The sequence below is a fragment of the Phoxinus phoxinus genome (assembly GCF_949152265.1).
Source record: "Phoxinus phoxinus genome assembly, chromosome: 3".
Taxonomy (NCBI): Eukaryota; Metazoa; Chordata; class Actinopteri; order Cypriniformes; family Leuciscidae; genus Phoxinus; species Phoxinus phoxinus.
Window position 1 is genome coordinate 19,384,360 of NC_136878.1, and position 143,666 is coordinate 19,528,025.

The 143,666-nt window shown below is 37.8% G+C and overlaps 10 protein-coding genes and 1 long non-coding RNA gene across 15 annotated transcripts in view; 7 read left to right on the forward strand and 4 right to left on the reverse strand.

The window, feature by feature from the left end:
- Positions 1–312: 312 nt before the first annotated feature.
- On the forward strand, positions 313–18,413 carry myo1hb (myosin IHb). The gene is made up of 32 exons (XM_079607466.1): positions 313–327; positions 3,053–3,214; positions 3,705–3,820; positions 4,420–4,618; positions 4,731–4,811; positions 4,889–5,068; positions 5,164–5,262; positions 5,390–5,503; positions 5,646–5,717; positions 6,123–6,242; positions 6,331–6,398; positions 6,697–6,802; positions 6,962–7,042; positions 8,415–8,506; positions 9,279–9,373; positions 9,469–9,515; positions 9,618–9,698; positions 9,970–10,075; positions 10,173–10,290; positions 10,398–10,511; positions 10,644–10,720; positions 10,841–10,909; positions 11,035–11,119; positions 11,595–11,757; positions 11,871–11,954; positions 12,039–12,132; positions 12,253–12,308; positions 12,468–12,603; positions 16,130–16,200; positions 16,314–16,411; positions 16,857–16,956; positions 17,154–18,413. The coding sequence occupies exons 2-32, from the start codon at positions 3,089–3,091 to the stop codon at positions 17,178–17,180; spliced, it is 3,075 nt and encodes a 1,024-aa protein (XP_079463592.1). The 5' UTR covers positions 313–327; positions 3,053–3,088; the 3' UTR covers positions 17,181–18,413.
- Positions 18,414–18,832: 419 nt separating this feature from the next.
- ppp6c (protein phosphatase 6, catalytic subunit) lies at positions 18,833–25,505 on the forward strand. The gene is made up of 7 exons (XM_079608556.1): positions 18,833–19,019; positions 19,698–19,793; positions 20,120–20,185; positions 20,306–20,447; positions 20,554–20,633; positions 23,911–24,120; positions 24,609–25,505. The coding sequence occupies exons 1-7, from the start codon at positions 18,945–18,947 to the stop codon at positions 24,855–24,857; spliced, it is 918 nt and encodes a 305-aa protein (XP_079464682.1). The 5' UTR covers positions 18,833–18,944; the 3' UTR covers positions 24,858–25,505.
- A 252-nt stretch (positions 25,506–25,757) lies between these two features.
- On the forward strand, positions 25,758–59,093 carry scai (suppressor of cancer cell invasion). Of its 3 annotated transcripts, none has more exons than XM_079608551.1 (17): positions 25,758–26,009; positions 36,003–36,117; positions 49,618–49,713; positions 49,925–50,011; positions 50,110–50,208; positions 50,406–50,502; positions 50,858–50,956; positions 52,298–52,450; positions 52,603–52,704; positions 52,892–52,993; positions 54,491–54,569; positions 55,548–55,647; positions 55,769–55,850; positions 56,249–56,321; positions 56,501–56,674; positions 56,815–56,915; positions 58,286–59,093. In XM_079608551.1, the coding sequence occupies exons 2-17, from the start codon at positions 36,011–36,013 to the stop codon at positions 58,430–58,432; spliced, it is 1,698 nt and encodes a 565-aa protein (XP_079464677.1). In that variant the 5' UTR covers positions 25,758–26,009; positions 36,003–36,010; the 3' UTR covers positions 58,433–59,093. The 3 variants fall into 3 exon arrangements, with proteins under 3 accessions (XP_079464677.1, XP_079464679.1, XP_079464678.1); XM_079608553.1 differs by having other exon boundaries at positions 25,887–26,009; positions 36,006–36,117; positions 58,286–58,576; XM_079608552.1 differs by lacking the exon at positions 25,758–26,009 and adding an exon at positions 26,473–26,529 and having other exon boundaries at positions 58,286–58,576.
- A 2,867-nt stretch (positions 59,094–61,960) lies between these two features.
- arpc5lb (actin related protein 2/3 complex, subunit 5-like, b) lies at positions 61,961–67,036 on the reverse strand. The gene is made up of 4 exons (XM_079606777.1): positions 66,663–67,036; positions 63,063–63,134; positions 62,784–62,960; positions 61,961–62,610 (listed from the first exon to the last, which is right to left on the reverse strand). The coding sequence occupies exons 1-4, from the start codon at positions 66,801–66,803 to the stop codon at positions 62,548–62,550; spliced, it is 453 nt and encodes a 150-aa protein (XP_079462903.1). The 5' UTR covers positions 66,804–67,036; the 3' UTR covers positions 61,961–62,547.
- A 966-nt stretch (positions 67,037–68,002) lies between these two features.
- Positions 68,003–79,409, forward strand: zmat5 (zinc finger, matrin-type 5). 2 transcript variants are annotated; one of them, XM_079605989.1, is made up of 5 exons: positions 68,003–68,387; positions 69,688–69,750; positions 69,852–69,932; positions 70,102–70,213; positions 78,114–79,409. In XM_079605989.1, the coding sequence occupies exons 1-5, from the start codon at positions 68,261–68,263 to the stop codon at positions 78,256–78,258; spliced, it is 528 nt and encodes a 175-aa protein (XP_079462115.1). In that variant the 5' UTR covers positions 68,003–68,260; the 3' UTR covers positions 78,259–79,409. The 2 variants fall into 2 exon arrangements, with proteins under 2 accessions (XP_079462115.1, XP_079462116.1); XM_079605990.1 differs by having other exon boundaries at positions 68,046–68,387; positions 70,102–70,295; positions 78,114–78,978.
- A 2,028-nt stretch (positions 79,410–81,437) lies between these two features.
- Positions 81,438–86,793, reverse strand: cabp7b (calcium binding protein 7b). The gene is made up of 5 exons (XM_079605988.1): positions 85,795–86,793; positions 84,483–84,626; positions 83,986–84,098; positions 83,437–83,584; positions 81,438–82,194 (listed from the first exon to the last, which is right to left on the reverse strand). The coding sequence occupies exons 1-5, from the start codon at positions 85,901–85,903 to the stop codon at positions 82,067–82,069; spliced, it is 642 nt and encodes a 213-aa protein (XP_079462114.1). The 5' UTR covers positions 85,904–86,793; the 3' UTR covers positions 81,438–82,066.
- Positions 86,794–101,286: 14,493 nt separating this feature from the next.
- Positions 101,287–103,381, forward strand: LOC306995682. Its single transcript, XR_013796914.1, has 5 exons — positions 101,287–101,521; positions 101,843–101,943; positions 102,168–102,301; positions 102,526–102,598; positions 103,235–103,381. It is a non-coding gene; the product is annotated as an uncharacterized lncRNA (long non-coding RNA).
- A 546-nt stretch (positions 103,382–103,927) lies between these two features.
- tescb (tescalcin b) lies at positions 103,928–112,675 on the forward strand. The gene is made up of 8 exons (XM_079607472.1): positions 103,928–104,349; positions 105,170–105,239; positions 105,826–105,906; positions 106,498–106,637; positions 106,728–106,789; positions 106,913–107,020; positions 110,644–110,691; positions 110,906–112,675. The coding sequence occupies exons 1-8, from the start codon at positions 104,286–104,288 to the stop codon at positions 110,981–110,983; spliced, it is 651 nt and encodes a 216-aa protein (XP_079463598.1). The 5' UTR covers positions 103,928–104,285; the 3' UTR covers positions 110,984–112,675.
- An 814-nt stretch (positions 112,676–113,489) lies between these two features.
- m17 (IL-6 subfamily cytokine M17) lies at positions 113,490–116,505 on the reverse strand. The gene is made up of 3 exons (XM_079607473.1): positions 116,416–116,505; positions 115,910–116,061; positions 113,490–114,836 (listed from the first exon to the last, which is right to left on the reverse strand). Exons 1-3 carry the CDS (start codon positions 116,471–116,473, stop codon positions 114,378–114,380), a joined length of 669 nt encoding a protein of 222 aa, XP_079463599.1. The 5' UTR covers positions 116,474–116,505; the 3' UTR covers positions 113,490–114,377.
- Positions 116,506–120,967: 4,462 nt separating this feature from the next.
- Positions 120,968–131,905, forward strand: taok3b (TAO kinase 3b). 2 transcript variants are annotated; one of them, XM_079607470.1, is made up of 8 exons: positions 120,968–121,415; positions 122,721–122,957; positions 123,716–123,844; positions 127,209–127,412; positions 128,070–128,309; positions 128,695–128,907; positions 129,594–129,776; positions 130,100–131,905. In XM_079607470.1, exons 2-8 carry the CDS (start codon positions 122,772–122,774, stop codon positions 130,259–130,261), a joined length of 1,317 nt encoding a protein of 438 aa, XP_079463596.1. In that variant the 5' UTR covers positions 120,968–121,415; positions 122,721–122,771; the 3' UTR covers positions 130,262–131,905. The 2 variants fall into 2 exon arrangements, with proteins under 2 accessions (XP_079463596.1, XP_079463597.1); XM_079607471.1 differs by having other exon boundaries at positions 120,980–121,415; positions 122,721–123,030.
- A 7,495-nt stretch (positions 131,906–139,400) lies between these two features.
- Positions 139,401–143,666, reverse strand: part of LOC306994792 (uncharacterized protein) — a gene marked incomplete at its 5' end in the record, with an annotated part of 6,064 nt that continues 1,798 nt past the window's right edge. The window contains 9 exons of the mRNA XM_079605594.1: positions 139,401–139,524; positions 140,046–140,205; positions 140,959–141,161; positions 141,308–141,361; positions 141,481–141,546; positions 142,418–142,477; positions 142,570–142,635; positions 143,186–143,254; positions 143,548–143,601. Coding sequence (XP_079461720.1) covers positions 139,427–139,524; positions 140,046–140,205; positions 140,959–141,161; positions 141,308–141,361; positions 141,481–141,546; positions 142,418–142,477; positions 142,570–142,635; positions 143,186–143,254; positions 143,548–143,601 — 830 coding nt within the window. The 3' untranslated portion in view covers positions 139,401–139,426. The remainder of the gene's footprint in view (positions 139,525–140,045; positions 140,206–140,958; positions 141,162–141,307; positions 141,362–141,480; positions 141,547–142,417; positions 142,478–142,569; positions 142,636–143,185; positions 143,255–143,547; positions 143,602–143,666) is intronic.

A 143,666-nucleotide genomic window follows, 5' to 3' on the forward strand; every position in this document is an offset into this window, starting at 1 on the left:
AACCGTGTAATCTCTGATAGAAATAGATTTGCCCTCGGGTTTAAAGGAACCAAGATAGGACAAACCTATGCTGAGCAGAGCTTTTCAGGATGCAAGACAATAAATCCATAACGATTTCTGTTTTAGACAGATGTTTTTTGACACACACATACACGCAGACCCCCGTTTCCTTAGCAAACTTTTTATTAATGACTTCCCATGGTGGAAGTGGTGAGTGTGATATGACATTGTTTCCCGTTGTACTTGAAATAATCACAGATGCTCTTTACAAAACTGGATAAGATCACACAGTTCCCATTACACAGAGAAACAATCACTGCACTGAAGGTAAGGGCTCCCACTTTTACTTTTAACCATCTTTCAAATGTGCATTCTTGAAATACATTTTCAAAATATTGTTCGAGGTCTAAGATAGGCCTGTAATATGAACCAAAATACAAAACAAATTTTTATGCAAATTTTTATGCAAATTATTACGCGAATGTAGATTTAAATATATTCCTGAAGTGAATCCTGAGCAGAGCATGACAGTACAGCTAGACTACAGCTGACTGTGATATGTCTCTCTGAAAATAAACTATGTAAATTCGCTCAGTTATTTTAATGTTTTTTTATATAACAGTTTAGGAGTAGCCTATGACTCAGGCATATATGTCATATCAAGAATCACACTGTTGCAACAAATAAAATGTAGTATCAGCTAGTGTTTTTCTTTAACAAAACATAAATTATTTAGCCGTTGAATATATAGTTCATATTTGCAATATTTGTACACTGTAAAAATCTGTACACATTTAAATACAAAAAACTGGTGGAGTTTTGGTTCCTTGCCATGGTTGCCTAGGCTTTTGGCTTGCTTAGTTGGGGGCATTTAATATTCAACAATATTATTGATCTGCCTTACTTAAGTAAGGTGGACGATGATGCAATTTTCTTCTTAAAACAAACTTTGTTGTATTATTTTCATGTTATCACTGTGAAGCTGCTTTGATACAATCTGTATTGTCAAAAGCGCTATATAAAAAAAGGTGACTTGACATTTAGGCATGTCTATGATCAAGGTGTTCTGCTGAAGTTCAATTTGAGCATCAGAATGGGGAAGAAAGGAGATTTAAGTGACTTTGAACGTGGCAAGATTGTGGCAAGTGTTGCTGCCTGACGGGCTGGTCTGAGTATTTCAGAAACTGCTGGTCTACCGGGATTTTCACGCACAACCATCTCTTGGGTTTACAGAGAATGGTCAGAAAAAGAGAAAATATCTAGTGAGCGGCAGTTCTAGGGGCAAAAATGCCTTGTTGATGCCAGAGAATGGCCAGACTAATTCAAACTGATAGAAAGGGAACAGTAACTCAAATAACTACTCGTTACAACCATGGTCTGCAGAATAGCATCTCTGAATACACAACATGCCGAACCTTGAAGTAGATTGGCTACGGCAGCAGAAGAACACACCGGGTGCCACTCCTGTCAGCTAAGAACAGGAAACTGCACGGGCTACAATTTGACTCGCCAAAATGAGATAATAGAAGATTGGAAAAATGTTGCCTGGTTTGATGAGTCTTGATTTTGCTGCGACATTCAGATGATGGGGTCAGAATTTGGCATAAAGATCCATCCTGCCTTGTATCAACTCTTCATGCCGCTGCTGGTGTAATGGTGTGGGGGATATTTTCTCGGGACATTTTGGGCCCCTCAGTAGCAATTTAGCATTGTTTAAAGCCACATCCTACCTGATTATTTCTGTCCATGTCCATCCCTGACCACAGTGTACCCATCTTCTGCGGCTACTTTCAGCAGGATAACGCGCCATGACAAAGCTCAAATCATCTCAAAACTATTTTCTCAAAGATGACAATGATTTCACTACACTCAAATGGCCTCCACAGTCACCAGATCTCAACCCAATAGAGCGCTTTTGGGATGTGGTGGAATGGGAGATTTGCATCATGGATGTGTCGGTAAAATGGCAATATGGACCAAAAATGTTACCTGCACCTTGTCGAATCTATGCCACAAACAATCAAGGCAGTGCTGAAGTTAATTTATTTCTTTTTAAGATTTATTTTTTAAATAACTTTTTTAGAGGACATAGGACTTTATCAACACACAAAAAGATATCCTTCCTGTTTGTCAAAAGACCAAGGTAGACCCTGCCGTTATCAGTGTTGATTGATGAATGTTCCTTTTGACGGACTGTGCAGAAAAACATTTTAGATTAGATAAGTAAGGCTGGGCTCAGACGGTTCATGGCCTATTGTTGACAGGATTTGTTCAAGGCCACATCCAAAATGATATATTGGCCTACTGGATGTAGAGCGATATAATAATGTCAGTGATGTTGGTCATTTGTGTACATCTGTGAGAGACTATTGTTAAATAATCACCATTAAGATTTTTTACATTTTATTTAGTAATGATCTTGAATATGAATAATTAAATAAATAAGTGTTTTAAAGATAAGTTTTAAAGTCCAAAGCACTTGTTTCAACAAGCCACTTCTAATACTGTTGCTGCACAAACGTACAGTAAACTTATAGCCTGAAAAACAAGGTGAAAACAATAACATTTAAGTTCATAATGGTAATTAATTCCTTAATGTCAAACAGGAAAAATCATGAATATTTGTGACATAAAAAATAAAAATCGGTTTATTATTGTGCAGTTTAATCTTCTCCTTGAAATAAGAATGTATATGTGTAAAAACACATCAACCTTTTAAGTTTAAAGTTTTATTTGCCATTTGTACCGGTACAGCTATACAGGTACATAGGAATTTTTGTAGCAGTCAGTTGAGTCAACATAAAAGTAAACATAGAAAACCAGCTAGCAAGCTACACACAACACACTACACACAATAAATAGACTATAAGGAATACAATCAAGACCTTAAAAAATACATTCAACTAAGGGCAGCTTAAACCTATGTCAAGCAAACCCCCACACTAACAATTATTACTTTAAGATTACTATTCAATTTAAATTTATTTTGCAGCTTTTATTGGAATCGCTGATTGACACCTGTTCCTTTATTTTTCTTGTCTGTGATTAACAGAGTTTAGAGGAGCGCTGCCAGCGGATCCTACAGGAGATGGAGGGGTGTTTGACGGCCCGGGACCGGGTGGGCATACAGGACTTTGTTCTCCTGGACGCCTACACCAGTGAGACCGCATTTATGGACAACCTTAGAAAACGGTTCAACGAGAACCTTATATATGTGAGTCCTGCACCCAATCATGTGACTTCTGAGAATAGACTGGGATAAAGGCCGGCAATGCAATATCCAGTATCACTGTTACTTTCATTATTGAGATGGGGTAGAGAATAATGTGGACTCTCATGCTGAACACAGGTCACTGCACACAGCAGGTATCCTACTAAGTGAAAATGTTCTCTATACATCTCATTTGCCTTGTCGCAAGAACTGGAAACTCACTTTGCTGATGATTCAGCATGGAGAAGGTTATCAAGGGCACCTTACAAAGATAAACCTCCTATACGAAACTGCTGAGACAGTTATATTTAATTATGATCTTTCTTTATCCTGTGAGTTTATATTTTTTTTGGCAGATTGTTCCAGAACAAACTTTTTAAAAGTTGAAAACATATTTTTAACATGTTTTATTGAACTCGGATCATAACTAAATACTCTTTTGAGGCAAAGGTCTGGACATTTTTTCTTAAATGTATATGTTTTTCTTACTTAGACCTACATCGGGACCCTCCTAGTGTCAGTAAATCCATATAAGGACTTGGGTATCTATACCAAGAAACAAATGGACATTTATATGGGTGTCAACTTTTTTGAGCTGCCTCCTCATATGTAAGTTTGCATATTTGCACATTTGGAAAAGTACATTATATACAATATATACAAATGAATACTTTTATTCCTCAGGGATACATTAAATAGATCAAAAGTAACAGTAAATACTTTTACATTTTTACAAAAAAAATATTCTAAATATAATTTAAATTATTATTCATTCTTTTACAAATAAATATTAATCAAAGAATCCTGAAAACAAATTATAATAAAAAATGTTTCTTGAGCAGAAAATCAACATATTAGAATGATTTCTGTAGGATCATGTGACTGAAGTAACGCCTGCTGAAAATTCGGCTTCGCCATCACAGGAATAAATTGCATTTTAAAATGTATTGAAACAGTTGTTTCAAACTTTAATAATATATCACAATATTACAGTTTTTACTGTATTTTTGATCAAATAAATGCAGCCTTGATGATAATAAGAGACCTTTTTTAGAAACATTTAGATATCTTACCGACCCCAAACTTTTGAATGGCAGTGTATATATACACATTTACTGTTTGTTCTTAAACTTTACTTTCTTATGGTTTCTTACTTATATTCTTCTTTGAAGATCATTGTTTTTAATGTAGTTTTTCTGACCTCTCAGATTTGCACTTGCTGATAACGTGTACCGGACAATGGTTAGTGAAACCAACAACCACTTCATCCTCATCTCTGGTGAGAGTGGTGCTGGTAAGACAGAGGCCTCTAAGAAAGTCCTGCAGTTCTATGCAGTAAGCTGTCCCAGCACTAGACTCCTGGACAACGTGAGGGATCGGCTCCTTCTTTCCAATCCGGTGCTGGAGGTCAGAATTTTTGTCTAAATTGATCAGTTGAAAACGTTGGAAAATTCTCAGTGTACATGCTCAAAGTGTAGCACAATGTGAAGTATTAATGCTGAGGGCTTTATCTCTACAGGCTTTTGGAAACGCCAAAACTCTGAAAAATGACAACTCGAGTCGATTTGGAAAGTATATGGACATACAGTTTGACCATCGGGTAAAGTCCGATTCGGACAGGAGCAGAATAGCGGAAAAGCATTCCTTACAAATGTAAATACTTGCTTATTCTTTTAGGGAGCAGCTGTCGGTGGCCACATCTTAAGCTACTTACTGGAAAAGTCAAGGGTGGTCCACCAAAATCATGGAGAGAGGAACTTCCACATCTTCTATCAGTTAGTTGAGGGAGGGGAGGATGAGCTTCTTCGCTGGCTTGGTTTGGAGCGAAACTGTCAGAACTACCGCTATCTTATTCAGGTAAGAAATGCAGACCTTACTTTACTTTTTTATATTTTTATTGATGCATAGACTTATCAGAGCCATAAATTGTTCAAAATCTATTTTCTGGACAGGGAGAATGTGCCAAAGTGAGCTCCATTAATGACAAGAGTGACTGGAAAACCGTACAGAAGGCTCTTACTATTGTTAAGTTAGGTGAAAAAGATATAGAGGTAAGATGTTCTCAGAGTGAGAGTTTTTTGATGAGTTTTTGTCCGGTGGGTCACTGGGTCAAGTGAGTGTAGAGGGCTGATTTTTAAAAAGAGAGGTCATTGTTTAATAACTTTGGTCTTCTTTTAGCATCTGTTTGCGATCATTGCCAGTGTCCTTCATCTCGGGAATGTTCACTTTGAGGCCAGTGCTCTGGGTTATGCCACATTAAACAGCAGTGCAGAAGTGCACTGGCTGTCAAAGGTATGTTCATCTGTCACTTATATCAAGTTTTAGAATATTTATGCATTCAAAATGGGATAGTTTATACTGTAATGCCAATACTGACCTCTGACTTTTGTTTCTTTGTTGCAACCCATTTCTTCTTTATTCATGTTCTTCTCAGTTATTGGGCATCCCCTCAAACATGTTACAGGAGGGATTAACTCACAGGAAGATTGAAGCCAAAGCAGAAGAGGTGATGAAAGAAGGATTTCTGAAGGATTCATTGTATAATGTATAATGTTCTAGTACTCATCCACTTTAGATCTTTTTCTTATGTCAAGTAAATACAACATTTAATGTGACCCAAATACTAGTATGTTTACATAAGCATACTTATGAAATATTGCTTGTACTTGTTAAAATTATTAATTGCAACAGGTAGCCTATATGCAATTTTTATGACACATTAACTGTTGCATAAAAAGTATGTTTTACATTCATATTCCCATATGAAGTTGTTTTGGACTATTAGTATTAAATGGTTAATACATGTATTTTAAAATAATATCATTTTGAAAAGTGATTTAAGAGATGGAATAGTAATGATATGTTTCTGTACTTCGGAAATGCATGATTATGTAATATTCATCATTTTCAGGTTCTAAGCCCTTTCACCGCTGAACATGCAAAGTATGCCAGGGATGCACTAGCCAAAGCCATCTATGGCCGCACATTCTCATGGCTCGTTAATAAGATTAATGAATCTTTGGCAAATAAGGTATGCATGGTTTACAAATTCTGCTTTTAATAGTGGTATATAACAATACATTTATTAGGTGTTCAATCTATTTATTCTATCAATGCAGGATTCAACCAGAAAGACGGTGATTGGACTGCTTGACATCTATGGATTTGAAGTGTTTGATGTGAACAGGTGACACTGAAGCATTGCAATCATTCACTACACATTTCCTTCAAGACAACTCTTAAAATGGGTTAATTAGTTAAAACCAATTAGTAACCTTCTTATCAATATAGTTTCAGAACAAGCCCTCTAGACACATCTAGACACAAATAAATGTGCCATTACTGTAAAGTAGAAACACGCTGCACTGGTGACATTATTGCTATTGCATGTAAATTGTCTTATATTTGTAAAGTAGCCTACTAGATACATATTTTGATGGATTGATGTTTACTATGTATATGATTATTGGTGATTTGCTCCTCAGTTTTGAACAGTTCTGTATAAACTTCTGCAATGAAAAGCTTCAGCAGCTTTTCATCCAGCTCACCCTCAAATCAGAGCAGGAGGAGTACGAGATGGAGGGAATCGAGGTGGAGTACATACAACATTAGTTTGAAATCAATCAGGCCTTTTCAGATATCTACAGATACTAATGTTATGTAAATGCTTTGTTACACAGATCTACCTCACTTTCTGTGCTTTGCCATATTTTCATTGATAAACTTTTTTCCCCCATGTTGACATTTTAGTGGGAGCCAGTGCCATTCTTCAACAATAAGATCATCTGTGACCTGGTGGAGGAGAAACATAGAGGCATCATATCAGTACTGGTACGTAGAATGGATTCAAGCTGACATGACATGATTAAGGGTGCTTTCACACTTGGTTCAATTGTCTGGTCCGATTGAAGGCAGGGAAATGCATAGCGTTGCTCACCTTACTTTTATATTTTGGTTTTTGAACTTTTGGTTTTGTTTTCAAAGTGTCAAAACATAACGGCACTTGCGTCTATCTGCCGTACTGCAAATGTTCTAAAGAACACGGGAGTCCATTTCTGCTGAAGGCGAGCAGAAATGAAATGATTCTCTCTGCTTGCAGTGCATCAGTCACGCGGGTCAGGAAAGTGAGGAAAAACACTCACAAACACACAGGCTGCATCCGAAATCACATTCCTACTATAGGTGAAAAATAGTATGTGACAAAAGAAGTATGTCCGAATTCACAGTACACATAAAAGAGCAGGCAAAATGTTCCGGGATGACCTACTACTTCTGCCGAGATTCTTAAGTGTGCATACGGTGGACACTTTACTATGCCATGAGGCCACAAGAGAGGATTTGTGAATGGCAGTAAAGCGAAGTAACTGATGCTGATACTACACACAGTTGCATACTATACACACACCATGGTGCACATTATCGTAACATATGTCCAAGGTTTAATGTCATGAGGCAACGATTTTTATCAGGACAAACTTTGAAGGGCTTGATGGACTCAGAAAAATACATTTAAAAAGTCATTCATAATTGTTGTCTTTTTTTCAAAGTTAAATTTTAGCAAATGTTTTTTATTTATTGTATTGTTTGTTTGTTGGTTGGTTGATTTCTCAAAAAGTTTTTCCCATGAGGCCACGGGAGAGGATTTGTGAATGGCAGTGAAGTGACGTAACTGATGCTGATAGGTCACATGATAATGACAGCATGGTGTAGTAATGTAGTACGTCCGGACATTCATACTACACACACCTTCATACTATACACACAACGTACCTTTTTAGTGGTCGTGAAGTAATTACTTATTGAAAACAAGTACCTACTCGAGAGTATGCGATTTCGAACGCAGCCACAGCTTTATCGAATCATACGTCATCAATAGCAGTTTACTTTCAACAATTTAGTACGATTGCGTGAACGGAGTTCACATGAACCATACCCTAGGCCTAACCCATTTTATGCGGACTCGGGTATGGTTCGTACACACCAAAAGTCCTAGTATCAAAGCACCCTTTAGCTGCGTTTCGAACTGCACTGGAGTTCATTGGACCTTTTTTACGGGGTCTCGGTCAGCTTGTTTGGTGCGCACCAGGGTTTGGATGGCAGCGTTCACACTTACACACACTTAGTTTCTTTAAATTGAATCAAACACAAAAAGTGTGAACACACCCTAAGTCACAGTCTTTATGTCATGTATCCCGCATTAAAGGATGAAGAATGTCTCCGTCCTGGAGAAGCCACAGATTTTACATTCCTGGAGAAGCTAGAGGAGAAGATGTGCGGTCACCCTCATTTTGTCACGTGGGTAAACATTTTCAATTCGACACCAGTATTTAAATGCTATCATAGTACTTGGATGATATAATTCATTCTATGACTCTTCTGTAGGCATTAAAACAGAGATGTCCAATCCTGTTCCTGGAGGACCACCTTCCAGAGTTTAGCTCTAGTCATAATTAAACACAACAGAAGTAGCTAATCAAGGTCTTCAGGATCACTAGAAACTTCCAAGCAGGTGTTGGAGCCAAACTCTGTAGGAAAGCGGCCTTCCAGGAGTAGGATTAGACACCCTTGCATTAAATTAAATCCTTAAAAAATAATAACAGCTAATTTTGTAGATCCTGAATGTAGATTGCTTGCTATAGAAATTACAGTCAATGGCCTTAGCTAAAACCTTCTCCCGTGGTGGGAAAATATGCATCTATCCTTTTAATTTGATATATATTTTATAATAATATAAAACATGACCAAGTTGTGTATACAAGGTGTTCTCTAGGCAATATTAGACTGACTCATGGGCATTTATTGAAGGGTGGAGGACTACTAAAATACAAAAATTGTAGCATTAACTTCTGTAAAACATGATTTTGGGCTGTATAAAGGTGACTTGAATTGTTGAATTTTGTATCTGTATCTCCCATGTAATATAACTTGTAAAGCTGATATACCTTCACATGCAAAGTAGAATTGAAGTGCCATGGTACAGTAGAATTTGTACTGCTGCAAAGGTATTGTATTCATTGTAAGGTACTGTATTAATTTATTAATCCAATTCATTGTCTCTAAATCTCAGGCACAAATTGGCTGACCAGAAAACCCGCAAGACCTTGGAACGAGGGGATTTTCGACTTCTACACTATGCTGGAGAAGTCACTTACTCAGTTGTTGGTAAGATACTCAGTGCAAACTGTTTTAAGACTAAAAAGTAAAAAAAAAAAAAAAAAAAAAAACTATTTTTTATCTTGATCTTTTTGTTTTGTCAGGATTTCTTGACAAAAATAATGATCTTCTGTACAGGAACATTAAAGAGGTAAGAGGTTTCCCCACAGCATGTATTATCTATTGATCATCTTTGAAAAAAGAATGACTATGAAATAGTCATAAAGATAAAAGTTATTTGTTATTGTTTAAGGTCATGCGACAGTCTAAGAACAGTATTATCCAGCATTGCTTCCATGCTATTGAACCTGACGGCAAGAAAAGACCTGAGACGGTACAGTGAAAGATGTTTAAATAGAAAACTAAAAAACAAATAATTATAACAGCCTGATCTATATATTTAAAATGTTTTTCTTGTGTTAATTTTCTGGCCATAAGAAAGAAATGTACAGATTGTTTGACTACGATTTTAGTATAATTAACAGCTGATTGAAAACCTGAGAGCCCCTCATGATACTATTTCCAACTTTTCCTTTATTTAAGCTGTGGCAGCACTTTAATGTACAGCAATCAAAAAGACATTGTTGACCTGTTTTTGTGAACAGGTAGCCACCCAGTTTAAGAGCAGCCTTGCAGGCCTCACTGAAATCCTCATGACCAAAGAACCATGGTATGTGCGGTGCCTGAAACCCAACCACTGCAAGCAGCCAGGTGAGCCTTTCACTTCACACCTCTTGTTAGTGGTTTTGTCTGCTGAATGTTTTACTAGACGGTGCCCGTGACCTCTCTCTCACTCGCCTAACCTCAGATCACTTTGATGATGTCATGGTGAGACATCAAGTCAAGTACCTGGGGTTAATGGAGCACCTGAGAGTCAGGCGTGCTGGGTTTGCTTATAGGAGAAGATACGAAGTCTTCCTAAAAAGGTGCATTTGCGCTGTGTGTGTGTGTTTCCAACAATGCAACTTGCACACATCTTTTGTATCAGGTGCTTGTTCTCACCTTTTCTCACCTGCAAACATGATCATTGCAGATATAAGGCTCTATGTCCTGACACATGGCCACACTGGAATGGGACACCTGCAGAGGGAGTGCAGCAACTCATCAAACACCTTGGCTACAAACCAAACGAGTACAAGATGGGAAGGTACAAACTGTACCAGACTACTGCAATGATACTCTGTTGTTCTTCTAGGACCAGGAAATATCCGTTACCTATAAAATGTTTATAAAACATGTCCATGTGTTATAAAATATTTTTTCCCTCTAATTTCTCAAGGACAAAAATCTTTATTCGCCATCCCAGGACTCTTTTTGCCACTGAAGATGCATTTGAGGTCTGCAAGCATGAACTGGGTAAGGCACCAGTAACATCTAACAAAAGAAGGCTGGGATCCTCTGAAGGTCTCGTAATGATTCTTGAAATGCTCTAGCTTTGACCTGACTGGGTAGTATCTCAAATCTCTTTTGTTACAGCCACAAGGATCCAGGCCAAATACAAAGGCTATAGGGTGAAAGAAGACTACCAAAGGCAGAGAGAAGCAGGTATTGAACATTTCTTGTTTAAAACACTAGAGTTATTAAGAAAACCACTTTTGAAATCACAAGAACCTTTCTCCCATCTAGCGACGGCCCTGTACATAACATTACTTTTAATTCATTTTTAACAGCTACCAAGATTGAAACATGTTGGCGGGGCCTTCAGGCCAGAAAAGAGAGGGAAAGAAGAGCCTGGGCTGTTAAAGTCATCAAGAAGTGAGACAATCATGTCAGATCCTTCCTGTCAGTTACTTCTGCTCTTACATAAGTAATGTTGGAAAAGCTTTTTATACAGGCACTGAATGACAATTAAATCAAAGTTTTATTGATCTAAATATGCTTTTATGTAAATGTACATGTTTGGGATCAGTAGGATTTTTTTTTAATACAATTTTGGATACTTTTATTCAGCAAGGATGCATTTTTTTGATCAAAAGACAGTATAGACATAAAATGTTACAAAAAATGATTTCTGAAGGATTACTGCACAGGAGTAAACGCTGCTAAAAAAAATCAGCTTTGCCATCACATAATTAAATCACATTTTAAAATTTAGTGAAATGGGTACATTTACAAATATTTTTAACCATAATATTTCAAAATATTTGACTATTTTGATCAAATGAATGCACATATAATAATAATTTTATGATGTTTGAGCTGTAAGATATTTTTTTCCCCAATCCTGCAGGTTTATCAAGGGCTTCATGAACAGGAATCAGCCTGCAAGCATGGACAACTCTGAATATCTAGCCTTTGTCAGACAGAGCTACCTCACTCGACTCAAAGAGTATCTGCCAAAATCAGTAATAGACAAAACTACCTGGCTGACTCCTCCACCAATAATGCAAGAGGTAGTCATAATATTTTTGGACCTGTTATCATTGAAACACTGCAAAGTTATTGTTATAGCTGAGGTTCATGATTTCACTAATGAATCTTCACATTGTTATAAATTAATCTATAGGCCTCAGTGCTCTTACACATGTTGCACACACGTCTCCTCGTACGGAAGTATGTTCGAGGGATCAGTGCACAGCGGAAGGTGCAGGTAAAATTGCCATTTTCACCTCGCATTTATTTTCATATTTTATTCTCTGGCTGGAATTATTTTACAGTTCCATTTCATTTTCAGCTGCAAATCAAAGGACTGACCAGTGACATATTCAAAGGCAGAAAAGAGAACTACCCTCAGAGCATATGCCAACCCTTTGCTGACACTAGGATAAGTAAGAGTTTATTATTTGTTTTATATACTTCTGCTGCTGTAATTGTAAATGGAAAGATCAAGTTATTCCTTATGAGTAAACATTACAAAACTTTGCTCTTTCTATGTTTATTGTCTTCAGGTGAACAGGACATGAACGTCAAAGTCTTGCAGCTGATTTGTCCTGAGGGCATTGAGGTATGTAAAACTACACATATATGTACACATGTATGTACACATTTCTTAGCTTGTTTGACTATGAGTACAGTAGATCTATATCTATTTATTTTTTCAGTCAGACAGATGTTTATATCACAGGTAGGGGGAACTGATTGTAAACTCTCTCTCTCTATACAGTACAGTGTTCCAGTGATTAAGTATGACAGGAATGGCTTTCGGCCACGTTTCAGACAGCTAATCTTCACCCAGGCTGCTGCGTATCTGGTGGAGGAGGCCAAAATTAAACAGAGGGTGAATTATAGCTCACTTAAAGGTAAATCTTAATGTCCAACAGTGCTGGGTAGATTACTTTAAAATGTACAAATAAGATTACAAATTGTAGTCTTTTACTGAATACAAATTACATGATGAAAATTTTAATTATTAATGTAATCTATTACATTACACATTTTGTAATATAATTAACTACTTTTTGATTCATTTTGTTTTACTTTTGATCTAACTTGTTTATAACATTAAAAAGCTAAATTTTTTCATTGAATTAAATTAGAATAAATAAATAATTTAAAAGTAAATAAATTCCAAATTAAACTATCTAATAAAAATATTAAATATTGTATTTGTATATGCTGTGCAGCCTCTCAATTTTGCATGTAATTTGTCACATCTGCCTTTTGTTTAATTTTATGTTCTTGTTTTCATGTCTTTTATTTAAACAAAACGTAAAAAAATATTGGTTAGATTTGACTTGACAACCTAAACTTACAGGGAACAAAGCTAGACAGGAAACAATGTAAACATGAGGGCTATATATGCACACAGAGACTAATGACTAACTAGGAACACCTGTGTATAATCAAACAATGAACCAATGAGAAAACAGAACAGAGAAACACATGACCTGAAGCAACCAGTCAGAACAGGACACATAAGACTATAGGTGTGTTCGACATCGGCTGGATGTAACCGACTGGCGAGAGTTGCCGCGTGCGTGCGGGGAGGAGCTGAAAACGGAGACGTGAGGTCGGACACTTGCTTCTCGTACATTCTCGTAGTGACGCTTGGGCTGTGTTTGCATACTTTACCACAGCTGAAGTGAAATAAACTCAATTTTTGTCAAATACATTTATTCATTTAGCTGACGCTTTTATCCAAAGCGACTTACAATTGCTATATATCAGAGGTCGCACGCCTCTGGAGCAACTAGGGGTTAAGTGTCTTGCTCAGGGACACATTGGTGTCGCACAGTGGATTCGAACCCGGGTCTCTCACACCAAAGGCATGTGTCTTATCCATTGCGCCATCACCACCCCAAATAGAGACATTTTCATTCAATACTTAATGTACTGCTAAATACAGCGTCTGTTTGTACAAGAATAAAGTTAAACAAGCCTATACTATCAATGAAGTGGGGTCTAAGTTTTTTTAATCAGTTTTATTTTCATAAACATGACACTATAACATCGTGACTACATGAAAAGAGATTTTACTGTTATAGAAAACAGATTTGTGAGCATTTGTGTGAAGGTGTGAAAATAAACACGAAACACGCGTGATTGTTGTCATGCGGTGAATCCGGCCAATCGTGAAACAGCTGTGTCGTCATCAGGCTGAGTCTTCCGGCTGCTCTCGAAACGCTCTCGCGATACTTTAATGGCACACGTCACAGTTACATGGCGTTGGCGCTGTCTCGAGTCGGACAACATTTCTATTCGGCATGCACTGCTTCAAGTCAGTCACCGATCGGTCTGCGCTGCATTATAGTCGAACAAGCCTTAGGGAAACAGAAGACATATGCTGGGTCCAAATTCGCCTACTTATACTATGCCCTAAAAGTATGTACTCTTTTTGTGAAGAAAAAGTACATACTTTTAAGTGTGTAGCAAAAGAGGAGACAAGCTTTGAGACCTACTATCACTTCATACAATTGCGTCTTTAACGGTTGCTCTCCGTCGCATCCTGTCACAGTAAACTGGGCTGTCAGTCATCTTGCTACAGTTCAAATCCTCCACATTTCATTTGATTTCCTACTGTATCGGAAACAAATGTAGTAGCACGTTGATCTGCAGTCGCTGGTCTTTCATGCGGAGACTCATATTAAAGGCACAATGTGCAGGATTTCCGTTTTTGTCAAACAACGATCCCTAGAGTCGCTGTGGAGTACTTGTATTTAACGTTACTGACGTAAACACCACTCACGCCGTCTCTGCAAACGCCGGCCTGATCCCCTGCCCCCTGTATACCGGTACCTGTTCAGTAGGATTGAAGCCTCGGACATCGAACAGGCACAGATAGACTCCGAAGATGTCTAACTGACCAGGTAATGTCAGTTACATCGCTGTTGCATCTTTTGCTGCTTTATAGCTCTCGTCAACGAGTGAAAGCCTGACCGAGTGGGAGTGGGACTCTTGTCCGGTTCCTCATTTTCTTTTCCTTGACTCTTCCGACCGCACTTTCTTCGTTTTCTTCGTCGACTCTGCCATGATTCACGTCTGAAATGTGTGCTAGTGTCTTCCATAGAGGCTGCTTCATATGTTGTTGATGTATGTGACGTCGTGCCGTAAAGCAAGTCGTGATTTGGCGGGGCACCACCTCTCAAACTTGCATTGCTGGTTTTGCCAGCGGCGTCCCCACCAGCTTTGCTTTTGGCATGATTCACCCCACTACGAGTTTGTTTACCATCGAAATGACTTTGAAGCTGTTATATTAAAGTACAATTCTTGCATAATGTGTCTTTAATGCATAATGATGATGCATTTAAAAGTTAATGGCCAAACGGATCTTTTATAAAAATCCACATTGTTATTGCAGATGAAATTATTTACGGATTATATTAAATAAATATTTTTATCAGGTTAAACTTTGATTATTAGTCACTCAAACCTTTATTTAAACCTCTTGCATTCAGTTGAGCACATCTGCTATGTTTTGTAGTTTTTAAACACTTTTTACTTGTGTTTGTAGTTCTGAACCAAATCCTCATCCAAAGCGCAATAGGTTGTGGACAATATTAGCCTTTAGAGTGTGCACGGATCCACACTTCGAAAATCTACCGGAAGATAGTAGATCATCCTATACTTTTGGACTTTTGACATATTTTTCCCAACATACTATGCTTTGGGTTTATTCTAATCTCACATACTGTTTAGGATGGATAATATGGGAATAGGGATGCAGGGATGATCAAATGAGGGCAATGAATCACCTGACAAGGAACCAGGAAACATGACTAAATTTCTAGATAAAAGACATGAAAACAAGAACATGACATAATTATAGTCGCATGACAAGTGGCCAGTCTGTGTGTGCAATTCCACAAAACTTTTAAGAAAGGAACATTTTAAAAGATATAAAAGAATTAGTGAGAACCAATTAATTCTGAAATGTACTGCCATTTTGTGAATATTAAGTAATCAATAAAAAAGTAACTGTATTGTGATTAGGAGTATTTTAATCTAATTACAAGTATTTAATTTAATCTGATGATATGATCCAGATTACATATAATCAACACTACTCGGCACAGATTCCCAATAATTAAGTTGAAATTTGCCATCAATTCAGATTTCAGAGGCATTTATTTAAATATATATTATTTTTAATTTTTTTATATAATATAAATATAATATAATTTTTATTTTATTTTAATATAAATATAACTACTAGAAATTATCCAGTTTTATTAAAAGGTCATTTTAAATGAATAGGTTATTTTTCAGTCTTATTTTTATATTTTAACTTTTTTTAAACTCTTGTAACAAACCATTACTAAATAGTAAAGTTCCATATTATACCATACAATAACTTTGTTTACATAATATATATTTGCTTATTTACAGGGGTGTCTGTCAGCAATTTAAGTGACAACTTCCTGATTCTCCATGTCACATGTGAGGACACAAAGCAAAAAGTAGGTGAACAAATATCTTTGTGAGGGAGTAATTGCTTTAAATGACTGTCATGTGGCAAATTGAAATGAAAACACAATTTTTGTATACATTATGTTAAATATTCTATTTTTAGGGGGACCTGGTCTTGCAGTGCAGCTATCTATTCGAGGCATTGACAAAAATCTCTGTAGTGACAAAAAACCAAAGCCTTATCAAAGTTGTACAAGGAAGGTGAGATTATTTTACCTGAATTGCCTTTGGATACTCGGTCCTGCTCTCAGAGATAGATTATTTGTTGTATTGGTAACTCTTTACAATAAGGTTTAGTTTGTTTCCATTAGTTAATGCATTAACTAACATGAACTAACTATGAGCAATACATTTGTTTTGTTACAGTATTTAATAATCTTTGTTAATGTGAGTTAAAAAAAGACAGCTGTTCATTGTTCCTGTTAGTTCACAGTGTATTAACTAATGTTAACAATAAAAACTTTTGATTTTAATAAAATATTAGTAAATGTTGAAATTAACATTAAAAAATAAGAAATGCTGTAGAAGTGCAGTTCATTATTACTTCAAGTTAACCAATGTTAACTAATGAAACCTTATTGTGAAGTGTTAGCATTGTATTTCAATGCATGCATTATACATATACTGAATCATTGTTGTTTTGTAGTGTGAGGTTTGACATCCAGCCTGGCAAAGAGGGCTTTGTGGATTTTAAGAGCAGCAGTGAATACATGGTCTACAGGGCCAAGAATGGACACTTGATGGTGGTGGGTCCACATAATGCAATGCATACAACACAATGAATACATTGGAAACACAAAAAATATTAAAATTGTCATCTTTATATCTTTGTAATCAGTTATCATTATATACCACTATGTGTAATATTGTTCAAAATTATGTTGAAATTAGTTACATATATTTATTTGATCATTTTGAAGGCATTTACATTTTTCTTTTTCAGGAATCTGCACGAACAAAATCTCGGTGACACGTTTCACCTCTCAAAACTTCTCTTCAATGGCCCAATTAATGCATTTCAGTCAAGTTTAAACACTACAATTTGCCCTAAAAGAACCTACACTAACAGTTTGCCTAATCAAACACACCTGATTCAACTGGTCAGTTCATTAGTATAAACTCCAATACCTGAAATGAGTTTATCAGATAATGGAGAGGAAATGTGTCTACTCCAGGACCAGGGTTGGGTAACGCTAAAATGTGAATTTATTTTTCAAGCGACAACTAATGAAATATCATTGTAATTTATTCACCAAATGTCAGAAACAAGTCAGACTGGTGTAATTGGATTTTTATTTTTTATTTGTTTTATTTGAATAATATCAGGTTAAATTCTGTATTTTAGTTTATACTTTATATTGTCTTTGTGTATTTATAAGCCCATGTTTTGTTATAAATATCCAGCAGTTAATGAAAATTGCTAAGTTTTTTATCAAATGAATTGAGTTTGTCTTGGTTTTTGCTAATTGTGGATATTTCTGGTGGACAGAGTATAGAAAATGAGTTGCTTCAAAGCACAAACCTTTTTTTCCTCAAATTATGTAAATGTGTTAATTTTGTTAAATTATAAAAGTGAACAGTTCAGTAAAAAAAAAAGTAAAAAAAGAAAAAGTGCATTAGTTACTCTGCCCAATATTTTTTTTAACACGGTGTCAATTGTGTTAGTTTATTTTGTTCTTTATCCCATACTGCCAACACCTGACTACATAGGGCATGCCATCTGCTTTGCACTGACAAACATAACAAATAGCTGAAACTGGCTTCATATGCCCAGAACACAAGAGCAAAACAATGCATGCATAGGCATACATAACATTTGTATATACATTCAAATATAAAAATGGCACTTGTTGCGAGACACAGAACACGCATGTAATATCTGCATAGAGATCTGATAATCAATTCCACAAGCAGTTGTTGTCCTTTATATAATACTTTATCTAGCCTAGTGCATTCAAATTTCTGTAGCAGTTGCGGTGTTAAAGTACAGAAAATATTAGCATTTGTATAACTTCATATAGCCTAATCAAGATGTTCGACTCATTGTAATGATTATGTAGTGTTTTTATTTATTTATACAAATTGTGATGTCTGGTTTTTCTCCTGCAAATTCAGTTCAGCCATGTATAAACTGTATTGTGACTGCAGTGGTAATAAAGTGGTTATTAATTATTGAGTTGTACTTTGTGGACATTTACATGAAACCCTGATATTTCCTATATAAGCATAAAAATATGGTAGATGGTAACGTTAGATGACCTAATATGAAACTGTTGCCACCTCGTGGTGAATGAATGGAGAATGTTTTGATTAAGGGACTTGGATATCGATGCCTCAAAAAAAGTTTTAACTTTTGACAAACATCCGCCCCTGTCTATTGCTCAATATGTTTTCCCAACTCTATTACGAGAATCGTGATAACCACCGAAAGGAATGGGTGCAAGTGGAGCCGTGGAGCACCTTTATTCTGATATTTATGTTATTATCCCCTGGTACCCTATTCTTTTTTATATAGTTTATTATTTTTCTTTTTTTGTATTGTATATATAATGTTTAATAATACTTGTATTTGTAAAAAAATTATATTGCTTGAATAAAAGAGAAAGTGGCGCCGTGGTGCTCAGGACCGTATCGAAGTACTGATTGGCTGATTCCGTTTCAATCATTACCTCCCTCTATGACGTAGAAAGACTTCCTCTTCGCTTCTTCCATCGCATCGACTGTTGTTCTTAAAATGGCGCCGCTGGACCTGGATAAGTATGTTGAAATTGCGAGGCAGTGCAAATATCTTCCAGAGAACGACTTAAAGGTGACTATAATCTGTATTTTTTGCTTTTTCTAAGAATGTTAAACATATTAGTTGTTAGTATATTTCTAAAGTCATGTAGATCGTGGTAAAGGCCGTTAAAATAGTGTGTCAGTGCAATGCAGTCGTTGCGAATGAATCTAACGTTAAGTCAGTTAGCCTGTGTTCCGGGATTTATTTTCTACATATTATCAGAAATAACAGGTTATGCGGCCAAAAAAAAAAGCAGTTAGTCAATCAATATAAAGTTGTGTAACCGATTATTTATTGTGAACACCTAGGGTGGCTAACTTATGTTATTGCTATCAAGCGAACTAAATTGAAACGCCCATCTATAGCTTAGTTAATCTTATTTCATGATATTTGCGTCTTTATTAGCAGTTTCATTCTTGCCTGAACCGCTCTCCACTCCCTTCTTAAAATAGGGTTCTTGTACGTACAATTACTGTAGGCTTCTGAATTAGGCTAGTCCTTAATGCAGCAATGCGGTCCATAACAGTATCACCCAAGCCACTAATATGCCATTTTGAAAAATGCGACCTGAAAAGGCTCAGTTTTGACCTCCTTATAAATGAACGTGACCTTGGATGCATTAATTCGCTGCTTCTGCTGTCATCATAAGTGATGCCTTCCTTTTTACAAGCTCGTTTAAACCTGCTGTCTTCTATTTTTTTTTGACAGAGATTGTGTGACTATGTATGTGACCTGCTGCTTGAAGAATCAAATGTACAGCCAGTATCCACTCCAGTCACTGTATGCGGGGACATTCATGGACAGGTGCGAGAAGGCCCTATTAATGCATCTATGTTGTTAGTTGCAGGTCTTGTAATGGTGTTTTTTTTTTTTTTTGCCATAACAACATTCTGCATATTGGCATAAACCAGAGGTGCTCAATCCTGTTCTTGGAGAATACCTACCTGCAGAGTTCACATCCAATCTTGATAAAAACCACCTGTCTGTAATTATCAAGTAGCCTACTCCTGATTATCTTAATTAGCTGCCTCAGTTGTGTTTGTTCAGGGTTGGAGCTGAATTTTGCAGGAAGGTATATTTCTGGAAACAGGATTGGGCACCCCTGAACTAAACCTTTTCTTTGTCCATAGTTTTATGACCTATGTGAACTCTTCAGAACTGGGGGCCAAGTACCAGACACAAACTACATTTTCATGGTATTGTATCTCTAAAGATGATGTGATGCATATTGTATTGCAGTTCATATTTGATGACTCACTGTAAACTTTCCCCAAAGCATTTATTGAAGAGACAACGGTATGTTCTCTTTCCTCTAGGGAGACTTTGTTGACCGAGGATATTACAGCTTAGAAACATTCACATATTTGCTAGCACTAAAAGCAAAGTGGCCTGACCGCATCACACTGTTGCGTGGCAATCACGAGAGCAGGCAGATCACACAAGTGTATGGCTTTTATGGTGAGACTACAGAAATCAAATGCATACCCATCATGATTAACTTATTGTTTTGAGATTTTGTTGTACATTCATTTTAGGTTTTCATTTCCTGTTTTTCTGTCTATAGATGAGTGCCAAACTAAATATGGAAATGCTAATGCCTGGCGATACTGCACTAAAGTATTTGACATGCTGACTGTTGCTGCCGTAAGTGTTGTCAAGATTTTACATATACAATTTCAGTCTTTGTTAAAGAGTTATAAGCTGTGAGCCAAGCCAATCAGCTATGAGGCATATCACAACACCACTATCTTTGATTTGAAGCAAAAAAAGTTTTTGATAAAATCGGACAAAGACAAAGGTACGTAGAGAGATTGAGGCAATTGCGTCATTCGCAGTGCTTCTTGGGAGTAGGTGGAGCGGTGGAGCTAAAGAGCCATTTTGGTGTGTTGCTTTTTTCCTGACTCTTGATTGGTGTAATATCTGTACAGAATTATGGGTAATGTAGTTTGTCACCAGGAATGCTGTGGTTAAACAGCTGAAATAATGTGGACTGACCGCTTCAGCAGAGGCAAATACCTCATATTTCACAGTAGTTCTGTCTTGTTATTGTTAAAAGTCAATTTCCTTATGGAGAAACTGAATGTTGTTTTTACTTAAGGATCCCGGTAGTTGTACTTCATAGTAATTTAAAAATGTGTAAGCTTTAAATAACCGTAGCTTATTTTACCTACTTAAAAAAAAAAAAAGGTTACTTAAGACAATTTTTTTTCTAAATTGCACCTTTCATTAATACAATCCACTACTTGTACTGAGCTTCGTTACACTTCTGTTTTGAAATAGTACAACCCATTTATTTCCAGTCATGTATATTTTCAATGTGGTGTAGTCACCTAGTCGACTAAATGGCACCTGAAATGTGTCCGTAAGATTTTAAAATCTGGACATTTTCAGAGACAGGAGAAGAGATATTCTTATGATAACTGTGTAAAGAATTTTCCAAACTCAACGGAACATGAAGTTTTAATCCAACCCAGGCCGATCTTAGAAAGCAGAGTCTGTTAAACATGCGCGATTATTTCAGTACAGGGTGTCAGTGCTCGTCTAATGCTGGGGCCACGCCACAAGATATTCTGCCCAATTTCTCCCCTTCCGACAATCCTAAGTGAAGTCCTGCTTATCTTGATGGTTCTACAGATTATTTTATCAGATTTTCCTGTGGTGTGTGAGGTGTGTTAAGACTAGTGACCGAACCTGCTCTGAAGAACGTCAGAGCCGCCCTGATCGCGAATCGTAAATATTGAGCATGTTGAATATTTAGGATCAGAAATCCTGATGTGTGGGGGGAACCCCGAGGTCAAACGCACATGTACTCTGTTGATTGTCAGGTGGAAATAAACGTTACCCAATCAGAAAGCGAGCTGACATAGGCACAGCACAGAGTGAAATGGGTACTAGGGCTGTCACTTTTTATTCGATATTTGAACATGACGTGAAATATCCGTAATCAAACTTCAAATAAACTATCTGGTTTTTAAAGTGCCATGTCTAGCGCATTTTTTACAGTCTGATTAGACCGTTTGCTTTTTATTTTGAAAGCGTGTTAAAGGCTATATAGGCTATGTTATAGTCAGATATGATGGCGCGCTGCAACACTCATCACCGCAGATGATCTTTTCATCAAGCGTCAAGCCAACGTGCAAACTATCGCAAATCAAAGTAAAAGTAAGTCGCAGACGCTTTAACACACAATAATAATAATCTTAATTAAAAGTAAAGAAACGAAATGATCTTACCAGGGCTGCCGCTCTCTCTTATTGCAGTCTTTGATGTTATAGATATTCGAATACATAGGCTGGTATTTGATATCCGTTCGAATTAGATTTTTCTCAAAAGTGACAGCCCTAATGGGTACATCAGAGATAAAGGATCAGCAAAAGCATGAATGTTTACAACGTGTCTGGTAAAACATACCACAATAGTCGAAATTTTCTGTTTGTGTGTGGTGTCTTCACTATAGGAGCAAAACTGTTAAATCTAGGATTTTTTTTTGTCGTCTTTTTATTTATTTTAAATATCTTTTGGTGTGGCCCCAGCATAAACCATTTACTGTGATGCTGAAGTGTGTGTGAGACCTAATGAATACAAATATTTTAATCACTATTTTGTGTGATTTCTCATTGGCAATCATTTTACTGTGTTATTTACGTATATGCCCAAAATTCTTAATGTAGTTCACTGTCATTCTCCTCTATGCTTGCTGTGTTACTGATTAAGATTGATTAAATATTTAACATTGTTAAATTTATTTACGGCACGTACCGCACATTCATTCAAATATTTTAAAAGACTGGAATAAGAGCTCCAGCACACACACTCAATCCTATTTATCAGTCAAATTCAATTAAAGCTGTAAACTCAACAGGTATGAAATATGATCAGTAAGAGAAAACACTGTTAATCAGAAGACAAGCACTGGATTGCTGCATGTTAGTGGGGGAATTTTTTTAATTAATTATTCAGAATACACAGTTGGAAAGAAAATATATTTATAGGAACATTTCAGCAGGTTCAAGATAATACATATTAACACAGAGAACAACATTAATTGTTTTTAAATTAATTGACAGCCATAAAACGTAATAATAATATATATGTAGGTGTGCGATAGGATACCAGAATTGTAATGAGTAAAATGCGGAAGTAGTTGTGCAAGTAGTCCATTTTAAGTATTTCATAAGCATTTTTTGGTGATACGTTTATCAAATCTTTTTAAACATTATTTAAATTGCAAAGGGAACTACACATTCTTAATTCCTTGTCACACTTATTTTACAAGTATATTTGTCTGTGTCTTAGGATACAAGAAGTATATTTGTCTGTGTCTATGCATTTTTTATAAATGTCTTTCCCTAAGTTTACACTGACACTTATTTCAAACGGCCTCTGAATACATTTGGGAAGTAAATGATGTGCTTTATACATTATCTGCAATTTTTAATTAAACCAGATCACCATATATATATATATATATATATATATATATAATATATATATATATATTTATATATATATATATATATATATATATACACACATATGCATATAAATAATATAATTTGATCTTTTGTTGGTTGGTAATAGTCAATTTACAAATATAGATCTCGTGTAGCATATTTATTTGTGTCCCCATACTTCAACATAATGTATGGTTCTACAAGTACAGTATACAGCCTAATTCTGATTCAGTTTATTTTTAGTTTGATATATTGCAATTGTTTTAGACCATGTTACCCATTATGTCTATAATGTATAATTGTGTAGCAAGTAATCAACATAAAATGTTTACTTGAGATGTTTACTATATATTTAATGCTTAAAAAAATGTAAAATGCTATTTTGCACTTTATAACTGTCTTAAAGACTGTTGAACATGTTTTTCCCTTCTGTTGTACTTAGTGTGATGTTTTGATTTCTCCCACAGTTGATAGATGAGCAAATCCTTTGTGTACATGGTGGCCTTTCACCTGACATCAAAACTTTGGACCAGATACGCACCATTGAACGCAATCAGGAAATCCCTCACAAGGGAGCATTTTGTGATCTTGTCTGGTCCGATCCAGAGGACGTAGACACCTGGGCTATCAGCCCAAGGGGTGCTGGCTGGCTGTTTGGTGCTAAGGTTACCAATGAGGTAAGCGCATTCTCTAAATACACTGTCTGTTTTTAGTTCTTTTAACACTCATCCCTATGTGTATACTAAACACTAGCCTGAGACGGTTTTCTGCAATTACAGGTTGAAATATGCAAATTAGTATTTTAAGAAATTGCTCTTTTGCGTGGCTGTCACTCACTGTCAGAGTTATGAAATGGAGATGTAGTTGTTGGCATTTCCATACACTTTACTAGTGCAGTGAAGTTTCACAAAACTATCTCATAGTAAAGCAAAAACTAGTAACTGTTCAGTTTGGTAGCCTCTGGATTTTCTTGGATTTACTTTTTTTTAAAATAGACTGAGCTAAATATTAATTTTACAGTTAAATGAGCAATTAACTAAATATTATTTAATTTCATTTTTATTGGCTGTTTCATACATGTCTGACATGCTAGTAAAAGAAGAAAAAAAAATCATTAAATTAACCTGTTTGTGCAGAACCTAAATTGTTTTTCTTTCCATTCAAGTTTGTTCACATCAACAACTTGAAGCTGATTTGCCGTGCACATCAGTTGGTTCATGAGGGCTACAAATTCATGTTTGACGAGAAGCTGGTAACCGTCTGGTCGGCCCCAAACTACTGCTACCGCTGTGGTAACATAGCCTCCATCATGGTCTTCAAAGACGTGAACACACGGGAGCCCAAGTTGTTCCGGGCCGTTCCTGACTCGGAAAGGGTCATACCACCGCGAACGACAACACCCTACTTCCTCTGAAGTTTTCATTGTCGCCTGGGTCCAGACCTCTCCTTTTCATTGTTCTGTCAAGCACTCTTTTATTGTCTTTCATTTCTTTTGCATTTTTTTTTTAAACAAATATTTTTGTAAAGATTAAAGTGCTCTCCAAAGTAACAACAGTAAACTATGGTCAGGATTATGAACTCTGTTGACTGTTGAAGTTGGTCATTATTTGGTCAGTATATTCTTAATGTGAGCGTGTGATCGTAATTAAGTGGACATCCTCATTCTATTCTCAAAGCCACTCTTCTTACAGGGCTTTAAATATAGACCTAACAGCCATTGACCATTTAATGACAAAAGTTTATGGTATAACAGCTCGCCTGGTCAAACAAAATGTTTTGTTTTTTAAGAGGACAGATTGGAAAGTCACAAACAACTGTTGTGATCAAGTCTGCTCCTAAGACAAAGACACTGTTCTTTTTCTTAGCTTTCAAGTGTAGAAAAAGGTTGAGGCGATGATCAGACAACAGGACAAAGAAGGTTGTGATTTATTTTGTACATTTAATATAATTGTTTTGATTTAATCATCTTTTTCTCAGATTTGTTGTATTTTATTATTGTAGAAAACAGCAGCCCATTTACCAATTAAATATTGAAAATAAACCCCTTTATTGTTAAGATACATTTTTGGTGTGGTCTACTAATCAATGGAAGCATGAAAATGTCTTGCATAAAAGAAAAATTTAAAAACACTTCTGTACGACACCGTTGGGCGGCACACGTCCCTTTTAAATCCAACCGTAGTACCACATTAGCCCCGCCTCTATGTGTAAGTTGTAGCCTGATTGACAACACAACTAACCAATGGAATGTATTGAACGTCACTAACAGACCGGTGGGGATCTGACAAGCATGTTACTTTGAGCGGGTTGCCACAACACAGTCAATGAAGATTCAACTGGCCAGACTGAACAGTCGACTGCAGTAGATGCCGAATGGCAGATACTCCCTGCTCTTCCCTGGGAGGGTGATTTGAATGAGCTGGATGTAAACGACGGTGCGCCACCGCACTGGATGTCTAGATTTGTGTCCGGGCGAGATTCACAGGCGCGCGCTAACTTACCTGGAGACGCCGCTCTTGAGGAGCCGAAACGGAAGATAGCTGATCTAAACTACAGCAGTGTTCAGGTTGGCTCTCAAATCAATGACTTTTTGACAGATATTGCTCGGCGGTTTATGCGTTAGGTAAAAGACAAAAACACGGCTGAAGTTAACACGTCTTGGAGGACTACGATAGCCAAGCGCCAGTCGACACAATCACTTAAAATATGAATTTATGCCGTAGCTTTTCGCCAAAGTCCAGTATATTTATAGAAAAGATATACGTATATCATCCCCAAACATGTGTGTTCATAATATATTAAAAACCATCAATATCAGCACGTCAACTCCATTCAGTCATCAGCGCAACATAATTTAGGTTGCCAGGAAACCGCAGTCACAGCATCTGCTAAAGACACAGTTTTGTCAACTCTGATGGTCATTTTGAGGACAAAAAACGCCGCTGCTTCCACGAGCGTTCACAAATCATGTTAACACCGCTCTGCCATTACACGATCCAACATACAGTTTCGTCTATGACAGAATCACACAGAGTTGTCGTGTATTACCGCATTCTGATCTAAGAGAGACAGCCGTCGCGCGAGAGGTAAGTCATTATAGATGAGACAGGCTTTGTCCTCTTGAGTAAATGCATTTAGATATGCGTGATGGTGTGAAGTGTCACAGAAAAGACCGTTGTTGTTCTTCACACTGGTAATTGATGTAAAACAACAGTGATCAAACAGTCAGTCCGCGTTCTGGTCAATGAACTGTTACGCAGAGATGCACGCTGCCAAACGCTTCACGTTTAGTTGTGATTCTCACCCTTTGTCTATTGTTCCGTTTAGACCACCCATGTATTCAAGTTGGGAGTGATATTGTGAATGGAACACGAGCCAATAAGCATCTCTGTATTATTATTGAATGAACACGGTTGAAAAATCATTGGTTGTCGCAAGAATTACAGTATGTGCAGCCCGGGTTCATTCTGTCCTGCAACAGCACGGGTTTGGTTTTTGCAGAACGCTCGCTGTCTGCTCAGTTTATTGTTCACGTTCAGGCTGCATCGGCCGTGCGTGCATAATCTGACTGTACGAGCAAGCGCGAATTGTGTATTATTATCGAGCTTATTAGGGCTGTGTCATAAATATGCATTGGACGTTAAACGAGGTCCTATGATAATTATGCGAGAGTAAGTGACCATTTGACTGGAACCGATATATATATACATGTATAAAAAGCACATTTGTTGCAGACAAGCATGTTTTCTCTTAGCATCAGCTCTATCACACATCATCTGTGAAAGAGCCGCCAGGTTGCTTAGCTGAAATGACGTCATACAGACTGGCTTGTTATGGAAGAATGAGCTCGTGGACGATAATTATTCTTCTGTTACTATAGGTTCTCGTATGCGAGTATGTTACTATTTAGTTATGGACAATTATGGGTGTAGTTTATCTTAAAAGGATCATTTCGTTACAAATCCATTAGAAACCCCTTTTTTTTGGTCTGCCTTTAGTCACCATGAAATCAATGGGCAATTTTCATTTTTAATGGAATTTTGCAGTATTTATTATTTATCTCTGCACACCATTGCTAGTATTATTTTTAAATTAAGGTACACTCATAATCTTGAATCAAAATTTACCTCCTTGTAGTGACATCTCTTTTCTCACGTGTTTAGGAGTGAGAGGGCAGGGCAACCTGTCAATCACATCAGATCACAGCAATAGCAAACTACAACCATCCAATGATCCAATCAATTCCCTATCGGGTATGGATAAGTCCCACAACTCCCACCCTACTTTTTTTTTTGTCATAGAAGCCGTTTCACTCGGATATACATCACAGTAGGAAAGAAAATACAATGGAAACTTCCGTTTCATGACGACTTCAACAGTTAATATCAACACTGCTGTTATTCAATACAAGTTACAGCAGAATTGTGAGCGCGATGTTTATTAAAGTCTGTGGAATCAAAATTGACCCATTTATTTTTAGTGCACATTACTATTTGTGGTGAACCACCTGTCTACCAACCACCTGTCTGCTGCCCAATTTGTGTATTTGTTTTTCAAACATTAAGCTTTCTGTGTCACAAAACAATGCACATAAAAGCTGATCTGTAACAGCAAATGTGAGTGGAAAGGATCAAAATGCTCATGCCCATGCTCAAAATGTTCAGTGGGTTTCCATTTCCTGCTCTTCTCACACAAGTAGTAAGAGAAACCCGGCTTTGTGTGATCATAGGAAATACCAATTTGGTCAGCAAATCAAATTTGTGTACTGGACATTTGCATTCTAGCTTAGAAATAACTTTCAAGATTGCAAGCTGGTTCATAATTACAGCTCCCTGCTAGTGAGTTATATAGGCGCCTGTCCTATTTTTCTCTGTGTACTTCTTACCTCATTCCTTTGTGGATCTGAATACCATTAGACAGCCATGGGCTCTTTAGCCACCATGTCCACCATGCATTCATCACTCCCTTTCACTCCTGATGTTTCACAGTGACGGTATCTCATTAACATGAGCAGTCATGTAGGCTTTAGCACAGAGGGTAGCTGCATTAGTCAGCATATGTGTTTGCGTGACCTCTTTAACTTAGTAAGTGATTGCAGTTTTAATTTCATGTAATGACCGATCTTTTGTAGTATTGTTTGTTTTTAATCGGACTTTGTCTATCCAAGTAGGCTGGTCTTTTAATAGTTGATAAATCATGTAGAAAGTAAACCTAACATGATAAAAGTCATTTTCAGTACTTCTTATAAAATGCATTCGGTGATGCAGTGACTGCAAAAAGTGATAATATGTATATTGATTTAGCATTGATTTTTAGTTGCACGTGTTGAATTCATACAGGTCATACATACACACTGCCTCATCCTGCAGTTCTTTTGGTGCAGATGCATAGCTCATGCATTTTTATAGAAGGAGAGGATATGTGGGTCAAGCTCACATCTCTATGCAGAAGCCTTTTACCACTTCTGGCTGTAGAGAAAGAGCATGCATGCGTTTTCTTCATTAGACAAGTCAAGGAGATCTCTCGTATTCATGCCTCCTTTCAACATGCTCTTATCATCAGTTCTCTAAAGCCCATCTTCCATTCATTCCTAGATTACATCCATAGGGTCTTGGTGGACAGGTTGTTTGTTTCAGCATTAGATCACACATCTTCTGGTCTCAGAGTAATGGCTGATTCCACCCTGTAGCTCTGTGTCTATATATATATGTACATCCTGGTCATTTCAATTTCCACTTGTTACGACCAGAAAATAGAAATCTTTCAAGCTGTGTGTCAATATTGATCTGCGTTATTTTAATATATCGTACTTGCTTATTCTCAGTAGGTGCCAGTTGCTGTTTGCGTATTGTTATATGAATGACCAAGATGAAGGTATACAAACCCAATTTAGCTTTTAAAATAGCTTTGTTAAATGGATATTTGGATTTGTGGGTCAAGATTGTCATAATGAATAGAGATCCATTGATAATACTACTTGAAATTAATCAATAGAATGCTTCATTTAGACTGGACAAAATGGTATCTGATTGTTTTAATACTGACGTGAACATTCAAGTATGAAAAATTCAAAAACAAAATAATAAATCTTTTAATATGCTCACCAAGGCTGCATTTATTTGGTCAGAATCAGATACACAGTAAATCAGTAATATTGTGAAATATTAGTACAATTTAAATGTAATTTATTCTTTCGATGGCAAACTTGAATTTTCAGCAGCTCCAGTCCATTACTCCAGTCCAGTCTTTAGTGATTCTTTTGAAATCATTCTAATATGCTGATTTGCTTCTCAAGAAACATTTATTATTATTATCAATGTTGAAAACAGTTCCGTTGCTTACTATTTTAGTGGAAATTATTTGATGAATAAAAAGTTTGAAAGAACAGCTTTTATTTGAAATGTAAATGTATTGTGCCCTTGCTGAATAAGAGTAATCATTTCTTTAAAAAAACAAAAAAATACTGACCCCAAACTGTACGGTAGTGTTTTGAATTATTTTTCCCTTTTTCTTAAAGAAACGCATCACACACTCATTTACAGTCATTACAGATTTAGATCAACCGTTCTGTTATAAATTAATTTAATAGCATGGAATTGTATTTCTTATTTATTCTTATTATACTATCACATTTTTAAAAATAATTTTATATCACACCAATAGATAATAAGAAGAGAGTGAGATGATTTATCATAAATTAGTTTTAAAGGTAAACGAGAACTTGTTAATACATTTTAATATGAAACCTGAATAAATAATTTGACTGTATTTTACTGTATTTTCTTGTTTTCCTCCTGGCACATGACAACTGTAGTAGCCTATCTCTCATGTTGAAAAAGAGGATGAATTGAATTGAGAATCGCTACAGACTTGAATGAATGGCCTCTTGTTAAACAGTGTGAGTGACAGACAGCTTTTCCATTGAACAAATTTCTGTTTGGTTTGCAGAGCTATTGCTGCAAATAACCAGAAATGCTGAATGTGCTTCCTTTACAAGCATGTTCAAATGATGTAATGCACATATGGGGCGAATAATGCAGGGAAGATACAAGATGACATCTGTGTGCACATTTTAAATTTGTTTGCTCATAGACCTTCTGAGCATTTTGGGCAAGTTTTCTGAGCTAGGCTAATTAATTAAAATATTAGCAATAGCTATATGAAACAAATGCCTACAAAAAAAACTTTTTTTTTTGTCATAATACATCACTGATTTTGAATGACCACAGTGCTTTTTAGAGCCAGATGGTGTAGTTACAGAAGGAGCTAACAGAGTAACCTTTGGTAACCACCAGCTAAACCTTGACGACTTGTGTAGAGTCAGCCCCATTTGTACACTAAACTAAATTCAGCATCTTAACACATGAATGCCTTACAAATTGTAACTTTTCTATTACAGTGTTATTCTTTAATTTGTTTAATAGAGTATGCACAACCGAGGTGTTGCTGCATGATAATATTTCAGTTATCAATTGTTTTAATTGTGACAAATTCTTTTGAGGGAATATCCCCAAAATATTATCTGAATTTGTTGACAGCACTTGACAAGGTGGACAGAAACAGTCCATAAGTGGACCATGGTGAGCCATCTGGAGGCTGAGCAGGGGTGATGGACATGCCCAGGTCTTTTCCATTCAAGCCACCATAGACTGACAGTTGAGTGTTTGCCTTACTACCCACTGGGCCTGACCACATGCACACACGCAGACACACAAGCTGACATTGTACACAGTTTCAGGCAATAAATGATGTTTTTCCCTGCAGTGGCTTCCAATGTCAGCATAATACATCATACATTAGTTGCTCTTATTGGTAAGAACAGGCCTACAACATACCAATTTTCCATTTATTCTCACAGATGTGATGGAGTTAGAGCTTCCCATGCATATAGACATGCTTTATTCAAAAACATCAGAGAATTTGAATTGTTGACTACATTGAGTCAAGGCAATTTGAGGATCTTAACAGTTAAAAATGGTCTAGTCATTTCACAAAGCTCACTTTACATGCGTATTATGGATTTTTATTAACGTTCATTCTCTTGTGGACCTCTCCCCCACTCTGGTCCGATTTAACATCTGATCCGAGCAGTAAGGACTGCATATTCAGCCTTTGGCGTGTATTTGTCACACTCCCTCTTTCTTACTTTCCTCTGTGCCATTGACATCCTTTGCCCCCCCCCCCCCCCAATCCACAAAACGCCTGGTTCCTCTCGGTGTAGCCGAAAGAGGTGCACGTCCTTCCTATGACACATCTATGCCACACGATTTTATCTCCTGTCACCACAGAGGTGAAATCTGTGGTGTTGTTTGTTTAACACCATCTAGTCTCACACAAACACTCAAGCTAAGCCATTTTCACAAAAATATTTAGTGTTAGCCTAGTTCACCCAAAAATGAAAATTCTGTCATCAATTACCTATCCTCAAGTTGTTATAAACCTTTATGGCTCGTAGATATTTTGAAGAATGTTGTTAGCCAAACAGTTGATGGGGCCCCATTGATTCCATGGTATTTTCCCATATTATTTAAAAATATCTTATTTTGTGTTCAGCAGAAGAAAGAAATTCATACAGGTTTGGAACAACTTGAGGGTGGGTAGGCTAAATGATGACAGAATTAAAATTTTTGGGTGAACTATCCCTTTAATAAATATGGAAATTGAATTGTGTTTTTTAGTATTTATTTAGCATCGGGAATTGTTCTTTTTCTCACTGTTTTATGTGAAACCATGCAGATTAATTGGCCCTCGGTTAAGAGCCGACCTTTTTCCAAGTGCACAGAGTAGACTATGTGCTGTCTTTATTGGCCATTAAAGCTTTGAGCTTGTTTCTGAACAGGAATGGCCATTGAGATATCCCATTATTCAGCAAGAAAAGATCAGTGGGTGATGGCATATGTAGCAGGCATTTGGCACGACCTAAACCTCCGCTGTCCTTTAGTGGTTTATTTATTTACCGTGGTAAGTAAATGAAACGAATGGTTAAAAGTAGCATGAAATAAAAAAATGACCATACTTTCCTATACATTACTGGTCTTCAAATCATTTTAAATGCTACAAGTGAATTGAGGCATCACACCGCTATAATGTACAGTATGAAAAATGGATATACTGTCATTTATATGAATACATTTAACAGTGTTATTAAATTACTAATGTGGGCTCTTCCTGCAAATAAAATCATGAAGTGCCCATATTATATTTGCGAGGACATCATTTTGTTTTTGAGGTCTGCTAAGATGCATTTAAATTATATTGGCCTGGTTTCACAGTCAGAGATTAGATTAAGCCAGGATTAGGCCTTAGTTAAATAAGGACATTTTAAGTATTTTGTTTTTAAAAATGTGCCTTAGAAAAAAACAACAACTTTACCTTTGCATCTTGAAACAAACAATGGCGCTAACATGTTTTTTTAAATATGTCAGTGCAAGTTACTTTGAAGACAGTCAAACATTCGTTTTAGTCTGAGACTAAATACTTAAGCCCTGTCTGTGAAACTGGGCATGATATTTCAAAAGCAATTTTTTCCTCATACTTTTAATTGCTGCAGCACGTCTTTTCACCCTCTGCCTGAAACACTCTGTTTAAGTTCCTGTCTCTTTAAAGGTGAACTATGCAGGTTTTTTACCTTAAAGGAACACTCCGACTTTTTGGGACTTTAGCCTATTCAACTTATCCCCCAGAGTTAGATAAGTCCATACATACCTTTTTCATCTCCGTGCGTGCTATAAGTCTGTTTGACGCACCCACCGCTAGCCTAGCTTAGCACAAAGACTGGATGTAAATGGTTGCAGCTAGCATACTAATCCAAATAAGTGACAAAATAACACAAACATTTTCCTATTTACATGTTGTGATTTGTATAGTCACAGAGTGTACAAAAAACAAAGTCACATGAGACAGACATATTTTAACCGTATAAATACTGGGAACTATATTATCTGAAGGCGAAGCACTGCTACTTGGGCGGAGTGATAACCGCAGCACCTGAGACGCGCTCTGAACGAACTCTCTGCTCCTCACCACGGCGCGTCTCAGGTGCTGCGGTTATCACTCCGCCCAAGTAGCAGTGCTTCGCCTTCAGGGAATATAGATAACTTCAGGGAATATAGTTCCCAGTATTTATACGGTTAAAATATGTCTGTGTCTCATGTGACTTTGTTTTTTGTACACTCTGTGACTATACAAATCACAACATGTAAATAGGAAAATGTTTGCGTTATTGTGTCACTTATTTGGATTAGTATGCTAGCTGCAACCATTTACATCCAGTCTTTGTGCTAAGCTAGGCTAGCGGTGGGTGCGTCAAACAGACTTATAGCACGCACGGAGATGAAAAAGGTATGTATGGACTTATCTAACTCTGGGAGATAAGTTGAATAGGCTAAAGTCCCAAAAAGTCGGAGTGTTCCTTTAACTGAACAGCTTTGGAGTCATTGGAATGGTTATATATATTTTTTTGTGTTGAATAGTGGTCGTCTCGCACCCCCCTATCGCCTGTGAGCTGAAAAACCACCCTAGCAACTTTGGGCTGGCGGGCCGCAGCGTCAGGGAGTATCGCGTGATATCAGGTCTTGCGATGTAACAAATTGCTTTTCGGCAAAAAAATCAGCTAAAATTATGTCATTATTGCGCTCCATTCACGCTGTTCGAACCCGAATGAAGAAGACGTTTTAAAGAATGTCCCATCTGCTTTGATGTCGTTGATCTACTAGCCTCTGGTATCTGAGAGTCGCCAACCAGTTTTTCGACAGTGTTGTCAAATATCTATTCCGAAGCTGTAGGGGGAGCTCTATAGAGAAACCTGCGAGCAAAAAGTGAGAATACAGCGAAGAAATTCCCGAAACTGCATAGCCCTGCTTTAAAGCGTGTCAAAGCTTTAACGTTCCTCACCATAATCGGGTTTCAGCTCCTGAGGCTTTATGAGCAGCTGTGAACAGTATGGTGACAGTATTGGTGTCCATAAATTTTTTTTTGCCCCCACAGCGAAAAAAAGCATCTCCACGACTAGGAATGCATTTTTTTTTGACAGAGAAAAAAAAAACAGATAAGTCACGTTTAAAGCCCCATTCACGATATCGTTCTGTTTATTCTAAGCGTGTTCTTGTGTGCCGCTTTAAATGCTCAAGCTCGTTACAGCAGTATGGATTCTGATTGGCTGTCAATGTTCTTATCGTTCATTAGCTGGATAAAATCGGTCTGAAAGTGATCTAACGATATTGTTTCTCTGTGCCGTTATCATTATAACTGTGATGTAAACGATTTTTAGAACTATATTTATCATTATCTTTATAGTTATAGTCCTTGGTGTGAACAGGCCTTTTGTCACATTTTATTATTATATTCAGAAATAATGTTAAATAAAGCGAAATATTTTACAAACATAAACATTTCTAAAAATTGGCTATTTTAATTCCCCTCACTCAACAACAAATCCTTTCAATTTAACAGTATTCAGCACAGCATGAAAATATAGTAGCTAAAACGTCAAGCCAAAACAAATAAATTTAAAGCGAAACAGAAACATATTCGCGATGTATTTGGATTCAAAACCATTATCTATTATGTAAACTAGGATTTGTACTTCACCCGTGTTCCAATATTCACACAAAACATCATCCTTTTCACATGCATGCGCAAAAATGTGCTATAACACCATTGGTTTGGTGGTCACGCTGAAAGGCACAGATTGTACTTGAATCTGATTGGTTGATGAAGGTTCCAAGGTGTCCAATTATTTTCAGGTAAACCCACGGCTAAAGTATTTCCAGGCAGGTCTTGACTGCATTTCAGTTCCATTTCACTTTGCCAAATGATTTCAGTTATTTAAGGTCTTTACAGATTACAACAGCAGAAGAACCAAAACCCACAATGACACTGACCAAGCAAATAGATATAGTAAACAACAGGTTAAAAACGCCAAATTATTTCCATGTTTTTTGCCAAATATTGCGTTTTATTATATGGAAAGCAAAGCACACACTTTCTTTCTCCCGCTTAAACGCACACAAATACAGTACGGACACACTCGCACAGAAACGTGTTGTCAGCGCAGCTCTGATGATTTTATTTGTAAAAACAACCTAAAAGCTACATGACATTTTTTTCATTAGCGATGTAATAATGACTGTTCTTGAAGCAGATAAAGTATAGTTTCACTTTACGTTTAAAAAATAAAAAGTAACTTCTAGCTGAATGTATCTTGTTTTATTCATCCCCATGAAGTTCATAGATGTATAAATTGATTATTTAAATTTCCTCTGTGAAACTTTTGTTCCAACTAAAATGCTAATTCGTCAGAGCGTATCAGTTGGTTTGGAGGTGGAATTAGTCAGTTTTCGTCAAAGCTGATTCAACATCTGCCCACGTCACAGATGCAGATCCTTATACCCACAGTATGTCAGTTCAGAAAGGTACTCGTTTAACTGTGATTCATAAAACTTACCTCACCACTGATGGCTGCTTGAATGACGTGGTTGCACTAACGACTCGATTTGGCATAACTCTGCCGACAGCCTGTGTTGAATTCACTATTTTGGTTTGTTTGTTTTGTTTACAGCAGCTGCCATGACAGGGGTGGGGGCAGAGGATGACATCCCTCTCTGTGAGAGGAAAACTGTCACTGACTTCTGTTATCTCCTGGACAAGTCCAAACAGCTTTTCAACGGCTTAAGGTCAGTCTCTTCTCTGTGTCTGAGCATTTTACTGTTTATTTGTGGTTTTGTTTGCCTTCCAGATTGCTGTCTGGGTCAAATCATGCAGTGACCTTTTGTAAACTTACTTTCAGCGCAATCTTTCTTTCTTCCTTTCGCTTGCTTTTTTTGGCTTTTTTATATCTTTTGATTTCATTTTTAGTTTGTTTGTTTGTTGTTTGTCTTGTTTTTGTTTTAATTTTTTCCTTCTCATTTTTTTTCCTCTTTTTATACCTTTCATTTGTTTGTTCTTGCTTTTGTTTATTCTTTTGCTCATGCATTGTTCATTTATTTTTTTCTGTTGTTTTCATCCTTCCGTTCAATTAATTTCGCTTAATTTCTTTTTCTTGTTCATTTTTATTTGTTCTTTTGTTTGTCCGTTTGTTCATTTATTCACCAGTTTTTGAGTATGATCTATAGCTCTGTAATTATATTTGTACTACAGTTTAGGAGTGAATGGAATACTGAAGTAAAGCTAATTTTCTATTCTCGTAATAGCCATGAATCACCCCTTTAACCATATAGTGACACTGACTAATGTAAGTATCAAATATAGTGACTTACATAACACTGGAATGTCTTATCACAGTTGAGACAACGTTATTTAATAACCAAGTCTTGTCGAGATGGCCAAATCTTTTTTAACCGACAGTAGCTTCAAATGATTTTTAAATTTATGACAGCATTGAGCACATCGCTTGGGTTATACTCAGACAACAAAACTGATGGGAACTCCACTGTTAGAAGACAGTAAATTATGCATAATTACATGCAACTAACCCTCATTACATACCCTAACCCTTTAGTAAGTGCATGTTGTTAATTAATATTACTCAGTACCTAAATAAATAATTACACTGTTACAATGACACCTTACATTAAAGTGTAACTTACTTTATTTCTAATGAGGAATACAAAGAAGATGTTTCTTTTTTTTTTGAGAGTACATGTTTTTTTAACCACAGACTTTCAACATGAGAGTGAGTACAGTGTTTTAAGTTTGCTGCTTCAGTATAACTATTATTTCACGTTTCTATGGTATACTGGAAAGCAATAAGCATTTCATACCTTTTAAAAGCTTTTATTGGCAAAAACATTCAATATATGCAAAGAGTCAATATTTACTCTGCAATTAATCGGGCATGCTGGATATCAGCTTCTGGTCCAAATCCTGATTAATGGTGATCCATTCTTGCCTTGTTAGTGCTTTGGAGTTTATCACAATTTATGCTAGTCCACTTGCCTTTTAAGGATGGATCACAGGTTATCTACGGAATTAAGATCTGGGGAGTTGCCGGGCCACGAATACAAAATTTCAATGTAATGATCTCCAAGCCACTTCATTATCACTCTTGCCTTGTGACATGGTTCTCCATCAAGCTGGAAAATACACAGGATCATCACAAAATTTCACAACCTCGAGCACAGACCGAGCAAGCACCCACAAACTGACGGATGTCCTCTGCCAAGGTGGGGCTCCAAAACCGCTGGCGAATGGCAGCTAGCAACCTTCTCACTCCCAGGTGGCACATGAGTCTGAAAGAATGACCCTACTGGAGAACGGCGGCGTGGAACCGAGTCAGGAACAAAAAGCAGACCCGCCAGGTATCCCTGGGGCACTTCGACTCCAGCCTGAGCTTGTTTGACGCAAGCTTCAATTACCCAAGTGACTGCCCCCACTACGGCCCTGAGGCAAAGTGGTGTCAGGAGGAGGCATGTCAACCAAGGTAGCGAATCACCGCGACAATGCATCAGGCTTAACATTCTGGGAGCCTGGTCTGTAAGATAACACAAAGTCGAAGCGCCCAAAAATCAATGCCCAATGAGCCTGTCTGGCATTCAGCCATTTAGCCGAACGAATGTACTCAAAGTTCCTGTGGTCGTTCCACACCATGAAAGGAATGGCCATTCCCTCCAACCAGTGACACCACTCCCCCAGAGCCAGTTGTACTACCAGCTGCTCTCGATTGACGATGTCATAATTTCGCTCTGCGGGAGACAAACGGTTTGAGAAATAAGCACACAGATGTAATTTATTATCTTGAGGGGATATTTTAGAGATAACCGCTCCAACACCTACCTCTGATGCATCAACCTCCCCCACAAACTGCCAAGCGGAGTCAGGTGTAACAAGGATTGAAGCAGAAATAATCCTGCATTTGAGTTCATCAAAAGCACTCTGAGCCACCACAGTCCAGGTAAATTTAACCTTGGTGGAGGTCAAGGCAGTCAGAGGGGCTGCCGCCTGACCTAAGTTCCTATTGAATCACTGATAGAAATTGGCGAAACGCAGGAACTGTTGTAGGGCTGCACGATATTGGAAAAAAATTACATTGCGATATTTTTTTCCCCAACGATATATATTGCGATATTGAGAGCCATAACTCCAGGCTAAAGACAATAATTGCCATTCCATGATATTAATAATTTCACTAATAAGCAAGCTTCATTACAAGTGACAAAAAGGGTCACTTAATATTTTATTCCAAAATTAGAACATTTCTGTAAACACAAAAGCAGAACACATTTTTAAATAAAACAGCAGCTTTACACCAACCCCCTGATTGGTTTACAACAATATAACTTAAAATAAATATATTTTTTATAAAACAACTTAAGCATTTTGGTTCACATTCTTTTAAGTCAACTTTTCTTAGCCAAAGTGCCAAAGTAAAACTGTTGATGTTGGTCATCATAATCATATGAAATAAACAAAATGATATAAAACTTTAATAGCCTATATTTTGTATTAAATCTTCTAAACAGATTAGACAACATTTTTCTGTAAACAGAAAATCCGAACACATTTAAACAGCAGCTTTACACCATACCACCTGTCAGCGTCGCCGCTCCCGTCAAGAGCTGAGGGAGCACCAAAAAAATAGCCTAATGAAAAATAAATAATTCTAATGCCGATATTATTTCAGTATAGAAATACAGACATCCCGGAAGTTCCGGGAGTCTCCCGCATATTGATAGCGGCTGATGCCCGCGAATTAGTTCAAATCTCCGGAATCTAGAGCGAGCGCGCCCGCGAGACAGAGACTGTGCTCCAAACCGCGCAGAGAGAGCAAGAGACCGCGCGCGTGCCTCATGAAGCGCATTTAATATCTCCCGCTGGTGCTACTGTACTGTGCTACTACCCTTCACATCGCATGTTCCGACGATGTGACTATCGCTCACTCGCACATCGCGATGTCGATGTTAAAATCGAATATCGTTCAGCCCTAAACTGTTGTAAACTCTTACTGGAGTCAGGCACCGGCCAGATAAAGACGGTCCTCATCATCGCAGGGTCCATGCGAATCCCCTCCACTAAAATGACAGAACTCAAGAACGAGACTGAATGGGCATGGAAAGTACAATTGTCCGCCTTGACAGACGACTGATTCTCCAGCAGCCGCTGGAAAACACCTCTGATGTGCACCTCGAAGAAAGAAGAGAATATTAAAATATCATCTTGGTGCACAAAACCAAATTTTATTTATCATATCTCTCAGCATGTCATTGACGAGTTCTTGGAAGACAGCTGGGACATTGGACAGGCCAAATTAAAAAAATACAAATATTCAAAGTGCCACGTGGGAGTGTTAAAGGCCATCTTCCACTCATCCCCCTCAATCAGAACACGATGGTGTTTTGCAGATCCAACATTGTGAAAAATCAGCCTTCGAACTTTTGCAGGGGGCGAGATTCTTCACAATAAGAGGCAGGGTGTACCCGTACTTAACAGTTTTGTCATTCAGCCCCAGATAATCTATACAGGAACGCATAGAGCCATCCTTCTTCACAAAGAAGAATCCCATACCTGCTGGAGCTAGGAGGGACATATGATTCCGGAAGACTCCATGGCCGCCCGCTCAGGAGCTGACAAGGAGAAAAGACTTGAAGTGCTTGGTGCTTGGGAGGAGATCGATGCCACAGTCATATGGCCGAAGTGGAGGAAGAGATGCATCTTGGGACACACTCTAAAGACCGCCCATAGATCGTGATGCATGACAGGAACCTGGGACAAGGATCTCCTCCACCTGAAACAAAGAAGGGGCGAAAAAAAAAGTTGCCACAGAAACTAGACAGTATGATAGTAAGGACTCAATTAAGCCCCTTTCACACAGTGCGTTGATCCCGGGAAATTGCCGCGAAATTGCCAGAGTGCCTTCTGTGTGAACGCAAACACGTCCCGGGATTGATGCCGGGATCGATCCCGGGTTGGGGGCCTAGTAACATTGACGGGATCGATCCCGGGTTGGGGACCAAGTAACATTGCCGGATCAGTCCCGGAACGCGCCCTGTGTGAACAAAAGCCAGGATCAATGCCGTAAGGGGTGTGTTGTAGTGATGACGCACGTGCTATCGCACGACTATGTTGCTCTTAGAAGAAAGTTTGTGTTCGTCATCAACAAAGAAAGAATGAAAAAATGTCTGCAAACTGGAATGAAGCAGAGACCAGGGAGCTCCTTAGTATCCGTGGAGCTGAGATCGCTCGCCAGCTTTGTGGAACAGTACATGATGCGTTAGTGTACATGTTTTCGACGCGTACATTACACGTCTCATCCTGACGTCACGTGTCTTTACGGGATCTTACCGGGATGTTTGTGAACGCACTCACAGATCCCAGAAAATCACTGGCAGTGTGAATGAACCAAAATCAAACGATCCTGTGACACATCCCAGGACACATTATCCGTGTATTTTCTGGAATCTCTGTGTGAAAGGGGCTTTAGAAATAGACTTATCTGCCCAGTTAATGAGGGGACCATGTAGGGAATGCCAGGGATGGCTAAGGGAGCTACAGGAGACTTTGTTAAATAAATAAAAATAAATCTCTAGCTCCTCACGGTGGTTGCTGGAGCTAACTACATTCACCGGGCCGGTGACCGTCCAGTAAGGGAGCAGTGATGGGAGGATGTATAGGAAGACCCCTGTCACGGGCCCAGTTTTCTTTGAAAAAATTCCCCTCCGCCCCAGAGTCAATGAGTGCTGAACCCTTGAAGGAAGTATCATTCATGATGACAGTCGCTGGCAGGAGAGTACTAGGTTTATGAAATGGGGATGTAAATTCTGCCCGATGCCTGGAAAACTGACCCCGAACCCAACGATGTAACTCCATTCTGAAATCGAGATGAATGGCAATGTCAGTGAGATCATCCAGATGTTCGGGGGGATCACGAGCATACATCTAATCTTTGTTTTCATTAATGAGCCCATCCAGGAACTGCGCCTCGGGATTCCACTAACTGGCTGCGCGAGTTCTAAATTCAATAGCACAATCTGCCACCAATCTCTTGCCTTGTCGAAGAGCCGCCAACAGCCCTAAAGCCTCCTTTTCCAAATACAGACCGATCAAAAACATTTATAGTTTTGGCTTTGAAAAGTTGGAAATCAAAACTGGGACTCATATAAAGCTGTACCCCAGTCGCGAGCCCTACCAGACAGCAGGGAGATGATCTATGCCACTTTGGATCTCTCCTTTGCATAGGTCCATGGCTGAAGTGAAAACACCATTTCATATTGAATGAAAAAGGAGCGACAGTTGCTAGGCTAACCAGCATAAGTTGAATGATTGTTGACTCAAGGTTCGTAAGTGGAATCAGTGGCGGCTAACATTGACGACGCGAGATCTGGGTTGAGACGGTGAATTCTTCAAACTGGTCTTAAAGCTCAGCGACTCGCGGTGCGAGAGACTCCATGGAGAAACGTGCATTAACAGGCTCCTACTCATGACGGCCCAGCATGGTTGGGAACCAAGTTCCATGGCTGATCGGATAGGAGATTCTTCTGCTGGGTCCATGTTTGGCCAGTGTGTGGTGTGACAATCTGAGGAAGGAGGATCCAAAGGCAGAAGAATGCTTAGTTTCGTTTTATTGAAACTACTTAGTTCGGAACAGTAGAGAAGAGAATGGTCGGTCAGGCAGGGGTCAGAGTCCAGGGGAATCAAATCCGAATCATTAGGCGAGAACCAATGTCAGACATAGTCAGGCTAGGAGCAAACTGAACCAACAGGGACCTGTCACGATCGGAAACACCTGCGTTCACGGCAGAAAGCAGTCCACAGAGGCGAACAGTAACCCAGGAAATTCCAGCACCATTAATAGTCCAAATGGTCAGCAGTGAGAGGGCAGTCCGAGAACAGTGAATTCTGGAGAGGAACAGGGAACCACAACACAACTGGGCAAAATTTTTTTTTTTGATTAAAAGAAAACAAAACAAATGAAAGTAACACAACTAGACAAGAAAAAAACGGGCAGGTGGACAGCAAGAAGCACAGAACACACTGGGAGAGAACAAAGGAAAGGAAGCATAAATATAGCAGAGAAATCAAGCAATAAGGGGAGACAGGTGAGCGCAATCGAGCGGATGCGCTGATTGCGAAACAAACAGCTGTGCGTAAATGCACGTGGAAAAGACAGAAACAAACACAAAGGAAGAAAACAGAAGGAAGATCAAACCCAAGTCCTGACAGGGACATTTTGAAGTCTTCATCACTGCAGTTGAAACTCTCTCCTTGAAGTTTTAATGATCCAGTAAATGGTTCTATCAAGTGTGATATTCTTTGCAGCAATTTCCTTGCATGTGAGGCCATTTTTGATGTAAAGCGATGATGGCTGTCTTTTTTTGTAGGTAACCATTTCTAATACAAGAATACAATGATTGAATGCACGTTTCTCCTTTTATAGCAATCAGCCAGCCTGCTCTTATAATCCAATCCTAATGATAGAGTGATTTCTCTTGACTAATACTTGTTCACAATTTCCTATGTGATTATGCTGTGATTAGTGAAATGATGTTAGCTGGTCATTTTGTGCCAGGGCCATCTTTTTTTGTGTTTTTTTTTTGTGTGTGAAACTTTTTGCAATTATTTAAAATGCATCTGATCACTCTGTGCACAATAATCTAGAAACTATGAATCAACACCAAAACAACTGAAGCAGCAAACTTTGCAAAACAACATTTGTCACTGCCAATACTTGGCCAATACAAGGCCACAGCTAAATGAAGACAGGATTTTCATTTTCATTTCACTATCCCCTTAAGGAAGTTAGTGCTGTTTTTAGAAATTGGTGTCACTCTCATTTATAACTGAACTGTGTGTGAATGTAACCGTATTTAGCACTCTAAAGCAGGACAACCGTATATTGACATGTATGAATGTAGTCTATTTTGTGGGTGTGGTTGATTAATCTATAAATAAGCAGGTTTTAGTGTCTCATTTGTGCTGTGCTTTATGTATGTGTTGAGGTTTGCCTGTTCATCCGTAGGGAACTGAGAGCCCTTTATATTTTCCAGTGTCTGGGTGAAGTGATCTCAGTTTTACATCTGAATGAATCTTCAGCGCTCCTCTTCCACCCCCTCATATCTGCCAGCGTTTGTCTCTGCATTACACACACCCTTAAAAAAAATGAATCACGTCACTCCGTGTTTATCACAATTTCTCAGTGGCCAGTAGGTTGCGTTTGAGTTAATCAGTAATTTTTAGCTAAGACTATTTATAGGACAAGTATGTCAGTAGCTGTGGGCTCTATCTCTCTCTATTTTAGCCTTCTCCCCCCCCCCCATTCTTTTTTTCTCTTTCCTTCTTGTCTTCAAAATTTGTATTCCTTTCCTTCCACTCTTATCTCTGTATCCAGGCCCTGTCCTTATGTACCAGATGCGATTGTTACATTTATATTGCATAACTGACTGAGACTGCTACAGTCCAGAAGGTTGGTTCATAGAGTAGCCCACATGTTCTGACATTCATATATTCTTGGGGTAGGTTTCTTGCGCATCAATGTAAATTCATAGGACAGTGTTTGGTATTAATTGAATTGTAGCATTTTAGGTCTTAATTGCTTATTATATCTGCATGAATGATTTCATATGATGCTCACACTACCAATGAAAATGTTTATGCATCTTAATGATAGTTTGTGTCTACAAATACAGGATTAGATGCTTGTTATGAGGCCACACCCAATGCCCTGTTTCTCCATACTAATTAGGCTGTCTAACCAGTAGTGGCCTAATTCTGCATTTGATGCTTAGCAACACCCTGAAGAGTTCAGTAATGAAACAGCTATTATTAATTGGTCTCATTTCCTAATACTTCCACTACTTGATAGCTCTCACTATCTCTTACCTCTTTATTAAACAAACTTGACTCAATACAGAGACTTTTATAGTGGCGTTGACATTTTTATATCCATATATTTATATTCTTCATCAGCGCGTAACAAACTGCTTCAAAAATCCAAAAATGTTACATAAATATGACGTGTGTGTGTGTGTGTGTGTGTGTATATATTAGTGCTGGGTAAAGATTAATCGCATCCAAAATAAAAGTTATGTGTGTGTACTGTGTATAATTATTTTGTATATATAAATACACAGACATGCATGAATATATTTAAGAAAAATGTGTTCTATATATATATATATAAAATATGTATATTTATATATAATATAATGTGTATAAATAATAATACAGTGTATATGCAAATATTTCTTAAATATATACATGCATATGTGTGTATTTATATATACAAAATAATTATACACAGTACACAAACATATATTATGTAAGCACAAACTTTTATTTTGGATGCGATTAATCGCGATTAATCTTTGCCCAGCACTAATATGTATACAGTGGGGAGAACAAGTATTTGATACACTGCCGATTTTGCAGGTTTTCCTACTTACAAAGTATGTACATTGTATGATTTTTAAATAATTAATTTGCATTTTATTGCATGACATAAGTATTTGATCACCTACCAACCAGTAAGGATTCTGGCTCTCACAGACCTGCTTGTTTTTCTTTAAGAAGCCCTCCTGTTCTCCACTCATTACCTGTATTAACTGCACCAGTTTGAACTTGTTACCTGTATAAAAGACACCTGTCCAAACACTCAATCAAACAGACTCCAACCTCTCCACAATGGCCAATACCAGAGAGCTGTGTAAGGACATCAGGGATAAAATTGTAGACCTGCACAAGGCTGGGATGGGCTACAGGACAATAGGCAAGCAGCTTGGTGAGAAGGCAACAACTGTTGGCGCAATTATTATAAAATGGAAGAAGTTCAAGATGATGGTCCATCTCCCTCGGTCTGGGGCACCATGCAAGATCTCACCTCGTGGGGCATCAATGATCATGAGGAAGGTGAGGGATCAGCCCAGAACTACACGGCAGGACCTGGTCAATGACCTTAAGAGAGCTGGGACCACAGTCTCAAAGAAAACCATAGTAACACACTACGCCATCATGGATTAAAATCCTGCAGCGCACGCAAGGTCCCTCTGCTCAAGCCAGCGCGTATCCAGGCCCGCCTGAAGTTTGCCAATGACCATATGGATGATCCAGAGGAGGAATGGGAGAAGGTCATGTGGTCTGATGAGACACAAATAGAGCTTTTTGGTCTAAACTCCATTCGCCGTGTTTGTAGGTACAACCCATCCCAACCGTGAAGCATGGAGGTGGAAACATCATTCTTTGGGGATGCTTTTCTGCAAAAGGGACAGGACGACTGCACCGTATTGAGGGGAGGATGGATGGAGCCATGTATCGCGAGATCTTGGCCAACAACCTCCTTCCCTCAGTAAGAGGATTAAAGATGGGTCGTGGCTGGGTCTTCCAGCATGACAACGACCCGAAACACAGCCAGGGCAACTAAGGAGTGGCTCCGTAAGAAGCATCTCAAGGTCCTGGAGTGGCCTAGCCAGTCTCCAGACCTGAACCCAATAGAAAATTTTTGGAGGGAGCTGAAAGCCCCGACACCTGAAGGATCTGGAGAAGGTCTGTATGGAGGAGTGGGCCAAAATCCCTGCTGCAGTGTGTGCAAACCTGGTCAAGAACTACAGGAAACGTATGATCTCTGTAATTGCAAACAAAGGTTTCTGTACAAATATTAAGTTCTGCTTTTCTGATGTATCAAATACTTATGTCATGCAATAAAATGCAAATTAATTACTTAAAAATCATACAATGTGATTTTCTGGATTTTTGTTTTAGATTCTGTCACTCACAGTTGAAGAATACCTATGATAAAAATGACAGACTGCTTTGTGCTTTGTAAGTGGGAAAACCTGCAAAATTGGCAGTGTATCAACTATTTGTTCTCCCCACTGTATATACCCAGTTGTAATCGAAATTATTCAACCCCCATTGCAAATCAGGTTTATTGGCAAAATTTACAGACTTTCAGCGGTTTGCAATAAACAAATCAAACAAAAGTAATTGAAATATCACAACACAATAAATGTTTCAAGTGGTTTCCCCAATTTCAACTAAAATTGCAACTTTTAATGATTATGCTTTTTTTAAAAATGATTATGCTGCCTCAAAATTTTTCAACCCCTTCATGGCAAGCGTCTTTAGTACTTAGTAGAACATCCTTTTGCTGTCATGAGCTGCTGCAAACAAGATGTATAACCAGACATCAGCTTCTGGCAGCGTTTCTTATGCCGGGGACACACTTACTAGCTAAAACATTAAGACTGAACTGAACAGTGAACACCGACTGTTTCTAACAACTGCAGCAGATTTTAAACACTGAGTGTGAACACCGATTGCACGCAATTGTCTCTGACTCAGCACGTTTGGGCATGATCTGTCGTAAGTATCAAACTACTTTCATAATCGGCCTTACGTGTGTCACCGGCTTAAGTGCGAATGTAAGAAAATGCAGACTGCATGCCTAGGTGCTTGATTTTATACGCCTGTGGCAATAGAAAGTCTGATTGAAACACCTGAATTCAAATATTATAGGGTCCCAATACTTTTGTCCATATAGTGTAGCTATAGTGTATTACATTTTCATAAACATATTTATTTTTTATAAATATTTATATTTAAATATTTTAAATATATATATTTTCATAAAATAAATAAATAATGTCTTAAATATAAATACCAGGTGAAACTCGAAATATTAGAATATCTTGCAAAAGTTCATTTATTTCAGTAATTCAACTTAAAATGTGAAACTAATAAATTATATAGACTCATTGCATGAAAAGTTAATTACATGCAGCATTAATACCCACAAGACAGATTCACTGGGAGAGCACAGCCAGGGATAGACCTGTAAATTAGGGGAGGAGGAGAAAGGAGGGAGATAGGATGGTGTATGTGTGCAGATGGGGTCAGATGTGGTGGAGTTGAGTAACAGCAATATTACATCTGTATGGTATGACTAAGGCCTCTGGTACTCCAGTGTTTTGATTATGCCATTATTCTGGAATATATTCTGGAATTGACACTCCCAAAATGTTAGTTTAAACAAACAAAAAGTCTACCAACACTAAAGGACAGTTACAGGTAAAACTCGAAGAATTCGAATATCGTGCAAAATTTCATTTATTTCAGTAATTCAACTTAAAAGGTGAAACTAATATATTATATAGACTCATTACATGCAAAGTAAGATATTTCAAGCCTTTATTTATGGCTTACAGCTATGAAAACCTTTTCACAATATTCTAATTTTGAATTTGGGGTTTTCATAAGCTGTAAGCCATAATCATCAAAATTATAAATAATGTCTTGAAATATCTCACTTATTATAATATCTCACTTATACATGTAATGCATGGAGTACCAGAGGCCTTAGTCATACCATACAGATGTAATATTGCTCTGTTACTCAACTCCACCACATCTGACCCCATCTGCACACATACACCATCCTATCTCCCTCCTTTCTCCTCCTTCCCTAATTTACAGGTCTATCCCTGGCTGTGCTCTCCCAGTGAATCTGTCTTGTGGGTATTAATGCTGCCAGAGTGGATGGGAAATTAATGGTGCATGTAGTGAAATTAAAGCCCTGCCTAATGACTGCTCCTATCTCCTTCCTGACCTTGTCTCTCGCAGCCCACAGGGGCAACGGGGTGAACCGTAAATCTCAAAAACCCATCTCTATAACCTTACAGCATGTGTGAATGCATGTTATGAATGAAAGCTGTGGAACAAAATACAGTGCTGGGTTTCATTGAATCTGCATGAATGAAAGGAGGCGTGTCCGTGCGCTGGTGTTGATTTGCATGATGTGTGTGTGTGCTTGTTGTGTATGTGTAACTCAAGGTTATGCCTGGACATATTTTATTTTTTGACATTCGTTTTTGTCCCCCTGCCTTTCCCAGAATGACCCGTTACAGGTTCATTATAAATGATGCATCATCTACTGTTATAATGTGTGAGCATGTGTAAATGAGGGCTTTTGAATTTACCTGCTGCATTCGCAACCTCCCTTCTTTCCCCAGTCCCTGCTTCTGTTGTCATAGCAACCCTTTGATGATAACAATAGGGCCTAGAGGTGGTTTTGGAAGGTTTAGGGGGAAAAGGACGAGAAGGGAATAAAGAGAGAAAGCGCGAATAGAGGCAAAAGTGCTAGCCTACTTCTCAAGTTGATTGCCATAGCTCGTCAAATTCCTTCACATCATCGGCACTATGACTCACCACAGCCCTGCCCAAACTCTCACCCACTCACACTTTCTGACTCTCTGATAGCTCTGCTTTTGCTCTCCCCCTCCACCAATGTCCTCTCATCATTTTCATGATGATGTTAATTAAGTGCATGACAACCATGACCACTTGTATATTTGGAAGGCTCATCTGCTGTTGTCCAAAATGATATCTCGCAATTGGAGTGTCAAGGCAGAGGGGCAGAAATGCCTTATATAATGATATGTGGGTATCAAGGTCGTAGGTTTGGGTTTAATACAACCTTGATTTATTATTTTAAAAGAAACTAGTGATTAAAACAATGAGTCACAGTACCTTGATCATATGTAAAAAGCAATTCCCATTGCAAGTCTGTTAATATAGTAATTTGTCATCTATGGAAGAAAGGGAAAACCCCAGATATTTCAATAAATGTCCCAGCATTCTTTTTGTTGTTGTCTATACAATGGAATACAATGGTCACCAAAACTGTTTGGTTACTAACATTCTTAAAAATATTTTATTTTGTGTTCGCAAAAGACTATTGTCTCTAATTGTGGAAGTCTCTATTTGACTTGTTTGCCAAATAACTTTTTATCAAATGAATTGCCATTTGTCATTTAATTGTCATAATGGTTATCTATCACAACTATATCTTCGATATCAGTTCCTTTTTCATATTGTCTTTATTTGAGACACTTCTGTGAAGTTGAAATGAAAAGAAATTCTATTTTTGAAATTCATGTTGATTTTATGTGAATGATACATGAATGCATGTCTTTTTTGACCTCATAATTATCAACTGTCATAACTCAAAAAAACGTATGTCGAACTTTTCCTATCATTTACTACACCTCGTCACTTTCTTTACAATCAACTGTAAATAGTTTTACACCTGTCAGCTCCAAATACTGATTATGTAAACACAAGCACTTAGATAAATAGTTTATTTTTATTCTGTCTGTTAAAGCCTGTTAAATGGACGTTTGACTATCTATAAATGAGGAGAATGTAAATTTGGCTGTGTTTCTCTTGTTTGTTCTCTCGCACTCCTGCAGGGATCTGCCTCAATATGGACACAAGCAGTGGCAGTCCTATTTTGGCCGAACATTTGACGTATACACCAAGCTGTGGAAGTTTCAGCAGCAGCACAGGTCAGCCCTAGATCTATTTTTGAAACAGAAAGGACTGGTTTTTTAACCAAAATCTCAAAAATAAAACCGGTAGGTTTAGAACTACAAAAGACTGAAGATTTAACATTCATGATCAAACCTCCCTCTGATAGTTCCTCTGCACTATGATGTCAGCATTAATGACAGATGATTCTTGATTCTTCTGATTTGGGTTTATGTTACTGGAGAATAGACAAGTCCTGGACAACCGGTATGGTCTCAAGAGGTGGCAGATAGGTGAAGTGGCCTCAAAAATTGGGCAGCTGTACTACCATTACTAGTAAGGAGCCTTTTAACACAGATATTTATTCATCTGGTTTCAAACAGTGTACTTCAAGAATTGTTTACACATCATTTTTTTTATTTTGTCTTCTTTAGCCTCCGCACTTCAGAAACAAGCTACCTAAATGAAGCCTTTTCTTTCTATTCGGCCATTCGCCAGCGATCTTATTACCACCAAGTCAACAAAGAAGACAGGTGAAAAGATGCTACAATGAACTGTGATGGGCAAAGTTGATGCCCTTGATGCCCTTTTCTTGATTTTTATTTTCTATGTTCTGGAAAGTTCTTTAAAGTAATAGACTTATGAGCAAGTAAGCAGTAAATATCCCACATTTCTGTCTTTTATGGTCTTCTCTTCAGTTCATTAATCTTGTCCCTTCTCTTTTGCACAGGCCTGAGCTGGTTGTAAAAAAGCTGAGGTATTACGCTCGGTTTATCGTTGTTTGTCTGTTGCTCAACAAGATGGACCTGGTTAAAGTGCTAGTCAAGGTAAGTCATGGACGGCAGACCAAATGGATTTTTAGTCCATGGCTCACTATAGATATTCAGTCGAACAGAGGTTCTTGCCAAAGGATCAGTCAGCATGGACAGTCTGTTAGTTATTTATGCTGCTGGAATTAAGACAAAATTCACACCTCATTCATTTTGGCACTGTAAAATTGCACACTGTCAGCCATTACTCATATACACATATTTATAGAAATGAATGGATTTTTGTATTTTATATTTGTTTTTTGCAAGGTACTAATTAATATACTGACAACAATTCACTGTTCATGAGAAGAAAACCCAGTATGGTCTATATCAGTGTTTCTGAGACCATCTGTGGTGTCTTTTTTTGCAGGAGCTTTCTGAGGAGATTGAGGACTACACCCAGCGCTTCAACACAGAGGACCAGTTAGAGTGGAACCTGGTGCTGCAAGAAGTTGCTGCTTTTGTGGAGGTAAGATTTTTTTGAAAGAAGTCTATAATGTGCATAAAGTGTCATGAGTATAGAGTGGTGCAGGTATGACGTCACTTTGTAGGCCAACCTCCAGTTAGCATCACTCTGGTTCTCTCGACAAAAACTCAATAGGATTTTTCCATAGGCTTTTGGATTATCGTAAAAACAAGCTCAGTGATCAACAAAATTGTATAATACTTACTCGTTTTGTCCATCAAGAGACATTTTCACAGATGAACACAACTTTTATGAATTTTAATTTCTAAATGCAGTCGCCAGGAGTAAAAAGCTGAAGGTAGGGTATAAACTAACTACACCACGGTCCCACGAATTCAACGTCACCATCACTAAGCTTCTGACAACTCTTTTAGTTTTTATGTAAAAACATTTTCTCAGAACATTAGAATAGTTTATAAGAGCACAATTATAAGCAGCAGGCTGTAAAAGCGGACTGAGCTTTCCTGTTCGGCGTGAGGACATTTTAATGTCCCCGACAACCTCTGAAGTCCCATTTAGCCACTTTTTAGCTACCGCCTTTTTCATGACACGTAACAGCTTAAAAAAATTGGCAGAATAAAACGTGAAAGTGTCTTGAGCTGGTGTTCACCACAGACCGTATTTCCACCATTTAACCAAAATCCCATTAAAAAAAACCATTGACTTCGGGATGATAGAACCGGAAGTGCTAACTCATTTCCGCGATTTGGCATACAAAGTGATGTCATACCTGCACCACTCAATTGCACTATTAAAATTACCATGAAATGCGATTCACAACCCCCTTTCATGATATAAAAAATATTTTGTATGTCAACAGAAAAGCAAAGTTTGTCAGAGATTGAGCAAATTATGATCTTGGAGAAAGAATATGAAGCAGTTTTTTATCTGGAATAATATACACCAAATCATTCACAGTAAGACCACTACCAGTCAAAAGTTTGGGGGCAGTAAATTTGATCAAATACAGTCGCAACAACAATTAAAAATAAATAAATAAAAATCATTACAGTTTTTAATAACCATCATTAAAATAACCTGTTTTCTACTTTATATTTTAAATGTAATTATTATTATCAATGTTCATTTTTATTTTATTTTATAAACTTACCGAAAAGTAGTGTATAGTAATTAGTAAATCAGTTTAATTTTTATTCAAAGTAGAAATGTATCAATGTTGTGCACTTTAAAAAGCCCAATAACTCAGATGTTATAAATACCTCTTCTTACACGACTTACTGTTACAAAGGGCAGATGTAGTCCACTCTGTAAGACTGTTTGACAAATATTGATATTTCCTTTACCGTTGTGCCTTTTTCATCTACTATTTTTCTACCTACACAGGCAGATCCTCTTATGATCGTAAATGATGACAACGCCATGGTGGTCATATCCAATCGGCTGCAGGAGGGGGGTGTGCCCCCTCTTGAACAGGGCATGGTGGTTGGCCAGCTCACCTTGGCAGATGCACTCATCATTGGCAACTGTAACAGTCAGGTGGGAGTACAGTACAGCAAAACACCTGAGCAAGTTATATAACATGTCAAATTCAAGTGGTGCTTTCTTATGTAAATGATTAGACACTTCAAACTTGTTGTGTAGGTTACAACTCTGGTTTTTGCAATGGTTGGATTTCATCTGGTTTGCAGGTGAAGTTTAGCGAGCTGACCATCGATATGTTTCGTATGCTTCAAGCGCTTGAGAGGGAACCAGTGAACCTGGCCACACAAAGCTCCAAACCAGGGACACTTGTAAGAGAAGACTCTTACACTCTCCCTGTCACTCTCTATGTTGAGTGTTTCTGAGTATTTTCACCCTTCCTCCCTCGCTATTTCAGTACTTCACCTTTTTCAGGATCTCTCTTACTGTTCTATCTCACTCCACCTGCTCTCGGTGTCTCTCTATTCCTCTCTCACTCGTTTATCTCTCTCATTATAGGAGCCCAATGAAAAGCCTGCCAAAAGAGAGAACCCTCATAAATATCTACTCTACAAACCAACCTTCAGCCAGCTCTTCACTTTCCTGTCTGCCTCCTTCAAGGTTTGTCTGATGTCATTGCAGTTTTTTGCACCTGTCAATTAATTGTCAATCCATCCTGTCATTTCCGTCCTGTTTTGACTCTATATGTGCGTAGAGACCTTGTAGCAGTGACATTTCACATATAGTGATTAAGCTATCAAATGTGATATATGCTATGCCAGTAGACTCTTAAATTACAATTTGTACTTAAAGCAAATATAAACTACCGTTCAAAAGTTGTCAGTAATTTTTTTTTTTTTAAGAAATCATGTTTTATTCAGAAAGGAGACACCTTTAACATGGTTTCAAGAAATTACATCTCAAATAAATGGTGTTTATTTGAATTTGTTATTTATTAAGGAATCCTGAAAAAAAGTATGATTTTTCCTCAAATTATTTGTTTATAATAATTGTTGATAATAGGAAATGTTTCTTGAGCATCAAATCAACATATTCAAATGATTTCTGAAGGATCATGTGACACTGATTATATGACACAGCTTTTCATCACATAAATTACACTTTAAAATATATAAAAATAGACAGCAGTTATATTAAATTCAATTGTAATAATATTACAGTTTTTCTCTATCTTGAAAATAAATAGGTGGAGTCTTAGTAAGCATAAGAGACTTATTTCTAAAACATTAACAAACTTATTGACCCAAAACTTTTGAACAGTAGTGTACATATTTAAAATCTGCATAATGTCTTTTTTTCAGCAAAAACTTTAAAAAAGGAGGAACCCTTTATTATTCCTCACCTAAACCTGTTTCAATAGGAAACACATTAACATGGCTCGTCAGTCGTCATATGCTTTTATTGGGCCTTTAACGGCTCTGGATCTCAAGGGAATTTTTCAGGCATTTCCTGCATAATTGCATTATGGTTATTGTCTATCCTATGCACTAGTTTCTGTTCTGTTGTCTGGAGTGACACCTCATGTGTGAGTGTGAGTTGCAGCATGGCATGCTACAGGGGTGTTAGCGTGTTACTATCTGCTCTGCTGTAGCGTAGCACCTCGAGAGTGTGAGGAAAACCCACACACACGACTCAGATCCTCGCACGCTTTTGCTACGGAGCAGTTCATTTTTAACTCTCAGACACCCCTATTTTAAGGCTGTTTTCCATCTTGCTTCATGTTTTGTTTAGATAAATGATGACAAATAAGGCATTTCCATGTGCTTCTTTAACCAGTTCCTGCTATTAGCTGTGTGTGTGTGTGTGTGTGTGTGTGTGTGTGTGTGTGTGTGTGTGTGTGCGCGCAAATATGTACACAGTCTAAGAATGTTTAAATGTTATATTCTGAATTGTTTTATTAGTCTTAAGTGTACTGAGATGCTCTGGCTGTGCAGCACTTAGCGTGCCACTGAACTTAATAATTTAGCTTGCTATGACACTGCTTTACCATTTGTAGTATTGTGAGTATTCTGATTTAATTAGCCAATTTAATAGATTCATTTATCTGTTCTAGTCATTGAAAGTTTTCTTTTCTTTCACTGATTCTTTTATTGCTAGGAGCTGCCAGCCAATAGTGTCCTGCTGGTGTATCTTTCTGCCACTGGAGTTTTCCCCAATGGACGCTCTGAGTGTGAAGGTACGGCGAGGTGTTTTAGCACACTGTTGTTCTGTCTGACATAACTGGATGATATGGAATATTGTTATCTTAAAATGTACATAAATACTAACGAAATTAAGCACTCTTTAACTGAATGCTGTTAAGTCAATTAAATTTTAGGATTCAAAGACTTGTGTAATGGCATGTATTATGTGTTTTACACATACTGCCATGTTCAAAAACACATCTGCATTAGCACAGACTAATTCAAATCACTTACCAGCCTTTTCTGTGCACAGTAATATATAATCTTTTAAATCTTGAACACGTTAACTGGGTATATTCTGCGTGAAATATCCATGCGAGAATACCAGGTGTAATTTAGCTCAGCTAACGGTAGAGCACTTCTTTTTTTTAGGAAATACCACCCACAGAAATGATATACACTAATGTTCAAAAGCATGGTGTCATACGATTTTTGTTTTATGTTTTAGTAAGAAGTCTCTTATGCTCACAATAATGCATTTATTTGATCAAAAATGCAGTAAAAACAGTAAATATTGTCAAATATTACTATTTAAAATAACTGTTTTGTACTTTTTTATATATTTTAAAATGTAATTTATTCCTGTGACAGCCATTACTTCATTCTTCAGAAATCTTTCTAATATGCCGATTTGGTGATCAAGAAACATTTCTTATAATGTATCAATGTTGAAAATAGTTGAGCTGCTTAATATTTTTGTGGAAATTAATTTATTTTTGTAACACTATAAATGTCTTTACTGTCAGTTTTAATTTACACAATTTAGTGCATCCTTGCTGAATACAAATGTTTTTTTTTTTTAACTGAACCCAGACTTTTGAACAGTGTTGGAAATGGAGAAACAGAATTTGATCCTCTCAGAAAACTAGTCCCACTGCAAAAATAATCATGATGCTACATTTGGATGCATACGAGAAGGAGTACGATCTGTCCCATCATTATTTCACATCACATTTAACATTTATTTACAGGACCTTATGATTTTGGAGGTGTCCTGACCAATACTAACCGAGATGTGGTGAACGGTGAGATGGTGCAGAAGAGAAATCAGGCCCAAAAAGAGATGCACTGGTGAGCCTTCATTGACACCCATTCTGTGCTAGCCTACTGTACATTGAAACCATGTGCTTACTACACATTTGAGACATTGTTATTTTAACACGCATATAATGCACAAATGTGTGTTTTTCAGCCTCCACCCAGGAGACTTTTTCCCCTTCACCAGGAAACCTCTGTTTCTCATTGTGGACTCATCCAACAGCACAGCTTATAAGGTGAGACATCAACTCTCTGTCTCCTTTTCTTTGTCATGCGCTTACATTTGTTCCATCATTGCAGCATTGCATTCTGTGACATCATGAGGCCATTCATTATTCAAGAGCAGCCATGTGCTTGCTCTATAAGTAAGACAATCTAACTTATTTACTAGGATAAACACGAGAAGTAAGATACATTGAATAGGGAGTTATTATAGATTGATTTGATCACCTTTTGTTTCAGGTTTTTCCTCCTCAACTGATTTTCTTTAGTTGTCTGCTTTGTTCAATAATGGAGTGCCCCCTAGTGTACATTTATAACACATGAACCATTCACTGCTAGTAGAGTACATTTATTGTTAAAAATGAAAAATAATGTAAAACTAACTGTTTGACTTCTTCCTGTCTTTCCACAGAATTTCTCCAACCTGTTCGGCCAACCACTTGTATGCCTTCTTTCTCCAACAGCATATCCGAAGAGCATGCAAGGTCTCCTTTTTGTTTGTTTTGACATTTTGTTGAGAGAGAATTTTAAAAATATATATTTGCTTTGCTTTTTTTTTTTTTTTTTCTATTTAGTTTATTCCCCTTTAAGTAAGATTGTCTGTTATTATATTGATTATCTATTGTATTTTTATACTGTTGTTTTCCGTTTTACTCGCTTGTAGACCAGTCTCAGCGTGGAAGTCTGTTTACTCTCTTCCTCTACAACCCCCTCATGGGCTTCCTGTCTGTCTGTGGACTGAGCAGCATGCGCTATGGATTGTGGGAAAAGGCCCAGGAGCTCATGCGGAAGGTTTTCCATGACATTGGCCAGATGATCACGAGTTCCCGAGTTATAGGTAATGCCAATATGTGCCATTATCCCTTGTCATTTGTTTTGTGCTTTTTTTTATGCTTTCATAAATTTGTTTACATCATTGACTAGTTGGACCAATGGACAGATATATATTTCATAGTTTTCCTGTTGACTGTCTTCCAGATCAGGCCTTTCTGCAGTTTTATGGCGATGAGTTTCTGCGACTGCTCATGATCCGTTTCGTGTTCTGCTGCACCACGCTCCGATTACACAAGCTCTTCCGGGTGAGACTGAATTGAATTCATATTATATATGTTACTATAATAAACACAATTTGTCAATCAATAATCAGTGAAATAATAGTCATATTTGTCTCACGAACCTGATATTAAAGCAACAATAAGAAAAAACACAAATTTTAAACCATTTTGGATATAAAGTGTAAAGTGTAAATATGCAGCTCAGTTCAAACACATAAATACTAAATATACTTTTAAATATGAGGTATTGCAGCTCGTCTTTAAATGTATTCTTTAAACAGACTGGTTACATTTATTAATAGGCTACTAGCTTGCCTTAAGGAAATTGACTTCAGTTGAGGTCCAATAGAAGAAGAATAAAGAAACAATAAATATATATATCACCTGTTTTTTTTCTTACATTTTTCTACTTAAACTTATTTTATTTCAGTTATTTGCAACATTTCTAATTTTCATTTAATAAAAAAACTAAATCTAAAATTTTAATTTAAATAAAAATAAATATTACAAAAAAAATAAACAAATTATAAATAGCGAAAATGAAAACTAAAAATATAAAAAATAAATGCTACTTCAAAATATTAATAGATACTATAATGGTATTTTAATAATACTTTATAAATATAATAAATAATAATACTTTGTATCCCACAATAATAATTATGAGATGTCCAAAGTCTTATCATTTGCCTGAAGAAGACCCAGTAGGGTCGAAACGTTGCCTTTTTATTAAATATGGGAGTAAGTAGCAGTGTTGCGAACATTACAAACCTTTCATTTTAATGACCAAAGTCTTAAACATACAAAGCTGCATTAAACATATATAAAAGACATAATTGACACTGAAAAATTATCATTTAAAATATACATTTTATGTATTGTTGTTAACCTCCTGGTGGAACTACACACTCCACAGTTTGAGAACTACTGACTGAAAACTGCAGCCGCATTACTGAAAAAGATAGATGAACAAATCCAGGTCCTCTGGAAGCAGAACCAATTCAAGTCAATGTCATTTCAAAGGGCCTGTTGTTTACACCTGGTCACTTTTATGCGTTTTCTCTGAAAAGATCGTGACCAGGTTTAAATGCCCTCCGAAACGCTTTCGAGGCGCTTTTAAATCCGATTTATATCTGTTTTCCAGAGACACATTTATGTGGCCAAGTATAAATAGAACCGTTATAAACCATTCAGATAGCTATTCGATCGGTAAAAACGCATGAAGTGACCAGGTGAAAACATGCCCAAACTTTTTTAGAGCCAAACCCTTTCAGATAAGTGTAACCGCAAATAGAGATCACATTTATAAGACTGCAGCAGTTTAACACAGTTTTTTATTCAAGATGGTTTCACAAAGCAGCTGGATGAGGATGCTGTTTCTGTGCACGTTACAGGAAGCGAGGAGTTTTCCAGAATCGTACCCCCAGCTGCCGAAACAGGAGATAGTGGAGAGCAGCCTTCTACAGAAACATGTGCTAGAGCTGGCGGCCATGTTGGATGTGCAAAACCTCTTCTCTGATGGCTTGTTGGATAATTATTGACCACATGGTGGCACCACGCCAAATTCCAGACACACGCACGCACACACACACTCACATACGTGCTCATGTCCATACACGGATACACAAGTTGTAGGTAGTTTATTCTGAATAAGCTGGTTGTTTAACCTAATCTCATTTAGATCTAGATAGTTCAAGAGAAAATATCTCATCATTGTGGGCAGATATTTACAGTTTGTCTAGTTCACATGCATTTCTAGATTTTAACTAACTACACACACCTAGATGCGAACGCGTTGCTCCCAACACACAGAAGAACACAGAGATTTACTACATGCATGTACCGTATGAGTGTACGAGCGCAGGCACACGGGCGTTCAGACCTGTTGAGGGAAGCTATCGCCGTTTCTGAAGGTGATTCGAGAGCACAAGATAACATAGGAGACTTCAGAAAGAGATTTGGAAACATTTTTTTTATGTCAATTGGTGTAATTCCAGGGAGATACTTCCAAAAAGATGAGCCTAAGGCTTTGGCAAAACACATTTTGGAGAAGGAAGTTTGTTTTCCCTTCTCAACACTTTGCCTCTGCAACGTTTACACAATTTTTTCCGTAGGGAGCGTGCAGCATGTTTGCATTTATTTGCTCTGTCTTGCCTTTCTTGTTTGTTTTCGTTCATTAAAACGTGTTCGTTTCTCGTCTCGACACAAATTTCGTGGACTTTAGCCTGGCCTTTTGAAGGAGGTCCACCGCGCTGTGCCTCTTTTGGGTTATTTTGGTCATCAGCTAACTGGTCCTTAATTAATCGCTACGTTGACACCAGAATCTCCATTTTTATCGAGCGTTTCTTCAAAAGAGATTCTTTTTAGCATGCCTCAGTAGTGTGGTAAGCCCATACTTGCATAGCTGATGTAATAACCTAATGTCTTATTCCATGTGTGCAGTGGACACCAATAGCCAACCAAGTTCTCTTTTATAGTGTCACAGAGATGTACAGGCGTACTCCTGTATATAAGTACAAATTTGTGTATATATATATATATATATAAATATATGTATAGTTCTATAAGAGGTCAATGTGATGCAGAGAAGTGTCTGTCTGGGTTGTTTGTCGTGGCAGATCTGTGAAAAGATGACCCTCTGCATGTGACAGGGGCAGTGTTCTTTAGTCTAATCTGTGAATGGACCATGCCACTGTCTCAACTGCGCACCCTCCCGCCACTTCACACAAGTGCAGTCAGCTGACATTCCAAGGATCATGGCATAAGAGCATCCCTCCTTCACGACCCATCTGTCTCAAGGACAAGTGCATTGCATCGGTCTAGTAAGAAGTGATGTGATCAGTGTTTCGTTCGGTTCATTTTTGATCATTACGATGATAGCGGTTACAATAACAGCCTTGCACTTTACTTGCACTATTTAAGTTTTATTCTGATGTTATTTATTGGGCTGTTGGCAAGAGGCATGTCTGATCATTTTGTTATGTTCCTCATCCCTTTCTCCGTCTGTGATCTCTGGTACAAAACGGCACACATGATGACGGATTCTTCAACGTTTACCAACTCTTCCCCCAAACTGCAGGTTTTATCATGGACATTCAAATAGGACCAAAAGATTCTTGCATGTGGAGAGCACAAGATCCCGTAAAATACCGTCATCTCTCTACTTTAGTCTAGTTTTTTTTGCACGTTTTCAAGTCATAGCTGCTTCCACGCGCTTATTTAAAAAAAAAAATAATAATAATAATTATCTTGTGTAAAAAGAGAGAAGTTTGCTAACGAAACAAATCACTGCCAAACAGAATCAACTTTAACATGGAATCCACTGCCCAATCTATTGTCTTGCAGGCACCGAGCTTTTATTTTTTAATTATTATACTGTTTTAGTTTGCCAAAAGGAGGAGGGCTGGATGGAGATGAAGAGGGAAACAGATGGTGGATGTCACCGTTTCCTCTCCATTAGTTGTCTGACCTTGACTGGTGAACTGTCGAATGTTTTTGCCTTATTTAATTTATGTTAGTATGTGTGTATAACAAGTATCTTAACTTCACACCATCCTATAAATTAGCTCTGTAAGTTCTCGCTCAGACTGTCCTGGGATAGTGCTGTATTCACACCACACCATTCATCTGAGAGCACAGGGGTGAATACGGACTTAAAGCACTTATATGTGAAATGTACCACAGCAGAAACCTACCAACTTAAGATTTAGGGGAAAACGCAATACCCCTTTTTTGTTGTTATTTAAGTGTTTTCTTACCAATTGCCCACATTTCTGTAGTAGATGCATGTTATTTAGCAGATCTGTTAAATGTTGATGCCCCTTGCACCATTTTAATGAATGCTGTAAATGCATTAGCAGCCATGATTGGAAGGAACAGAAAGAAAATCAACTGCATTTGTTTTCTATTGTCAACATGGGGCCAGATCTAAGGTGTAGTAATGGTGATTTTTACCAGTTCCTACTGTTGTGGGAGGGAACATTTTCAAAAGTGATGTAATGGTCAGAATACTCTTTCTTTATAAGTTAAGGGGTTCTAGAGTTGCTAGTTGAACATACTTGCATTGTCCAATTGTGTCATGTGTTTTTAATCACTTAACTGTTTTGTCTTATCTGTTGCCAAATTATATTTGATGTTTGTTGTTAAATGCAGAGAAAAAAAAACAGTGATGAAACCAAAACATGCAAGCTTTTTGTTTTTAAGAATGCTATTTAAGAATATTAAAAAGTTTATGACTGTTTTGCTTCATTTTTGGTGTTCCTTAATACATTCTATGAGTAAATGTGCACTAAAACAACGGATACAGAAGTGATTAAGAATAGGTATCGTGATATTTTAGATAAAAAATCTAAATGATAGGTTTAATTTTTTTGGTTTAAGTATTTGTTTATGCTAATTTCTTCCTTTTAAATTATTTTTTGCCATCATCTCATTTACTTAACATTTTTAAAACACTAATAATTTAACGCTTGAATTCTTTATCAAGTCTCAGAATTCATATGAATTTTAAATCCAATATAAATGTTGTGATTCACTTGTAGCATTTAAATGACTGATTTTTACATTTTGTATTTTATTTAGACACAATACTATATGATTTAATAGACCAGTTATTGGTCGTAACAAATTTTTAATATCAGTGCATCCCTAATTAAGACTGTGTTGTGAAACTCGCCAAATATTCGATTCAGCCCATACACATGAAAAACCATTTGACATTTATAGATGAATATACAGCTCCTGGTCCTTGTGCCGCCCAGCAGTGAGATTACAGCACTCTGTTCCATGAATGATATCCCTGGGGCTCTAGTCTTGGCATGATGGAAGTTATCAGTATTACATCCTTCAGAATTCTTTGAAGACCCCTTTATCTTCTTTTCCTGATATGTATTATCTTAATTACCCTGCCCTTCCTGCTTCTGTAGGTCACCATCCCGATAGAACTGTCAAAGAGGTTAGACACGTCTGTTGTACAATATTACCATTTTATTATATGGGCGATGAGGCAAGTTCTGTTCATACTCTGCATAAATCATATACTAAAACTAAATCAAACACAGACGACAACATAAAGGAGATCCATTTACTTTATTGTAGCAGGCACTTTACAATGATTCCCACTCTACCCCTTTGGTGTACACATCACTGGTTCCATTATTAAACTTCTGCACAAAAAAACAAAACAAAGGAGTATGGGACAAAAGATGTGAAATAAAATATGAAAATAAAACATTGATTAAATGTAACTAATCAAACAACAACCTCATATGTACTGACTCGCTTTTGGTGCTCACACTCACCTGATCTTTATTCACCACATGTTACTCATAGCACGTACACCGGGGTTGTTTTGTTTTCCATTTTTTCCCTCAAAAAACCCATGTCGGATTGAAATCTTTTTTTGATGCCAGTATATCATAGAATAATTTATGATATATTGACATATGAACATTGCTTCACTTTTACACAAGCATATTTTTTTCAGTTTGAAACAAGTGCTTTGTTGTTTCTCTACCGTTTACAGTTTTTTTTCTTTCTTCATCAGGGCAGTAGCATTCAAAACGATGGTCTATGTTGTTTCCTTTAAGTAACAGGCAAACCTGCCTCATGTCCTCTGCGTCTCTTAGCGACATTGTTTCCAGGTCTGCTCAGGTAGTCATACAGTCTTCCTGGCTGTCAGAACACGAACAATAGAGCCTAGTCCTCCAATGGCAAATGCCTGTTATAAAAGATAGGGAGGGAAAAACATGCACCCCACATTAAAGTCACGTTTTATTCATGTTAGATATAGCCCACTAAAAATGTGTATTACATATCTGATGGTTTTGTACCTACATTGTGAACTACTGACTTAAACAGGACAAACTGAGTGAACAAAATTCTTGGGTTTACCTTTTCATGCCACTGCAGCAATATGGCACTGCTATTTTCTACGGGCCTCTCAAAGCCTTTGTAGATATACTTCATAAGAAGATCGACTCCATTCTTGTCGAGAGATTTAACAGCGGGCTCTATATCGCTGCCCCTAAATGATGTCAGAACCTTCAATACCACAGTCTGAGCTCTTTCCTAGGAATGAAAGACAGAAAAGATGGTGTATTTCAAGAAATTGTGCAATATGTGCTCAATGTACTTCATTGTAAAAAGACGTTTTGTTAAAACTGTCTGTACCTTTATTGCAGGGTTCTTGCTGTTGATTGGAGGGTTCCTAAGAGCAATATGAAGGGCTGCCATCATGTCCCCTGTGCATTAGAGCTGGTTAAGGAAGACAATCAATAGCCTTAGTTCTAACCATACCTACAGTAAATAAAAAAATGAAGCTTTAAATTTTACATAAGCTGGCTAGGGGGAACTAGGTTTCTCAGATGAAGTTGTCACAAACATATACACGCACCCTCAAGCTGAACCCTAAGGAATTTCTCAAAACAAATGATTCTTTTAGACGGGACTAAACTCTCAGGAACACGGATGATTGATTGTCTGGTACGCTGAAGCCGCTTGCCACTACATTCTCCAACAACTGTGAATGACACCGTGCATTAATATGATAGACACACGGCTAACCCTAGTTTAATTTCAGTCTCGAAATTAATTAATATCAACTTTTAAATCTAACTATTCAAATTTTAGATGCTGTGACCTCAATAATAAAATTAGAAAGCCTCAAAATAGAAGCAAAACAGAGATCACTCTTGAGTCTCAAGGCACTCGTCTTCAGCGCCCTTGTGTTCCAGAATATTTTCTTAATCTGGGAACTTTTTGTCCCCAGATGTACTTTTCTCACGCTGTGCTGAGGACATTCCACCTAAGTTTGGAATTGTATATCCATCACCGTATTTCTTTTCTCAATTAAAGCATTAAAATATGAGACTGTTCGTTTCTTAGTTGCAGTATAAATTAACATTTCACTCAACTATTCAGAAACAAAATAAAGACATTAATTAAAATGTCTTTATTTTGTTTTCACGACAAACACCATGAAAGATTTTACAAGGTGGATCTGTCCACATGTTTTTAATTAGGTTGTCAGAGATACCCTAACATTAACTTCTTAAAGACAACCGTACACGTCCCAAAATAACCAGTCTCAGAGAACCATAAATGAGAATTCAAAAAGATCTAACACTCCACTCTGGAACATCCATCCATCAAAGGTTTGGGGTCAGTAAGATTGTTTTTTGAAAGAAATGAATAATTTTATCTAGCAAAAATGCATTATATTGGTCAAGAGTGACATTAGAGACATTTATAATGTTACAAAATATTTATATTTCGAATAAATGCTGTTCTTTTAGAATCCTAAAAAAAGTGTATCATGGTTTTCACAAAAATTAAGCCGCACAACTTTTCAACAGTTAATAATGGGAAATCCTTCTTGAGCAGAAAATTAGCATATCAGAATGATTTCTATGAGGTGTTACAGTGATCATGTGACCCTGAAGACTGAAGTAATGATGCTGGAAATCAAACTTTTCCATCATAGGAACAAATTACATTTTAAAAAAATATTAAAATGGAAAACAGTCATTAAATTGTAATGTTTCACAATACGTAGTAGTGAAATATTGTATCATTTAAAACATGTTTTTATTTATTAATGTATAAAATTGAGTTAATATTATTTTTATAAAGAATTTAGGTTATAAAATCCCCCTTTTCTACCCCGCATCAAGAGTGTGGTAAATGCATGTACTGCCAGGGATTCATTCAAAACGTCAACAAACTCAACAGGGAGTATGTAAGGTTCCTTTGGGACCTCTTGTTTTTCAAAGTGCTGCTCAGCGCTTTATAATAACATCTTGCAGTTCAGCAAGATCAAGCTTTTTGCATTCTGCCCCACTGCACAGAAGAAGTGCTGCGAAACAAGTCAGATACTGATGCCCACCAGTCAGACAGACCATCACACTCAAAAGCTGCACATCTAGCCTGAGAGTCTCACGTTAGAGGACCTTCACATGATACTCTACTGTCCATAGAAAAGGTTAATGAGTGCTTATTACAGGTTTGAGACTTTAAGTGGGAAACACTGGAACAGTGAATCTCCTAGTTGTGGCATGTGAGAGTAAACTGCATAAAAGATTCAGTCTCACATGTTTCAACTGTTCAACCAAATCAACTCAAGATAACATCAGCAGGAACTTACTGAACCAGGTACCATGGTAGAGCAGAGAGGAAGAGGAAGCCTGATGCAAATCAAGAGGTCTCAGGGCAGTGGCACAATGAGGGGAGAAGTCATGAGGTGACGGGCCTCAGATATGGCAGCCAAATTTCATTTGACATCCTGCCAGGGCTAAATCCCAACCCTTTAGACAGCTCAGAGAGGGTAGTAACAGCAGAATGAATTATCACATTATTGGCAACAACTTTTCATCCAAAAACTTGAGGAGATCATGTTCAGGCACATTTCACCTGTGAGCAAAACTGGCACCATGGAGATCACAAACAGACAGGAAGATCACAGAGACAATCACACCATTGTATACCTCAGCCTATACAGTTCAAGGAAACAAATGGCAACGTGACAATAGTGTGTGGATTCACAACCCTCCTGGACAGGTTTATATACAGTGACACAATGCAGACGACTGTTTGCTTCAAATGCCTATTATGATGAGCGCAGTCTAGCCTAATTGGAACACTGTGACATAATGATGTATCTGAAATGTCAGACCGCTCTTGTTCTCAGCAGCTGAATAAATTACCGGTAATACAATACTACATTATATTATACAAAATAAAAGTTGATATTTGGTCAGTTTAATTAAATTTTCAAACACAAGCCACTTCAAATGAAGAGAAACATTTCACTGCTTCTAAAAACATACTACCCATCAAGTGTTGAATGCAAATTAACTATTTTTATCCTATTGGTTACATTTGAAATCAAAGGATATTTTGAGTTTAAGGGTCTAAAAAGAGTTTCTGGTATATTTTATACAGAGCTCTCAAGTGTAAATAATTTAATTTTTACATGGCTGTTGTAAACATTCACATGACCCGAGCTGTTACTTCCAGTTTACCTCTCTAAAAGATAATGTCTGTCTGTTAAAGCTCCATAAAAGGTATTTAAAATGTCATAATAAAATATGTACAATTTATGATAGCTCAGTCTCATGAAAAGGACTTGTGACCAGTGGAAAAACAATTCCATTTAGAATAACTTATTAATTTTTATGTACTGTTACATTAAATGATCCCCCTCACAAAAAAAAGTAATGTATTGTTTGGATCTTTCCTTATTGACAATTGACCATTGGGAATTTATAGTTGTTATCAGGCATAAAACATGCTTTCACAAACTTTAAAACCTTTTAAAAATGACACATTTGTTGCATTGGCCTTTTGCATTGGCCTTTTCAAAGAGTAATTATATATATATATATATATACATATAATCGCTAGCCAGCATTTTCGATTAAATTAATTGGCAGCTATAAAGTTGACTTTCCTCTATAATATTACGTAAACTAATTATTCTAATATGCTGATTTGGTGCTTAAGAAACATTTCTTACAAATATCAATGTTAAAAATAGCTGTGAAGCTTGATATTGATACCTATTTGCATTTTATACGTTTAACACAATTGTGTCGTTGCAGCTTAAAAGAACACAAAACAACGCGATGTTAAAATCTTGTAAACAAGGCAGCACAATCATCACGTCATCATGCCCAAGTACAGTACCGAGCGAGGCTCAGGCGCGCGCTCATGTCACACGGGCTCACGTTCATGTCTCAATCCCCAAAACCGTTGCGCTCATATTAAAGGATATTGCCTGATAAGGTTGTCGACTTCCGCCGCATCAGGTCCTTGCTGGTCTGCAGCCTCATCGTGATCGTCCACGAATTTATTCTCGTCGAATTCATCAATGTCCACCTTTCTGAAGCGCGAAGACAGCGTGTTCTTGGCCATCGGGGCCAGTGTCACTCACCAGCGGTCCCGTGTGCTGTAACAGCGTCTGTGCTCCGATGGGAGATTTCAGTCTCTGGTTATAGTCGACGTCAGAGACACCACATTTAAAAATACATCCAAAGATGGACGAATAGATTAGTCAAAGTGGGTTGCGTTCACCGTGTTATACCGCCGCACACCAGCACATGAGCTGTTTCAGTGTGTACCGATGATGCAGAGCTGCATATTTAATATGAAAGGTGTGATAGCGAAGCTTGAGTTCTACTGCCACCTGCTGATCAGGAGTGTGTGAAGTGATTTTACAGTTAAAGGAACAGTTCACCCAAAATTAAAACTGTCAATATTTACTCTGGAGAATGTTAGGGACAACCAATATTCACTTTCTTTACGTCTTTTTTCCACAGCCAAAGTCATCATTCACTATAAGTATTTGTTCAATTCTTGGTCGCAGCTGTAACCGGTGGGAAGTCTTTTTCCTTTTCCTTTTTTCTTCCATTAGTTAAATAATATAATGCAACATCAATTATGCAACTAACTATTGCTGTGCATTTCACGTCCTGTGATCATATGGCACAGACAGAGTAATCTTATGAATACATTAATAACAGACCTAAATATTAAAAATGTATGGTAGTTATGTCTATTATGATTTTTTTTTTTTTTTTACATGCTTCTATTCTGTTTATGGAGCTTTTTTTGACAGACACAGACATACACATCAAGATAATCAAGATAGTCTGCACATTAGCTGATGACTAAAAACACCAACAATTGTTGTCTTTTCAAACTAAATTCAGTATCAAATGTAAATGTGGAATGAGGCGTTTGTCTGATTCGAATAGGGGATACTAGATTAAATAATTCAATGTTTAAAATAGGAAAACATGAAACGGGTCAGTGAATTATTGTGATCAGACAGAATGTGAAAAAGAACGGTTAAAACTTATTAAGGAAGTAAGAAGGGTGTTTCACATATGATCATTTAATATGAAAAGCCTTTTGAAATAGCATGCAGAACAATCTAAAATATATATTGCTATTATAAAATATATTAAAGAAATAGGATTAGACTGCAGAATTTAGTGTTATGTATGTATGTATGTACACTCCAGTTCAGTTGGTGGCGGTAATGCACCGAAAGTTGGTTTGCCAACCGCCATTTAACACCATTAGAAGAAGAAGAAGAGGAAGAAGAAGAAGAAGAAGAAGAAGAAGCTATGAGAAGAAGGCGTTTGTCCGCTAGAGGGCCCTAAATACGTCGCTTAATTCTGAGTCTGCGCAGCCAGCATGTTATTATTGCCGCCATATTGAACTGGCTGACAAAAGTAACATGTGTTTAATCCTGGTTTAATCGAAGACGACATCGAAAATTCATATTGATATATATATTTATGTTTACTTAATTAACATTTATTTTAATTTAGGTCTGATTTGCAGTCTTTTCTGCATTGAGAACAATGGGGAAGAGGTATTACTGCGACTACTGTGACCGCAGCTTTCAGGACAACCAACACAACAGAAAGAAGCACCTGTACGGCGTGCAGCACCACCGGGCGAAGAAAGCCTGGTTTGACAACTTCAGAGGTAAGTTACTCGGGGCATTCCTGGGATTCGGTGCCTTTTGTGGCCGCAGTCTAAACTTACTGCCTTAAAATGTTGAACAATATCAACTTTAAACCTGTCTTAGTCATAAATAACATAATTTGAATTCTAAGCATTATTTAAAAAATAATTGGAGACATTTTACAGGATTTTGAATCACCATATATCACAATTTTCCATATGTTCCCAGACATGTGTATCCCAATTGTATATATTCTTTTCAATTATTATACCATAAACCTGTCATCACTTCTTTGGAAGGAAAACAACCTGGAAAAGTGAGACTTATTTTAATTGTATTTTTTTTAAACCAATTTTATCTTTCAAATTTGATGTGGTCAACCTTAGTATGTCCACCCTGTTAAGGAAAAAAATATAAAAATGTAATTAAAATAAGCAATTTTAAAAAACATGCAATTATTAATTAGATAAACCTTATAGCTTTTTTTTTATTAGACACGGTGCAGTGGCTGGTTTTAGGTCAGAATGTCCCCTCAGAAGACCTAACAGAGTGGACACTGAGAATGTACATAGTTGTGAAAGTAATAGGCCTATATTATGTTTAAAGTTGAAGTAGTGTATTTAAAGTTCTTTGGCAATTTTTTACACATTGTTTCATATCTAAGTCCAGTTCAAACTAAACTAATTATGTAAACTTTTTGTATGTGAGACATAGGAAATCATCCATTATTTATACCACATGTCCACTGTCCACCCTGTTTAGCATCTTTTTAACAATAATGTCGTAAAATCAGGCAAATAATGGAGTATCAATAATGCAGTATTTTAAAAAGTATGCAAAAATGCCTTTTAGGCATTTGAATCTGAAAACCTAAGATTATGTGTTTGTGAGAAGTACAATTCACACACAATATGCACATTTTCTGATAACTTATTAACTGATATCTTTTTAAATGGAAAAAGTAGTTTTTACTATTAGTATAATACTAAATTACTATTCATAAGTTTTTGAAACTGTTGTTAATTTGTCCCGAACAGGGTGGACATTTTTTGATCTTCCAATTCAATTTAATTTATTTTGTTTAATAAATGGTTAAATGTATTTACCCAAGCCTGACCAAAATAATTTTTCAAATGTTTTACATCACCCTATCATGAATACACGAAATTGTCTTTTAAAAACTGAGTTTGAATTTCTACATTTTATGATGGCCAAAAGGCACTGATTCTGAATACCAGGAATGACTCACTCACAGAAAACAATACACAACAGCAGGAGGTTTTAGAACGATTTTTAATTTTTTTCAATTTTTATTTTCAGATGTTGCCACAGTTTTGAATGAATTGCGGAGAAAGGAGCCTTGCAGAAAGTTTCTTACTACAGGTAAGACATTTGACAGAGTAAACCGATGTGTTGCTTCTTTAGTTGAATATGTTTTCTTTTATGAACCTGATAGTGCGCTTGTTTCTCTCGCTGCCTTCCAGGACAGTGTGTATTTGGTACAAACTGTCGTTTTTCACACATGTCTGAGAGCTACATGCAGATGCTGGAGCAAAAGATTGATGGTGAGGTGCTACAGTGATCTCCTGATGCCTTTTAGGTGTATCAATTATCTTTAAGCCATCTTTTAAAGTTGACTGAGAAAGCATGCTTAATGCTGATCAGGCTGTTGACATACACTTATACATTTTCACTATTTGTTAAACTGAGTACATTGTTGTAATTTCCTGTCAGATGAAAAGCGACGGAAGGAAGACCCTGAACAAGGTAGATCATCTACTAAGCGCAGCATTGATGAATGGCTCTCCAGAAGAGAGAAGAAACGAGCTGCTTTGACATCAGGAAGGTACTTGGTGCAGGATACTGGACAGAATGGTGATTTGGAAAGGCTGGATTGTTTCCAATTAATGTTTCATTCACTAAGATGGGTAATCCGGGCTCATGTCTCATTTATTTTGATTTTGATGTTGACAAATGATCAGTTCTCTTAGGGATGCACCGATACCAGTATCTAGGGGTGCACGATATTGGAAAAAAATTACATTGCGATATTTTTTTCCCCAACGATATATATTGCGATATTGAGAGCCATAACTCCAGACTAAAGACAATAATTACCATTCCATGATATTAATAATTTCACTAATAAGCAAGCTTCATTACAAGTGACAAAAAGGTCACTTAATATTTTATTCCAAAATTAGAACATTTCTGTAAACACAAAAGCAGAACACATTTTTAAATAAAACCGCAGCTTTACACCAACCCCCTGATTGGTTTACAACAATATAACTTAAAATAAATATATTTTTTATAAAACAACTAAAGCATTTTGGTTCACAATCTTTTAAGTCAACTTTTCTTAGCCAAAGTGCCAAAGTAAAACAGTGTTGGTGTTGGTCATCATAATCATATGAAATAAACAAAATGATATAAAACTTTAATATATTTTGTATGAAATCTTCTAAACAGATTAGAGAACATGTTTCTGTAAACAGAAAAGCCGGTCACATTTAAACAGCAGCTTTACACCATACCACCTGTCAGCGTCGCCGCTCCCACCACGCGCATCAAGAGCTGAGGGGGCACCAAAAAAATAGCCTAATGAAAAATCAATAATTCTAATGGCGATATTATTTCAGTATAGAAATACAGACATCCCAAGTCTCCCGGAAGTTCCGGGAGTCTCCCGCATATTGATAGCGGCTCACTGATGCCCGCGAATTAGTTAAAATCTCCGGAATCTAGAGCAAGCGCGCCCGCGAGACAGAGACTGTGCTCCAAACCACGCAGCGCGTGCACGGCAGAGAGAGAGGGAGGGAGAGAGAGGGAGAGAGAGCAAGAGACCGCGCGCGTGCGTGCCTCATGAAGCGCATGTAATGTCTCCTGGTGCTACTGTGCTACTACCCTTCTATCGCTCACTCGCACATCGCGATGTCGATGTTAAAACCGAATATCGTTCAGCCCTACCAGTATCGGGTATCGGGTCGATACTGAGCTCATGTACTCGTACTCATAAAAACGCCCCGATACCAACAACCGATACCAGGCAGCGTGTGTACAGTGTTTGTGTCCAGACAAAGAATCACTGACAACAGAAATTGTAATGGGGATAAAAAAGAAGGCTGTTTATGAAGTAAATTTATCTTATTATTGAAATATTAAAGAGAATATAGTAACGCCTATATAGCTGTGGTCCGCGAGCTGATAAGAGAAAAACGCGCAGTGGACTGAGCGCGCCGCGGCACAGACGCGCGAGCTGGTCGAGTGCATCAGACGTCAGTGGAAAGTTTGTAGTTCAGTCGGATGTCAATGGCAAAGAAAGTAAAACGAGGCATGTAGCTTATTATTAACGATAACTGACCATTGAGAGAGAGAGAGAGAGAGAGAGCGCGCACTTCTGTTGAATGCTCTTGATTGCTGATTGTTCACTCAGCACGTTTTATTTGGATTAAAACTAAATCGTATATGCAAGCAAAATATGAACTGTTACCTTATTTATGTTTAACCGACGAGTGGTTGCCTGCATTATTACAGGACATGTGCAGGTCAAGAAGTTACATGAACTTCAAACATCCAAAGCGCGCGCCCCGTAAACCAGCGTCTCAGCGCGCGAATCCTGAATTGAAGTCTTTCACGTCTTGCGCTTGTACGGATGAATTCACACAAAACTATGTAAAAATGCCCGTATTGGCGAGTATCCTGATAAACAAAGTCTGTTATATCTCAAGTGAACAGACGGTATATTCAAATGGGTCCGTGCGTTCGGTCTTGAAGGTGAAGATCAGACTAAATAGGCTACCTTTTTTTAACTTTACAAAAAGATCCATCTATATTTAATTTATACAGTAATGAATATGCAGTGCATTAAATATATATTTGATGATCAAATTAAGTTTAAATTTAATAAACAACTAATATGATTTATATTCTTTTGGTTTCTCTACCAATACATTTAAAAATTACAAATGCATGAATTAAAAATTAATTGAAAATTAAAAATACAGGTATCGGTTATGGTGTCGGTATCGGCGAGTACCAAAAATGAAAGTATCGGTATCGGACTCGGTCTGGAAAAAGTGGTATCGGTGCATCCATAAGTTCTCTTCCTCGGACGCAGGGCTGGAAATGGCTGAGATTCACTGGAGGGGCTCTTGTTGGAGTTTTTTTTTTCCAGATGTATTTAAATATAACATCTTCTATAATAACATTAAACAAATTTAATTTTTCCACCCCCCTATGCATCCTGATAAAATTCCCTTGGCCTTTGGAATTAAAATAGCCCCACATCATCACATACCCTTCACCGTACCTAGAGATTGGATTATCAGGATGCATAGTATCCTGCATCCATGAAATAACTGGTCTTTCAAAATAAAAATCTGCCTCTAAAAATTAGCCATTGTTTAAATTCACCTAAATATTGTTTTAGACGGCTAGCTGTAGTCTCGCGCTGAAGTCCCGTGGGAACGCCCGTTGTAGCCGGGAAAAGGTATTGTTGAAAGAGTGTGAGGCTAGTTCTTCATCTGTATACTCGGGTTTGAATAAATAAGGACGACCATCAAACTCAAAAGCCTCTTCCATGTGTTCAAAATCTTCTATATTCTCCATAGTTACGTTACGAACCATTTCTTCTTCATTTGTGAGCAACTCCGATCATCACTCTTCACACACACAACGCTCCTCCCATCTGCACACTGCTATTTACTAGGGGTGTAACGATACCTTCATTTCACGATACGATATTATTGCGATACTCCCAAGACATATGATAAAAGGTTAACAAAAAATGTACTGTTGATTAAAATGCTAACTTTGATATTACATTGTGGGTTTAAATGAACAGGTTTGGACTTGGTGCTTGTAATTCAAGGACAATGGTGACACCAGAATAAAAATATTCATGATTCTGAAGCTGACCATTGCATTATTATACATTATAATCAACATTATATAGTAGTTTAATGTAGTACTGACACTAAAACTCTGAAAAAATTTTTTTTTCTTATACAGTAATTTCTATTTTGGGTGAACTATCCACGATACATATTGTCACTATCCACGATACGTATTGTTGCATTTTTGTATTGCGATATATTGTGGCACGATATATTGTTACACCCCTACTATTTACCTTTTCCCGGCTACAATACAACGGGAGTTCTCAGGGACTTCAGCGCGAGACTACAGCTAGCCGTCTAAAACACTATTTAGGTGAATTTAAAGGGGTCATGACATGAGAAACCAAATTTGCCTTGATCTTTTGGTATATAAGAGGTCTTTTCACCATTAAAACGTCCTGCAAGTTTCATAGCTTAAGACGTCCTCCCCATTATAAACGAATCATTTATTTAATCAAGCTCTAAATACAGCTCGTTCTGGATCCATGGTAAGAAGTGACGTCACGGTACGAAGTGACGTACCGGCGTTTGCATATGACCGCCTCCAGCACAAGACAACTACGCTTTAAGCGCAAGGCAACTACGCTCATTTCGTATCATTGTCGCGCCCGCCCGCTGCGCGCCTCACAAGCGTTCAGTCGACGTCCAGCGAGTGGGTCTGTGTACAGGGAAATTACGATGCCACGCAGATGTGCTGTTCCTGGATGTGGACAAACAACATCTTTGAATACGCTGCAAAAGATCCAGACGTCAGGGAAAAATGGATGCACTTTATTTTTTGCGGACGTCTCAGTCACGGCAGTGTTAGTTTAAGCGTGTGTTCTATACATTTGAAGGATGACTGTTTTGAGCTTTGCCAGAAAACTGTTGCTCAAAGATAAGTCCGTGCCGTCTATTCTGGGCTCAACATCGACGACGCAAACTGTAAGTAATGTATTTAAAACTTTAAACTACTTTTTAAATACGCTGAAAGATCCAGTCGTTAGGGAAAAAATGGATGCACTTTATTTTTTGCGGACGTCCCAGTCACGGCAGTGTTCTATACATTTAAGGATGACTGTTTTGAGGAAAAAATCCCAATATGATACTTGGCTTTGCCAGAAAACTGTTGCTCAAAGAAAAGTCTGTGCCGAATATTCTGGGCTCAACAACGACGACGCAAACTTACTTTTTACCATGGCTAATATAAACACATTTGTATAAGAGAATCTTGAAAATATGTCGCCTTTCTAGTAGGCCTACATGTGATAGAAAATTAAAAATGTTGCCTTTATCAATGCTGCATCTTCAAATATGGCCTGTGCATGCATTTTTGTCCGTGGTACACCCTATCATTTCATTGGAATTAGTTAAATAATGTTAAACTGTTAGCAAATTAAGCTATAGGATAATTATGCAACAATAATCCGTTTTCAAGTGTCTCGGGTTAATTTTTTTTTATTAATTCAAAATAGTTTCACTTTCCATGTGGACACGGGCTGATCCAGTCTTCGTTGTCGTGGTGATGGTTCATTTTCCTCTGATTCCGGCTCAAACATAATAAGGTTTTATCATTGCAAGAGCCATCGCTTCGCATGCATCACCCGCTATTAAACAGTTGCGCCGAATCCACAAATGTTCTGGCTGGGGGCGTTAATAATTGATGCATAGGCACTGACGTTAGCCAATCATAACAGTGGGCGTTAACACTGAACTCTTAAAGGGGAAACACCCCCAAAACAGACTGTTTGAATCAGAGGATGAGAAACAGGGTGGGAAAAGGTCATAAATCACTACATTTTAAAAGTTTTTTGTAAAAAAAACTATAGTAATACTATATTTGCACCTAAGGGAACATAATAATGGAATAAAAAAAACCATGTCATGACCCCTTTAAACAATGGCTAAGTTGCTAAACCCATCTTGCTGTCATGTAAGGACCCTGTTCATGTTGGACAGACATTTTAATTAGGGGCCAAGCACTGAAGGTGCGGGCACCTATTGTATCTGTTCCGGTTCTTATTCTTCTTCTTTTTTTTCTTTTTCTTCCGACTGGGCGTCTATGGCAACCTATAGAACCGTTTGCGGGAAACTTATGAAAATTGGCACAGTGATAGAGGACAGCCTGAACTATCACCATAGCAAATTTGGATTCTCCAACTCATTCCCTCTAGCGCCACCAGCTGTCCAAAGTTTTACTCATGTTTATGCTAATAACTTTTGAACCACAAAAATTCTTTTTTCCTCTGATTCCTGAGCTCATGACGATTCGACTGCACCCTATGACGTCATTTTCCGTCATAATAGTTTTCCCGCCATTTTGAATTTTCCGAAAAACCTACTTTTTCGAACTCCTCCTAGGCCGTTGCTCCGAATTTCACGAAAATTGAACCAGATCATCTCCAGACCATGACGACAAAAATGTATGGAAATCAAGTTGATTCGAATAACCGTTCTCGAATACCGCGCAAATACATTTTACGTAGCACTTGCAAAAACAGACGTAAGACTGTATCTCCACAACGCTTTGTCGGATTCAGACCAAATTTGGTACATGTCGTCACAAGCATGACCTGAGGCTACATGCTGCGTTTCTGCACAGCGCCACCTACTGGTCCGGAGATATGAAAAATTGCTTATTTTGCTTATAACTTCTGAACGGTTTGTCCAAAAATCATAAAAGTGGTCTCGATAGATTCAGGGCGTCATACTGAGTTGACTGATATATAATCTTCCCATATCGGCCATTTTGGCTGTCGGCCGTTTTGAATTATGTGCTAAAATGCTGTATTTTATGAACGCATGAACGTATTGTTACGAAACTCAGTATGGGTCATCAGTACAAGGCCCTAAATGTACTCAAAAGATTATGAGACAGTGCCACCTTTTGGTCAAAAGTTATAATGAAATTTCCAAAAATGCTAATAACTTTTGAATATAGAATTCCTATAGTAATGACACTGATCTCAATAGATTCCTTGGGTTATGCTGAAACCATCGATACCAATTTTGCCATAGTCAGTCAAACTTCCTGTCCGCCATCTTTATTTTCTTTTAAAACCTACTTTTTCAAACTCCTCCTAGACCGAACATCCGATTTTCACCAAAATCGGATCGTGTCATCTCCAGACCGTGCCGAGTAAAAGTTATGGATTTCGTGTCGATAGACAAAACCGCTTTTGTATACCGCAGATGCAAATTTGAGGCATGATGCCAAAATGACTATTCAGGCTTTATATCTGCAATGCCTTGACATATTGACACCAAACTTTGTATGTGTCATTTTCACTTCACTCTGACCACATCACATCAGTTTCGTAATTGCGCCACCTATTGGTCGAAAGTGATAATCATATTTTTAGTTGTTGTTTGTGATTTTTCAACCATTTTGCCAAAATTCATCTTTAAATGTCTTCAATTGCTCCTAGCTGCAGTTGGTCTCACACTCCCAGCCACTTTGGCATGTCTCGTCGTCTTGCTTGCGCTTGGCCCCGGTGATTGCTGCTTGCAGCTATATTTGCATTTTGTGTCTGTTAATTGGCACAAAAACACTCATTATTAATATGCCCCCATAACTGCCGCTTTAGCTGAGTGGGAGCTCTGGGCATTAGCGGTAGCAGCTCCGTGTTGCAAGCATCAATCCAGTTCGGGGTTTTTTTCTATTGACAGTACTCACAAAGGTATAACGATCAAGAATAACTTAAAAATTGTCCGGAGTTCTCCTTTAAGGCATTAAGATAAATTTCCAAAATATGTTTTTTTCTCTTTTATTCCTCTTTACAGTCAACTTTAGCATGGGTGTGTTCACTTATGCTAAGCACTGTAATAATATTAACTTATGCTTTTTTTTTTTTAAACAGTGGCTCAAATGGTTAAAATATAATGTTTTTATCATTTATAAAAAAAAATTGAGGATGTTTCCATAGACATTGGAGTTTTTTAAAAACCATGTTGCTGCCTAAACATGTTCAGAATTGAAAGGGTATTAATGAGTTGATCTCCCCCTCATTCTCACAACCCGTTTCATCACATGAGGTTATTATGCTGTTTTTACTCAGTGAGCTGGAAATTGAAAATCACAATTCTTTTGTTTGAAACCGAGATCACAATTGTCAGCTATAATGTAATTTGGTAGCGGTGATGACAAAATGTTAGTTGTTGCAGTCTAAATATATTTAATTTATAAAATTATATTTATAAAAAAATATTTAACGGATTTGAATGAATTATTACAAAAAAAATAAAGACTTTTTTTTAACTCTATTTTGATTGCTACTGTATACTTAAGTGTTTATATCTGATTATGAACTATAAACTTTATCTCAGCACTTCTGTGATAATTTTTGTAAAGCTATTTCATACCTATACATGACAGCTGATCTCTCCCTGGTCAGCGGCAGCACCAACGCTGATTTGAATGTTCCGCTTTATTCGTAGCTACGTTTATCAAAATGTACGGTAATTTCCCTAAAAAATCGAACCAATTTGAACTGGAACACTGCTCCATATATATTTCTGATAATTCATTTGAAAATTAAATAATTATTGTCAAATGCGATAAACTCCTATGTTATCTGTTTTTTGGGGTTCAGTATTATAGTAAATACAGAGAGACTTTAAAACCAGTTTTATGTTATGATTGAACATGTTGCTTATCTTTATGTATGAGGAATTCCAGCTGCTTTGGTGCAAGTGTGCTTCAGAGCATTCAAAATACATGAACAATCTTGTTTTAGAGGTCACCTTGACACATTAAAGTGAGATGCCTGCAGCTGTTTCATTTGCATAATTACCTGCATATAGGTTCCAATACACACACATGCTCTTGAGCTCAGCCGTTTAACCTGTTACTCCTTTTATTTTCAGAGTTTTAAAGATAGAAGAGGAAGAATGCCCTGAGATCATCGAGATACCTCCGTATCTGCTGTCTATTCCAGATCTTCCTCCATCTCTCCATCCCCCACCACCAAATGGTGGTTGGAAAGTTACACTGCAAAATGAATGGGGTTGAAATGGAGTTTGTAAAAAAAAACTTTTTTTTAATGCTTTTTTTCCCCTCCAAGAATATGCTTCTAACTGTTACAAAACCATTTAATCATTTTTTTTAAGTGAAATCAATGTACATATTTGTATGGAATTATATATCAATAGAGATTAAAGTGCATGCTGAAAGAAAAAGCTTTTTTATATAAATATATTCTGGAAAAATTCAGTGCAATTAATTTCATAATATGGAGTTGTAATTTGTGTCTGTTAAGGCGCTCAGGTAGGAGTTAACATAATTGGTTGCTTTATCAAGAAGTTGAGTGTTCTCAGGCTGAACGCTATTGTTTTTGTCTGCCTTCTGTGGTTTAGATTGAAATTCAGATGAGGCAAGCGGTTTCAATTCAGTCCTGATTGCTTGTTGCAGGGACATTTTGTACTGTTTGCTTGCATGGACTTAGTAAACTCCCGTTGTCTTCACTGATAAATGTTAAGCTTGACTGCGATGAATTAGATTTACAGACCTGGTGATGAAAAGTCCTATTAGATACGTGTTGGAGCAAAGATAAAATTAGTCGTCTGAAAAAAACATGTCTAGTAGTTGGTCTAGTAGTTTAGTAACCAGCATCAGTTGTATACAGCACATGCAAAAAGAAAGAAAGATAGCAGACCCGTTCTAGCAAAGCATGTATTTTATAAGTGTATTTGTGTGGAAATTTGACCAAATAAATTCAGCTAAACTCATTGCACTAACAGTGTGATTTCTGTAATGTCTCTGATACTCACAATTTGATTTTGCTCTCAAATGCAAGAATATAGAACGTGTTGAGTAATGAAAAAGACCAAAGAAGAAGCACCACTGTTTTAATTCAGTTGTTCACATGGTACATTTAAATGTAACATCAGCACGTTTTTGGCACATCATAGATTCAAGATGGTGTTCTAGGGCTACATTGATGCAATATAAAGTTACTTACATTGTATATATTACTGTTACATCACTACATTAATATAATTATGTGAGCTAGTTTGTAACTGCCAATGTGTATCAGCCATTGTGTAGTCAAATGCAATAGATGTCATTTAAGTAAATGTGCTGTAATTTTTCCATGTGAAATAAGATTAATTTATATTAAAGTAATATGGGGAAAATACAAAAATAAAACTATATTTCATATAATTCTAGGAGTCTTACCCATTTATTACTCTGATTGAAAAAAACATATTAAATTATAATTGTGTTTAAAAAACAATTTGCACAGCAGGTCACATGCTTGAGCTTTGGAAATCGAAAGCATGATATGTTTCTGATGTCCTGAAATCAGTATCTCAATTTGTATATCACAGTAAATTGTCATCAAAAAGCATAGGTTGCATATTTTGAGAACATAGGCTGACTTTAACATTACACAATACAACATCATACAATTACAAATGCATGCAACTGCAAAGAAACAGGTTTTCGTCATTGCTTCTTGCGCAAAGGTCGTGCCATTATGTCAGCATTACCTTCATGTGTAAACAAAGCAGCAAGTCAGAATGTCTGAGTTTGCTGATTACACATTAAAAATACCTTCTGTAATGTAACATTTCTCTGAATCAAGTCTTACATGTATAATGATATGTTTCACTTTACAACCTCGTTCAACTAATGCAATACTCTGAAAATTGTAATCATATGCAGTTGCAGATTCATTTAAATGCTTACTCATGACAGACATATATTATTGTTTTTCAGTCAGAGAAAACGTATTCATATCAATTAAGTGTCATCTGTGATCTAGCACAAGCACATGTGAATTCAATACTGGGAAAGTGCACAAAAATATAGACTTTGGACAAACTTAATACACACATAACACCATCCAACTTACTGTTGAGGCACTGAGATTACTGACAAATGCATAAATTACAGATATGCTGGATGCATACATTTATTTCAGAGTATGCATAAGCCAAATATTGCTTGTTACCATTAACTCACACCAAACTTAAAGCTATTAGGTTCAAAAAAGTACTTTTGAATGATGTGTACTGGTGGTTCATTCCCTTTGAGTTATAAATGCATAAACTTAAAAGAAATGAAAGCTTTAAACTTAACCTATAATTTTCTTGTTGGCCAGGACAATGTGGAGACATATTAGGGTAACACTTTACAATATGGGTTCATACTTCTATCAAATTCTGTCATTATTTACTCACCTTCAAGTTGTTCTAAACCTGTATGCATTTCTTTCTTCTGAACACAAAATAAGATATTTTAAAGAATATGGGAAGTCAATGGGGTCTACCACCGGTTTGGTTACACATATTCTTCAATATATACGCATACAACTTTTTTTGTATGCGTTTGTAACAAGTTTGTAACAACTTGACGGTGAGTAAATAATAACAGAATTTTCATTTTTGGGTGAACTATCCCTTTAACATGAACTAAGAATGACCAATACTTCAAAAGTATTAAGTAATCTTAGTTCATTTTTAATTTCAACATTTACTAATACATTCTTTTTTTAAAAGTTGTATTTGTTAGCATTAGTTAATGCACAGTGAACTAAAATGAACAAACATTTTTTATTAACGTATTTTCATTAACTACCATTAACAAACAATAATACTGTAATAAATGTATTGCCCGTTGTTAGTTCATGTTAGTTAATGCATTAATCAATATTAACAAATTAAACCTTATTGTAAAGTGTTACCCATATACCAAGTAAATGATGAGAGAAAGTTAATGGCGTGACTTATAAATAAGGAATTGAACATTATACTGATCACAACACCCCAAAACAATGAAAACCACTCATTGTTGAAGAAAATAATGATAATATTGATACAGACTAATTTACTGACAACACTGATGTTATCAAAATGCTAGGAAACATTTCATGCAAATATGTAATCATATGTATTAACACTCAGAACAGTTATATTGCAGGATATCGACAAAAACATAGAATCTGAATAGTCTGTAATATTCAGGCATTTTCACAATACTTTTTCTCACACAACCAGTAGACAAATTAATAAAATATCTGACAACAAACAATCCTGAGGGTCAAGACTGGAAGAAATACTGTTTTTGCAAGTTAACAAAAGACAATTGCACAGGTTAGAATCAGTAACACTTTGGGTTGTCACCAAATTTACACTCTATTTTCACAGTTTATTACTGGTAAATTTCTACATTCATTTTCTTTTTTTAGTTGCTCTGAGCCTAACTACTCTTGGTGACATAGACAAATATTATTTCATCTGTCATGTGTCTTTCTGTATAAACAAATATCCCAAAAGGTGAAACCGGTGGTGTTTGGGACCATGTTTGTAAAATAAATACTGTATCTAAAACTATGTACCATACATGATCCGCTGACACAACGTTGTTACAAATTGTGGAAATATTTTTGTCAATGTCATAATGTCATGTTATATAATGACTCTGACACAGTGTTAATATAAAGTGGATTACAACTATACAATATAATATAATTTGAAGTATGATGTGCTACATTATAATAGATGTCTACTTTGTAACATAAGCCAAGAAAACATGTAATATTTTATAGGACAATGATCATTACTAATTTGACCTTTTGACTATGACCATGACACTTTTAAACTAGGCCTATGTTGTTTTGGGCTAATTCTTTTTTTTCTTTTTTTTTCTGTCCAACAACAGTCTGTCTTTACCTTGAGTTTATAGTAGAATGAAAGTGCAGCCTTTGGTGTTTCTGTAAAACTATGATCATTAGAAACTAGTTACATTTGGACTTTTTTGCATTTTTACCTTGTTTCCTTTCATCAGTCATTTGTTGTCTTAGAAGCAGAACTGTTCATTTCATTCCTCTTCGAAGCATCTGATTGGCTGCGATGAGCATGACGCTGATGATAAATGCAATGGCGAAGGCACAAATCAAGCTCTTGCGCACACAGGTGTGCTTGACTTGTTGCATGGGACTTGCTTTGAGGACAAGTTGAAGAAAAATAGAAGAGAAAAGATTATTATAGATGGATTTTTTTTTTCAACAGATATATATTTATAAAACATCGGTCCTTGAATCTGATTGTCCAACAACTCTAGGACTTTTCTCTGTTTGTATCACTCCACTTAAAGTAGACTTTTCAGTGCCTGTTTCTGTAGGTTACATAGTTTCACCAGTAGGTGGCGACAAATGAATGTCTATATAAGTGAATCAATAAATCTGTCGCTGTGTCTGAAATCACATACTGTATAGTAGCTACTACATTTGGTTTGCAACTTTTTTCATGACCAAGTATGTTCCATATATGGGTAGGATGAATGAAATTCGGACGTAGGGCCTACTACATCTGCGATGTTGTCACAGTAATGTTGCGTCGCTCCACCGCCATTCACAAATCCTCTCCAGTGGCCTCACGGGATAGTAAAGTGTTTATTAAATGCGCACTTCAAAATCTTGGTGGAAGTAGGTCATCCGGGTGATTTTCGCCTACTGTTTTTTTTAATATGTGTTCAGACATCCTAGTGTGCGTGAGTCATTAAATCATTCATTCAACAAATAAACGCTAGAAACCGAATACAAACTTTACACAAACTTGCAAACCAGAAAACTGCCAATATTGTGTTTAAAATGTAGGCCTATGCTTTAACTTGCTGTTTATTAAGCTGTTAAAAGTAATCACACTCGCAATCACACTGTAATGATCTGGCTGCTGTGGCGAACATTATATTTCTCAACTTTGTCCTCAAGTGGGTTTTAGATTTTTTTTTGCCTCATTTAGATATGAGTATAAACATTACAAAAAGGAATGAAAATGTAACAGTTACTGGTATTCAGTAAAAATAGATTTTTCTACCAAAGGTGAGGTGTGCAAGTTCTCAATTGCAGATACACTCAAGTTCATTTGCAGATACACTCCCCACTATCCTGCTTCAAACAGATTTATGAGCTCCTTTATTTCCCCAGGACTACCAACAGCATATATTTCAGCTAAAAATAGACCGTTTTTCTACACTACAGCGATGGCCTCAGTGTCGTGGGTTTTTAATGGAGTTGACAGACAATTTTGATTGACATGATAATGCCCAGACACTTCATAATGAAACGGATGCGTGGGCACACACAGGGAACGCATATGCTAGAGGCAAACAGGTCAAGGTCAATATATCATGTTTGTCACAATTTTTTTTTCTTCTGAGAATTGTTAATATATGAATACTTACTGTCAATATCTACTTGGCACTCGGGGCTGTTTAAGTGACTCTCCTCTGTCATTATAATGTTCTCAATGTCTTTCATAGTCAAATGGTCACAGAAGGTGTCATACAGGAGTCTCTTCAGCTCATCCACAGTCAGCTTTTGCATATCACACTAATGACACAAGGAAAAAGAAGAGTAAAAGTGACCTTTTCATTAAAGGAACAATGTTTGAAATTCTGAATGTTCCTGTACATGATTATATAACCACTATAAATGATCAGCGGCTAGTGCACAGATGCGTTATACTAAATAGCACATTTAAGAGAATATTGCCTTTTAATGGACTGAAGCATTACTTTCAACATTAATTTTAATTCAGTGCTATTACTGCCAAAGGAATGTCAGCAAGTTAATTGTAGAGTGTGAATATCATAATCTTCTTTCCCACCTGTAATCACAGGAAGTCACAGAACAATGGGACAAAGTAAAGCCGAAGCCAGACAGAACTAATCATTGAGAGTGACTATATATGGGGGAAATAATTGAGATTATTTCAAAGAAAACCTCCACACCTTCCAGAATATGGAGTCAAACTCGGCTCCGTGGAACCTGTCAGGCATACCAGCTGAAGACAGTTTTGGTCCGAGAAGTGCTACGAACTCTTCAAAGTCAACCTGACCATCACCTGCAAAATAAAAGATACGAAACACACGGACCAGCTTCACTGTTACCCTTTCTTGTGGGAGATCGTAATCTTGCGCTGATCCAGCAGAACAGCCAGACTCTAATCTTTGAGTCGTTATCAGAAACATCAGGCCTTTGTTCAATGATTCACAATAAGCATTACAATATTGAATTGTTTTGCTCTTGCAGTTGGTTCATATTGAATTTGCAATTCCGCAATACCTCTCTGATAAATGTTCCCATAACAGTGCATAGATCTAATCAGAACAAGACGAGTTAATAGTGATCCAGAAAATATCACATAATTTAGTGAATGAATGCTATCTGCTGAAATGTGCAGAGCTTGTGTGGCCAAAACATGAAATGTTTGTGAGGGCTGATATACCATCCATGTCCAGTCTCTGAATGATCACCTCCAGCTCCACTTCGTTTGGCATGTAACCAAGAGACCGCATGGCTACTCCCAGCTCCTGTTTGGAGATGAATCCATTCCCATCACGGTCAAACACCTTAAAGGCTTCACGGATCTCTGCAGATGCGCAAGATACAATGCCACGTCACAACATACAATGCCTCATGATTCTAATATTAATGGTACCATTAAGTATATCAGTATGCCTGATTGGAAAGTTGAACCACTTTCTGACTTCCTCCGAATTAATCACAGGGGGGAAAATTGGATAAATGAGTGCTATGAATGAGTGTCCTTTAAATATCAGGAGACAATCAAATAAAACATTAAGAACTGTAATTAAAAGTCATTAATAATAGTCACAAGTACATTTTTATGTAATTCTGAAGATATTTTCATTTGACAAGCCATATTTTCATTTGCCATGACATCCTCATAGTGGATATTATAGAAAAAATGCAAAATTGCAAGTAAATCATTGCAATAGTCTGTTGACATTTAAATAATGGGAACACTCTTTGGTGTAAAAACAAACTATATTTGTCCAGCTAACATGGTGTAAAAATAGGACACTATGGACTTCAATATTGCTAAAGCAGACATGAGATTACATGTGGTATCTGAGTTCATATTCTAAAACAAAAAGAAAATGCTTTAAAGAAATTCCCCATATCACTATTTAATTAAGGAAAAATTAAGAGACATGCCTCTATCTCTCAGGAACTGTCATTCAGGTCTGTGTATCACATGCATGCACATAATTGAATGCTGTACACAGAAACAATATGTATAAAATCACACAAAATGTGATTGGACAGAATTGAATGGTTTGTTAAATAGTTTACATTGATCTTATATAATGTGAGCATAAATGATTAGCAATTTGTCATTTATTAAATGTGACTTTGTCAAAAGATCCTGTATTATTTGTAAATGCTGAATGTCATACAAGTGATGAAACACTACAGTCATTTGCGACATTTGTATATAGATATGAACGCCCACCTTCACCCTTCATATTGCAAGCTTTGAACTCCATGTGATGGCGTTTGTTCATACGCTCATTTCAAAACCAGCATAATCTAAATGAAAATATGCACAATTCGTGGTAGCCTTTACATGAATAAAATAAAATAAAATAAATCAGTAGTGTGAAGGAAAAAAACAAGCACGTGGACAGTAGAGGCTGCCGCAGGGCGCTCTCCGTGGTGCTGAAACCAACATTCACAAAGTACTGTCCCCATAGATAACGTCTCCGTTTAACTTAAAATGAAATATCACTTACCCTCCACTTCATCCTCGGGGAGGCTGACGGGAGCCCTGTAGGAGAGGATATCTGGAATAGAGCAAAGTCCCCTGTACATGAACCTGGAAGTCACAGCACGCACGGGCATTTCTGCGAGGACAAACCAACGCTTGTATCCTGATCTTCATATAGCACCTGTAGTTCGGCCACTGCAACTTTACTACAGAGCGCTCTCTGGAAGCTCAAAGCCAACAATCAAAACGCTTGTCTGATTCATCTTCATCCTGTCTTATTGTGGCCCAGGTGCTATTAGTCACTCTGCACACTCATGCAGAAATGATAATTCATTCGATCGATTGCGGATTGCTTTGCATCAGGTGCAAAAACTATTGCCATATGATTTCACGAAACATTCAAACATTCAAGTATTGCCATTCAGACGGAGATTGTATGGTACGCGTATATTGCGGGAAATGTCCCCCTTGTTCTGCACATCTTCAACTGGGTTTGAAGGATAAACGTAGAGCATCCCAATGGCTGTTCAAACACAACGTGCTGTCGTTTCTCCTTTCGATTACGGTGGCTCCATTAGCTTATTTACTGGGAATAAATCTACACGATGTCCACAGGAACCTCCGTTCGAGTGCAAGAAAAACCCCGAATTGTGTCACATTATACTAATGCGCATTACCTCCTGGGCATCACCGCCTCCCTCACGCGCTTGATGCAATCCTACAGGTAGTCAAACGGTCTCGAGTTATACAAATCAGAATATACTGAAGAATTCCAATCACCGAGATTTCTAACATTCTAATCGTTTTTGTCCATTAGGTATATCGGAGAAAATGTGGCATGTTCTTAAATAAATGACAAAGCACACGAAAAAAAGGGATCCTCCATTACAGAACAACAAATAACGTGTTGATTTACTACTGGAAATTACTGTTACAGTTTATTTGCGGAAGCTCGAGATGCTAAACAAAAATCCAAGAAATGTCTGCGCAGATGTGTCCTCGGTGAGGTCTGATCCACGAATGCGCGAGCGCCTGGTGCATGATGTCCCTTCAGCCAAAGTCACTCGCCCACTCTATATGCGCGCGCTAAAATGCGCTTAGATTCCAAAGCTCACTTTCAATCAAACTCTTTCAATTTCCCTAAAAGCTTTTATCTTTATTTGTGTTATTTGTCTGTAACTTATTGAGTGTGTACTGATCTGAAGTTCTAGGGTCGGTCTGTGTATATTCAGGGTTTCTACTCTATGCTGTGTATGGGTCTTTATCATTTAATGAAGTATTGTAGGCTAAATACATTTTATAATAAATTTTTTGTGACTTGCAAAACGAATAGAGTAGAGCAGAACTGCAGCTCTGAATGATTTCAATTGAGGAAATATTAGGCCTATTCTTAGCGCTTTCCTTTGACAAGTGGTGTCTTTCTTTTAACTGCACAAGAAAGTCAGATATTATTAGAATATCTATAAAATATAATATGTATTTTAAAATAAAATGTGTGTTTGTGTATTCTTATGCATTATCACTTGGATTTTAAATAAAGAGAAATGTTGCACAAGTAATCGTTTCTATGTGTACTGTATGAAGGTTGTTTTGCATGTGTTGAGGGCAGGCAGCAGCTCATTATTCTGGTTCAGAATGTGCCTCCCTGTCTAGGCTTTCAGCTTGTGGTGTTGAACTGTTTGACAGCTTGTCTCTGCACTGGTTTCTCTCTACTGCACCTGCATCTTTCCCAATGTCTCTCAAATGTCCATCTGACAACTGCCATCATTAAGTCTGGAAGCAGTTAGCATGCCTTTGAATATGGTGGAGAAGTTATACTCCATTTTTTTCTTTCCTGCCCAAACATTAAGGCTCTAACTTAGAAACTTGGCATTTAGTAGCCACTTTTTTAATCCACTTTATTTTGCCTTGTTACATGCCTTGGTCAAGGGCACAATGGATTACTGATGTTGGCTGGTCTCTAAAGTTGAAAAAAAAAAAAAAAAAACACGTTCTAAGTTTTATAAACAGCTCTTGTATTCCTCTTCACTCCTAGTAGAGATGCATGTATTGATTTGGTTTAATTGCCTGTGACGTGTTCATTTTTATTGTTTAATTAATAGTCTCTTTGAAATCTCCTTAGATCTTTCAGCCTACGTTTTTAGTCTTTCTAAAACGATCCAGTACTATAGCAAACTGGATCAGGCAACTGGAGTGGTAGAATCTGTTCAGATGTTTTGTGCTCTTGCACAATTTCTTTTGAGTGCTATAAAATGATGTGGCAAAATATCTGCTCATGCCTTTGACTTGTTAACAATTTTGCTTGCATCAGACAAAAACATCATTGATAAAACAAAGCAGTACCATATTTCACAGCATGAAAAAATAAATGTAATCTGTTAAACTAACAGAGCAGAGAGAGAGAGATACTTCAAAACCTCATAAATGCAACCTGTATTGCATTGTAAACGTTTACTGTCCCAAACGCTATTGGGAATATTGATTGCCTCTGTAATTGCCTAGAGAGGCATTTACACGGATGACTGTTCATTGGCATTTTTTTTTATTTTTTTTTATAGAAATCCTCATGTGTCCAGAATATAATCAGTTTATCAAGAGAGAAAAAAACTTGGGGTCTATTAAGCATAATGTGTCTATAGTTTATGATAAAACTGGACTAATTGTCACTTGCACGGTAATACATGTGATGTATATTTTCATATAAACTTATTTTTTATATTCTGAACAAATACATTTTCCCATCACCTTCAAATTTTCATGCAGAGAGAAATATGATGTCATGGCATTATATGTCACAATCTGCCACGTGATTGTCTCTGATTGTACCTCCTATTCTGTTCTAATGTCTTTTGTCAACAGAAATGTAATGTATTACTCTCTAAATTAAATTTCCTAATAAACGGTTTCACTAAGGCATATTTGCTTGAGATTTATTACTTAGATTGTGTCATGTAGAGGACAATGATTAATTTCAGCCCAGAAATGATTTGAGTTATATCAAACAAACCCATTAAAGAAGCTCAGCGTGTCTTGATAATGTGAAATATGCTCTAATAATTTAAGCACTGTGATTGTTTGACCCGATTCTTCTGGTTTGAGTCTGGTGAGTTGGGTCTCTTAATAATTATAGTGTGAAAGTTGTTTTCTCAATTGATCACACTTAAAACTGAAATAAATGCACAATTACTTATCGTGAGCTTAGAATTATAAGGTTCTTTCTCCACTTTTGGTCGAAATTGAGTTTTTGACATAATCTGATCCATTAGGTGTTTATTAATGCCTGTGTGGTGTTATTTTAGAAAAAAAAAAAGTTTTTTAGTAGTTATTAATAAAATAAAAATGTTCCATCTCAGTTTTGCCAGATGGAATGTAAAAACGTTGATGCTCAATATCTCAGAACTACCCTAAACGGAGATAGAACCTTAAAATTCTAAGCTTACGATATTAAACCCGTTTTATGAACACTGTAACTGTTCACATAATTTTTCATCCCATCTCAGTAATATGAATAATAAGGTCATTTAAATGTTCCTAAATATGCAGATATCACTCAGGAAGTGAGTTTAAGAATATATTTTGCATAAGATTCCTGGTGAATGCATAAACCTTCCAAATAATGTGCTCAGCTAAATATATTTATGCCTCTCAGGAGAACAGGACTATATGACTTAATGCAAATAAGTCTCCAATCAGTCATAGCATGAAATCAGTCTGACATATTGAAATAAAACATATTCATCATGTCACCTTATCTTCGGGATATTTTTTTTGCCAATGTTTATTAAAGGTCAATCAGGTCAAACATTAATGACATTCCTAAAACAACAGTAACTTTCTTTGTTTTGCACTGCAATCACAGCATAGGAAAAAATAAGCTCATTTGAACATGAATGTTGCTGACTATCACTCTTATTTGATTTTTTCAGTAAATATTTAAAACAATGTCAAGTCAAGTCAAGTGCATATGTAAGCAGCGTTTATGTGTTTAATTTTTTTTGAACAACAAAAATAAGTTCTATATGTAAATGCATAAAACACTTTGAAATCATTTCTCCCCCAGAGCCTCTCCATTCTAAATACTCAACAATGACACTGTTGGCTGGACTAATCTCAACCTCAAGAGCACTTTCTCTATGAGGTTTTCACTATTAACTGCCTGTAGTCTTTACTGGAGATCAAGTAAACCATAAGAAGATTGTGTTGGTTGGTGAAATTGTTTCTGCCATCATTATGAGCAGTGTTGCTTTATTGCAGTTAGCACAGCTTGGATGTTGTCCTTGAATGTCCTTGTTTACTGTCGGCTCTGTGTTTTGCTCACATGAGGTCTGAGGTCCTACAGGACCCCCACAGTATGTAAATGTCCTCATGATGCAATTAGAACATTTCAGCTGTTATCATCATTTATTTAGAGTTGCTCTGGAATGGTGGCGCCTGTGTACAGTTCTCATCAAGCTGATCAGATAAGATAGGCCTTGACTTTGATTCAGCCTCATCTAATCTCTTTACACATCTAGTGTAACCACCCACTGCTGGCATCGTCATTTTACTTCATTAGTGTTCTCTCATTTACACGTAACTAACCTTTAACTAACTAAACTAACCTTATTTAGCTTGATTGAAAACATGCAGGTATCATGCTTTACATTTCTAGTGATTTGGCAATGAATCAAACTTGAATTGACTCACTAATGTTAAATGATAGAAAAAGCCTCTAAAATGAATGTGCTGCCAACAATTGGTAAATTAGCAGTTTGTTGTTTACTAAATGTATTGTGGCATTCTGGTTGGAAATTAAACTTTTAAACATTTTTATAATTAAATACTGTAGATGCAATGATTTTACTCAATTTTAAATAGTAAATGTAATGTTTTGCAAAATGTGGCATTGATAGCTTGTGAAATAAATCAAGCATTTATGTGTAAGATAAACAAAGTCACAAGAGATGAGGATGATTAAAACTGCTTCTGCTTAAGCGATATATTGTTTATAGAGTGAAAACTCATGTACTCAGTGTGGCATTGGTGATGTATGGCACGCTGTCCTCCACAAATGAATCACATCAAAGCAATTCTCTCCTCCTGTTTCCCTGGTGTTCTATCAGGACGGCGTGAAATACATGCCCTAAAAGTCCTTAGTGTCCCTCAGGTCAATTAATGTTGGATGAGAGCTGTACCTGCTGGGGCACAATATGAGGACTGGATTTGTGTGTGTGTGTGTTCTTAAATAATATGAAAAAACAGAAAACTTCAAACCATTCGTTGTGCATGGCAGAAATTGACCTGTAAACATTCAAGGCCAAAAGATTGTGAATGATCTGAATCACTATCAGCCTCCCTCCATTTGGTCGTATCTGTCCTCTAATAGCATTTAAGGGAAGTGGCTTTTTTCCTAGAGTCTAAGGAGAGAGGGATGCCGCAGAGATATCACAAGGAAAGGACAACTGCAGTTTGACCCTATTAGTCACATCTCTCTGAAGATGTAAATTATCATTTCAAAGCAAAAAAGTAAAAAAGTGTCATTCTCAAGGTTCTTTACCTGCAGAATTTAGATGAAACCCTAATATATTGATTTACAAATTTCATATCTCAGTATTATTCCTAGTGTTTTTACAAAAAAGCTTGATACACATTTTAAGCATAGCAGGAATGTCAGATATTTATAGGGAGCGAATGGAGCAAAGAAGAAAAAAAAGAGAGAAAGAGTAATATAGTTTTCTCATAACTGCTACTTACTACAAAAGGTCAAAAGTATTCTCTATGGTGACATTAAGCTCAAAGGCCATAAGAGATACAAGTTCATAACAGACATCTCAGAAGACCAGCAGCAGAAGCTTGTGTAGTGATCAAAACTGTAGTTTGTTATTTATAAAATAACAGGTCAAGCAGATAAAAACTAAAACATGTCCAAAAAACGTTGAATTAGATTTTTTTAATGCTCGATCTCTTCCGCATGCATATACAATTGGCCACTGCAACTTCCAGGAGAGCACTGTGAATGGAAATTGTGAGAAAATTAAGCAATGTTGATACAATCTGTCTTTACGCTAAAGGTATTTAAAGCTTCTAAAGCCTAGTTTTAATACAGTATAATAGAAATGTGTTTACTATAGCGTGTGTGTGTGTATATATATATATATATATATATATACACACCCGCACACACACACACACACACACACACACACACACACACGCGCGCGCACACACACACACACACACACACACACACACACACACACACACACACACACACACACACACACACACACACACACACACACACACACACACACACACACACACACACACACACACACACACACACACACACACATATGCTATGGGATGATACTATGCATAAGCTGACGTAGCACTGAGATTTTAGCAGAAATATATAGGCAATAGTCGTGCGTAGAAACCATTTAAATTCTTTGCGATTTTATAGTCTTCTCATCCACAGGACAGGATATGTCTATATACAAAAATAATGTAGCAAGTTACTGAACATCAGTCTTTTGGAAAAGCTCAGCAGCATCTGTTTGTTTGTTCTTTTTTTGGCTCACCGGTGTAATGGAAAATTCTCACCACTCAGAGTAAGGAAGCTATTTTACATTCTGCTCTCGTTCCTGTCTGAGGTTTCCAAAATCTGACGGGAGTTTCTCCCAAGCCGCTCATGTAGTGAGTGAGGTGATATCTTTGCTCACCCCTGGGGAATTGTGTAGAACTGACTTGACAATATGTCCTTTTCAAATTCCTTTGACCCCGTACCTCCAGTCCAAGGCATACAATGGTTTTACTTGCATGGGTCTCTGCAGTTGCACAATAACATTAAATTACGTAAATATGCCTTAGTTTGGCCTGATGCAGTTTAGTATCATCTATTTATATCTTGTTGTAATGGTTCCAAACATTTCACACCCTCATTCACATCTTGCACAGAGATGGGTTAATTGTAAATTCATGCCATTTAAAAACAACGTATTTCGTTGAAATTGGTGACTCACTGCTGGAAGCATTGAATGCTGTATGTACTGCCTCCACACATGCCTCAATACACTTACCTTTTAAGCTGACTCAATTACCCTCCTTTAAAAGGATTCTGGATGACTTTGTTGACAGGTTAGGTCAACTGAAATTGATAAATGTTTTTTATGAAATGCTAGTTACATTTATGTCAGTGTCAGTGTCCACAGGTCACCCTCAGAGAAGGTGACTTTTCCTTTTTTAAATGTGCATTAATGTGTTTGTGGATTAAGGCATTTTTATGAATGGATTGACGTTGAATTTCATGTAATTTACACTGGCACATCCTTTAGCTCCCCAGTCTTATGTTTTTGGATTATAGATTTCAAAGCCTTAAATTGAATAATTACATTCTTTGCTTACCACAAAATAAATACCACAACATAAATATGAAAATATTTCTTTTAATTACAGCATTATTCTCAAAGTGAACAAAGCTACCTGAGATGCAGCACAGGATTGGCACAGTTAAGGTTACAATCCATTTCTCTGTTCTTTCCCATTGCAAGGTTATGTGTGTAATTGGCTACATTTTTCAGTTGTTCCTCTTTCTTTCAGGTATAGGCTATTGTGAACCGTTTTAGATGCTCTTATACACAGACAATGTCAACATAAAACCTTGACCTAATGGACAGAAAGGAAGCCCTTCAGACTCTCATCTGTTGGGAGGTAAATTGCACTGCGGTATTCTATTATGTGGCCTTGAAACTTTTGGCTAATTTAATGTCCTCAAGCATCCACTTTGCTAGCCATTGTCTGAGTAGATTCAGCCCATCCTTCTCAACCATGAGTTTATACAGGCAGTCTGACCATTATTGTTTTCTGCAAGGTGACCCAAGGGACAAACCTCATGGTTTATTCACAAGAAGCTGGACTGAGCTCTTTGGATTGTTATACTATGTCAAAGCATTTACACTTTTACCAAAAGCAACTTTACATGGCCTATTTAATTTTTCCTGGTTATGCTGTAGATGAGCGTCCTCTTTAATACACCCTTCATGCATGCATTGAACAACACAGAGCATTTCATTGATATTTTATGGGTTTTGACCTTGAATTAAGCTAAGAGGACAGTCTCCCCTACGGCCGTGTGAACTGATTAATTGTTCTGATTATATTAATACAGGGCAGTCTTTACTACTGTTTGTTTGAACAACATTCTTTGTCATCCACCTTCCTCGTTACATTCATCTTCTCTCTTAACAGGCCGTTTGGGAAGTGCTGCAGCAAAAAGACGGATCAATTGCCACAGAGGCGTCGTAAAAGAAACCTCTGGTTACCTGAAAGATCTGCAGCAGTGGGCCAATATGCTTTTATTATCTCCTTAAGTGTACTAATGAATTCCCCAAGGTCAAATGTTAGCCCCGGAGTCCAGTTGGCTTCTCAAAACAAAGACAAGGTTGCTTGTCTCCGGCTGTCTGTGTCATAACCCGCCAAAAAATCAGGCTAAATGTGAGTTTCTTTGGGAAGCAGGCGTTTGTCAGGGATTATGAGAGAACAGCCTGAGGAACCTTCCTCTGTATGCAAGTCACAAATGCTTGATTCATGGCACGCAGAGACAGAGCAGATGAGCTCCTCGGCGAAGAATGAAAAGAGGGGGAGATTAATATGGCAATCCCTAGGAAAGACCAGTTTGAAAGGGGTATTTCAAGAGCCTCGATATATCTAATTCAAGAAGCTGTCGCACGATTAATCTTGTTGCCGCCATGAAACAATGTCACACTTTAATTGGCGGAATGGGATGGGCTGAATGCGAACTTCCTCTGGTTGAAAGGTGGAAGTGTTCTGCTCGCTGCAAGTAACTTAATGTGTTTGTGTTGTAACTTGTACTCATGAATATGTGAAGCGGATGGAAACATTTTAGAGAGGCGACTACCATTTAACACAGCTGTCTGATGCCTGCGCACACAGATTGAGGAAAAGAGAGGAAGGAAACTAAATCTTGACAAATTAATATAACATTTTAAAATCAAATATCTTGCATTTTTATTTCATTTTTAATTATATTTATATAAATATATATTTTTACTGTATAAAAATGTATTATTTAACTTGTAACTTGGCTGTCTAAAAAGGATTAAATGTAAAATATGAATATATGAAAATACATGGTTAAAGTTTTGTGATATTTACTTTTACAATTCATTTATCTGACAATTTACAGAATAAGACAATGCTTATTATAAAGTTAGCTGTTCAGAGTTCATTATGAATAATCATCTGTGCAGTTAACTGCAGTCACAACATTGGATCTGATTAATAATTTTGCTTCCTCTCTTATAACACAGCGCAATCTGTTCTTGAAAATGTATGAATTTTGGAGTATGCTTGTCCCTTCTGAAAAGCTAATGGGATTTACAGAGGAGCTCCTGTCTGAAACTACACTTAATTGAAAAATGTGTGAAATGCTCTTATCTCAGGTTTTATTTGACCTTTAATGTAGCATACATTTTTTAAAACAGTAAAACAGCTTACACTGCGGTTACAATGAATTCCACCAGTCACATGATGTGTATTTTTGTTTTGCATTTGAGAGCTTTTGTAGATTTTAGAATTGTCATTTCAACTGGACATTTCAAATGAATCTACTAGCTGCAGTAAATTCGACACATTTTTCATTCTAAATTGTTAGATGTCATTCTGATCAGCATCACTTCCCAGTCCCACAGATGCTCTAATATCATGGCCTCTTGTTCTCGCCAATACATAATGAGTGAGTTTTAACTTTTATGTTTTATGTATTTCTCCCTTGTCCTGTTCTCAACTGCAGTTCTGCAGTTACTTTTATATTTTCCACCATGTGTGATTTAAATATTTATCTGGTGTAAGCTGTCACCGTAGGCAGCCTCTCGTTTAGATCTGACCTATAACGGCTCTCACAATTCCCATGGAATTTCTTTGGGAAGAAAAATGCATTAGTGGTACCTGTAGTATTTTCTTAAACTTTTCTAAATGCCCTGCATAGTGTTTTGTAACTGAATGTAAATTTTAGTCAAACGTGATAAATTCTTTAAGTGGTAGTTTTCAAGAGTAAAATGGGACAGGGTAGGGAAGGCTGGCTTCATGCTTGCTCAAAATAAAATAGAGCAACAGTTATGATCAGTGCCCAGATATAAAGGATGCAGACATAAAACCAAGTCTTAAATAATTGTAGTTGACTGGGCATCATTTGTTTTGTTCTGTACGTTCAGCTGGAATTATGATATTGTCAATCAAACTGTACCACACTTGAATTGGTGTCAAACACCAAAGTTTGCGTTGCAGTATGAGATGTCCTGCTCACTCTTATGCATGTAAATAGAGGCTTGTGTGACTGCTTAAAGTTTCTGGAAAGGGCCAGTGTAACAAAGGCCAGCTAGTGAGAGCTGTGCAGGTAAACCTCACTTCTCTGATCTCAAGAGGCGCACTAGCGACTGTGGCCTTTTGCGTCCTTGTCAGTGTGCCTGCCTTCCATGCCGGAGATGCTGGTTCAAGTAGAACCGGTGGGGTTATATTGGTGCCGTGACCCTGGTGGGATTGAGGTTTAGGGGGGTATAACAGAGGCAAGCTAGTGAGAGCTGTACAGGTAAACCTCACTCCCCTGATCTCTGCTAGACACTGGTTCGAGTCCCGCTGAGAGCAGGGCGAGAAGGACCAGAGGGGTTACGTCTTACAGCAAGGGAAGTAAACACATCGACCACAGCCTGCAATGTAATCAGTTTATGTTTGATCAAATGTTTGTAGCCAGAGAATCATTCAAAATATGAACAGTGTTAAATATGGTTATCTTTAATTAGGTTTCTACACTTATAATTTGTGCTATAGAAGTAAGATGTGTTTTAATCCCATTTGAAAGCTTTGTTAGCTTTGTAGATGACCAAGATTCCAATATGATTGTATGATGGAATATATTGGCCGACCAGTAAGACCCTCTCATGAGCTTTGAAACATTACGCTGTTTACCAAAGGAGTAGGCTGCCTGCTCGGAGGTGTAATGAATTTCTTTTCTTTGGACCGCGGCTTTGCTATAAAGCTCAAGGACATGATGTCCACTCCTATCCGGTAAAAGTTGACATAACTGACAATGAAAGAAGGCAGCTCTTTCCTTCCCGAATAATAACAAAGCTTTGAATAAAAAAAATTCCAATTTTTAGATGTCAAATTCTTAATATGGGCTGACAGATCAAACGGCGGGGGTCATCGCACAATGCCATGCCTTCAGTGCACATTTATGGTGATTTAATTGAAGATATTTGTTTTTAATGAAAGCACTATCATGAGAACGTGAGGACACACTGGCTGTTTGGCATGCAGAGGAAGGGCTCTAAGAGGAGAGTCTGACAGAGTGTCAGAGAGCTGCCTCTAGCTCTCAGACAACAGCTGCTCTGAATGAGAGGGCGTCCTGGGGGTACTGAGACACAGACAGTGACTCTCTCCACTGGTGGGGGCGGGCGGCCGAAGCGTGAGGTGCATCAGAAGTTGGCCGAGAGCCAGACCCAGGGTAATTGCACTGCAATTATTCCCTTTGTTTTCTAAACTAATATTAATGTTTGTTCTTTAAAGATGTGCTTTACTTGTGTGGAACGTATATGACCACATGTGAATTCTGTTACTGATAGTGGGTTTGTTGGTTAATATAATAAGGCAAAATATTATGTGGGGGGAACAGCTATGGTTTAATTGTGAAAAGTTATTGAAAGCACTAAGGCAAACAGAGAAAAGGACCTGTTTTCATGGTACACAGGCAAAACCTTTTATTTTTGGTATACAGCTTCATATAAAGGTCTTCTGGAGTCTTCTGTAGAGTTGCTTTACAGCAGGATTTTTATTTCATCTTCTATTTGATGAAGTTTAAATCATTGATTGTTATTTTCTTGTTTATTACTCTGAAGCTGCTTTGAAACTACCTGTATTGTATAAAGCGCTATATAAATAAAGGTGACTTGACTTATGCATATGGAACTAATGCATGACCAAAAGTTTCTTGTGATTTTAAAGCAATGAGATTCAAATCTACCAAGGCATTTGTACTTGAATTTGTGACATCAGAATATGATTCTCGTCATTATCTTGCATCACCAGTTATATTGAAATAAATCACTGTGACTAATCTTTCAGCTTGCACTAAAATTGAATTAATGTTTTGCATTTACATTGTTTAATACTTTATGAATCATTGTGCAGCACATATCTTGTACACTAAATGTACTAGTGTGTGAACAATTGTATTTATACTTTGCTCATAATGGCGATTGAGATGTTTCATAATAGCTAAATTACATTATAATCAATTATGCAATGTAATTCCATTGGTTGTTCAAGCAAGGTGTTTTTTTACATGACTGAAGTAATTTAATTTAACTCTGATAAACTTGTTCTTTGTAGTCAATCAATCAATATTTGCATTTTTAAATTCAGCACTGAACTATAAAGAGAAGTGTTTCTCTGTGGAGTGTCACTGTGGGAATATCACAATGAAAGCCCCAGAAAATTGTACCAGAATTATTCAACAAATAAAGATGATACATTAGACTTGCCAGGTCATAGGTGTTATGTGAAAAATATAGTTTTTTTTCCTGCAAAAATATTCAGCACGTCAATGACAAATTTTCCTCAGGAAATGTGACTGCATTCTTCCTAGAGCTATATGATCTATTCCAAAAACTATAGGGTTTATCCGGACATTTAAAAATGGAAAAATACAGGCTATTTAAGGCCCATAATTAATGTTATGTAAATGATGGACATAAAGATAAGCCGAGACCATAATGGCCAGCGCTTGGCTTATTTAACTCCAGTGCACCTGATAAAGTAGCTCTAAAGACAGAAAAAAAGACAACCACCTTTTTTTTTTTTTTTTTTTTTTTTTTTTTTTGCTGTTGGTGTGCTCTCTCTCAAGTGGACATAAATGTACAGCTCTTCTAAACTAGGTCAAGGCAAGTGGTCCTCTGCTGAATTGAAGTTTCTTCAAAGTTTTGGATCTGAATTGGGTCAAACTGTCAGCTTTATTTTCAAGCCTATTGAGGCTTGTGCAACAATGAAAAGAAATGGTCTATAATGTCTAAAAATAGATGTTTATTTATAGAAAAACTAAATGCCTTTACAATTAGCTGATCTCAGAATTGTTAGTTTATACTGAAACGTAACAAAAAAAAAATACATTTGATAAATCACAATAAATCAATTTCTCTCTCAAAATCTAAGTCTTACAAGTAGGCTACTCCTTAGCCTACGCCTGATTGGTTTATTCAAAGTCATATCTTCATTATTTCCAATTATATTGTCATATATGACATGACTACATCATGTGCTTGCAAAGTGAAGAAAATACGGGAAACATTTTGAATGGGTTGATTGTCATCTGATTAATCTTTACTGCCATCGTGTGGTGGATTAATACATTACAAATAAATAGATTTAGCAATGCACCTACTGCTGCTTTTCAGGTATGCTTGAAGTGATAGTTAAAGACTTCTTTAATTCAGAGTCAATAAATTAGCAAATTACATCGGAATGCTTCTCCTTTTAAATAAATAAATGTAAAATAAATGTAAAAAACCTTTGCCAAGCTTATCTTGTTTGTTTTTGTGCATAAATTCCTGCGGCTCAATAAAAATAATATCATCGTCAGTGGGCTTGTGTTTATTTTCCAAGGAAAGGCTGAAGACGCTATATAGGGCAAAAATACTTATAGTGCAACAATTAATGTTTGACGTGACAGAACAAATCTCGCCAATTTGTCAAAGGTTGCTTTTGGTCTTCTCAGAAATGCAGTGTTTCAATTCTGTTTCCCAGAAAGAGCTGTACCCACATGGAAAAAACCTATATGAGGATATATGCGCATATATGAAACCTATATGCAGTTTATATGTACATATATGCTGCACATATACAGCATATATGCACATATATGAAACCTATATGCAGTTTAAATGCACATATATGCTGCATATATGCACATATATGAAACCTATATGCAGTTTAAATGCACATATATGCTGCATATATGCACATATATGAAACCTATATGCAGTTTAAATGCACATATATGCTGCATATATACAGCATATATGCACATATATGATAATATATATGCTGCATATATGCGTATATGCCACGTATAGGCAAAATTGAGGTGCATATATGTGCATATACAGGCCATATAGGTCTCCTGTATTGCTTCTTTATATCCACATATAAGCCCTATATGTACATAAAAGATATGTCTCCTATATAGCTCATGGCAGGATCTGGTCATTTTGTAGCTCTTTGGCAAGATATGAAAATGTCTTTTATCAAGGCAATAACTAAGAACTAACTTCTTTTTTTTTAAATGCAAGAACTTGTGTAACTTAGCGAACACGTGAAATTGGTATCACATGTAATTGGCATGTTATGGAATTTTATTATGGCAATTAAGTGAGAAGAGATGGAAAGCTATGATGTCCGCACATTTTGAAACATTTACAAGGTCAATTCTTTCTAAGATAGTGGAAAATAAAAATATATTAAAAAAAATTATCTTCCTAAAGTGTACCAAGTAGTGCTCCATACTCCAACCCAGTAGGTGGCGGAAATGCACCTTTAGTTGGTTTGCCAACCGCCATATAAACAACAGAAGAAGAAAGTCTATGTGGAAAAGAAGGAAATGTGGTTTTTTTATTTTGTCAACCAAGCCTTTTTTCCAATTTCAAGTCAAAGGTACATTTTGTAACGTACTGGATCCATATCTATTGCTTTTCTTTAATTGCGTCTTATTTCCTCAACGTTATTTATTTATACTGGCCAGCATTTCTCCACCGATTGGCGCTACAGCGTCGCGCAGTTGATGACGTCATCCGCATGTGGCCCAGCGCGCTATTTCCATAGACAGTATATAAACTGGACACAGCGACCCCATAGGTTTCAACGGAGAGCAGTGAAGTCAATTAGAAGCACTTACTTCCTGATCGCAAGGCGAACTGCGCAGGCTCAAACTGAGCTTGACGACGTAGATGTGACGTGAGCAACCTGTAGGTCTTCTAGTAGCTGTGCCGAGAGAAATCTGAATCATTCCCTTCCGAATCTCGCAGAGACGGAGAGCGTGGGTATTTGCTGTCCATGAGCTAGCAACGGGAGCAACTTTATCACTCTCTATGGGCTTCTCCCTTGACTTTATGCCTCCACGTCCTCCCGATTGCTTGCGAGCTTCTCTGCCTGTCCATACGGTAATTTTTCGACTTGTGCGACAGAGTCGCGCGGGTATGACGCAATCGTTAGCCTGTTTTTACAAAAACTGCTTCTACGGGGCCATAACGTAAGATACAAGGTAATGGAGCCTTTTATACATTTTCGTGTTTCTTTAGAAATAAACAATGGACAAACGGTGTCTTTAAACGCCTCAGATGTAAAGTTATTCGCTGTCAAAGTGACGCCAAAATGAATGGGAGTCAATGGAATGCTAACAGCAGGTGGGGGTCCGCTAGCCAATGGCGGCGCCCAGGTCGGCTTCAATATCTTTCGGAACACTGCCCCCCTGGCTATTTCGCGCCGAAAGAAAGATAGCGGCTGGGAGTAAAAATGGCGATATCAGCGTTGGAGTTCCGTTATGTCCTACTTGAATGGACTGAGGGTGAGGATACAGGATCCCATAGTATTTTGGCAATCGACTGTGTCCGGAATTTTTCTTGAAAGGACTGAAAAAAACTGAGAAGCTGGTGGAATGGCGAAAAGGCCGCCTTCTAACCTTCTGAAAGACATTATCATCAATCGTAAGTAATCTTATTCCTAATTTTTATTAAAGCGGTCTGTGTGAGAAAACGAACAGTATTTATATCGTGTTTACCTCTTGTACACAACCGTCCAAGTGATCTGAGGGCGCGCGCGCTTCCTGGTGTGTGTGACGCGCCCTCAGATCACTTGGACGGTTGTCTAACTTACAAGAGGTAACGTTAACGTTAAACACGATATAAATACTGTTCGTTTTCTCACACAAACCGCTCGTTTCCTGTCTTAGGCCATCGATGTGTACTTACGATGGGGAATTGTTTACTCTGTGTTTACTTTGTACTTCTCTGTGCATGCTCTTTGAGGAGGTGACCATAGATAGACCTGCATTATATGACTGACAGACAAATATCAAAATTGAAACTACTGCGGAAACAAAGACACCTACATCTTGGATGCCCTTGAGGTAAGCTAAAACATACCAACATTTAATTTCAAAGTGAACTATCCCTTTAATTTGTTTCATATCTTTATCGTTTATCTGCATTTATACATATTATTCATTTGCATTTATACATAAAAAAAACCTATTAACTATTGGGAAGCTAAACATAAGAATCAATATGAAACATGAACATTTTTCTAAAAGTTGCCAATAAATTAATATTGTGATGTGAAATTATTTTTCAGATTGAAGTTATAAAGGGCTCTGGGGTGTTGCCAGGCAGAAGTGGAAAGCCTTGCCACATCTGCTACTGCCATGGTGTGGAATCTGCTGCTGGGCACCTTTGATTTGGAGACTTTGCTGAAAATCAACCTGAACGGTACAAAACAACATGTTCCTAATCTTTTCTGTCCTTGTCATGTCAGTCATATTCTGTGGAATAAATTATGTTTGTGTGCCGGCATACCATCGCTTTTTTACTTGGAATTTTTGTATTTCCTTGCACCTCAAGAAAATGTGATGTGTGTGTATGTAAAAAAAACTCTTGCTTTCTCCACCTTCATTTTACCCCCTTTCATAATAATTTTGAAATATTACTTTAAGGTGGGAAGCCAACCAGAGGAGATGGGGAGCAGCTGGTCGCCCTTGACCAAATTAAAAAGGCAGCCATTATTTGGTGAGTAAATGCATAATGCGTTGAGAAGGGAAAACAAAACTTTTAAGACTTTATAATTTCACCACTTTAACAATAGCCTACTTGTATTGTTACTGTATCTGCTTGGCACCTATAATACTAATTCATCGCTTGCTCACTTCTTGATCCTACCTTTCCTCTTCTAAAGCCACATTTCTGGGATATTGCGCTGTAAGGTGTGTAGTCCTATATTTTGTAGAACATATAGTGTTGCAAATAACCTCACGGCATATTGTTGTCATCTGAAGTGTTCATAAATAATCATAAATAATCATATTCACCCCTCCTTCACCCTTAATCCCCTCTGTCCTTTGTTTGTGCCTTATTTAGTCTATTCCGGTAATGATTTGCTTGATTTTAATGCATATCCTATTGCTCTTCGAGTAAACCTAGCAGGAAAATGTGGGTGATGTTTTCAATCTGAGTTTCTTTCAGATTTAGCAGAATCCAATCAGAATCTTCCAATTGATGTGTTTACATGACGCATTTTTTATTATGATCAGCCCTTTATCCAAAATATGTGTCCAATCACAGCTGTACTGTAAGCACTTTGGGTTCCTGATGAAGCACTATATTATTATTATTATTATACTGTCTTATTATTTTTGTCTTTTCTAGATGCTACATTGAAGAAGTGGCCGGCAGCCAGCCGAGGGCAGATGGGCACATCTATCAATTCGAAGCTCACGGAGCTGAGAAGATCAACAAGATAAAACATTTTTTCTGTTGTTTTTTTTACTTATTTTTGTTCTTGTACTATTTTAAGTAAATAAATAATGTAAATTTCTACATTTTGGGCTTTTATTTATGTTGCCTAGTAGCTATGGATTTTCATAATTTTACTAATATATAGGTAAACATAGGTGCATATATGCACTTAATATACATTAATAATTTTACTAATATATAGGTAAATGTATAGGTGCATATAGGTGAACATATACATGCATATATGCACACATATATACGTACTATATAGGTACATATATGCACGTATATATGTGTGCATATATGCACGTATATGTTCACCTATATGTGCATATATGCACACATATACGTGCATATATGTACCTATATAGGTACATATATGCACGTATATATGTACACATATGTGCATACATGTACACATATATGTGCATATATGTGTACATATATATATGCACATATATGTATACATATATGTACATATATGTGCATATATGTACATATAATATAGGAAAACGGCCAATTTTATATATGTCACATATATTAAAAACCTATATCAAAACCTATATTAAAACATATATGTTTATATAGGTTCTTTCCATGTGGGTAGGCTACTGCTGCTGTCACGGTTACATGTATAATGAATGAACGTGGCCGAGGTGGCGTTCAATTCAGTCTTCATTCATTGTGTAGACACATTTGATCATATTTTAATATCTGCTGGGGTGTGATAAAGGTTTACAAACTGGATTATCATCGTAGGCGTGAATTCTTCGAACAGTAGTTCCTGCGGAGGATGTTTATGCGGCTTTAGGACCCTGGGGACATGTTCTCATTCTCACAAGGCACAATGCAATTTGCATGCGTTTGTTCTGCAAGGCAAACACGGCTGTACGAGTGAAACCTAAACCACCGGAAGATCGAGGAACAGACTTCATACGCTTGGTGTAGGATCACTATCGTGATGGGGAGCTTTCAGTCTTTGCCGGATAACCATCAATATCGAACCCTATCACAGAAGACAGGCTGTGAGTATAACTATTACGAAGGGTTTAATGTCATTCATATCCCATTACGTTACTTATTGTAATGTAATATTTGACAAACGCAGCACCATTTACTCAGGAAAAGTAAAGTGAGAATTTATGTAGTGACACATCGGAAATGTCTTCTTTTCACAACTTACACACTGAAGTGGTGTAATAAACTGCATGATTGTAGCCTACTGCGTATGTACTTATTGGAATATTTAGCCCTTTTTTTTGAATAAAAAAAAAACCCTAATATGGACCTGTGGTAATTAGCATTCATAATTAGACAAAGGATGACAACATGCAGATTGTGCATCTGGTTTCACAAGTGGTTATTTATGCTTAGTTGATACCTCTGTCCTACAGACCCACAAGGAAACAAAAATAAAGAATGCCTACAGTGTGTATCCTAAAAATGTGATGATTCACCCCCATCATAGGCATTCATGTTGTTCCAAACCCACATGACAGGTGTTTGGCAGAATGACAGCCTCAAGCCTCACTCAGTTTCATTTTGTTCCATGTAAGTGAACAATGACTGGTGGTCAGTCTCTAACATCACCTTCTGTGTTCTACAGAAGAAATAAAGTCATAAGGGTTTGGAGCAACATGACGGTGAGTAAATAATGACATAATTTTGTATTTTTGGTTGACCGATCCTTTTTAAGGTTACTGCATGACTCATGATCATTCATAATTCAGTTACAAATGTCACTGTGAGGCATTTAATAGCAGTTGTGTTTCACTTCACACATAGTGCATTGTGCAGTGAGTCCTCTGTTTGATGAGCACCTCCATTCTTTTCATTCTCTCTCAGTTTCACTGGAGCAGATCGGAATCCTCCACAATCGTTTTAAGCAGCTCAGTCAGAACGAGGAAACATTACGGTAATCTACAAGTGTTGTTTTGTTTGGGAGATGATTCTGCAGAATGTTTCCAGCTTGAGTGTTGCAACAGAATGTCTTTCAAGAATCAATCAAATCAAACCAGTTTGCTGGTACTTACTATTAGAAAAAATGTAAAGGTTTGCAACTCTAGATGGCACAGGCTGATCTCAATTTGCTTGCTTGCAATCCCATCATTCTCTGTAGGGCACAGCTGATTGGTTAATTCTGTATCAGTAGCTAATGAGCTCGCTGCTCAACCTTCAAATACTTGGTTAGCATTTGCTGTAGCAGTTGCAGGGCGCTTACAGAAACCTTCAACTTCCCCAGCTCCACCTGTATAGATCTGCTATGGGTAATTCATGTGTGTGACCTTTTACAGCAGTAGCAGCGTAGCAGATCTATTCCGCCAAGGCCAAGGCCAAGGTCATATCCATTACCATGCCAAACACTTCGAGAGTTGTCATGACAGAACTAGTGTTATGCTTGATTAATAGGTCTGCTTGGGTGGTTTAGTTTGGTTATACAGCCAACCATAATGCTGGCCTTTTATGTGTCAGACTTAATTGTTTTGTGTTCTCATTTAAAGGAGAGATGACTTTAAAACAATCCAAGATTTGGAAAGCAACCCAATTCGGTCCCAGATTATAGAGGCTTTCTTTGATAAAAGGTTTGTAATTGTTTATATACAGTGTATATGTTTGATATTTGTAGTGATAATAGTTATTTGAGGCTTGATATTATCCCCCACAGCTTCACAAATGTGATAATGCATTTGAATACTAGGTCACATTTTTTAAGTTTTTTTTTTTTTAAGTTTCAAACTCACAAATATCAACGGCATGTCTTCTTTCATAAGAGATGTGGAACTACACCTTTATAGTAAAGAAGTATTTTTGCACTGTGTGGTTGTTTATTCACTATTTGGCTAGCATCATTTGAGAAGGTGGCTTTTGTGGCTTAAGAAATTTGTTTTGTTCTGTTTGATTTTTGATATTTTTTATTGTTACTTACATCTCTAATTATGATAGAGAGATTGAACACATTATTTATTTAATTTAGAAAACAAATATTTAAAGTAAAAAACAATTTGCAAGCTTTGAGATTGTTAGAATAGTGTCTTCTATTGTTTCCAAGTCCTTTCGGTCAAATTGATCTGACAACCACAAACTTGAAGGTTAATAGTGAAGTTTAACATTCAGGGCTCCACAAAGCTGATATGGAGCAATAACATTTTACTATACTTGCTTGTTCTACACAGGAATTTCCAGAAAGATGATGTGGGATCTGCGCAAGAAATTGATTTTGAGGAATTCCTTACTGTCATGTCGTACTTCAGAGCACCGACCCATCATATCACAGAGGAGCAGAGAGAAGAAATGAGAAGAGCCAAACTGCGCTGTAAGAACATGCTGAGATAAAGTACCAGTGAACTGAGCTATGAATTCACAATACTAGTGAAACATTACTGTCTCTTTCTTGATACTGTAGTTCTGTTCAACATGCATGACACAGACAATGATGGAACAATAACACTGGAGGAATACAGACATGTAAGAAATTACTCATGTTTGTGTAATTCAATCCATCTGAGTAAAGCATTTACTGTGTGTGTGTGTGTGTGTAGTTCATGATTATCTTCAAAGATTATCAGCAGTGTTGTGGTCTCTCTATAGGTAGTCGAGGAGTTGCTGTCCCGTAGTGGAGCTCTTGGGATGGAGACAGCTAAGGGCATTGCAGATGCTGCAATGCTGGAGGTTGCCAGTATCTCAGTAGGTCCCATGGTATGTTAACTAGAGGCTGGATCAACAACAGTGTGTGGAGTATATCAGATAACATATCAATATTATATCAATGCAAGTTGTAACCTGAATTTGTTCCTACTTGTTTTGTGATGGTTGTGATGGTAGGTTTCCCTGTTCGTTCTCACTCACTCACTCACTCACTCACTCACTCACTCACTCACTCACTCACTCACTCACTCACTCACTCACTCACTCACTCACTCACTCACTCACTCACTCACTCACTATATTATATTATATTTTCTTTGATGTCTCCATATAGAGGATTAATGCTGCCTTTCATGTCCTATCGAAAATGTCCTACTTCCCACGTCTGAAGTCGTGATTATGAACTCGTCGCATTCAAGTGCTTTGTTGTCGGAAGAAACAGAAATCGTGGAGGACACCAGGTTTATTCTTTTTTATTTATTGGGAAAATCTTTTTAATGTCAATGTTTAAAGTTTGTGGCCCTCCCATCTCGGAAACTTGAGTATCAAAATTATCTTAGAGCTTTCCAGTGGTAAATACGACTTGAGAGGGCATTTATGTCCAACTTTTAACCAGGAAACTCATATTTATGATAATTCCGATAGCATGTGAACTTGTGAAGGCAGCAATAATCTTCCATATGGGGACATCAAAGAACATAAAAAATATATAGTGAGTGAGGGAATGAGCGAGTGAGTTATAATATTTTGAATTTGTCCCACTTCAAATATTTCACTATATTAGAAAGAACATCTCATAGACTTCTATTGTTTTTATATCTGATTAATGATGTTTTAAATGTCACAACTTGACCCTTTATCATCATCATCATCATCTTCTTCTTCCACTTATCCGGGGCCGGGTCGCGGGGGCAGCACTCTAAGCAGAGATGCCCAGACTTCCCTCTCCCCAAACATTTCTTACAGGTCTTCTGGGGGGACACCGAGGCGTTCCCAGACCAGCCGGGAGACATAATCCCTCCAGCATGTCCTAGGTCTTCCCCGGGGTCTCCTCCCGGTGGGACATGCCCGGAACACCTTCCCGGGAAGGCGTCCATGAGGCATCCGGAACAGATGCCCGAGCCACCTCAGCTGGCCCCTCTCGATGTGGAGGAGCAGCGGCTCTACTCTGAGCTCCTCCCGAGTGACCGAGCTCCTCACCCTATCTCTAAGGGATTGCCCAGCCACTCTCCGGAGAAAGCTCATTTCGGCCGCCTGTATACGGGATCTTGTCCTTTCGGTCATGACTCACAGCTCATGACCATAGGTTAGAGTAAGAACGTAGATTGACCGGTAAATCGAGAGCTTCGCCTTGCAGCTCAGCTCTTTCTTCACCATGACAGACCGGCACATCTACCGCATTACTGCAGAAGCTGCACCAATCCGTTTGCCAATCTCCCGTTCCATCCTTCCCTCACTCATGAAACAAGACCCCAAGATACTTGAACTCCTCCACTTGAGGCAGGAACTCTCCACCAACCTGAAGTGGGCAAGCCACCCTTTTCCGACTGAGAACCATGGCCTCGGATTTGGAGGTGCTGATTCTCATCCCAGCCGCTTCACACTCGGCTGCAAACCGTCCCAGCACATGCTGAAGGTCTTGGTCTGATGGGGCCAGCACGACAACATCATCCACAAAAAGCAGAGAGGAAATCGTGTGGTCCCCAAACCTGACACCCTCCAGCCCCTGACTGCACCTAAAAATTCTGTCCATAAAAATTATAAACAGAACCGGTGACAAAGGGCAGCCCTGCCGGAGTCCAACATGCACCGGGAACAAGTCTGACTTACTGCCGGCAATACGAACCAAGCTCTTGCTCCGGTCGTACAGGGAGCGGACAACCCTTAGCAAAGGGCCCCGGACCCCATACTCCCAGAGCACCCTGCACAGGACGCCGCGAGGGACACAGTCGAATGCCTTCTCCAAATCCACAAAGCACATGTGGATTGGTTGGGCAAACTCACATGAACCCTCCAGCACCCTGGAGAGTGTATAGAGATGGTCAAGTGTTCCACGACCAGGACGAAAACCGCACTGTTTCTCCCGTCAGCTGCCTCAGGAGTCCCACAAGCCAGCCAGGCCCGATAGGACTCCTTCTTCAGCTTGACGGCATTCAGCTCCGAGCAGCCACAGCGTCGGCCACAGCTCCGAGCAGCTGCGTCGACAATGGAGGTGGAGAACATGGTCCAGTCGGGATCCAGTCGAAGCTCCGCCGGAGGTGGAAGTTGAAGATCTCACTAACAGGAGACTCTGCCAAACGTTCCCAGCAGACCCTCACAGTACGTTTGGGTCTGCCGAGTCTGTTCAGCTTCCTCCACCACCATTGAATCCAACTCACCACCAGGTGGTGTTCAGTTGACCGCTCCGCCCCTCTCTTCACCCGAGTGTCCAATACATACGGCCGGAGGTCGGATGAAACGACCACAAAATCAATCATCGACCTCCGGCCTAGGGTGTCCTGGTGCCACATGCACTGATGGACACCCTTATGCTTGAACATGGTGTTTGTTATGGACAAGCTGTAACTAGCACAAAAGTCCAATAACAGAACACCGCTCTGGTTCAGATCAGATCCTCCCAGTCACACCCCTCCAGGTGTCACTGTCGCTGCCCACGTGGGCGTTGAAGTCCCCCAGTAGAACAATGGAGTCCCCAGTCGGAGCACTTTCCAGCACCCCTCCCAGAGACTCCAAGAGGGCCGGGTACTCTGCACTGCAGTTCGGCCCGTAGGCACACACGACAGTGAGAGACCTATCCCTGACCCGAAGGCACAGGGAAACGACCCTCTCGTTCTCCGGGGTGAACTCCAACACATGGCGGCTGAGCTGGGGGGCAACTCCAGAGTGGTAAAGAGTCCATCCTCTCTCAAGGAGTGTAGTTCCAGAGCCCAAGCTGTGCATGGAGGTCATCCTGACTATCTCTAGTCTGTATCTCTCAACCTCGCGCACAATCTCAGGCTCCTTCCCCGCCAGCGAGGTGACGTTCCATGTCCCTAAAGCTAGTTTCCGTGTCCAGGGATCGGGTTGTCGAAGCCCCCGCCTTCGACTGCCTGCCGATCCACTTTGCTCCGGCCCCTTATGGTCCCTCCTGCCGGTGATGAGCCCACGGGAGGTCGTCCCCACATTGCTCCTTCGGGCTGAGCTCGACCGGGCCCCATGGGGGGAGGCCCGGCCACCAGGCGCTCGCATACGAGCCCCAATCCCGGGCCTGGCTCCAGGGTGGGGCCCCGGCTGCGCCAGAGTCACGGTCCTAGTTTTTAATTTCTTCATAAAGGGTTTGTGCACCGCTCTTAGTCTGACCCATCACCTAGGACCTGTTTGCCTTGGGAGACCCTACCAGAGGCATATAGCCCTGGACAACATAGCTCCTAGGATCCTTTGGGTACTCAAACCCCTCCACCACGGTAAGGTGGCAGTTTAAGGAGGGGAACTTGACCCTTAACCATCACAAAACCTGTACAAAACACTAGATTTAAATACAAGCATGATTTGTCCAATTTATAAGCCTTTAAAAATGTTAAATGTCAAGATATTTACCATATAAGTGAGGTCATTTGGCCCTCACAGGCATAGTTAACCACACAACACAAACACATCTCTTGCTAATCTATCTGTGTTTGTGTGTGTTTTACCAGGCACCAGATGAGTTCTTTGAAGGAATAACATTTGAGCAGTTTTTGAAGGTTTGTAAATTTATATATTTTTATGCACAAGCCAGATTGTCTAATTTACAATATGGGCATTATCTTTTAAGCAAATACACTACTTTGTATTTGCATTAAACATCATCACATACAACATGTGTAAACATAAGACATTGTATGGTCTGTTCTCATAAGACTTGCCTTACTTTTATAACCTGCCTTCACCTCTTTTTCCTGGTTTCCTGCTCAACAGATTCTCAAAGGAGTTGAAATCGAAACGACAATGCACATTCGCTTCTTAAACATGGACACAACTGTATTGTGCAAGTAACATTCTGTCTAAATACTGCTGGTTAAATGTATACTTTCTAGTAAAATAAGCACTTTATTAGATGAGGCCGGTTTAGAATAGTTTGGATAGATCTTTAGTTCTATGAACTATTTATTGGAAGCGCAGAGTGAGCATTTTACAGAAGTTAAAAAGCAATAAGAAAGAAAGTGTCTTGGTATCTGAAACTCCTGGCTTTGCATGCACATATTACACAATTACGGTCCAATACAATTAATACTATGCAGGCATTTATTTATTTATTTATTTGACTTGTATAGACCCTCCTATAAAAATGCAATGTTGAATGCTTATAACCAAACGCAATTCAGTATTAATACTGAATAGAACATTCATATTATTAACACTGTGATATAGCAATAGCAATATTGTGTGCGCTCTTTTTATGTGTGATCTGCATATAATACTAATAAAATAAAACTACTTGAATCCATAATCTGAAATAAAGAACTGCATTTACTCTTATCAACCAGCAGATATTGCTAATGTAACAGGTTTGTTTGTGTCAGTGGATATAGAAATACTCAGGTTTATGTACAACTAATAAGCATGTTTCAGCCTGTTCTTGCAAGGGCAGCAAGAAGTGTTCTAGTGTTCATCAACAAAATGACATTATAAACAATACAAAATATTCTAAAACAAATAATGACAGCATGCATTGATGTTCTGTAACTTCTAGTGGATACCAAAGACCTTTAATCAATATCAGCAGCCACGTATATTTCAGCAATAACAAACTTTGAGACATAGAGCTCAAGTTGAGCTGTGTTAGCAGTTATAAATTGTGCATGAATTATGCAAATGTAGTTTTGTTTTGCATAAAGCGTTTTTGTAGTTGCAAAAATGAAACTAGAATTTACTCTGTGAAAGGGCAAAAAATGTATCAGAATAAAGAAATGAATGAATGTTTCTCCTGTTAACCTTAAAACGGAAAAAGAAACCTCTTCATGCACTTACGGTGTATTGAATGTGCAATTTGCATTTACCACAATAAAACGGCATCTTGCAACACTTTTTGAAATGCACTGTTTTTTCCCCCACTGAAACAATTCAAAGCATTTCTCAGATCTCTTCAGTATTTGACGGTAAAAAGGCGATGATCACTTTCATATTTCGTGTGAAAGTGTCAAGTGAGGTTGCCAACACAAGACAGGAAAGAAGTTCTCTCATGAGCACCTGTTTTGATTGTATATTATTTGATTAGGGGGTATTCCCCACCACAAGTTACCTGTGAAAGACTCTGTGAGTCTTTGTGTACCCTTTTTTTCTTGTTTCATGAAAAGATGTGCCACTGCCTTTGTTAGTAAGCGTGGCACTGTTACAAAAAACCCATCTGTGTTTCTACAGAAATCAACTTTGTTAGACATCAGGAAGTTTGATGCAATGTCTCATAACACATGTTACACATAACACTGTGGCTGTTTTAACTGTTTTGTATGAACAAAATGCAGCTCTTGTTTTGCATAACTTCAGGACAGAAGTTTCCAGGACCATTTAACTAGAGATAATTATGTACAATGTCAAGTGTTCATTAGAAAGGTTTAAAACCTTTATGACCTAGTGGAAAACACTGAGATAATCTTGCAGTATGATGATAGAGTTTGGTGGATCCCCAGATCATTTTGCCTGCATAAACATGTTTTCAATAAAAAAAATTCCATTTAATTTTTATTGAAAAACTTGCATTTCTCATTTATAAATGTCCTTAAGTACCAATTACAGGGGCTAAAGCGCTAAAAATTGACTTTTTTTAGGCATTCTTCATCACAAATGTACTCTTACCCTGCCAAATCAGATGAACAGCAATTTTCAGCCATTTTACCATCTGGCCGTTTCATGAATATGGGTTTGGCGGATCCATAGGAGAGTCACTGCATGAATGTCATGACCCTGCAACATATCATACCATGACACTTTTTGCATCGCTAACCTTCTGAAGTAGTATTGTGTTGGGAAGCTCCTCCCCTGATTCAGCATGATTATGTCTCTAAATATTTAATTGAGGTGAATGTAAAAAGGCATTTTGCTTTTTCCAGTTGCAATATTAACTGACAATATAATATTAACAGACATTTAACAAAATGGGGGAAAATGCTGATAAAGCTCCCCTCCTGTTTTTCCTTAAAAACATTGCCATGAAGAACTTGACCTATAATGGATCTTCCTACTTCCATTTCCACATAAGCGTGTGACTAGGGCAAAGTGCCTGAAATGGCATTTTTTTTTACTGCCATCGCTCACAACATAAAATGAATAAAAAGATGAAACATTTAACAATAATTAAGATGCTGTGTATTCTTATTGGCTGTGTTGTTTTGCATGTTATTTGGTATGATACTATGAACTATTATGAAATTCATATTAGTGTTCATGCTTTGATTTTGTTGTCATTCAAAGTGTCAGCAATATATTAAATAGAAAGGAAGCATTTCTGAATGTCCATGTGTGCAACTTTGCGACATTTGTACAAGTACAAGAACAGAAGTTTCCTTTTGCTTAGTTTATATTGAAGATGAATGCAAAGTGATTTCCACCATGACAATGCACATACATACAGTTTTCATATAAATAGGTATCAAAATAATTACATTCATAATTTAACAATGAAAATTATAGAAAGCATTTATTGCTGTGCTGAGTGAAACATATAACCAAAGTAAATAAACTATCAAGCAAATTGCTTGAGATTCACTCACATAGACACAAACACACACACTTATACCTTGTGACAGGGGAGACGTCTAGTCAGTTTTTTCCCCTTTCTGATGTGGTGAAATGAATGCGTCATTAAGGGCTGATATCAGTCTCTTGTACTTCCTGACTTCTAAAATGGTCTCAACTCAAGGCTGTCTCAAAAAGTACATATACATTTACAAGGTTATTCAGGTCATGCTACAATAGCACACCACAAAAGCCAATATGGCTAACGTGTGACATCACAGTTTATCACTGCACATTTCTTTATAATCAAAACAATTGTCTCTGACGAGTAAATCCTGAGTAAGTGCTTAGAATTGTTTTGAGCCTTCTTTCCTGAATGGTAAAATGCTCCATATCCAGCCATATTATACAGTTCTGGTGACAGCCGATGCTTCATAACTGAATCAAGTTGTTTTCATTTTTGTTTGTTTGTTACTGTCAAATAATAAAGGACCCATGGCCATCCATGACATCCAAAGAAGGTTATCCATTCTAGTCCAAATGGAAGTTTTAAAAAAAACTTTTTTGCCTACATATATGGATAAAGCATTTAGGGCGGAAATAAATAAAATCAATAAATATAACATACAACAAACACTCCACAGGACATATTTTCAACGGTTACAGATTAACAAAAATAAATATTATTATTAAAACATCAACATCGTTGTATGTCTCAGAATGCATTTTTTGTCCTTTTTCTGCACATTTCCCCCCTAAGAGACTTTTGTTCTTGAACTGCTTTGCTAAGGAGCTCCTGAAGCCGAGACAGGACAATGCATCCATAGGCCTTCTGCTGGAAAATATTTTGTGCTGGGGGAATTCCCGTTGGCCTTTCAGCTGGCTCAGGAATGGGTATATTTGGTTGCAGGATTTGTAAGAGACAGTTCACTCTCAGAGCAGTGCGGCGAACATGTGTAATCATCATGTCAAGCCCCTCTGCCACAGGGTTGGTTGGAGGATTGAAGTCTTTCTGCTGCTCCATAACTGTCTTCATGTGAGGCAGAAACTCTTTCAGGCGGGTGTAAACACTCAAGATGCGCTCCGATATAGTCTGGCCGGAGATTGTTGATTCTGGAACATTGTCCATTGGCATATCACAGATCAGGTCTGTAGAGTCTCCTTGACTGGTTTTCTGAATGAGAGAAGAAAAAAGTCTATAAGAACTAGAACTAGAGATATATAGAGTTTTACAAAAGTTTTTTTGTATGTTTTTTTAACAATCTATTTTATCCTTACAAATTTGATCCTTTATATTAAATTCCAATATTGTCTTGGGTAATGCTCTTGGCTAATCCAGTGAACAGAATGAAGGCATTTTAATGTCAGTTTCCTATTGTGACAACATGCCCCATTTTTATTACATTTTTTTTCCCCTGGCCAATAATGATGGACAAGTTCAGTAGTTTTTCTGTAGGCAAGACTTAAAGGCATGTGCCTAGACCAGTGGCTCTCAGCCTGTTTGATTCCAATACCCCACTTACCACAACATAATAACCCATGACTTTATTTACAGGATAAGGATTAGGAATTTTTTTTAAGTGTTTTTTTCCTCAACATTTCTAAATACAAATAAAATATTTTAGAGCTTGGCATAACAAGAAAAAGAAATATTATAAAAATGCCCTTGGAGTTATAAGACATTATTAGTTTACATGACTTTTTCCACATCTATCACACTTTTCCAAGTAGGCTACCTCTTTTAACTAGGCCTAACTTTTAACTTTCACAAAAAAACTTTCAGGGGGTGAATTAAAATGAGAAATATCTTAATAATTTGTTGTTTGTCTTATTTGGGCCACGGCTCCTTGGTTGAAAACCTCTGGCTTAGGCAGAATTGCATTTATTTATTTAGGCTATTTAAATACCCACTCTGTGACAACTAGCCCGCATTCAGTGTCTTTTACTATTTTTAATACATATGACAATTAATAATTCTGTTGAAAGACTCATTTCCACACTTAATGCACAATATATACTTCCCACACACCCACAGACTCCCACCCACTCTCAAAACTAACCAGTTTTATCAATGAAAGGAATCACCTCATTGGACGTGGAAACCACCCAAGCAACTGTTGACCATATTAGGCATGTATTGTCAGAGCATCTCCTCTTTCTTATACCAATCACAACCCAAACTAGGATTATTGACATAAATGTCATTTGCAAGGTTAATTATTGTAACTATAGAAAGAGAATACTTACATATGTTCTTAAGAGCTCTGCCATCTCTTTGCTGGTAAACCTAGTGAGCTTGAGACTATTGCGAAGAAGCCGGCTGCAGTTTTCATTCTTGCATGACATTGTTGGTTGCACTAACTCGACAGCAATCAAGATGAGAAGAGGGAGGAGTATTCCTGAATTAAAAAAAGAATAATAATTAAAGTCACGTTCAACAAATCAACTAAGCTCAAGTCAGAACAAATTCACATTTTATGGTGCACGCTTTCACAAAAACATGTCTTTAGATTCACATTCACTGTGTCCAGATGAATGACCAGATAATGATCTTATGAGTGCACATATATATAGTCAGTACATGTAAATCTATATCAAATGCAACACACTTCAATACATATGCGTGTTTCGTTTATGTGTATTGTAATTGGGTTATTAATTGAATCACAGCATTAATAATATTCCATGTCTGACTATTCTTAAGTATGACTGTAAGTATTTTGTTATGTGTGCAGTGTGGCAGTAATACTTACTGGATTTTGCTTGTGATCTCTGAGATAGGCAGACCATGTTCCTAACATGACAATTCATTCTCCTTTCACAGACAAAGTTTCAAACTGGTCATGATCATAACTCTGAAATAGTTTTTAAAGACTGAAACCACACATTTGTCATTGGAAGGAAATGACGCGGCCAGCTTTCTGAGGCAACAAGAGTTCCCAGAATTTTTTTTTTCTTTTTGCGTCTTCATTATCACATGTACTATGTGTAATGCTCCCTCCTTCTTTAGCTGCCACCCAGTTTTGTGTTGATGCATCTCCTTATGTGATGCAGAGTCTGGATAGGTTGAGCAATCATCTCTATTTACTCAACCGTCATTACGTCAAATGAGCTTATAAGTAAAAATCTCATTTTACTGTTTCCTCTGAAATCTTAAATAAAAAGATTTTGATGTTGCACAATGCCACACGGCAACATCTCTGAGTTCATTTCATTATCTACATTGAGATTTTTTTTAATGCAAATATACTCTTGCATTTTGAGATCACACTTTTTGAACATTTTTACATATCATCAGTCGAAAACATTGCTCTAAGTTTGACAATGCCATGCTAAAAGCAGCAAAATAATAAAAAAATAACCACAGTCCAGCACAGCGCTCTTCCACCCTTGCTCTGAACTCTGTGCCCGTTGTTGGTTCAACAGGAAGTGGTCTTGTAATAGGAAGGTAGTTTCTCAACTAGATTTTCACTGATACCTTTCGACCTTCAACGCAAAAGCACAGTTTAGAATTTCAGCCTAACTTCAGACAAGGAGATGACGAAAACTTTGCTGTGCTTTGATTTGCTGCACTTTTACTCAACTATTGTGTGATGCAATTGTGCATTATTGCATGCAGAATGCCTTACGTGGACAGAAAAGCACATCTGATGTTATCTGAGCTAAGCTTTATTTTTACCCCTTATGACTACAAGGGAAACCCCAGAGCCAAAAGTTTAGAACTTGCACAAACATACTGTATAGTCCCCCCAATAAAGTCTGATCTCACAGCCACATATGCAAAAAATGGTTAGACAAATACATGTAGGCCTAATTTCTTTGGTAAGAAGTCTGTCTGTTCAAGCATAAGTGTGGCACTGATGTGGTAAAGTTGTGTCACAGGGGGAATCAGTGTCTTCTCAGCAAAACACAGGTAATAGCTCAGTACCTGGTACTTTCCACAATTCTTACCAAAAATCATGCACAAGGTAGAGTGCGGAGGGAAAGAGGATACATTGGAAGTGTTGTATGCGGACTGTGGTCACTTTCTCCTGTATCTGTTGTTGATTTAACATCCTGGGGTTTGGATGTGCATGGGTGTGTGTCAGCTCAGTCTCAGCATAGCGGCACCTTCTGCCCCTTCAAATGTTTATCAACTTCAGTCAACTCTGGAATGTTTGTAACCCTGTCACTGGAATGGTGCTAGTGTTAATTCAGCAGAATTCATGCTTTTGAGTGTCAGGCAGGTCTGCATTTTATATGTGGGGCAAAAAGATCAAAGACAATTTCTCTTAACCTCTAAAACCACACAGGAAATGCTTTACTTGAGAGAATAAGGAAATTCCCCAGTCTCTTTTATGTATTTCTCATAATTACCTATAGGCTAAACTCACCTCAAAATGTTTTACGTAGAATTTGACACTGTTGCAACTTGCACCAGAGTAAAGAATAATGATAATTGGGTGAGGTAAATCTTTATATTGTGTAAGAACTCATAATAAACATGTATGACAAAAAGTTGACATGTTAATGAATTAGGTGTTTAAAAGTGCACGCAAATGGATTAAGTTTTTTTTTTTTAGCTTGTTCTTATTGTGTGTTGATGCTGGAGGCATTTTGTTGTGACGCTATGATGACGTACCTGTGTTCGCGGCAATTTTCCTCAAATGCTGCAGGTCATTGTTTTTGGTTTAATTTCTTTCTTTATTATATTTTATATTATTATGATTAGTAATTTGGTCGATTGCGTGAAACAGTGGATTATACACTCAACGGGGGACATGTAGAATAGCCTACTGACACTCATTGTAAGTGTATTTGGTAACACTTTAAAATACGGATCCTTCGTTAATGAATAACTACACAGGAACAAATGAGTAACACAATGTTAACAATCTAGTAACTACAGTTAACTAACAAGTAACTCTGATTAACGAATTAGTAATTAATAGCACACAGACTTAAGTGGTAGTTCACTATTAACTAATCAATAACTACTATTTTTTTAATATTTCCCAGAGAACTACTGAATTTTTTACAGATTTAAGTGGTAGTTCACTAATAACTAATCAATAACTACTATTTTTCAATACTTCCCAGAGAAATAATGAAAAAAAGTCACAATTCATGCAAAACTTAATAACTAATGCAGGAAAAATTATAGCACTAGATTAACATTACTGCTAGATACTGTACACTAATTATAAATATGTAATAGCGTAGCAGACTTATGATTTGGGAAAGCTGTCAATAATTAGCCTATGCACTGCTGTCTTTTAGAGAACTATTCATAAACTAAATAATTTTTAAGAATTGTTTTTATAAATGCACTTGTCTGGAACACTTACCCTGTGGCCGATTTTCCGGCATTCCTCTGGACTGGCTTTGAATAACTAGACTCATCATGGTGAGTACTGGAACATACTGAGTCATCAGCCATCCAAATACCAGTTATTTTATTATTTAACCTACTTCTCAAAAGTGTTTTTATGTATGTCTCTTTGCTCATATGTAGATATATATATATAAATATGTGTGTGTATATATATCCTGTGAATGATTAGATGATTCTACCCTTTCGGGTTGGCTCTTCATTAGTAACTACTAGGGCTGACTTCTAATAGTCGAGGATTCGACGATTCGATTCGGAGAGGTCTGATTCGACTATGAACCTCATAGTCGAATACATGGGCGTCAGTTTGGTTTGAAATGTGCTGGGGACAGAGACACATTCGCATTTTCAGAAGGGCTGGGTACAATTTTATTTATTTTTTCGCTTTCGCGCAGGTCATGTTTTGAAAGACGATGTCCTGTAGCTTACTAATGTAAATAAATAAAAATGTATTCAAAAATCTGCTTCACATTTTCAGCAGGGCTGCGGAGCGGCTGTGGGTTGACTCCACACGGTTCTCATGTGCGTTAAAAAGCTTTACGTGGTTTAATGTACCTAAACAACGATTACCAAATTTCCCTCTCATATTGCTCCTCATAACCACTGAAAATGGTAAAAAAAATCGAACCCGGAGTCCAATTATTATGGACGTTATCTGATATTAAGCGTTTCTGCTTCACATTTTCAGCAGGGCTGCGGAGCGGCTGTGAGTTGACTCCACGCGGTTCTCATGTGCGTTAAAAAGCTTTACGTGGTTTAATGTAGCCTACCTAAACAACGATCACCAAATTTCTCTCTCATATTGCTCCTCATGTTTATGAAATGTTATGATATATGTGTGATGTGTTTTTTAGCTCTTTTGTTTGAAATGGAAAAAATCTGGCTGCTATCTAAAAAAAAAAAAAAAGGTTCGACTATCAGTCGACTATGGCAAAATCTAACGAATCAGATTCGACTATGAAAATCCTTAGTCGAAAACAGCCCTAGTAACTACAGCATGGAATCATGATAACTAGTAATGACTCAAGTGTTAATGCATACTTCTATAGGAATTATTAATTATTTGGATCCGTATTCTAAAGTGAAGATCATGTTAACTAACTAGTAATGACTCAAGTGTTAATACTTCTATAGGAATTATTAATTATTTGGATCCGTATTCTAAAGTGAAGATCATGTTAACTAACTAGTAATGGCTCAAGTGTTAATGCATACTTCTAAAGAAATTTTCTAAAAGTATAGTATTTAAAAGTTCACAAACAATATCTCATACGCTTGAAATTACTTGTGTTTGGTATTCCTATAGAAGTATGTAGTAACACTTGAGTTATTACTAGTTAGTTAACATGATCTTCACTTTAGAATACAGATCCAAATAATTAGTAATTCCTATAGAAGTATGTAGTAACACTTGTACACTAGTAACACATTATTTCTCTGGGAAGTATTGAAAAATAGTATTGATTAGTTATTAGTGAACTACCACTTAAATCTGTAAAAAATTCAGTAGTTCTCTGGGAAGTATTAAAAAAATAGTAGTTATTGATTAGTTAATAGTGAACTACCACTTAAATCTGTGTGCTATTAATTACTAATTCGTTAATCAGAGTTACTTGTTAGTTAACTGTAGTTACTAGATTGTTAACATTGTGTTACTCATTTGTTCCTGTGTAGTTATTCATTAACGAAGGATCCGTATTTTAAAGTGTTACCTTACACGTACAACTTTTAATTTGCAACAAATAAAAAACAAACACAAATAAACAAACACTGACTGCACCTTTAAGTATGTAGAGTTAGAAACGATAAAAGTTTAAGACGCACGCACGCGCGCACACTCTTTCCCGCTGATTGCCCGTGGTAGGCATTGCGTAACCGTGCGTAACTCACTCTATCCCACCGGATCTGTATGCTTCCTCCTCCTCCTCCTCCTCCTCCTCCTCTTTCTTCTCAGGAAGTGCAGCCGCTAGTCTGAAGAGAGGCTACGGACTCCCGCTCTCGCCGTACAGAGCGACTCGCGCGCCATCCATCGCGATGCTGTGCCTTTTGCAGGCACCTGTGAACGACATACGCCAGTAACAGATGAAGGGTGAAGAGGATGCGCTGGAAGCAGCAGGCTGTTTGCGGGAAGCAGGGAGACGCAGCGGCATCAACCTCATCCTCAGCATCAGCAGCAGGGCGCTCGGTTAGCGCCCACCCCCACTCACTTCGTCTTTTCCTCCCCCCCTGCAGAAGCATGCTTGCGTGAGGGATGAGGCTGGAGACAGGGACATCAGGCCAGAGCTGCGGCCTTCTTCTTTTCACAAGAGCCGTGCTCGCCATCATCGCAGCAGCAGCAGCAGCATCCGCCAACGCTTTGCCATCATCACACCAGCATATTTGGTAGGCAGCCTATCTCTCCTCTTCTGCTCGCCGTTTTTGCATAAGAAATGCAGGCCTGCCATGGTCATCCACTCAACCCCACATCAGTAGCCATGGCAACCACATCCTGTTAATAAGCGCTTTTTCAACCCCCCCCCCCCCCCCCCCCATTTCTTTCTGTCTCCGGAGCGCAGGCTTATTTTCCGCTTCGTTTTTTTTTTTTTTTGTAAAGATATTAATTCTGTTGTGACTTAGAGCTCTTTTCTGGAGCTGTACATTGTGTACAGTGCCCCCCCCCCCCATATATATATATATATATATATATATATATATATATATATATATATATATATATATATTATATAGCCTATATAGCCTATATAGATTCCTTTCCAGAATGCCAACTGAGTCAAAGGTTTTATATAGGCCTACAGAGAGAGACGTTAGTAGGCTACATGATCACTAAAAGAACATAATTATTTGCTTTCATATTGGCATTTTGATTCAATATAGTGACACTATTGACACGTCATTATATTTTACTCAGACACCGTGTGATGATATGAACGATATGAACCTAAATACTTATAGCTAACATGAGCTGTGTAACATACATTTAATCATTTTATTTTATCTAGTTATTTTTTTATGCATGCAGTTTTTATGATCTCTAATTAGGCTAAATGACAAACTACATGGTATATTTGTAAAAAAACTAAGGATGATTTCAAATTAACTAATTTCACTAAACAGTGAAATCACTATATATTAACTTTTTCTTAAGCATACATATTCTTTTTAACCTAGAATCCTGATACTGATAAACATACTACAAATTATGCATCAACTTTTCATGTATTCAGTAGCTCCTGTTGCACAAAATTGTATATGGACGTTTCAGATTTTTAAAAGTTTAATGAGTGATACACTCTATAACATTATGCTAGTGGTGGAAAAAAAACGTTAAAGGAAAATTTAAAGGTTTAATATATCAAACAATTCATATCATTATATACGCAGTTGCTCTGATGGAGCAAATAAACACAGCATTAAACAAAACGATGCATGCACTAATTTTTATTGGTTATATAATCATCTACATACATTTTTTCAATTTAGAAAATTCTGAATTAATCATAATATGACAGAAATGACTAGAAAGTCACTTACTTTACAGAATTGGTCCTTAATGAAGATGCAAATTGGTAACAATGAACATATATATCTTAAGATAATATCTTACATCTTGTGGTTTAAAAGGTGCAAAGAGAAAATAGTCTTGCTTGGCTTACGTGACCTTTGACCCCCAACACAATGTGTTTGCAGGTCAGTGAGCAGATCCAGGAGCATGAGCAGGAAGCTGTGCGGCGTGAGCAGATGTCAGGGTATAAGCGCATGCGGCGGCAGCACCAGAAGCAGCTGATCGCCCTGGAGAACAGGCTAAAGGCTGAGATGGATGAGCACAAGCTCCGGCTGCAGAAGGAAGTGGAGACCCAGGCCAATAACACTTACATTGAACTGGAGCGGCTGGCCAAGAAGCAAGCTGCACAACTGGACAAGGAGGTGCTTGCTCCTACTGTACTTTACACATAGTGGAGAAGGTTATGCAAAGTTTACAAGATGTCACATTTTTTCTGTAAGTTGCTACTGTGAACATGCAGTGGGGTCCAAAAGTTGAAGACCACAGTAAAAATTTGGAATGGAAAATCTCATTTGAACCTGGAAGTTTTAGAATTATGAAAAATGTAAACAAATAAATAAAGGTTATGATGAAAAATGAATTGGAAATATTTAAGTTTTTCAGTATTATCAAATAAGCACATTTGTGACATTGATCACTTGAACTCCTTTGTACAGGTGATCAGATGTTCTTGCTTCCATTGAAGCTCAAGAATCTCTTTGGATCATCTCAAATCAACAAACTTGTGGAGTTCAAGCAGCTCGAGGCTGCTGTGATTAAAACAAAAGGTGAACATATTATGCAGTTTAAATTTTTTGTTATAATTTGTAATCAAAATAAACTGTATTAAATTATTATGCAAAAGGATTTTCACTAGTGGTCTCAGACTTTTGTATGCCACTATATGTGGATTGCATAAATTATTTAAAATAGATTTTTTTATGAAATGACTATATTCAATATAGCTTTATGTTTATTCAATATAGCAAATCACCATGATGACAACGTATTGTCAGTTTACAAATTCACAGCTGACCACAGGAAGCTTTTTGTGATACTTATCCTCCCTTGGCCCTACGTGATTCATTTGTAAATGATTAATGTTGCAAAACCAGATGTTATTAATTTTGTCTCTCAAAAGACGAAGGCCTCCGCAGCTGAGGAGAAGAGAATCCAGCAACAGATCTTGGTCCAGCAGAAGAAGGAACTGACCACCTTCTTGGACACACAGAAAAAGCAGTACAGACTATGCAGAGAAAGAATGAAAGAGGTGAGATCAGGACAGTCAATGAATTCACAGGACACAGGACAAACCCTAAACCCAACTTTTAATGGATGGGCCCCACTCATCTGAGCCCAATGAGTATACCATAGACCAGTGGTTCCCAAACTGGGGTACGTGAGGTGACAGAGGGGGTATGCAAACAAAATGATGTTTTTTGCAGTTCATTTAATTCTACCATTTAATTTCATTCTAAAATCTTTTGCGGTTAAAACTAAAACTAAATCCTATCATATGCAGCGTGCCTATGATAGGTTGCGTGCAGAGAATGCTGCCTTAGCAAATCGTGCTACATTACTGCCATTTAGCACTTACTAGCATGAATAACAAATATAGACAAAGACTATGCATAGAGATTGGTTTAAGACTTGTTGTGGCAAAAACAATATTTAACAAACGCAGCATCCCGGCAAAAGAGACGTCAAGATTCAAATTGTATTTAAAAGAAAAATATATATTTATTCTTGCAAGAAGCAGCCCCCAGCCTTTACAGACCAGTTTGCAGGTAGAAGTGAGACCCAGATAGGTGCTTTGCTGGTAGTTTTATATTGTTCTCATCAAAGCATTCTCTACCACCCACCCCAGACAAAAGGAACTAAGGAACCCCCATGGTTGCCTTAACCCCTCCCCAGCCCGGGGATCTTCTCACCTCTGTCTCACACACAGCTGTATCAACGCTACAACAGGAAAACTCAAAATACAGAACACGTCATTCATTTATTATATCATTGAGAAAACAAAATAAGAAATAAAGATTAAAATTGCCACTACAGACTCAAACTCTTTTAGATACAAAAACATACCCTCGTGTAATTTCTTGTTTTTAATTTTGATATATTACCTGAACAAGAATGCAATTTTTTTCAGTTGAACGAACATTTTACATGTATGTACAGTACATGTTTATATTATGTACATTTTAAACACAGTATTGCTGTCAGCATTGTTTGCTCTATTTTGCAACAAAATAATAGTTCCAACAAAAGCCACAGCAGAACTGCAACACGCAGCGGTGTTTCGTGAACAAATCTGCGGCTTTGAACCCATTCATAAATTATAATTACAGCCACTTGCTTTTTTACTGAATGAATGAATGAATGACTCGATGGCTCACTAATTAAGATAGTGACTTACTGCTACCTAATGGTGCTTTTAGTTTAATATTTAAAAGAATCACTTCGTTTTTACCATTATTGCATATTTCTCTATTGAACTTTTTTTTGTTTGTTTTTTTACATTATTTTATAAGGGCATTTATAAAGGAAAAAAATAAACTGGAAAATCAATTTAAGGGGGCAACTCGTTCAAGTGATCCATCCAGTCAGCACGAGAGGAGGCCTATATATACAGTGCTTAACAAATTTAGTAGACTACCTGTCATCATAAAGAGAAAACAAATATTTTAGGAATCTGTCAAAAACTTGTTTAAAACTAAAAATGTTAGGCAAATTTGTTATTACTAGGCAAATAACTAACTGAAATAACTAAACAGTCTTAATATTTTGAATGGCGTTGTCAGGTGTGGGGTTGGTGAAAGGAGCGAGGACTCAAGTGTAGAGTTGATGGGCTTTTAATAATAATAAAACACACTTTCTTTATTCCACTCTGCTCATGAAATACTCGCCAATGAACACTCAGGTTAAGCTGCACAGCCAATCAGAGATCTGACGGCGTCAGATTAGAGCACACTGGGAAACCGTTGGCCGACGTTGCCCAACGGCCGATCGCCATCTTGTTTTGTGCCGACTTGACTTGACAGCAGAGAAACACACAGTGTACATACGACGACGAACCAGCACAGGACTGAAAACACAAGGAAAATAAATAGGGAGAGCAAACAAAGCAGGTAACGAGGGAGGACAGGTGGGGCAAATGAATCAATAATCAGGTAACAAGGTGGACGGGGTTAAGGCTGATTTATACTTCTGTGTCGGACCTACGCCGGAGCCTCTACGCAATAGACTACGCGTTGGTTTTCATTTATATCGTTGACGCGCAATTACACATGCATAGGGAGCATGTGAAACCCGAGGGAGGGGTTCTAGCAGACCAATCACTGCGCTTGCATCCGCGTAGAATTGACGCTTTGTTAAATTTTTGGAGACGTGCACGTCAGGGTACGCCGAAGGGTACGCGCGCTACACACAGCCTACAACGTAGCTACGGCGTGAGTTCGACGCAGAAGTATAAATTGGGCTTTAGACAATCGACAGGAGAACACATGGCACAAGGAAACACATGACAAGCCATGTGCTCACACCAAACATGACAAAAAACACAAGCACATGGCCAGTAAAACATCACAAGCCAAGTGCTCACACAAACGAGACATGAACACGCAGCCAATGAAAACACTCACAAGCCACGTGTTCACACAAAACATGACTACATGAAAGCACATAGCTAGTGTAAACACAAGCTGCGTGCTACACAGCACAAGACAAAACATGACATGAAAATGCATGAAACAAGGCACACAGACAAGACAAAACAGGAGTGTCAGGGCTCTGTCACAAAACCATGAACCCTGACATGCGTCCTTTGGCTTGCATTATTGCTGGCATTGTTTTAATGTACTTTTCCACAGTCTCTGTTGTTATTGACTTAATGTAATGACTGAAATAGTTTAGTTGTTCCCAAAGACTTGCTTTTAATTCAACTTTTATGCGATCTATCTTTGAATCCACTAAATCCCAAATATGTTTATATAGGATTCAAGTCCAGACTTTAACTTGGCCAACTGTGACTAAAGAGCTTACACATACTGGTGGATTAACCATTACAGAAAAATAAATAAATATATATTTCGGTAATCAGCAATACTGTTAGTTTAGGGCAGCTGTGGCACAAACCTTACATTGGGTGGTGGTCTAATATATATTTTTTTATTAAAACAGTTTTCATGCATCGCTTTGCCACTCATTACTATTGGCTGATTCCTATCCCAGCCAGGGATACGAGGGGAGCACTCTGGGTTTGGGCGAAATTCGAGGTCGGGGCCCTACCCTCGGACAGTACGCCAAATAGTCTTTTCTCTGTCTGATTATTTGTAAGTGCGAACTCGTGAAATGGAAAAGGTGTGACTGCAGTTTAAGTGGAACAGAGGGGGTACACAGAAGGATGTTAAATGCCTCAGGGGGTACACACCACTCTAAAAAGCTTGTGAACCACTGCCATAGGCAATGTTAGTTCCTTTGTCACCTGAACAATGTCAGACTAATTGTTTCATATTACCTTTAATAGGTGTAAGCCAAGTATATAATTCCATTGCCCCTTATGCCCTTATATTCTAGTACCATGATTTTGCAGTAAAATATTACAGTAAGATATTTGTTTTTTCTCTATACATTAGGAAATGAATGAAGACTCTGATACACCAAAAGAGGAGAAACAGGAGCGGTTGTCACGGCATAAGGAAACAATGCAGCGCTCCCAGGCTGAGGAGGAGGCCCAGCTGTTGAACCAGCAAAGACTGGTTTATGAAAGGAGCTGCCGTGCTCTAAAAAGAAGAAGCCTTATCAAGAAGCATGAGTTTGAACAAGAGCAAATGCGGGAGGCAAGACATAATATGAATCACCACAAAGAATGTCTCAAGCACATTCTCTTGATCTTGTGAATTTTGAGGTTTCATATAGACATAAAAAAAGAAAGAAAAAAAAGTTTAAGCTGGTTTAAGTTTAAGATTAATGTTTTAAAGTCTCTTATGTTCACCTCACCAAGGTGGTATTTATTTGAACAGTTTTCTGATTTAATATTTTTTCAAATGTAATTTATTCATGTGATGGCAAAGCTGAATTTCCAGCATCATTACTCCAGTGTCAAATGATCCTTCACAAATCATTGGTGCTTGAGTAACATTTCTAATTAATAATGTTTAAAAGAATTGCATTGCTCAATTTTTTTTTTCAGGATTCTTTGATAAATAGAACAATCATATTTTGTAACAATGTAAAAGTATTTGCTGCCACTTTTAAATGTCTTTACAATCAATTTAATCCATATTTGCTGAATAAAAGTATTAATTTCTTTTAAAAAAACTAACCACAAAGTTTGAAAGGCGTGTGTGTGTAGATTTTATATAGTGATATTTAGTGTTGATCAGAGCATTTGTGCTGTTTCACATCAGAAACCTGTTACACGTTATCCTTTTTTTGTTGATGTCACACAAACTAATGAAATATTATTTATACATGACTTGCTCTTTGTGTAAAAGGAACTTAACAAGAAGAAGACACAAAAAGAAATGGAGCATGCGTTGATGATCAGGCAGGATGAGTCCACCCAAGAGCTGGAACAGCGGCATCTACATACCTTACAAAGGCTACGCTTTGAGCTGATGCGCCACCAGCATCAAACTGAGTTGGAGAACCAGGAGGAGTACAACAGTCGCCGGCAGAGGGAGCTACACAGAAAGCATGCACTGGAACGCCGACAGCAGCCCAGGAACCTCAAGGTAAACATTTTGTAATGGTGGGTAGAACAATACATAATATAAATATATAAAAATAGAATATGTAGCAGCTTTGGATGAACAAGTCACTAATTTAACATTAAAAGCATTTAAATGTATTTAAAGGTTAATGTTAAATGTTTTTCTCTCTTTGAAACAGTGAAAGTGTACACAATAACACAGGATGAAAAACCTATTGTATTTTTTTATCATCTTTTTACTCTTTTAATTCTTTTATAACTGTTTTAATTTCCCTTGCTTTTATTTTGTGATTATTTTAACTCCTTTCTGTGCAAAGCACTTTGAATTACCATAGTGTATGAAATAAATAAACGTGCCTTGCCTTAAATCATTATCAAAAATTATGCCTAATCTCATCTCATTATAGACATTGGAGATGCAGATCAAAAAGCAATTCCAAGATACATGTAAGGTGCAAAACAAGCAGTACAAAGCTCTGAGGAATCATCAGCTGGAAGTCTCCCCGAAGAGTGACCATAAAGCCATCCTGAAGTCACTGAAGGAGGAGCAGACCCGCAAGCTTGCACAGCTGGCAGAACAATATGAGCAAAGCATTAATGAGATGATGGCCTCTCAATCGGTAAAGTACACAAGCAGCAGAGGAAAATGATGTCAAACCACACAATTTGTCCTCAGAATGTGGAGTCAGTTTGTGGCCTAGGTTATAAATGTATTGAAACATACACTGCCAAAAAAAATGGTTTACTAGCAAATTTCACTAATAATTACAAAGAAACAGCATGTAAGACATTTAATTAAATACAAAATTTTGAAGGTGAAAGACTGAAATAGAATTGTATTATGTACTCTAATAATCTTTTTTTTAATTTACAACTTTGAAACAGTACAGGACTTCACTGAGTGTGTTTAAAATGGGAATGCATTTTTTCCCTTCACATTGCCTCTTTGGAATTAGAGAAAACCTGTTGAAACACTCAACACACTCTAAATGGAGTGTTTAATTTTTCATAAACAAATGCTATTTTCATATGCAGTCAAAATTTGCTTTTTTAATATTCCTCTTATATTAAACGGCTAAAACCGTTTGAGAGGTTTCCCTCTAGTGGCTCTGCTAGGAACTGCTAAAATAGGATTTACAAATTGAATTTCCACAAGCAAGCCAAAGTTTCTACTTACACAATTTTTCCAAATGAACACTGTTAAGTGTAATTTTGCTGCTTACATATGCAATATTGATTTTATTCTATATGGACTATAGAAAATATCAGTGTTTTAGATAATAATTGGAGCATATCATTCTCCCAGTTACGTTTAGATGAAGAGCAGGAGGCTGAATGTCAGGCTTTAAGGCAGCAGCTACACCAGGAGATGGAGCTTCTTGATGCCTACCAGAACAAAACCAAGGCACAGATGGAGGCCCAACATGAGCGTGAGTTGCAGAAGTTGGAACAGAAGGCGTCTTTGCGCCGGGCTCACTTGGAACAGAAGGTGAGCTGCTTTTTATTATTTTTATTTTATTTTATTAACCTCTGTAATTGATAGGATAGATTTGGCCATAACTGGTCAAACTGTGAACTTGGTAGTAATAAAATGGAAGGAATCTTGTCAAGTCAAGTCAAGTCAAGAATATTTGTATAGCGCTTTTCACAATACAGATTGTATCAAAGCAGCTTCACAGTATTAAATTAAAATAATAAAAAAACGTCCATGTTTGGTAATGCTAATCAATAGTATTATTCATTGATTAATTAATTGACTTGTCTGAAATTAATTAATCTTGTCTGAAATACTACCCACACCTATGTTCACAGATTGAAGAAGAGCTGGCCTCACTTCATAAGGAACGGACCGAAAAAATCAAGCATTTATTTGAGCGTCAGGAGCGAGAACTGGAGATGTTTGATTCAGAGAGTGCGCGGCTAGGATTCGGAAGCTTGGCCTCGTTTGACTTTCTCAAGGATGAGGCCAGATGATCCAACAGAGGTAAAAGGGACTGTTCAACTCTGATGTCTTTGGACACATTGTGCCTGCACTGTCCCTGATTGTTGGATTTACCAAGATTATCCAAACAGTGACCATGCTGGATCAATATCTTATAACTCATATCAGCTGTGAGAACTTCACTGTATTTCTAAAAAGGAGAAACTAAACAGCTACAAACTCAAAAGTGGTTTGGTGGTGCATCACTGAGCTCATAAACCAAGAAGAAATATCTAGACAAACTGACCTTTTCTCCATGCCATTGTCCCACTTTTGGTATTAAATTAGTAATTCAGGATATTTTAGTACAAGTAAGCACTTTGATATGTTGAGTACGATCCCATCATGTTAGGTGGAAATGAAGTGTGAAATGCCTTTGGTGTCATCAAAGGACATTGCGACTGTAGAATGTGTCCTGCGTCTTCACCGTGGCTATTAGCTGTTTTGTATGTATCACAGAGAATGTGACAACTGTTGATGAAAACTTTACGCAGAAGCAGATTTTGAAGCAGTGTCTGATTTTAAAATATGGTGAATACATTAAGAGCTTTTAATTAATTTCATATTGTGGAACCCACGCTTTATTTCTTTTTACTTAGAAAAAGAAGAAAGAAAAAAAAAGAACAAAAATGTATTCATTGTTCAGTATCCTAAATTAATTGGCATTAGTTTTATCAGGATGTGGACTTATTACATTGAATCAGTTCTGTCAGAGTTACTGGTATTATTGCATGCACTTTAAAAGACAAATTCAGGTTGTGAAGTGGAGCATGAATCTGTCAGAGATTTTAGCCGTGTACAAATAAAAGTGGTCATACAGTTTTGTTTTCATGGCTATTGATACTGAACATAAGCTTTATCTTTGATATAAATACCCGCCAAATTGCCAAATGCCTTTAAGTTCTGTTGATGAATGTTTTTGTTTTCCTTATTTTGCACAATTTGTTGAATTGTGATTCATTCAATGTGGACTTATCACTGCTCTTGTACAGGGAAAATGTTGCAATTTGTGTTGTAAATTTTTTATATAAATATTTGTATATGATAACCTAAATAGGGTTTACATATGTATTGATCAATCATTGCCAACAAAGACCTATGGAACTCTTGTTCAGTGAAGGCAGAGGAATGCAAACTTATTTTTGTAAGTAAAATAGAAAGTAACTTATATTCTCGTGCATCATGTGACAGCCTTCATGTCTGGTGGAGCTATAATGTGAACACCTCTGTGTAACAGAGTTCATGGCTTGCTGTCATTTAAGAAAGACACCACTCCAGCAACTAGTAGAAGGGGTTCAGTTGATTCTTAATTCACAAAAACATGTACTGTATAGGCAGATTTGTGGTGTGTAATAAAAGATTCTTTGGGCCTGACCAACTACTATCTTTTATAAACTCTGACCTTTCCCATTATTATTCATGAGTGTCTCATAATGTTTTATCAGTGATCATTGAGATGCTTTACTGTCTTTTAGGGCTTCTTCTCCAACAAAGCCATTGTTAAAACTGCCCTTGCACAAATGAAGTGATGTTTTAACAAATAAACACAATGAAGTTTTGATTGGCTAGTAGCATGCTATGCAGTTTTGACTGGCTAACAGCATGCTGGGAAATATTGATTTGATTCTTAAAAGTAATAAGAATGAATGTTATTTATTTTGGTTGCTGATGTTAACACAGCAAAATATCTGCATTTCTATGCATCTTCACGTGCGTACAGTTCGATAGAAGAGCAAAAACAGCAGAAATTGAGCATACATGAAAAAACAGCTGGTTCAGAAGTACAGGTGAAAATTAACTCAAAATGCTCAGAAGTTCAGATGAGAATGAAAACAGAATGAACAAAAACATACTTATTTTTAATCCAAGAGAAAGAAATATTAGTACAACACTTGAATAGGATAATAAAGGAATTGAAATGAGACAATATTCCACACAATTTTACTAAAGTCATCCCACACAGGACTCGAACCCACTATTTCTGGATCAGATGCCTGTCACTTATCTTGTTGCGCCACTGGGAGGACGAGCATGCCGATGCCATAATTCAAGTGAGAATCAGCTCAAAATTAATAATTTTTATATGCACCACGTGTCTTATTTATTGAGTTCCTTCTCAGATAGACGCCATGTCTGGAACTGGAGCATCTTTGGACCACTTCTGGCGACAGTACTTATTAGATAGCACACGCACGTCGCGCAGACATCTGTGTGACGTCGTCGTTTTCATCTGGAAGACGTTTATATTAGGGCGTGTGCTCATATGCTTTACGTCGCCGAGACGTCCTTGCCAGCTGTTAGAACGACGTCTAGGCTATGTAAATAAGACGTAAATAATTTAGAACGTCGGCAATCCGCTCTTTTAAAGATGTTCATCAGATGTTCATACATCTCCAAGACATCTGATTTATGTATAGTTAGGGAAAGTTAAGCATTTCTTTGGCCAATCTGCAAAAAAATTTCTTACCAATAGCTTTTTTTACCATGTGTTCCTATAGGTGTCTAGTAACACCTCCCAATTTATCCACAGCCAAATCCTCGGGGAAACGCCTGGAGAGGCCATCAAAGTTGGGGTGCCCAGAGGGCCTGGGTACCAAAAAAAAAAAAAAAAAAATTTTTTTTTTTTTTCAATATTAGCTTTTGAGATGTCTAACTATGGGTTTTTAGGGGTGCTGAATCTATCCCAGCCATTAGTTTTGAGTAAAAATGACTCCAAATCCATACAAAATCCATAAAAATGTTTAAAACCATTACAAAACAAAACTTCCTAAATCAGTTTAAAATTTACCAAACCTCATCCAACTCCCCTGCATCTCCCTCACTCCTGTTATCATCTGGCTGGTTGATGTTCTGGCAAGAGTTACCATGACAGTTCCCACAAACAGAAATACACTTGACTCCTAGCTGCACCTGAGAGTGTCACAGTCCTCAGCACAGTTGCAGCTGACAAACTTCAGAAGGTGGTCCGGTGCAATGGGACCACCTCTGTTGTAGGGACTGGTGCATAACCTTGTTCTCCTTGTTTCCATCCATACTCAAGGACATCCAGTTATGGACTTTGTCAAGTCAAGTCACCTTTATTTATATAACGCTTTTTACAATACAGATTGTATCAAAGCAGCTTCACAGTGATAATATGAAAATAATACAACAAAGTTTGCTTCTAGAAGAACATTGCGTCATCGTCCACCTTAAGTAAGGCAGATCAATAATATTGTTGAATATTAAATGTCCCCATTAAGCAAGCCAACAGCCAAGGCAACAGTGGCAAATAACCAAAACTCCATCAGTGACAGAATGGAGAAAAAAGCATTGGGAGATCCCAGGCTCAGTCGGGGGCCAGTTCTCCTCTGGCCAATCAGTGAACAGTGTATGATTATGATTCAGGCAGCATTACAGGTCAGTTATGACACAAACTAGTGAACAAAGTCAGATTGGATCAGAACATTTATCCAGTTCCATCTGGTTGGAGGTCGGAGTCATCACGTCGGTATGTAGACGGGTTTGTTGAGGATCAGTGCTGATGGCTGTCGTGTCGATGAGGCCTTCACAGGGCTGATGAGGGATGCTTTGTGGATGGGCCCAGGCGCAGGTCCATCCTCTGATCTGGATACGGCCCGGATCCGGCTGACTTCAGTAATCAGGGGAGAGACTAGTTGACTAGTGTAGCAGACTTTATAGCAGTAGCCTATCTCTGGTCTGGAGATATGCCCGCAGAGAGTGCTGTGCTGCAGCTCCTGTAGTCGGAGGCAGTTTCTCAGGCTTGATGCTCCCGGCTGCGGCCCGGACAGTTGAACAGTTCGCAGCCAGCTTTGATGATGTCACTTTTCTTGGCTCTGATGTCATTGAACACATCCATGTCCCCCTCTGCTTTGTCAGTCTTGCAGAGCTTGGTGAGCAAAGTTGGTTTGCTAAACCCAGAAATTGCTGATACGGTATCGCAGCCAGAGAAGCTGTGTAGGAAGATCAGGTATGTAACAGAACCTCTCCGGGAGGGCCACCCGGATCTTTCCAACATCGTAAGATGTGTCTTTAGCTGTTGTGAGAAAAACCGGGTGGTTTGCCCTATGATGGACCAGCATAACCATAACCTCGGTGTCCTCGGCCCTCACCTCAACAGAGGACTCTATTGCCTCATTTAGTGCTGCACACACGATAGAAGTGTCAGCATCATCAGAGCATTGGTGTACACCCCGAAAGCCAAAAATATTCAGACTTATAAAACCGTGCGTATGCCAGAACCTGCGCAGAATTCACTTTATAAATCCCAGTCAGCGGAAGACTGTGCACACATGCGTCTCCTCCCCGGAATAACCTTACAACGCCTAGTTTTACTATGCATATCCTCATCTGCATATCATTTGCATATGATTATTCATCCACATGTTTAACGGTACAAGACATTAGGAAAATATGAAATACGGATGTGCAGTCACATTACATTAATAAAAATGATTTAGTAGCCTCTCCTTGTCATGATTCTAGTCAGTGTTCCCGTCTTGTTCCATGTTTAGCAGCTCCCCATTATGTTTAATGTTTATTAGTCTCCCCAGGTGTTTCCTATTAGCCACGCCCTCTTGTTTTCTTGTTTAGCTTGTCTACTTCTGTATTTACGCCCTGTGTCTAGTTTCAATCTTTGTCAGTTCTTAACGTTGTTTGTTCTGGTCAAATCTGTTGAGTCTTGTTCCTGAGTCTGAGTCTATATTTATGTAGTTATAAGTTTATTTAATAAAGTAATGCTGCACGTGGATCCTGCTTCCTCCTCTGCTTCAAACTACCGTGACAGAAGAACTGACCATAACATGGATCCAGCAGATTGTCTCTTCCGCCTCCGCCAGGGTAACCGTCCGATGGAGGAATATGTGAAGGAGTTTTGTGAGCTTTGCCATGGGGTGGACTTTAATGATGCTGTCTTAAAGGACATATTTGGCCATGGACTTAATAAGTTTCTTCATTTCCTCATGCCTGACGATACCCCTCACTACACTCTAGTGCAATATATGGGCTTTGCCCTTTTATTGAGCGGTTCGCCATTTACTGTGGGCTTTGCGGATGAGGAACCCCGCAAGCTCACAGTATCTCCTAAGCCTGAGCCAGTTCATGTCATGCCCTCTTTGGCAACTCTAGTACTCACACCGCTCGCGAGCACACCAGAGCCTCATCGGATCTGCCCCGTCATGGCCGCCAGTCCAGAGTCTCGTCCCGCCAAGACCACCCTTCCGGAGTTTTGTCCAGCTGTGACCACCCTTCCGGAGTCTCGTCCAGCCGTGACCACCCTTCCGGAGTCTCGTCCAGCCGTGACCACCCTTCCGGAGTCTCGTCCAGCCGTGACCACCCTTCCGGAGTCTCGTCCAGCCGTGACCACCCTTCCGGAGTCTCGTCCTGCCGTGACCACCCTTCCGGAGTCTTGTCCAGCCGTGACCACCCTTCCGGAGTCTCGTCCAGCCGTGACCACCCTTCCGGAGTCTCGTCCTGCCGTGACCACCCTTCCGGAGTCTTGTCCAGCCGTGACCACCCTTCCGGAGTCTCGTCCAGCCGTGACCACCCTTCCGGAGTCTCGTCCTGCCGAGACCACCTTTCCAGAGCTTCTTCACGGCATGCCCGCCACGCCTGAGCCCTCGTCTTCGAGCAAGACGGCCGACACCACGCCTGTGTCTTCGGACAAGATGGGCACCTCAACGCCTGTGTCTTCGGACAAGATGGCCGCCTCTACACCTGTGTCTATGCCTGTTTCTTCAGACAAGATAGCCGACTCCACGCCTGTGTCTTCAGTCAAGATGGTAAGATGTGTCTTTAGCTGTTGTGAGGAAGACCGGGTGGTTTGCCCTATGATGGACCAGCATAACCATAACGTCTGTGTCCTCAGCCCTCACCTCAACAGAGGACTCTATTGATTCATTTAGTGCTGCACACACGATAGAAGTGTCAGCATCAGAGCATTGTTGTACACTGATCCTACTTCTTTGGAAGGTCTCAGGAAGGAGCAGAATGAGCTGGGCCTTGTTGTGCTTGTTGTCAAGGAACTTTTCCCGTGGAACAATGTTTTTTTTAAGTCTGAACGAATCTGAATGTCACAGCATGCATTTTTTGTACGTCTCAGGTGGTCATGGTCCTTGGTGGAGCTACCGTATCTGTCAAAGATCACAGTAATCCATAGGTGCTTCTCTCCATTGATTTTGGGAGCAGATCTGATGACTTGACCTTGTGCTTGGTTTCCATTGTATCCAGAACAGTTTTCAGCTCAGTAAACAGCCCAGATGGAGAAAGACAATGATGTTGTTAACGCCATAGTTGGATGGTTGGAGGAAGTCAACCCCTTCGATTCCATACGTGACAGGAAGATTCTGGTATCTTTCTCTACGGGGTTCAGCAGCACTCCCGGGGACTCAGTCAATGCTGATCAGGCAGAGGAGGTTGGCAGAGCCATACAGGCCAAGATGGATGGGAAAACTGTTCTGATACAAAGTAGGATCAGTGTACACCAATGCTCTGATGATGCTGACACTTCTATCGTGTGTGCATCACTAAATGAGGCAATAGAGTCCTCTGTTGAGGTGAGGGCCGAGGACACCGAGGTTATGGTTATGCTGGTCCATCATAGGGCAAACCACCCGGTTTTTCTCACAACAGCTAAAGACACATCTTACGATGTTGGAAAGATCCGGGTGGCCCTCCCGAAGAGGTTCTGTTACATACCTGATCTTCCTACACAGCTTCTCTGGCTGCGATACCGTATCAGCAATTTCTGGGTTTAGCAAACCAACTTTGCTCACCAAGCTCTGCAAGACTGACAAAGCAGAGGGGGCCATGGATGTGTTCAATGACATCAGAGCCAAGAAAAGTGACATCATCAAAGCTGGCTGCGAACTGTTCAACTGTCCGGGCCGCAGCCGGGAGCATCAAGCCTGAGAAACTGCCTCCGACTACAGGAGCTGCAGCACAGCACTCTCTGCGGGCATATCTCCAGACCAGAGATAGGCTACTGCTATAAAGTCTGCTACACTAGTCAACCAGTCTCTCTCCTGTTTACTGAAGTCAGCTGAATCCGGGCCGTATCCAGATCAGAGGATGGACCTGCGCCTGGGCCCATCCACAAAGCATCCCTCATCAGCCCTGTGAAGGCCTCATCGACACGACAGCCATCAGCACTGATCCTCAACAAACCCGTCTACATACCGACGTGATGACTCCGACCTCCAACCAGATGGAACTGGATAAATGTTCTGATCCAATCTGACTTTGCTCACTAGTTTGTGTCATAACTGACCTGTAATGCTGCCTGAATCATAATCATACACTGTTCACTGATTGGCCAGAGGAGAACTGGCCCCCGACTGAGTCTGGGATCTCCCAATGCTTTTTTCTCCATTCTGTCACTGATGGAGTTTTGGTTATTTGCCACTGTTGCCTTGGCTGTTGGCTTGCTTAATGGGGACATTTAATATTCAACAATATTATTGATCTACCTTACTTAAGGTGGACGATGACGCAATGTTCTTCTAGAAGCAAACTTTGTTGTATTATTTTCATATTATCACTGTGAAGCTGCTTTGATACAATCTGTATTGTAAAAAGCGTTATATAAATAAAGGTGACTTGACTTGACAAAGTCCATAACTGGATGTCCTTGAGTATGGATGGAAACAAGGAGAACAAGGTTATGCACCAGTCCCTACAACAGAGGTGGTCCCATTGCACCGGACCACCTTCTGAAGTTTGTCAGCTGCAACTGTGCTGAGGACTGTGACACTCTCAGGTGCAGCTAGGAGTCAAGTGTATTTCTGTTTGTGGGAACTGTCATGGTAACTCTTGCCAGAACATCAACCAGCCAGATGATAACAGGAGTGAGGGAGATGCAGGGGAGTTGGATGAGGTTTGGTAAATTTTAAACTGATTTAGGAAGTTTTGTTTTGTAATGGTTTTAAACATTTTTATGGATTTTGTATGGATTTGGAGTCATTTTTACTCAAAACTAATGGCTGGGATAGATTCAGCACCCCTAAAAACCCATAGTTAGACATCTCAAAAGCTAATATTGGTAAAAAAAAAAAAAATTTTTTTTTGGGTACCCAGGCCCTCTGGGCACCCCAACTTTGATGGCCTCTCCAGGCGTTTCCCCGAGGATTTGGCCGTGGATAAATTGGGAGGTGTTACTAGACACCTATAGGAACACATGGTAAAAAAAGCTATTGGTAAGAAATTTTTTTGCAGATTGGCCAAAGAAATGCCTAACTTTCCCTAACTAGTAGACCAGACATCGTTTAAAATAAATTATTCCTTCCATTAACAAATTCCCATAAAACGCAGCCGCTACAAATGGTCACGCTGTACGAGAACAAACACAACTTCAGCAGGCGTGTACCACACTGCAAACAAAACAATGTTTCCTAGCAACGGCAAACCGCGCTAAAATCTAATGAGAAAACATAGCACTTACAATCTGCTGTCCTCTTCTGTTACTCGACTGCTTCTTCTAAAAAGTACTTGCAAACACGGTAAATATGTACTTTTACCTGGCTTTGGACAATACTCTTCCTGCGTGAGTCTACATTAAACCATGTGCTGCTGATGCCGCGTGGAGAAGACGTGCTGACGAGTTGTGAGGAAAAATTAGCTTGAGGTATGTATAAAACAAATATATTTTAATACTATTTGTGTGACGTTTGTGGTCGGTTATATCTTTAAAATTACGTTATGTTGATTGGGTTAGATATATCATATATGATAATCACCTGTTAGTTAACTTATAGCAAGTTGTTTTGTGCAGTGCACGTGAAGTAACCATGCACGCTTCCCTGAACCTAGAATAAAACACGCATTTGCTGTCGTTTTTAGAAATACATTTATTACTAATAGACAACATATTTACAATTAATCATATTCATTACCACTTTTAATTAATTATAAAAGGCCACATTAACAGAACGCCATATTAACATATATGGATATTTAAATAAAACAATACACTCTAACTGCACCCACACACCGGACGCGAATAGCGCGTCAGGCGCGAGTGATTTCAATGTTAAGTCAATGCAAAGACGCGTTACGCGCGTAACGCGTCTTTGCATTGACTTAACATTGAAATGACTCGCGCCTGACGCGCTATTCGCGTCCGGTGTGAACGCACCATAATACACAAATATGAACAACATAAATTACACTCTCCCTGGGGCCAAGCGTAGGAAATCTTTGATGTATTTCTCTGCCTCTGCTTCCGTTGGAGACAACAGGACGGGATTCCTCATGGCTGAAGCTGCATAAAATAATAATAATAAACTTTAATTTTTTTATCTGAATAAATTGGTCAAATATATCAAACATGCAGAGAGTTCAGATGCGTCAATCTCTTCCTGGGTGAGTCAACGTAAAACTGCAGTTGCTGACGCGTGGAGAATGTGTCCTGACGAGTTGTGAGGAAAGATTGACATTTATTTTATATACTAATTGCGTTTGTGATCGGTTATGTAAAAACTTTGAAATTACGTTATGTTGATTGAAATCACCTGTTAGGTAACTATAGTGAGCACGTTGTTTCGTGTACGTTTCTGTGGTTGGCCAAGACTTATTTAACTGAACGTTTAAACCTCATTTAAGTTCTTAACAAGCTATTGTATTTGCTAACTATATTTGCAAACGGAACGTTGCTGTTGGTATTACCACATGTTTGATTATTACCTCATATGAACATGTTAACAAGTACTTGTTGTAACCTACCTGACTGACTAACTTCCCGCCATCAAATCTAATGCATATGTGTACAACATTTGAACTTGCCTATTAAGAGTGAGCCGGTGTTCGATGACTTTATCCCCCGCTTGTCTCCTCTCCCGCACCAGTTCAGTTCCCGGGCGACGTTCGTGGTGAAGACCTTGAAGCAGATTCTCCACACGGTCTTCTTCATTGTTGGCCCGCCACTGATGGATAATCTGCTCACCTTCAACAGGTACATTTTAAGTAATATTTTAGCATATAGAGGTCCTCTTCTGTACTTTTATTTGTATCCGTCAAAATTTTGGAATAATTATTATTTTGTAATGTTTTTGAAAGTCTGTTCATTGACTTGATTCAAATGTTCTATTTTGAAAAGCAATTCCTGCTTTGCAAAGCTGAATTTTCAGCAGCACTTGATCCTTCAGAAATCATTATAATATGCTGATTTGCTGCTCAATAAACCTTTCTGATTATTATCAATGTTGAAAACAGTTGTGCTGATTCATAGTTTTGTGGAAACTGTGATAAACTACCATTCAAAAGTTTAGGGTAAGTAACCATTTTAATCAGCAATGTTAAATGACAAACACATTTCATTACGTTTATTTCAAATACATTTTGTTCATTTGAACTTTCATTTGAATTTTCTGTTCATTAAATAATGAACTGTTCATCAAATAATCCTAAAAACAGGATAACTGTTTCCTCAAAAATATGAAGCAGCAAAAACTATTTTAACATTGATAATAACAAGAGCACCAATAATAATGGCTATTAACCAATGAGAAAAACAGAATATTAGAATATAATGTAACACTGGACTAATGATGCTGAAAATGTAGCATGTTCTGAGCAGCAGAATTTTTTTTTCGTTTTTTTTACAAAATCTTGATAATTTCAGACTTTTGACAAGCGTGTAAACATGCACTGTACATTTCATTAGTAGTTGTAGGTTGAAAATTCAGTTGATTCTTACCATTCTCTGCATAAACCCCCTGTCAACTAAACTTTGTTCCAGCCGGTCTAGGTCTTCAATAGATGCGATTGGAAAGATGTCATCCTCTTCGTCATTCTGCATCTGCGGTAGAATGCGCCTGTTTCCCACTAGAGACTGGACAAGTGAAGTCAGGTGGTTGATCTTCATGTCCATTTTTTCTAGTGTTTCCAGAATTGCCCTAGCTGCAATACAGAAGATCATTTAAATCGATAAATGACTTACGTGGTACAATACTCAAGACTGGATTTTGGTAAACTTAAATGCTGCTGATGATTTTCATAACAGCATAAAACAATATATGTAAAAATATAATTTGTAGGAAACATACTCTCCTCTCTTCCTTGGTGGTTCCCTGAAGGTCTCAGGACAGAAAAGGTTTGCACTATTGTTTGAACAGATAATGTAATTATATGTATTTGTGTGTGTGTGTATATATATTAGATTGTCTTTAAATGTTGTGAATGTGTTTGATTTCCTCATGTCTAATTAATGTTTTTTTACCTGTGTTCGGTGGATCAACACTCCAGCCGGCACCATGATGATCTGCCTGAGAGACGCCCACTTGAGCTGAGGAAGGTGGAGTAGGTAAGATTCGCTTGTTACCAACACAAGTTAACACACACTAAAATATAAAACCGAAAACCATAAAACTGATTTTTGTTCACTTCTTATAAGAACAGTATGGTTAATTTATTCATTATTACACTGGCATTACCAACAATCTCCAATCAGTACATCTTTTGAGTACAGTTCTAATATTTCCAAATTTGAGTGTGACTATTCCTGGCACCCCCTGCAGCTGAGTCTGCTGCAGAAGTCACTTGATTCGGTCAAATCCATTTGAAAAAAGTATAATCTTTATACTTTTGCCTGGCTCCTCACTGCTGACTGCGCACGCACCTCCCAAAATCGTTTCTACTTGACATACTCTCTATTGTACAAATCTTTGAAATGACAGGGGGTGACTAGGAGTAGTTGCTCTCCAAAATAGGGATACATTGATATGAAAATTTTGTCCGAAACCGATAACCATTAATTCTTTATATCTGAAAGCCGATAACGATATATTGGACGATAAATATAAATCCAAAATTTGATATACTTAGAGAGCCTAATTACAAAAAAAAAATGCTCTTCATTAAAAGCTTTGTCCCAAACACAACATAAATCAAACATATACAGTACAGAAGCTTAGTTTGAACCAGTGTAAGATTCCTTCAAATTAATTTTACAGTCATATGGCCAACAAAAAATTTACAACACTTCAGAAATCCAATCAGTTATCCAGATACAGTGGCCACTTAATGTGAACAAATGTAAATGTGCCATATGATCCAATCTGCGTGATCGGATCACTGTGAAAGCATGTTAATGCCAAGTGTAAACGCAGCCTGTGTCAGTTATTTGTTGTTTTTATTTATTTTTCATTATTTCTTACTCTGTGATCTTCCTTGGTGGTCACAATAACCTGAGGGTCTCAGGACAGAGAATGTGTGCTCTATGGAGTGGAAAAGATCATGAACAGGTTTAGATTTTGTGCTGTGAATAAGATTTTTTCTCCCTTTTCTATTGTAATTAATGCTCTTTTACCTGTGTTCGGTGGATCAACACCCCAGCCGGCTCCATGATGCTCTGCCTGAGAGACGCCCACTTGAGCTGAGGAAGGTGGAGTAGGTAAGATTAGCTTGTTTCCAACATAAGTTAACACACACTAAAATGTGTAAATGTGTAGTTAATTTAAATATCAGAAAATAATAAAACACTGGAGTTGGACAATGATGGAGAGATTCAAAAAGAAGTGACATGTAAAGCAACAGGACTTTTCTGAATGGTCAGTTGATGAGTTTATGTTGCCGATGTGGAGTTAACTTTCTTCAATTAGCATATTCTGTCATGATAATCTATAAATCGGTTGTGTGGGAACTGTTGAGAGATGCCTACAGAGTGACATGCTATTGCATTTGTGTTACGTACTGTATTGCATGTGAAAAGACGAATGCGACAGCTTGAGCAGACTCACAAATGTGCTCGACTACAACAACTCTTCCTATTCTCAACATGGACTGTGTGTTCCCGGGGTCAGGGTTTATGTCATTTTTAGGGTTAGTAATGTCACTAACCCAGGAGGGAGCTTGTGTAGTCCCTACCAGCCGTTTTTTACAAGCCTGTCTTGTTTCCTCCTACTTATTGTAATAAATGCTTTTACCTTGTGTGTTCGGTGGATCAACACCCCAGCCGGCTCCATGATGCTCTGCCTGAGAGACGCCCACTGGAGCTGAGGAAGGGGGAGTAGGTAAGATTCACTTGTTAAATTTGTAAAATAACACTAAGGCCTGCTTCACACTCAGCGGGACACATTCATTTCAGCATCTATCTTAACAAGGGTGGATTATGTTGAGTCGTCCCAGTGCCTTAAATCTGGCTACATTTGTCCAAAAATCATTTTGCAGTTATTTTAAAGTGCATTTCAATTGCAATCTGAACTGTGATCTGTTAACTGACTCTATTTGGGTAAGGGGTGTCAAATTGTAAAATTTACTTAAGTGAATTTATGTGCAGTAATCTTACTCCGTGTTCTTCCTTGGTTGTTCCCTGATGTTCTCAGGACAGAAATTGTGTGCTCTATGGATTGAACAAAAATATGATGTTATTTAGTTTTATATTGCATTTAAATTCTGTGAATGTGT

Bases quoted from the DNA above. Each gene is read 5' to 3' on its own strand.
- myo1hb (XM_079607466.1), top strand. From the start codon at position 3,089: ATGGAGGGGTGTTTGACGGCCCGGGACCGGGTGGGCATACAGGACTTT. The intron at 11,758-11,870 runs GTAGTCATAATA...ATTAATCTATAG, and splicing joins CTCCACCAATAATGCAAGAG to GCCTCAGTGCTCTTACACAT. The intron at 12,604-16,129 runs GTAAATCTTAAT...GCTTATTTACAG, and splicing joins GAATTATAGCTCACTTAAAG to GGGTGTCTGTCAGCAATTTA.
- ppp6c (XM_079608556.1), top strand. From the start codon at position 18,945: ATGGCGCCGCTGGACCTGGATAAGTATGTTGAAATTGCGAGGCAGTGC. The intron at 19,020-19,697 runs GTGACTATAATC...TTTTTTTGACAG, and splicing joins TTCCAGAGAACGACTTAAAG to AGATTGTGTGACTATGTATG. The intron at 24,121-24,608 runs GTAAGCGCATTC...TTTCCATTCAAG, and splicing joins GTGCTAAGGTTACCAATGAG to TTTGTTCACATCAACAACTT.
- scai (XM_079608551.1), top strand. From the start codon at position 36,011: ATGACAGGGGTGGGGGCAGAGGATGACATCCCTCTCTGTGAGAGGAAA. The intron at 52,994-54,490 runs GTTTGTCTGATG...TTTTATTGCTAG, and splicing joins TCCTGTCTGCCTCCTTCAAG to GAGCTGCCAGCCAATAGTGT. The intron at 56,322-56,500 runs GTCTCCTTTTTG...ACTCGCTTGTAG, and splicing joins ATATCCGAAGAGCATGCAAG to ACCAGTCTCAGCGTGGAAGT.
- arpc5lb (XM_079606777.1), bottom strand. From the start codon at position 66,803: ATGGCCAAGAACACGCTGTCTTCGCGCTTCAGAAAGGTGGACATTGAT. The intron at 62,961-63,062 runs GTACAGACAGTT...TTTCATTCCTAG, and splicing joins GCAAGAACCCTGCAATAAAG to GAAAGAGCTCAGACTGTGGT. The intron at 62,611-62,783 runs GTAAACCCAAGA...CTTTTATAACAG, and splicing joins TGCTGCAGTGGCATGAAAAG to GCATTTGCCATTGGAGGACT.
- zmat5 (XM_079605989.1), top strand. From the start codon at position 68,261: ATGGGGAAGAGGTATTACTGCGACTACTGTGACCGCAGCTTTCAGGAC. The intron at 69,751-69,851 runs GTAAGACATTTG...GCTGCCTTCCAG, and splicing joins CAGAAAGTTTCTTACTACAG to GACAGTGTGTATTTGGTACA. The intron at 70,214-78,113 runs GTACTTGGTGCA...TTTTATTTTCAG, and splicing joins GCTGCTTTGACATCAGGAAG to AGTTTTAAAGATAGAAGAGG.
- cabp7b (XM_079605988.1), bottom strand. From the start codon at position 85,903: ATGCCCGTGCGTGCTGTGACTTCCAGGTTCATGTACAGGGGACTTTGC. The intron at 84,627-85,794 runs GTAAGTGATATT...GCGCATCTGCAG, and splicing joins CCCCGAGGATGAAGTGGAGG to AGATCCGTGAAGCCTTTAAG. The intron at 84,099-84,482 runs GTATATCAGCCC...TTTATTTTGCAG, and splicing joins TCAGAGACTGGACATGGATG to GTGATGGTCAGGTTGACTTT.
- tescb (XM_079607472.1), top strand. From the start codon at position 104,286: ATGGGGAGCTTTCAGTCTTTGCCGGATAACCATCAATATCGAACCCTA. The intron at 104,350-105,169 runs GTGAGTATAACT...ATTCTCTCTCAG, and splicing joins CCTATCACAGAAGACAGGCT to TTTCACTGGAGCAGATCGGA. The intron at 105,907-106,497 runs GTTTGTAATTGT...TGTTCTACACAG, and splicing joins GAGGCTTTCTTTGATAAAAG to GAATTTCCAGAAAGATGATG.
- m17 (XM_079607473.1), bottom strand. From the start codon at position 116,473: ATGAATTGTCATGTTAGGAACATGGTCTGCCTATCTCAGAGATCACAA. The intron at 116,062-116,415 runs GTAAGTATTACT...TTTTTAATTCAG, and splicing joins GAGATCACAAGCAAAATCCA to GAATACTCCTCCCTCTTCTC. The intron at 114,837-115,909 runs GTAAGTATTCTC...TCTCTCATTCAG, and splicing joins CAGAGCTCTTAAGAACATAT to AAAACCAGTCAAGGAGACTC.
- taok3b (XM_079607470.1), top strand. From the start codon at position 122,772: ATGTCAGGGTATAAGCGCATGCGGCGGCAGCACCAGAAGCAGCTGATC. The intron at 123,845-127,208 runs GTGAGATCAGGA...TCTATACATTAG, and splicing joins GCAGAGAAAGAATGAAAGAG to GAAATGAATGAAGACTCTGA. The intron at 128,908-129,593 runs GTAAAGTACACA...TCATTCTCCCAG, and splicing joins AGATGATGGCCTCTCAATCG to TTACGTTTAGATGAAGAGCA.